Source organism: Schistocerca nitens, chromosome 2, assembly GCF_023898315.1.
Source record: "Schistocerca nitens isolate TAMUIC-IGC-003100 chromosome 2, iqSchNite1.1, whole genome shotgun sequence".
NCBI lineage: Eukaryota > Metazoa > Arthropoda > Insecta > Orthoptera > Acrididae > Schistocerca > Schistocerca nitens.
The window spans coordinates 941,068,821-941,212,999 of record NC_064615.1 but is presented as its reverse complement, the minus strand read 5'-3'; the positions used below and the strand labels follow the sequence as shown (position 1 = coordinate 941,212,999).

The following is a 144,179-nucleotide window of genomic DNA, read 5'->3' as shown; positions in this document are numbered from 1 at the left end:
CGCGCACAGGCATCGTATTGTGTCGCGGCGCGGACGGATGGTTCCACCAACCACCGTCCCTACGGTTCCTTTGGGGTAGGTGCTGATTTTGGTTAGTAATATGATTAAAATTTGAATGGCATGTATCGCCTCTGTAAACTACGTCCATTTGATCTAAGAAGTTTAAAAAACTCTTAATGTCATTCTCCGGTACTCCTATTAATCTGTCTCGGTATGGAAAGGGTAAGTGGCTCTTTAAAGTGTCAATTATCGCTGGGAAGTCGGCTGGTTTGGACCAGTACAGTGTCTTGTCTAGGTACCTCTCAAAGTATTGTCTTAATGTCTCCTTTTTAGGGTCATAGGTCTCGGGGTTGCCCACTTCTCTCCTTAGACTCTGTTGCTCATTCTCGGACCAGAATTCGTCCAAGAAGGCTTGTTCGAACTGTTCAAACGTAAGGCACCGCCGTTTCATAGCGGCACCCCACTGAGATGCTCGTCCTCTCATGAGATTGGTGACGTATCTGATTTTATCGACTTCCGACCAACTACGTGGAAAAACACAGTCAAATGATCTAATAAACACAATAGGGTGGACTTTGTGCTTGTCCTCACTGGAAAATGTCTGGAAATACCCATGCCTTACAAACGTGTCATCGGCCATGCCGGTTGGTATAGCACTATTGACGTGGTTTGTGTCACTTGCTACTCTAGGTGTCGTACCGTAATATTGTTCGTTTGGTGGAAAAGAAAGCGGCACATTGTAATTTTGATTGGAAATAGGTGATTCCACAATAGGTGTTCCTTCTGTGTCATTAGCCATGGTTTTAGCTGTTCTGTCGTTCCCTGACGATGCGTTTGCACCAATCGCCAAACACGGTACAACATTGTCTCGTAATTTTGTCACTTCGTCTTCTATGTGTTTTGTCTCGTCTTTAACATGTATCTTTGTTTTTGAAAGTATGTCCTGTGTAATTGTTTCAAGTTTTTTGTCCAGATAGTCGTCACACAATTTACATTCATGTACGATTCTTTCGGCCATGTTGGCGTCGTTGTTTAGTGACGCTCGGTCCGCTCGGTCTTCTAATTTTTCTATCTTTTCTTTGAGATGGGTTTATTCAAGAACTACCATTGTGAGTTGTTGGGTAATATTTCCCACTTCTTCAGCCAGCTTTTCTTGGGTGGAGCTAGCCGAAGTGTGGGCCTGAGCTAACTCTTCCACACGGGTGTTCACTTCCTGCTGCACATTAACTATTTGAGTTAACTGATTCTCACATCGGGTGATATTGTTTTTTGTTTCATGTGTGAATGTAACCAAAGTTTCTTCCTGTTTAGTGACTCGGTCGGACAATGTCTCAAATCGCTGGCTGAGCTGTTGAGTGGTGTTATTTAATTCTGTCATCCGTTTTGTCGTTCGTTCAAAATTTTCGGTCATAGTATGGTTTAATATGTCAATTTTCTGACTAACGTCTCGTTTCATGTCTGCAAATAACTCTAATAGTCGGTCCAGTTTGTCAGTTTCCTGTGTCCGATTTGTGTCACATTGCTGAATTTGTCTCATATTCGGTTCTGACATTGATGTTAACAATGGTGCTGACGGTCTAGTCTCGCGTCCATTCCACATTTCGTCATTTAAAGTCGCCATCTGTGTATTATCACAAATGTTGCGAGTTTGAGGCAAAATCATTGCATTGATCTGTGAACTCGTCCATGGAGGGAAACGCGGACTTCCTTGTTGGTTGAAAAATGAATCTACATCACTTAACTCATCTGCCGAAACTATCTCTACCTTACCGCGTTCCATTGTAATAGGATGTATAATCGTAAGTCAAAAAGGGAATAAAATAAGTCTGATTAATAAATATTTGACTCAAAATTAGGATGAAATATTTTCTCGTCAATGTAAATGATTGCTGTATTGCAAACAATGGTTGAGAAAGATGCAGCAGGGCGGACAAAATTTTTCGAAACAAATGACTGTTTGGCGGTCAAATTCACGATCTTCATATGCTACAACAATACTATAATTACCACAAACTACAATAGAGATAGATAATTTTGGAAAAATCTAGAAGAAAACTACAGGATGCTTGGAAAGAGAAAAATGGATTCTGCAGTTGGCTATTGAATGTTTGAATGAAACATAATTGTGTGACTCACCATTAAATTTTCTGTCCTGCAGCGGCTGGTCAATCACTTCTGCGTAAATCGTATTCGTCAGAATATGGATTTTCTTAATACATCTCCATCGGACAATCACCAGAAGGTCTCAAAATAAGTTTTGCATCAATACATGCCCATGTAAAGAAAAACAGATTGAATTAGTTACAAACATTCTTTACAATGTTGTTGCATGATCATTTGCTTAGGTACAATAAAGTTGGTGTTTTAGTTACCCTTTAAAGTTCAGGATTTTTGGATATTCTCTGTTTTTTTTTAAATCGTTAATGACCGTGAAAAAAAGGGAAAGAATGAAAAGCAAATCGGACTTCGTATTACAGAAAAGCTATTGTTGGGGTGGTCCTTGTGGCGTTTTTGAGCAAAAGTTGAACCAATTTCCACTACAGAAAGTATTGAAAAAGAACAGAGAATAACAAATTGTAACTGACAGGGGGAAATGGCGTAGATAAGAGTTCATCCTTTACCAGGTTAAATGTCTTCTTTCATGCGGCGTCCAGGTCTTCAAAATTTTCCTACTTCATTTCTGCTCGAAAAGTCTGTTCCGAAATCTTGCAATAAGTTTCTTTGTCCAGGAATTTCTAATGTACACAAAACCGTCTTGATATTAAATGCAATTTATTTTAGTTGCTTCTCTCCATCCTCCGAATTTCATAACAACTTCCACAATGTCTACACATTAAGTTTTTTTCGTCTTAATCAGATCACGTCTGCCTTAAGCTTCGGCTATCAAGAGACAATCAAGAAACGGATAGAAAACAAAAAAAGAGTTAAAATTTTAGTATTTTCTCTGCCGTCGAGCGCTCATACCGCTGCGACGGGATATTTTTTATCTGAGGGAACGAGTGTAGCGCGGCGAAATTCAAAGTCCCGCTACAACCCCTCACAACACGTGTGGTAGGAAGTGGCTTTGGGGGAGAAATAGTCCCCTCGGGGACAAAAATCAACCCATCCCCCCATCCGGTAATCAGAAGATTGTTTTACCGTCTCCCCCCCCCCCCCCCCCCCTCGAAAAACAAATCTACCCCCACGAATTTTAATTTCCCAAAAAAACTTTCTTAGCTATTACTTGTATGTTCTTCAACCATATGATATTATATATTATTTCGAATGGCTGGCGAATTGGGCACAGGATCAGCGACTTTCGCCTATAAATTGCAAGATGCAGGTGTGCTAACACCTTGCAGCTAAGAGAGTTCACTGCACTGTGGCCGGCCGGTGTGGCCGAGCGGTTCTAGGCGCTTCAGTCTGGTACCGCGCAACCGCTGCGGTCACAGGTTCGAATCCTGCCTCGGGCATGGATGTGTGTGATGTCCTTAGGTTAGTTACGTTTAAGTAGTTCTACGTTCTAGGGGACTGATGACCTCAGAAGTTAAGTCCCATAGTGCTCAGAGCCATTTGAACCATTTGAACTGCGCTGGGGTAGTAGGGCTAACTCATAGAAAGCGCGAACATGTCAAGGTTTTAATTTAAATTTCTTCAAATCTGTTAGATAAGTCGAAAAGCTAGTTCCCTTCTCTTAGATCCTGCCTAGAACATATTCGCCTCTTTTGCGCTATGGTAGGAGCACTTTTCGTTCTGGTTCCAAACTGTTACTCTATAGTAATTTTGACATTAGTCCGCCATATCTTGCAATCAATGTAAATTTTTGTTACCTCGGGCGACGAGTGATCAGGAATACGTTTTTTATCGTCTTTCTAACCGGTTGCTTGAGTTCGTCATCGTTAGTCTGGTTCATCTACAGTTACCTGCCTGGTATGTTTGAACCTATCCAGAATAGACTAATATGTCGTCATCAATTTAACGTGAACTTTGAAGCAAGGTGTAAGTCGGCATTTTCACATCAACAAACACTGCTAGAGGTTAAAGAACTAATACATCTACATCTGCATGACTACTCTGCAATTCACACGTAAGTGCTTTGCAGAGGATTCATTGTACCACTTTCAGACTATTTATAAGTTTGCCGTATGGCATGCCCAGGCTTTGACTTACTAGGAGAACGTATCCTCGTGCTTACGGAGTGACAACACACGTACGATTGTCAGTCAAGAAACTTTCAGACTGAAAGTCAGGTAAAAAAACACAGAACTGACTACGGATCCAAAGGCAGTCTGTCAATGAACCACCGTGACAACAAGAAGTGCTATGTCGAGAGTGGGATACAACACTTACTCGTAGAACTAACAACAAGACTTATAATGGGAAAATAAAGCACAGCTTACATTTGTCCTTGAACAGTAGAACAAAAAAAAGAGAGATTATGGGCGTTAAATTAAATTCTGAATTTAATGACGAGTGGCAGCAATAATATTAACTATAAACATTAAAATTGGAATCCACGTATTAGACAAGATGAAGAAATTCTCCTACTTAGGAAGAAAAAAATCGAATGACGGACGAAGCAAAGAGGATATAAGAAGCAGATGCGCAGAGACAGATGGCATTTCTCTCTGAAAAAAAAGCAACAAGTACACCAGTACTAAAAATAATTCGTTAAATTTCGGTTTCACGATAAATAATAAGAATTTAAAAGTTGTCGATTCAGCTAAATAGCTAGAGCTTCAATTTCCAACATCTTCAATTTGAAACATCATATAGAAAATGTTGTGGGGAAGGCGAATCAAAGACAGCGTTTTATTGGCAGAACACTTAGAGGAGACTATCCACACTAACAGAGAAAGAGAAATACCGACGGCGGCCGCATGAGGCCACAGAAATAATTCGTCGGCGACAAATGAAAATTTGTACCGGACCTGAACTCGAATCCGGATTTCTCGGTTTACGAAAGCGGTCGCGTGAACTGCTTGGGTTATCCGAGCACGTATCTCGTCCAACCCAAATTCCCATCTTGGTGCAGATTATTTCCGTAGCATCCCATTATCCACTATACTCACTGCTGGCAGCGTTTAGCAAGATTCCCACAAGAGGTCGGACCTAGGGGGCATCCACACTGAAGATACCATGAAATGCCGTCAAGGCAATATACACTCCTGGAAATGGAAAAAAGAACACATTGACACCGGTGTGTCAGACCCACCATACTTGCTCCGGACACTGCGAGAGGGCTGTACAAGCAATGATCACACGCACGGCACAGCGGACACACCAGGAACCGCGGTGTTGGCCGTCGAATGGCGCTAGCTGCGCAGCATTTGTGCACCGCCGCCGTCAGTGTCAGCCAGTTTGCCGTGGCATACGGAGCTCCATCGCAGTCTTTAACACTGGTAGCATGCCGCGACAGCGTGGACGTGAACCGTATGTGCAGTTGACGGACTTTGAGCGAGGGCGTATAGTGGGCATGCGGGAGGCCGGGTGGACGTACCGCCGAATTGCTCAACACGTGGGGCGTGAGGTCTCCACAGTACATCGATGTTGTCGCCAGTGGTCGGCGGAAGGTGCACGTGCCCGTCGACCTGGGACCGGACCGCAGCGACGCACGGATGCACGCCAAGACCGAAGGATCCTACGCAGTGCCGTAGCGGACCGCACCGCCACTTCCCAGCAAATTAGGGACACTGTTGCTCCTGGGGTATCGGCGAGGACCATTCGCAACCGTCTCCATGAAGCTGGGCTACGGTCCCGCACACCGTTAGGCCGTCTTCCGCTCACGCCCCAACATCGTGCAGCCCGCCTCCAGTGGTGTCGCGACAGGCGTGAATGGAGGGACGAATGGAGACGTGTCGTCTTCAGCGATGAGAGTCGCTTCTGCCTTGGTGCCAATGATGGTCGTATGCGTGTTTGGCGCCGTGCAGGTGAGCGCCACAATCAGGACTGCATACGACCGAGGCACACAGGGCCAACACCCGGCATCATGGTGTGGGGAGCGATCTCCTACACTGGCCGTACACCACTGGTGATCGTCGAGGGGACACTGAATAGTGCACGGTACATCCAAACCGTCATCGAACCCATCGTTCTACCATTCCTAGACCGGCAAGGGAACTTGCTGTTCCAACAGGACAATGCACGTCCGCATGTATCCCGTGCCACCCAACGTGCTCTAGAAGGTGTAAGTCAACTACCCTGGCCAGCAAGATCTCCGGATCTGTCCCCCATTGAGCATGTTTGGGACTGGATGAAGCGTCGTCTCACGCGGTCTGCACGTCCAGCACGAACGCTGGTCCAACTGAGGCGCCAGGTGGAAATGGCATGGCAAGCCGTTCCACAGGACTACATCCAGCATCTCTACGATCGTCTCCATGGGAGAATAGCAGCCTGCATTGCTGCGAAAGGTGGATATACACTGTACTAGTGCCGACATTGTGCATGCTCTGTTGCCTGTGTCTATGTGCCTGTGGTTCTGTCAGTGTGATCATGTGATGTATCTGACCCCAGGAATGTGTCAATAAAGTTTCCCCTTCCTGGGACAATGAATTCACGGTGTTCTTATTTCAATTTCCAGGAGTGTATATTACTATTATACACTACTGGCCATTAAAATTGCTACACCACGAAGATGACGTGCTACAGACGCGAAATTTAACGGACACGAAGAAGATGCTGTGATATGCAAATGATTAGCTTTACAGAGCATTCACACAAGGTTGGCGCCGGTGACGACACCTACAACGTGCTGACATGAGGAAAGTTGCAAACCGATTTCTCATACACAAACAGCAGTTGAGCGGCGTTGCCTGGTGAAACGTTGTAGTGAAGCCTCGTGTAAGGAGAAGAAATGTGTACCATCGCTTTTTCGACTTTGATAAAGGTCGGATTCTAGCCTATCGCGATTGCGGTTTATCGTATCGCGACTTTGCTGCTCGCGTTGGTCGAGATCCAATGACTGTTAGCAGAATATGGAATCCGTGGGTACAGGAGGGTAATACGGAACTCAGTGCTGGATCTCAACGGCCCCGTATCACTAGCAGTCGAGATGACAGGCATCTTATCCGCATGGCTGTAACGGATCGTGCAGCCACGTCTCTATCCCTGATTCAACAGATGGGGAAGTTTGCAAGACAACAACCATCTGCACGAACAGTTCGACGACGTTTGCAGCAGCATGGAGTATCAGCTCGGAGACCATGGCTGCGGTTACCCTTGACGCTGCATCACAGACAGGAGCGCCTGCGATGGTGTACTCAAAGACGAACCTGGGTGCACGAATGCCAAAACGTCATTTTTTCAGATGAATCCAGGTTCTGTTTACAGCATCATGATGGTCACATCCGTGTTTGGCGACATCGCGGTGAACACACATTGGAAGTGTGGATTCGTCATCGCCATACTGGCTTATCACCCGGCGTGATGGTAAGGGGTGCCACTGGTTACACGTCTCGGTCGTCTCTTGTTCGCATTGACGGCACTTTGAACAGTGGACGTTATATTTCAGATGTGTTACGACCTTTGGCTCTACCCTTCATTCGAACCCCGCGAAACCCTACATTTCAGCAGGATAATGCACGACCGCATGTTGCAGGTCCTGTACGGGCCTTTCTGGACACAGAAAATGTTCGACTGCTGCCCTGGCCATCACATTCTCCAGATCTCTCACCAACTGAAAACGTCTGGTCAATGGTGGCCGAGCAACTGGCTCGTCACAATACGCCAGTCACTACTCTTGATGAACTGTGGTATCGTGTTGAAGGTGCATGGGCAGCCGTACCTGTACACGCCATTCAAACTCTGTTTGATTCAATGCCGAGGCGTGTCAAGGCCGTTATTACGGCCAGAGTTGGTTGTTCTGGGTACTGATTTGTCAGGATCTATGCACCCAAATTGCGTGAAAATGTAATCAAATGTCAGTTCTAGTATAATATAATGTCCAATGAATACCCGTTTACCATCTGCATTTCTTCTTGGTGTAGCCGAGAATGCTAACGCGTTGCATCCTGGACTCGGGTAGGCGCGCCAGCCCCGGATCGAATCCGCCCGGCGGATTAACGACGAGGGCCAGTATGCTGGCCAGCCTGGATGTGGTTTTTAGGCGGTTTTCCACATCCCGCTAGGTGAATACCGGGCTGGTCCCCAAGTTCCGCCTCAATTGCACGTCTCGCAGACGTCTGAACACATTCGCTCTATTCTATGCATTACACTCGACACAGACAGTTGGGGTACACTAATTCCATCCCGGTGGGTATGGGGGGGGGGGGCTGCAGGTAGGGCATCGGACCAACGCTTAAACATTAACATGCCAAATCCGATTAACGTCACTGCGATAGATAGATAGACAGCGAGGGAACTATATATTTGAAAAACTGTTGTGCGTGTGATGATATGACAGTAGTTGACCTCACAAGAGAGATACTGAGTTGCATACTTGTTTGTCCAAATTGTGCGTATGAAGAACTGACACGATAGTGTAGATGATGCTCCAGATGTAACAAACACCAACATTCACCGCGAAAATATTCTGTGAATTGGCTTTATGATGCTTCCCACTTTTTTAATTTAATACTCTGTTTGAATGTCACTTCTAGTACGGATGAAAAAGGAACAATCCAGCAGTGTATTAATTCGCTCTAAATGTCAAACTCTGGAAAATCGACTGAAGATGAAATCACAGTTTCTGGAAATTTTGGAAATTTGTGGTACGTTCTGTGGGACCAAACTGCTGAGGTCATCGGTCCCCAGGCTTACACACCACTTAATCTAAGTTAAACTAACTTACACTAAGGGCAACACACACACCCATGCCCAAGGGAGGACTCGAACTTCCGATGGGGGGAGCCGCGGGAACCGCGGCAAGGTACCCGAGACTGCACGGCTACATCGCGCGGCACAGTTTCTGCTATGGCGCTTTATTTTCGATGTGCAACTACCGTCTGCTGCTTAACTTCCGCACCTAATTAAGGGACGGTGCGCTTAATTAATGTACGCTACATCTCCTGCACATCAGTTATCTTTGAACAGAATCAACAACCGTGGACTTTGCTCAACAACGCCTGGTCACGAACCTGCAAGACCGATATAACGCCAGCTAGCTGCCTCCGCCGGTCAGGTGTTACGCAAAGGGGTCTGGCACGGCGGTTGCGCGTTTGCCAAGTATTCTGTTTTGCGGAGCGCCGGCCGCCTGGCTCGCTCACTCAGCTACGCCCATGAATCAAACCTGACGTGCGATGCGGGTTCTCAGCGACGTCTTGGCAACAACGTGTATACCACAAATCAAGTTTCCGGATCTCGTACTTACTTAGCGACTCGTCACCTTTCTACCCCATGCTAAGTTTGTATTAATGATCTCACACATCATTTGTACAGCGTTTACGTGATGTTTATATACAGGGCGAGTAAAAAGTCCTTGGACACCTTCGTAAGTTGGAAGATTAAAGGGAAAATTGAAATGTGATGATGGGAACATAGGTTTGATGTGGGACCGCAACTTTTGGAGTGAATGGCCTCTATCATGAAATCCGCCATTTTGGATTCAAGTCATTTTTAAATGGGAAGGGGGGTATATGACACATCAAATAACACTCTGGAATTTAGTAGTGTAATTTGTTTTTTTTTTCTATCTTGTACAGTTTAGAGGTTATTAATGTTCAAAGTTGGGAAATTACCTTCATACCGACTGCTACAACACATGTTCTACGTGTTGTCCATCCCGTGCAATGCACAAGTGTAGTCGCCGCAACCACTCTGACTGCACACGGAGGAGAGTGTATCCTGCAAGTTGGTCACAGGCGTGTTGTCTGCGTTCCTCCAGGTGTCTCATATTATGGATGCTCTCAGCATACTTAACTGCTTAAGATGTCCCCATAGCTAAAAATCAAGGGAGGAAATGGGCGGCCACTCCACGGGACCACGGCGACCAGATCGGGTTGACGGAGGAGATAGAGAAGATCCAAAGAAGAGCGGCGCGTTTCGTCACAGGGTTATTTGGTAACCGTGATAGCGTTACGGAGATTTTTAGCAAACTCAAGTGGCAGACTCTGCAAGAGAGTCGCTCTGCATCGCGGTGTAGCTTGCTCGCCAGGTTTCGAGAGGGTGCGTTTCTGGATGAGGTATCGAATATATTGCTTCCCCCTACTTTTACCTCACGAATGTAAAATTAGAGAGATTCGAGCGCGCACGGAGGCTTTCAGACAGTCGTTCTTCCCGCGAACCATACGCGACTGGAACAGAAAAGGGAGGTAATGACAGTGACACGTAAAGTGCCCTCCGCCACACACCGTTGGGTGGCTTGCGGAGTATAAATGTAGATGTAGATGCAGACCAATCCACTTCCCTGGCAGTTGTTCCTCCAACCATTCACGGATACCGATGCCATAGTGTAGAGGGGCTCCATCGTGCTGAAAATAAGATAGGAAAATGCCGTGAGTGTTCAGTGTGCAAGGGAACACAAGGTCCTGCAGCAGCATCAGATAAATGAAAAATGGTCCAATGATGCGGGTGTCCCATATGCCACACCACACCATCACCTTCGCTGGACTATGTTCTCGGATTGGGGCAACCCAGTTCGGATTTGCGTCACTCCAGCATCGACAATTATGTCGATTAACCTCCCAGTTCAAAGTGAAATATGCCTCGTCGCTGAACAGTATGCCCTTGACAAACGAAGGATCCAGTTCGTGTTGTTCAGGCAGAACTCCGACTGGCGATCAGGGTCTTCCGCGTTAAGTCGATGTTACATCTGCAGCTTGTAAGGATGTCACTTATTGGTGTGCAATATCCGGACAACGGAGGTTTGGCTTATTCCACATGCTAGGGCCACACAACGGGTACTTCGTTTAGGACTTTTAACAAACGACGCAACAACCGCAGTTGCAGTTTCCTCATTTGTGGCAGTCCTTGGTCGCCCACTACGTGCCCTATCGTGAACAGAGCCCGTCTCCCGGAATTTGGTGATCACGTGAGCCATCGTGCTGTGCGATACCGGTTCTCTGTCTGGGTGCCGTCTGTTGTAGTCAGCTGCTATTGTTCGGTAGCTGCGTTCCCCTGATAAAAGGACGATTTCGATCTTCTGTTCACGTGTCAGACCCATTTTAGATCGCCTGGAACAAAGAGAGACATGAGTCGGTATCAAGGTAACTTTGAACATTAATAGCTTCTAAACTTTACAAGATAGACAAAAAAAAAAAAATTACACCACTCAATTCCAGAGCTGAAGCGAGTGTTATTTGACGTTTCATACACCCCCCTTCCCATTAAAAAAAATGACTTGAATCCAAAATGGCGGATTTCAAGATGGCGGCCATGAATGACATTCACTCCAAAAGTTGCGGCTCCACGTCAAACCTATGTTCCCATCATCACATTTCAATTTTCCCTTTAATCTTCCAACTTATGAAGGTGTCCAAGGACTTTCGACTCGCCCTGTATTTATTCCAGTTGCGAATCACAATTTTTTATACCACGTTCTTAATTTCGGGCGGTAAAGATCATCTCCAGCCCTAAGTACACACAATTCCCCAAATCACACATTATTAGTCTGGTAATATGCTCCATAAAGTCAACATGCCTACTTGAACTTTGTATTTGGTACTCACATTTTATATAAATACGACGAAGCTTGTTTGGTTTTTTTACTCTGAATGTACCATTTAAACATATGGGGACAGGGGGTGTTTTCAGACGAATCACATTTTATGCTCCATCGGAACACCCTGCAACAAGCGTAGGGAAGTTCAGGCCGGAGAAGGGAGCGTTATAATCTGGGAAACGTTTTCGTTGCAATCCCTGGGTGACCTCTTCATTGTCGTAGGCACAGTGGATCAACACAAGTATGCACCTGTAGTTGGAGGCCATGTTCACCGCTACACGCAGCGTCTTTCTCCACGGCACGATGGCATCTACCAGCAGGGCAATGCAACGTGTCACACAGATCGCAGTGTACGTGCGAGGTTCGAAGAGCACCAGGGTGAGTTTACGGTACTCTCCTGTCCACCAAACTCATAGGATTTAAACCCAATCGGGAATCTATGGAGCCAAGTCGATCGGGCTTTTCGCGCCATGCATCCACAACTGAGGAACCTGGCGCATCTGGCCACGATACTGGAGTCGTCATGGCTCCACATCCCTTTTACTATCTCCCAGAGCCTTAGTGACTCTCTCCCTACATGTCAAGCTGCAAGGATTATTAAGGTTTTTGACAGGTGGTTACATTAACGCGACTGGACAGTGTAAAAATATCTTCCTGAATCACTGTGGATTTTTGCTGAGACTATAGAGCAAATCGTGTCTGTGGTATTTATCAGTTATTTTTATAGTATCATCTCGAGAGGTATGAAACTGCCTATGAATACTTAAGTAACAATATTAAGAACTTCTACACGTTATACGTACAGCATACTGCCCAAGACGTAAATCACTTGATATACACCAATGAATCAAATACGTAAGGGAACTGATATGTTGTCTATACTACAACCCACATGGTGATTCCAGTCTTACGACTTCCACCTCGTCAAATACAACCATCTCATTCAAATCATTTATACGCTACATTGTCTGGGATTAGCTTTCGAGCGCAAAACCAACTTAGAAAGCAAGTTCACTATCAACAAATATAACAGGCTGAACATGAAGGTCACATTGTATTGTATTGCATGTTAACCAGGGACCTAGAAACGACGGAGAGGGTCCGTCCCCGCCGCAGCCGCAGTGCTACACAACCCCACGACGACTACCGCAGTCCACTTCACCCCTCCGCCGCCCCACACCGAACCCAGGGTTATTGTACGGTTCGGCCCCCGTCGGACCCCCGCAGGGAATGTCTCACACCAGACGAGTGTAACCCCTATGTTTGCGTGGTAGGGTAATGGTGGTGTACGCGTAGGTGGAGAATTTGTTTGCGCAGCAATCGCCGACATAGTGTAACTGAGGCGGAATAAGGGGAACCAGCCCGCATTCGCCGAGGCAGATGGAAAACCTCCCAAAAACCATCCACAGACTGGCCGGTTCACCGCACCTCGACACAAATCCGCCGGGCGGATTCGTGCCGGGGACCGGGCGCTCCTTCCCGCCCGAAAAGCCGTGCGTTAGACCGCACGGCCAACCGTGCGGGCTGAAGGTCACATACTTCCACCACCATTGTAGTGTAGAAAAAATTTATCGAACTATAATTACCTTTGCCAATGTTTCTTTTATTTCCTCTTCTCCCAAGCTCCCTAAAAGTTATAAACTTGCTCTCCCACACACTACCTGGATAAATCTGCCATTTATGATATGAATCTCTCACCATAATTAAATTTTCAGATTGCCTCATTGCCTCGTAGTACTAGAGTACAGTGGAAATATTGTACATCAGACATTCTTGACTGGGTAATTACGTCGTGACTTCGTTCTACACTGAATCTGAACCGATGTCTTCATTTACTCACACTGTGACAATTAATTTCAACAGCTGATCCAGAAATCCATCCTGAAAGTATTGCTTCCCATCAGCTACGAGTATAGCCCCTTAACTTTCTATTCCCACCGTAAATCAAGTCTCCCTTTAAAAACCATTCCCTGTTTTGCAGAAAATTATCAGTACTGTGAACAATACTTTAGCTTGAAGATTATTTATATTTTTAAAATTTGGTAAGATTTCTCCTTAACTTTCGCAGAGTCGTTGTAATATTTATGTAAATATTACCTATTTATGATATCTTGGACATACCTCTTTTTAGCCTGCGCAAACGATGTAATATCGAAACGCGTAAGGCAATTTTCATCCAAAAGAAAAATGTAGATGAGGCAACTGAAGTTTCAAGAGGCAGAACGCTCAACAGTAACGGTAATCATGTATGCGACCTCTGAGACTCTCCACGCTACAGCTGAGGAAAATCGTCAACACATTTATAAAGTGGAGTTTTGGTCGAGAACAGTTAAGAAGTCAATGATTGCTTTAAGGCTTCGTATCTATTTCCTCCACACTTTACTGGATCACTGTACACCATGTATATAAGAGACATACTTCAAACATTCTCGGAAGATATTCCGCTTGAACTTCAAGTACATATGGGGTTCAAAGACGATGGAACACCAGCTCCCTTTGTACATCTTGCTCGTGAACGTCTAAGTCAAACGTTTCCTTGAAAGATATTATGAAGAGGATTCCCTCTGCCGTGACCGGGACGTCCATCAGATGTAAGTCTACTTCATTTCTTCTTGTGGTGTCACGCGTGTGAAAAATCTTCCGTACGTGACGCCTAAAGATCAGTTATTGCCAATAGTTTTCGCTGCATACGACACGTCTGAATAAAACCAGGGTTATTTATATGAGAACGAGAGAGCTTCGTGCGACGAAGTTATGCATGAATAGCAGCTGTGTGACACTACTTTCAAAACTTCTCGGGCAAGTGGTACAGAAATATAAAATTATTAAAGCAGAAAGTATCTGCTATTTTTACTATCGTCACCAGACCAACAGTAAATTTGAGATGTTACATTCCTGTTGGCTGCGCCCGATGTTTATTTAACGATTTTCTCTACGTTTCGCCGACACGAGAGGCTAGCATTGACGAAGGTTCTCCCTCTGGTGCTGTTATAGGACTGGAGGCGCAAAGGAGGTAACCACAACAGCACCAATAATTTTGTTCTCAAGACAATTGTTGCCGCACGAGGATTCTCTGTCACAAACTGATGTACACGGTCCAGTCACATTAATGTTGCCACCGCAGTATGTTCGAAGTCAACGTCCAGTAACCACTAACAGATAACAAGTGGCAGCACAGGCAATGGAGGATGTATAAAGCCTGTCTGGGGGATACGGACACAGCGCAGTCGTAGTTGTAATGCAGAAACTGAGAGATTTATCTGATGTCCAAACGGACGTGATCTCTGGCTTTTGGGCCAAGGGTGGAGGCATTTTCGAAACGGCTAAATTCGTAAACTATTCGAATGCCGCCGAGTCAATAGCGCTATCCAAAACCGGCGCCGAGGTAACTGTGGTGCACCACGGTCCACCCATGACTGGTGCTACGGAGATGTGCACAGGCGAATACACGTGCAACTGTTGAGCAGTTGAGCGCACAGGTGGAACTAGAGGCTACCAACGGTGCCTCCCCAACGGCCGTTCAGTCAAGGTTGCTGCGTCTGGTCTTCCCAGCAGGCGCCTGGTGCACGCACCCATGCTGACTGCTGTTCATCAGTGACAAAGGCTGGAATTTGCGTGCCAGTGCCGCAACTGGGTGTCCACTGAGTGACGGTTCAAATGGCTCTGAGCACTATATCGAAAGCTTCGACAACTAGGTAAAAATAATGAGCACGCTATAAACAATATGGTTCAAATGCCTCTGAGCACTATGGGACTTAACATCTGACGTCATCAGTCCCCTAGAACTTAGAGCTACTTAAACCTAACTAACCTAAGGCCATCACACACATCCATGCCCGAGGCAGGATTCGAACCCGCAACCGTAGCAGCAGCGCGGTTCCTCACTGAAGCGCCTAAAACCGCTCGGCCACAGCGGCCGGCCACTGAGTGACGAAAGGTGTCCTTTACAGATGAGCTATGTTTCATGCTCCATCGGTCAGATGGACGTTGCCATGTACGGTGTGAAACGTCCGAAAGTAACCACCCTGCAACAAGTGTCCGAAGCGTCCAGGCCGCAGGTGGGAGCGTTATCTCCTGAGGAATATTAGTTCGTTTATCCTGCGCGCGAAGGCTTCTACCATCGGGACAATACAACGTGTTACACAGCTAACAGCGTACGTGTATGGGTATGCAGAGTATCAGGACGAGTTTCCATTACTCTCCAGCCCACCAAATCTCCGGATTGTGATCTGTGTGATCACATCGATCGGCTTTTCGCGCGGTGTATCCTCAAACGAGAAACATAGCGCAGCTGGCAGCAGCATTGGAGTCGGCATGGTTCTTCCTGCACGTCTCGCAGCGGTCTGCCCTACAAAAGGTAGTTATTCAGGCTTTTGACAGGTGCTCACACTAATCTGCACAATGCACTTGACTTCCTCTGTCTTGCCTCAAAATTTTCATCACAGGAACACTTAGCATGTGACAATCTATGTTTTAGACGAAAATTATATTTCTTTCAGTAAGTCATATTCATTTTCACAAGGAATGTAACCTCCACAAAATGTCTCTTAATTAGATGATATAAAATTCTATTTTGTGTTTTAGAGAGAAACAATTTTGAAAAAAAGGCGGTTAGCCGTTTGATGCAACACGTTCAGAGCCGCTTCATAGTGAATGAATCTTTTTCCAAAGAAAATTCCGCACTGGCTGTATCAATGATTTTTATTAAATCTGCGACCGGTTTCGCACCACTTATCGGTGCATCCTCAGGCAACGCTATTTATAACAGGGTTACGTTGAACATTGCCCTGTAGCCACTCCCCACCCCTCACTCATCAGGCCGTGTCCGCTTCCGAGCTGCTCCTCTCAGCTTGCACGGTCATTGCCGCTCCCATCATTCAAAAATTTTTTTAAAAATATTTTTAAATTTTAACTACCGCTTACACCAGATGACGATATATTGGACGTGAATGGTGGGGAGTGGCTACACGTCAATGTTCAACGTTACCATGTTATAAATAGCGTTGCCTGAGGATGCACCGATAAGTGGTGCGAAACCGGTCGCAGACTTGATAAAAATCATTGATACAGCCAGTGCGGAATTTTCTTTGGAAAAATGTCGAAGTCTGGCTGTGGTTGCCCGACCTACCAAACAACATGAATGAATCCTATTTTCGTTCGCCATCACAGTTTGATTTCTAAGAAAACACTGCTATACTCCTTACCATTCACATGGCAAATGGTGTTGCCATCAGATTTTTGTGGTTTGTTCAGCCGGTTGACGTAAAATGCCGTAAGTTGTACTACACACGCACTTCATTTGCCATTGTATCCGTCACACAAGTATCCATATTGACGACTACGATGTTATTGTAACGCAATTTCAGACCCCACGCCATGAGAAAAAAAACTTTTCAAGTATATAAATAAAAAAACTACTGAAGGACGTTTTCAACACTTTAGGACTTATAACTCTGCTATACTAATCTTGCTTGTCCACACGACAGGGGAATATTTTTAAGTCTATGATAAATTCATTTTAAAATACTGGGCTGATACATACGTTCGTAGCGTTTTTTTCGTAGGTTGTGTTACAGGAATGAGACAGAAGTGATGACTCTGCAGGACCTGACCATCATTTTGCAGGACAATGCTCAAGCACGTACAGTGCAAGCTGTTACTGATTTGTTTGACTAACGGGGCTACTAAGTGCTATACCACCTACTGCATCCCCTGACGTAAGCCCTCATCAGTTCAACTCGATTTCTAAACTGAAGGAAACACTTCACGGCATTCGCTTCAGAACTGCTACAAATTCGTCGGGCATTAGACGGCGCCGCTCGAACTGTCAACATAACTGGCACTGTTAAGAGTATCCTACGACTTCCACATCGCTGGCAACGGGTTATACACAATGCTGGTGACTACTTTGAAGGTCAGTAGAACTTTGAAACACGTGTCTATTTTGTACGAACCGTAAATAAATAGTTTCCAATATTAAAGTTCCAACCCTCGTACATAACAATATTATACTCTTCTCTTCACGATTTGCAACAGTCCACCCACGCTGGGATATCTTTTCGATTACGCGATTGTAGAAATTACGTGGTTTTGAGGAGAAGAACTCGTCGAGCCATGTTCGGAGCGCATTTTCATCCGGAATGGAACTCCAGTGCAGGTTGTTCGATAGGGAGCGGAAAAGGTGAAAAGCTGGGAGCGCAACACCAGGTGAATAAGGTGTGTACCGAATGACTTCCCAACCCAGACAAACCCTCTGTTGTGTTTCTTGCGTCTATCAGAAGGCGGTGCGCGTTATCGTGGAGTAGCATCACTTCCCGCAGTCTTCCTGCTCGTTGTTCTTGGACTGTGTCTGCAAGACGTCTCACTTGTAGACAATAAATGTCAACAGCGTTGGTTACACCTCGGGGAAGCAATTCCTAGTACACCACATTGTCGCTGTTCCACCAGATACATAACGTTATCTCTTGTTGATGCAGGGACGTCTTTTACGGGAAGTTTCTGCTTTGTTTGGCCTCAACAATTACTTTGTTTTCCTTATGTTGACATACAGACACCATTTCTCGTAACGAGTAAAGAAACAGGATAGGAATGGTCAGTGTTGATCACGAACCAACAGATGACGAGCAAGCACAGATGCACATGTCGCCACCCCACTGATTTTTGTGATTTTTGCTTAGAGGATGTGGTACTCATATATTCGATTTTTCAGTCATCTCCACCTGATTGTGGAATAATGACAGTTCATCGCATCTCCCAGTTCTCGAGTAAACTGACGTGTATCATCGTGGATTAATGCGTTTAAACTATCTTTATCAAACACCGAGTCAATAATGTCAACAAGACCCCCCTTAAAAAGAGAAAACCATGTTCTTGCCGTATTCTGTCCAATGACGTTATCCCTATTCAGGGAGCAAATGTTTGTGTATACCTCGGCTGCTGCCAACCCTCAACTGAACACAAATGGAAGAATATGTTCGAAATGTTCCGATTTCTCCACTTGGCACTCCATTTTCTAACATCTACAGCAGAGCACACTATCTCCAAATGACAAAACGATAATATGTAAACTGAAATAGCAACAGTGAACAGCCGGCCGGAGTGGCCGAGCGGTTCTAGGCGCTACAGTCTGGAACCGCGCGACCGCTACGGTCACAGGTTCGAATCCCGCCTCGGGCATGGATGTGTGTGCTGTCCGTAGGTTGGTTAGGTTTAAGTAGTTCTAAGTTCTAGGGGACTGATGACCTTAGAAGTTAAGTCCCATAGTGCTCAGAGCCATTTGAACCATTTTTTGAACAGTGAACTACAAATGAAAAATGAAAATCGATGAATACACACATAGCAGCCGGAATACCAACATGTAAAACAAGAACCTTACGAGCGTATGCACTAGCCTAACACTAAAATAATCAAAATACGATCAGTTCTAAATGTTTAGTTTGCCAGACTGTGTAGCGTTTACACGTAGAAGACAAGGTGCCTTTGAGGAAATTACATATAGAATAATTATTTATTATTCAAGATATTAATATGTTGCATATTGCACCTCACACACGTCTTCTTTGCTTAGTTAGAATCTTTGCTCAATAGGAAGCGAATGATTTCTTTATATCTTTGCGTAATGGATACTCTACGCATTGAAAACAAAATCATCAAGCGTAAAAACATGTGTGACGTACTAACTGATATTAAGAATATTATGAAGTGTGCCACAGTGATGTGTGGCGTTCGTTATACAACAACGTTTACATAGCCCTGGATAACCATAAGGACCACAACAAAACAAATCGTCATCCTCTGGGACACATGTAAGTGTATTGAGTTGTTTCATCTTATATCTAAATAAATACAACAACATTAACATATTTTTATTAATGAAACAACATATAAAGTGCAGTAAATATTCAAATATTCTTGTGCAGTGCAGGATCAGACGACATGATGTTAACTAAAACATCAGTGTAACAGGGTACGTTAGTTAATTATCTGAAGATGAGTATGGTAGTCAGAAATTGGTTATGGCACTGAAATAAAGATTTCTTAAAGTATTGACTAACTGCTTTATTCACCAACGAACAGTAATAACGTTTGTAAAGTGCAAATAGGTAGGAAGGATTTTTTTTTCTTTTTCGTTTTTAACAAGTGTGACAATACCAAAAACAACAGAGCACTCAGACTGAAAACGTAGATCAGGAAAAAAGTCATTTAATTGTGTCTCCAAATCAAGAGCTAACTGGTCATTTTTATAGCGATTTTTGAATTCAGCAGCACAAATACACAATAATGTGCTACTTTCGAGAACGAAGCAAATACAGCGTGCATTATTAGCAGTGTGTATAGTGCAGTACGAGATCACTGCGATACGTGTTTATACAATGCATATTACACTGAGGTGATAAAAGTAATGGGACAGCGATATGCACATAAACAGCTGGCGGTAATATCGTGTACACAAGGTACAAAAAGGCAGTACATTGGCGGAGCTGTCATTTGTACTCAGGACAATCATGTGATCTTTGCCGTACAACAGGAATTAACAAACTTGAATGCGGAATGGTAGTTGGAGCTAGACGCAAGGTACATTCCATTTCGGATATCCTTAGGGAATTCAATGTTACGAGATCCACAGGGTCAAGAGTGTGCCGAGAATACCACATTTCAGGCAATACCTCACACCACGGACAACGGCCGATGGCCTTCACTTAACAACAGAGAGCAGCGGCGTTTACATAGAGATGTAAGAGCTTACACTCGAGCAACACTCCATGAAATACCCGCAGAAATCAGTGTGGGCCGTACGACGGACGTATTCGTTAGAACAGCGCAAAGAAATTTGCCGTTAATGGACTATGGCCGCAGAGGGCCGACGCAAGTGCCTTTGCTAACAGCACGACATCGCTTGCACCGCCTCTCCTGGTCTCGCGACCTATAGGTTGGGCCCTAGACGACTGTAAAACCGTGGCCCAGTCAGGTGAGCCCCGATTTCAGGTGGTAAGAATTGATGGTAGGATTCGAGTGTGGTGCAGACCCCACGAACCCAAGTTGTCAATAAGGCACTGTGCAAGCTGGTGATGGCTCCATAATAGTGTCAGCTGTGTTTACAAGGAATGGATTGGGTCCTCTGGTCCAAGTGAACCGATTATTGACTGGAAGTCGTTATGTTCGCCTTCGTTGAGACCAGCTGCAGCCATTCATGGATTTGATGTTCCAAAACAACGATGGAAGTTTTATGGATGACAATTCGCCGTGTCACCGGGCCACATTTGTTTGCAATTCTGAGCCAAGTTTGAAGAACATTCTGAGCTGTTCGGGCGATTAGTTTGACCAACCAGATCACGTGACATGAATCCCATCGAACATTTATGGGACATAATCGAGAGGTCAGTTCGTGCGCAAAATCGTGCGCCCTTCCAAAATTATGGGCCGCTATAGAGGAAACATGGCTTTATATTTCTGCAGGGGCCATCCAACGATTTGTTGGGTGCGTCCCACGTCTAGTTGCTACTCTACGAAGGGATGAAGATGGTCCGAGACGATATTAGGAGACATCCCGTGACTTCTGCGACCTCAGCGTATAATAATAAGCAATACTGGTAAACGATCATTTGTCTACCGGAACATTTATGCATTTTAATTATTCTGTACTTTGGCACGACTGCACCTTAGTATTTGATATTAATTTCAACTACCCGTTATTGAGATGAAAGGGTCTTAACAGACGGACAGAATGAGAGACTACGAACAAAGTGATCTTATAAGGATTCCACTTTTATCAATTGAGGTACGGAATTCTAAAATGAACTGCACTGCAAATTGTATGCTTGCGTATATTGCAACATATACAGCGTGAGTCACCTAACGTTACCGCTGGATGTATTTCGTAAACCACATCAAATACTGACGAACCGATTCCACAGACCGAACGTGAGGAGAGGGGCTAGTGTAATTGTTTAATACAAACCATACAAAAATGCACGGAAGTATGTTTTTCAACACAAACCTACGTTCTTTTTAAATGGAACCACGTTAGTTTTGTTAGCACATCTGAACATATAAACAAATACGTAATCAGTGCCGTTTGTTGCATTGTAAAATGTTAATTACATCCGGAGATATTGTAACCTAAAGTTGACGCTTGAATCCTCCGACGTTCAGTTGCGTGTTGTAACAAACACGGGCCACGGTCGGCGAGCAGCATCTGCAGGGACACGTTTACGATGACGACCGTGTTTACGAGTGTGGCTCTAATGCACTGTTGTGGTTTGGTCTAGCTGTCGCAGTGTCAGCATGTAGCGCTTGCCGCTATTGTTATTCTGTATTCGTCTCCGCACGCAGACCAACTGTAGTACACCGTGTTAACAGACGTCTGTGATAGTGTAGTGTTGTAGGAACTGTGACCATGGTGTATTCGAACTCTGAAAAGGCGGAGATGATATCTATGGCGAGTGTCGACGAAATGCAGCTGAAGCCTGCAGGGTGTATGCAGATCGGTACCCGGACAGAGAGCATCCAACGTGCCGCACATTGCAAAACATCTACCGCCAACTGTATGCAACAGGTATGGTCGTAGCACGCAAACGGGTCCGTAACAGGCCCGTCACAGGAGAAGCGGGTGCAGTTGGTGTGTTAGCTGCTGTTGCCATGAACCCACAAATGAGTACACGGGAAATTGCGAGAGCCGGTGGACTGAGTCAAAGTAGTGTCATGCGCATACTGCATCGTCACCGCTTTCACCCGTTTCATGTGTCGCTACATCAGCAATTACATGGTGATGACTTTAATCATCGAGTGCAATTCTGTCAATGGGCATTAACACAGAATGCGTTGCAGTTCTACCTGTTTACCGATGAAGCGGGTTTCACAAACCACGGGGCAGTGAATCTACAGAACATGCATTACTGGTCCGTGGACAATCCTCGCTGGCTCAGACAGGTAGAGCGACAGCGACTGTGGACTAAATGTATGGTGTGGAATAATTGGCGACCACCTCATTGGTCCTCACTTCATTGCAGGGGCCCAAACAGCTGCAACATACATCGTGTTTCTACAGAATGATCTGCCAACGTTGCTCGAAAATGTCCCACTGGAAACGCGTCGACGTACGTGGTATCAGAATGATGGTGCACCTGCACATTCCGCAATTAACACTAGGCTGACCCTTGACAGGATGTTCGACGGGCGTTTCATAGGACGTGTAAGACGCTTAAATTGGCCAGCCAGTTCTCCTGATCTTACACCTCTGGACTTCTTTCTGTGGGGTACGTTAAAGGAGAATGTGTACCGTGATGTGCCTACAACCCCAGAGGATATGAAACAACGTATTGTGGCAGCCTGCGGCGACATTACACCAGATGTACTGCGGCGTGTACGACATTCATTACGCCAGAGATTGCAATTGAGTGCAGCAAATGATGGCCACCACATTGAACATCTATTGGCCTGACATGTCGGGACACACTCTATTCCACTCCGTAATTGAAACGGAAACCACGTGTGTACGTGTACCTCACCCCTCATGGTAATGTACATGTGCGTCAGTGAAAAAGACCAATAAAAAGGTGTTAGCATGTGGACGTAATGTGCTGTTCCAGTCTCTTCTGTGCCTAAGGTCCATCACCGTTCCCTTTGGATCCCTACGTAATTCGGTGCTCTCCGATACACATGATCGAACAGCGGAGGAGTGGTACTCAAGCGTCAACTATAGGTTACAATATATCCGGATGTAATTAACATTTTACAATGCAACAATCGGCACTGCAAACGGCACTGATTACGTATTTGTTTATATGTTCAGATGTGCTAACAAAACTAACGGGGTTCCATTTAAAAAACGTAGGTTTGTGTTAAAAAACATACTTCCGTGCATTTTTGTATGGTTTGTATTAACCAATTACACTAGCCCCTCTCCTCACGTTCGGTCAGTGGAATCGATTCGTCAGTATTTTATGTGGTTTACGAAATGTATCCAGTGGTAATGTTAGGTGACTCACCCTGTATAAGGCATAATTGAACAGCAGCGCACTACGACTGTTTACGGTATACTGAGCGCTCGAAAATCCCGAATTATGTCATATATATCGAGAGGTTCGAGAACTATGTAAAAATAATGAGCACGCTATAAACAAAATGGTTCAAATGGTTCTGAGGGCTATGGGACGTAACATCTGAGGTCATCAGTCCCCTAGAACTTACAACTACTTAAACCTAACTGAACTAAGGACATCACACACACCCATGCCCGAGGCAGGATTCGAGCCTGTCACCGTAGCAGTCGCGCGCTTCCGGACTGAAGCGCATAGAACCGCTCGCTCACTGCGGCCGGCAAGCTATAAACGCAAGAAGAAGTTTGAAACTTTTGAATATCCCGAGTAACAAAGATAATTGTTGTGTGTTGCTTGATGTGAATAACATTCAGTAATTGATTCCTTGGTACAGTAACATCTATGGAGCATGCTTGCGATTTAATTACTCGGAAGAAAAAATATATGATATAAAAAGATCTACTGACCACTAATCTAAAGACATTTTGCTAACACATTGTTGTTCCATAACATTACCAGTTTCGAACTTTTGTTCATCATGAAATGCCTGCATATCAGGATGAACTGCTGATTGGTTGTTTTGCTTGGCCGGCCGAAGTGGCCGTGCGGTTAAAGGCGCTGCAGTATGGAACCGCAAAACCGCTACGGTCGCAGGTTCGAATCCTGCCTCGGGCATGGATGTTTGTGATGTCATTAGGTTAGTTAGGTTTAACTAGTTCTAAGTTCTAGGGGACTAATGACCTCAGCAGTTGAGTCCCATAGTGCTCAGAGCCATTTGAACCATTTTGTTTTGCTTGCCATGGTACCAGTGAGCGTGTTTTGATAGCTTTAAAGACTTGAGTTTCTGTTATTTTTTCTGTTCCACACAGTAATCCCATCGTAAACGTGTCCTAGGGTTATAGAAACAATCAGAAAAACACAAAGCAAAAGATGGGTCAGCACTAGCATTTTTACAGAATCTGATGTCACACACAATTCACGTGTTTTGCATGAATATTGCTGAAAGTTGTCATTGCGACAGGGAACTTTCAAACCACGTAAAAGATGAGCAATGTCGGTGACCCGTTGTATGATTGCTTCCATGGATAGAGGAAAAAATGGTTCAAATGGCTCTGAGCACTATGGGACTTAACTTCTGAGGTCATCAGTCCCCTAGACTTAGAACTACGTAAACCTAATAACCTAAGGACATAACACACATCCATGCCAGAGGCAGGATTCGAACCTGCGACCGTAGCGGTCGCGCGATTCCAGGCTGTGGCGCCTTTAACCGCTTGGCGACCCCGGCCGGCTATACAGGAGGAGAGGACTAATGTAGCTACGTAAATGAAAGAAATATTACTTTTAGGTGATTCAAGAATGTACAGATTTATTTAAAACGTTGGCAAAGAAGAAATTGTGTACAAAGAATAGCTCTAAAGTAATATTTATTGCGAATACATAGCGTAAATGAGCATGATCGTGATATTCTTATCATCTAAGAGAGAAGCACTTGTTTCTTTGGTGAATCGAAGGTGAACCTGGAGACCTAAGAATTGATTCACAGCCTTAGACAGACGTGCCGCGCAGTTTCGCGGAGCGCTTCAGGCGATGCGCGTGAGCCCGGCCTGCTGGTAGGCGAAGACGGGCGCCCCCTGGGGCAGCAGGTCTTGGTAGTGGAAGCGTGCCAGGTAACCCGGGTCGACTGGCACGGGGGCGGCGCCGGGCAGCGTGAGGCGCTCGGGCAGCAGTGAGAAGGAGGCGGGCGCGGGGCCGTGCGCGTAGGCGATGCGCTGCAGGCGGCCGTCCGGCAGCAGCACGAAGTAGACGCCCGCCTCCGAGTCCTCCAGCGGCTCGCGCTGCGCCTGCGACCGCGCGCCGGCCGCGCCCAAGTCCGCGTCGGCCGCCTCCGTGGTCGTGGCCGCCTCCGCGGTCGTCGTCTCGGCGGCCTCGGTGGTCGTGGCCGGCGGGCCGTACTGCTGCGGCGGCGGCGCGTACAGCCCGGCGGAGCGCGACGACGCGGGCAGGAAGAACTGCCGGCCCTCGGGACGCCAGCCGGAAGCCGGGTATGGGGCTTCCGGCTCGGGCCGAGCGGAAGCGCCACCTGCCAGCAGGGCGAGAGCCGTCACCACCAAGAGATGCTGCATGTCGCTGTCAGGGGGGTTCGGCTGGCGACTGATAACAGCTCCGGACACCGCGGGCCGTTTTATAGTCGGCGGCTAGCATTGACCCCGTAGCGATGCGCGCAGGACCGTTGCCGCGCTGACCGAATGAGGCGGCGTACTTGGAAGGACAGACGTGATGAGCCTCCCAAAGTCCGATGTGTGGCCATATCAAACGCCCGCCACGGTCGTATGAAACGCTTCTTGTACATCTTAATTCTTCATTGGAAATTTTATAAACAGTGTCACTCCCGCGAGTTGTCGTCTTTTCTCTGGTGTACTGCCAGATATTTTCAATTTCGTATTTGTAATGTGTAGATGGAATCGGTCCATGCAAGTATTGCTGATCTCATGTTTCATGCGATGCCCAGTCTCTGTTAATCTATTAAGTATGATAGGTCGTGGGCGATTATTGCACCACGTAAAACTTTTAACGAAGTACATTTACACAGAAAAAACGTAACACAAGTAATCTAGCTAATTAGCACAAATACGCTGCAGCGCCAAAGAAACTGGTATTCAGATACAGATATATGTAAACAGGCAGAATACGGCGCTGCGGTCGGCAATGGCTGCATGAGACAACAAGTGTCTCGCCAATTGTTAGATCTGCTATTGCTGCTACAGGTTATCAAGATTTAAGTGGTTTCAAGATGGTTCAAATGGCTCTGAGCACTATGGGACTTAACATCTGTGGTCATCAGTCCCCTAGAACTTAGAACTACTTAAACCTAACTAATCTAAGGACATCACGCACATCCAAGCCCGAGGCAGGATTCGAACCTGCGACCGTAGCGGTCGCGCGGTTCCAGACTGAAGCGCCTAGAACCGCTCGGCCACACCGGCCGGTGGCAATCACATATTAAGAAGACTGTGAAACGTGTTGTATAGCACTATTATTTAGCTCTTATGTCGAGTAGTAATGGAGCTACAGAAAAATTTAACCCCAGAGTAAAAGTGTGTGAGGAATACATTTCTAGTCGGCCGGGGTGGCCGAGGGGTTCTAGGCGCTACAGTCTGGAACTGCGCGACGGCTACGGTCGCAGGTTTTAATCCTGCCTCGGGCATGGATGTGTGTGATGTCCTTAGGTTAGTTAGATTTAAGTAGTTCTAAGTTCTAGGGGACTTACGACCTCAGAAGTTAAGTCCCATAGTGCTCAAAGCCAATACATTTCTATACCTTTTCCATGGATGATACCAGTCTTCTCGCTGAAAACAAGAAAGGAAGGTGGATTTAATGTTGATGAGGCGATGAGGTGGACAAGTTGTCCTATCCAGTATTTGAGTTATCCAAAATCTAAAAGAAGGGAAAAGAAACAGAACAGGAATTACAAGGAGAATGACAATGACCAGCCGCACAGTCCATGACTGCAGCGCCTTAGACTGCTGACACAGTATCTCGGAGGTAGCGATGAAGTGGGGATTTTCCCATACGGCCACTTCACGTGTGTGCCGTGAATATCAGGGATCCAAAATCGCTGCAGCCGGAAAAAGTTCCTGCAAGAACGGGACCAACGACAACTGAAGAGAATCGTTCCACGTGACAGATGTGTAACCCTTCCGCAAACTGCAGCATATTTCAATGCTGGGCTATCAACAACTGTCAGCTTGTAAACCATTCAACGAAACATCATTAATGTGGGCTTTTGGAAGTAAAGGCCCATTCGTATAACCTTGATGACTGGACGACACAAAGCTTTACGCCTGGCCTGCGTCCGTCAACACCAACAAATCTACTGTTGATGACTGCAAATATGTTGCCTCCCCGCAAGAGTCTCGTTTCAAATTGTATCGAGAGGATGGACGTGTAGGGGTATGGAGACAACCTCACGAATCCATGCACCCTGCATGTCAGCAGTGGACTGTTTAAGTTGGTGGAGACTCTGTATTGGTGTGGGGCATGTGCAGCTGGTGTTATATGGGACCCCTGATACGTCTAGATACGACTCTGACAGGTGACACGTACATAAGCATCCTGTCTGATCACCTGCATTCATTCATGTCCATTGCGCATTCCGACGGACTTGGGCAATTCCAGCAGGACAATGCGACACCACACACGTCCAGAATTGCTACAGAGTTGCTCCAAGAATACTGTTATGAGTTAAAACACTTCTGCTGGTCACCAAACTCCCCAGAAATGGATATTATTGAACATACCTGGGATGCCTTGCAACGTGCTGTTCAGAAGATATCTCCACCTTCTCGTACTCTTAGGGATTTATGAACAACCCTGCAGGATTCATGGTGTGAATTTCCTCCATCACTACTTCAGACATCAGTCCATGCCACGTCGTTTTGTAGCATTTCTGCGTGCTCGCGGGAGCCCTACACGATATTAGGCAGGTGTACCAGTTCCTTTGACTATTCAGTGGATAATTACGAGGTCGTGCGGTAGCGTTCTCGCTTCCCGCGCCCGGGTTCCCGCGTTCGATTCCCGGCGGGGTCAGGGATTTTCTCTGCCTCGTGATGACTGGGTGTTGTGTGCTGTCCTTAGGTTAGTTAGGATTAAGTAGTTCTAAGTTCTAGGGGACTGATGACCATAGATGTTAAGTCCCATAGTGCTCAGAGCCATTTTTCGATAATGGCGAGACAAAAATAATATCGCATACAACGAACGACACTAAATGCAGAAATAGTAATACATAGATAAAGGAAAATAGAAACCTGTCTATAGATTAAGTAGGATAGATCGCTGCCGGTTATTGTACCAGGTGCCACGTTAAACCTCTTGTAAGGTTTTCGTATGTACTGGGACAAAGACGCATGAGCGCGCTGCACAAGTAGTGAATAGGAGCCTTGACTCTGTGTTTAAGATAATCTGTGGTGCGATTATTTGGCATTCAATTTTGCAGCACTGGAGCATTCTTATTTGACGCTTAGTAGGGAACAACTGAGCTCTTAGAGAACGAGATTTGATGTTCGAGAATCTGAGAGAAATTATCTGGAACACTTTGTTAAGGAGATGAAAACTCGTTTGTAAACCTATTTTATTGATTTTATTGATGGAGAAGATTTTTGGAGGAATTTTTCAAGGTAACCAATGCTCGCATAAGAATGAAATGTTTGTTTTTCAGAACTATTAATTGGAGAAAACGTATGTCACTTAGGTAACTAATAATTTTTGTAATTTGTGTTAATTTTATCTCTTTGTTTTCATTATTTCACAAATTACGTAATTGCTTTAAATGGTTGTAATTTGTGTAATGGGCGAATTTTGTTAGAGTCTTCTTATGTTGTACACTCTTTAACAATAATCAGAGTTAATTTTTCGAGCATGGTTTTCTCTAAAGTAAAATCCTCCTCCATCGTTCTTAGTAAAGTTTTAAATGTTTTGTCGCGTGTACGTGGCATCTTTCACCATACGCAGCCACACATTTTTTCTGACAAGCAAAGAAAAATTTAGAGAATAGATTATTTTTTTAGCTGCTGCATTTGCTGGTTTCTATTTGCTCTCGAGAACATCAGCACACCAGACAAAGAATTGCGTGTTTGGCAAGAGGTAAGTTACTTTTTTTTTCAGGGCAGATCACTCTGCATTCTCGTGAGCAAACAGTACATAAACAGAATTTTCAGTTGTTGTGCTAAATAAGCAGACTGATCGATAGTGAACAGCAGAGGTACTCTTAAACAGTTATTTTCCTCAGAGTTGAGCAGTGTTTTATTTTGTGCAAATTTCAAGTCAGACAGTGCACGTCATGTTACGTAACTTTCATAACGTACTTCAGTATTGAGTTTCAGTTAAATATTTTTCACTGAGTACACAGTTAGTTTCTTCTGGAATTTAATTGGATTCACCTTCTTTATTTCAAATTCAGCATTTCACTAATATTATGGTTTTGATTCACAACACTGTTCACAAGCGCAATACATGGCGAACCAACACTCAGTACTGCTCAGCAGCTGAATACAATATCTTAAGGAAACGTTACACTAGGAGAAAGTTTTTGAAAAAGAATATTCAGTATTTCATATGTTGGGAAATTTCGTAGAAAGCTTTTACTGAATTAGACTACATTACTGCAACACAAGTAATATAGCTAATCAACACATACGCAGTATAAAACAATAACAAAACGTAGAAATTAGAACAGTTATGCGAAAGATGAATCGACTCGTGAGAACTGAGACGTGAATTACTTCGCGCACTTAACTAACAATGGGACGTGTTCTCTGGGGACGTTCGGCTCGAGGACACATTCCCGAGAACAGCTTCTTGAGCAACGATGTCTCAGACAACTATCTCCAGCACTAATCTTTCCTATCTCCCTTAATTCTTCTTAAAAATTAATGTCCCATTTTTTTATTTAAAAAAATGTTCAAATGGCTCTGAGCACTATGAGACTTAACTTTTGAGGTCATCAGTCCCCTAGAACTTAGAACTACTTAAACCTAACTAGCCTAAGGACATCACACACATCCATGTCCTTTTATTTCATGCGTTATAATTTCAAAAAGTGATCACGGCTGTATCTTAAACAAAAAAGCACAAAAGACCTGCACGCCGCCCCACCTGCTGCATGGGCAACGGTTCCCGCGGCCTCAGCTGCACAGTCAAATTTCGTTGCGCAGTGAGGGACGTGGGTACCAGCTAAATGGACTGAGTGGAGCACTACTACCCGCATAAAATTTATCATATTGAGGGCCATAGTTGTCTAAATGCAGCCTTGAAATGCAGCCTTGTCTACGGAAAGAATTCCCAGCTATAAACTAAAAATGATTTTTAAAGCGGAATTTTGTGTCACCATTCGATAAAGAGGCTCTAAGTTAGTCTAGAGTGATATCTGGTATAGCAAAATTTATTATCAGGGACTGCAAACCACGGAGAATGACCACTACTCCAGTAGCGACTTGATTAGCGCTGATGCATGGCTGTAGCAGACAGCGCAGACCAAGGCCACTCACAAGAGGGTTTAAGTCGGGCAGTGAACAATGGCGAACGAAGATTTTACTGTGGTTTACTGTTCCTGGTAATATAAATCTCTAAATCGAAACTCGAACTACACTAATTTTGGCCCGCTCTACTGAATGGACACGTAAATTCCATTTTTAAAATAGCTTTGTTTGTAAATGGAAACAAACCGTTGTTTTCCGTTGACACCGGACGTAAAATGAGAGTCGAGATGAGTACTGTTTGCTTGGGCTAGCTCCAGCTATACACTGGAAGAACGAAATTGCAAATATCTGCGCAGAACGCCAGCGGGAATACGCCTGACACTCTTAGAAGAGACACCCAGTATACAGTGTGAAACGAAATTCGCGCACTCGGGCTTTGCAGCGCGACTCCTCACATGCCAGCGATAAAAAAAATGTCTGCCATTAAATTTCGTCCGCGAGTACATCTGGCAGAAAAAGGACATCAAAGAGCGGAAATCATATGTATGGTAACTACCTCTGTCAGCACACATTAGTCGTGCTGTGGATTGGATAGAGTTTTGGGTTAGAATGCAGGAGGTCGAGGGTTCAATCCTGGGGTGGGACGCATTTTTGTTATTTACTAATTTCAGTCTGACATTTCATAATGTAATATACACCGTTTCTTAGGTCACATGTATCCTAAATTTACAACATTTTGTATCTCTGAATATAACAAATACGTGGTTAGACAAATAAGAAATAGACAGTTGAAACAAATGACCTGTCATAGGACAGAATAACTCCCAAAAAAATATGAATTTCGAGATGCAAAAGATAATAGCACAGTACAATAACACAACATCTACCTGTCATTTATACTACATGTAATATGATCGCTCTAATATCGCACATTAGCAACCAGTGACTATAATAATGTCCGTATTAATGGTCGAATGACCTTCACAACAGAATGGTTGTCCTCAGAACAGCAGATGCTCAAAGCGACCTCTCTGCACGTGTAAACATTGCACAACGCGCCGGATCATATGGCTCTGGGCCCTTTGCAGCAAAGCTGCGTCCACAGTAACAAGAGCAGCAAGAACAAGCGCTACCAATTGCTCCATATGCGTCGGCGCAGTAGAGTACACGTGCTCCTTCAGGTGTCCCCAAAGCAAGAAATCCAGGGGCTTTGCTCCTTCACGTGTCCCCACAGGAAGAAACCCAGGGGATTTAGTTCAGGTGAACGCGTTGGCCATGCAACTGGACCGCCACAACCGACCCATTTCCCTGGAAATGTTCTGTCCAAATACTGTCGCACATTAATTCCAGAGTGTGGAGGTACACCATCATGGTGGAACCATATCGTCTGCTTAACATGTAGTGGAACATCTTCCAGCGCATCAGGCATCTAGTTGGAGAAGAATGCATACCTCCGTACAGTCAGTCGGTCAGGCAACATGTAGGGGCCCCAACACCTGTCGCCTAGTATTGCGGCCCAGACATTGTAACCAAAGTAAACTTGATATCCATGGTCGCGGGCAGCGTGCAGGTTAACCTCACACCAACGGTGTTCATTGTGCATATTGAAGAGTGAATGCTGCTTCATCTGACCATATTACAGTGTTCAGGAAGTCAGCGTTGGATTCCTGTTGTTGTTGGAACCATTCACAGAATTGCGTCCGCTGATGGCGATCTGCAGGATGCAGGTGTTTCGTGAAAGCATAATGATAGGGATGCAGCCCATGCTCGTGCAGCGCGTTAACGACCGTGCTTTGCGAGACACGCAGCTGCCTTGCTACGCTATGTGTACTTCGCTGAGGTTCTTGGTGTATGGCCTCCAGAAAAGCTTCCTCAGTAGCTGGAGTACGGCGAGTCCGTGGACGACCTCTGTCACGCGATGGTGGAAGGAGAGAACCTGACTCCCGAAGGCGCAGCTCCAGATGACGAAATACATTTTTTTTCTGGATGGCGTCGACGAGGATATGTAGTAGCATATTCACAAGCGGCAACACCAGCCCGGTTATCAGATGCACCAAGGACCAGAAGGATATGCACATATTCATCGTTTGTGTATACCATACGTCTCCCGCATTGGTTTAGAGGTTTACAATGAGAAACTCGATGAATGTACGCATGTACATTGGAGCCTATCATGGGCGCATTACTCCAATCGCAACTAGTACCTGTCTGGTGGACAGCGCATACAGTATAAACACGCCGTCAGTCCTGCACACTGTTCCACCTGTTACCCCTCTGACAGATATTGTTCTGCATCATTCATACCAACACCGCTAATAGTGAAATGTTCGGTTTCGAATTACTCTGTTTCCCTGACAGTAACAGACGTGAAGCTCCCACAATCCCATCAATGGACTAATACTAATAACAATAATGCATTGAGATACGTACTAAACAGCATGCAGATACCCGACTCAATGTTGAAAGGCATAATTAGTGGTGATAACACATACAACTAGTAACAGAGTTTGGACATTATTCGCAAATCATGTTGCTAGTCCTACTGGTAACGTAAGGCCCTAACGAAATGTAATGGACCTGAATGAGGCAAGAATAATAGTTGGTACTAATCTGTGGGACCATTGGAGGGGGGTACAATGGAAACAGGTTTCGCATCTAGTAGATGAAGTGGTGCGAATAAATTCAAGCCCATGACGTGGAAAGGGCTTCTTTCAAAGCTGACCAATCTGCATTTCTACGATTGTAGTATGCAAGTGCAAATGTTTCCTAGAGGACCCGCTGCAATCGCTGTTGATGATTAAGATGCCATATACCGTACCACCTGGAGTACATTTATCAAATAAAAAGCATATGCCTCAAGCCAGGTTCGAATCATCGACCTCCTGCCTGCTAATCGAAAACTCTATCCACAGCACCAAGTGTACAGCACGACTCGCATATGCTGACAGAGATAGTTACCACACATGTGGTAACAGTGTTGTCAGATTGTCACTCTTTAAACTCCTTTTCTGCTGGATGCACTCACCGTACGAAATTTAGTGAGAGACATTTTTTTTTTTTATCGCTGGCATGTGAGGAATCGCACTGCGAAGCCCGAGTGCACGAATTTCGCTTCACCCTGTATATACACTCCTGGCCATTTAAATTGCTACACCAATAAGAAATGCAGATGATAAACGGGTATTTATTGGACAATTATACTAGAACTGACATGTGATTACATTTTCACGCAATTTGGGTGCATAGATCCTGAGAAATCAGTACCCAGAACAACCACCTCCGGCCGTAATAACGGCCTTGATGCGCCCGGGCATTGAGTCAAACAGAGCTTGGATGGCATGTACAGGTACAGCTGCCCATGCAGCTTCAACACGATACCACAGTTCATCAAGAGTAGTGACTGGCGTATTGTGACGAGCCAGTTGCTCGGCCACCATTGACCAGGCGTTTTCAATTGGTGAGAGACCTGGAGAATGTGCTGGCCAGGGCATCAGTTGAACATTTTCTGTATCCAGAAAGGCCCGTACAGGGCCTACAACATGCGGTCGTACATTATCCTGCTGAAATGTAGGGTTTCGCAGGGATCGAATGAAGGGTAGATCCACGGGTCATAACAAATCTGAAATGTAACGTCCACTGTTCAAAGTGCCGTCAATTCGAACAAAAGGTGACCGAGACGTGTAACCAATGGCACCCCATACCATCACGCCGGGTGATACGCCAGTATGGCGATGACGAATACACGCTTCCAATGTGCGTTCACCGCGATGTCGCCAAACACGGATGCGACCATCATGATGCTGTAAACAGAACCTATATTCATCCGAAAAAATGACGTTTTGCCATTCTTGCACCCAGGTCCGTCGTTGAGTACACCATCCCAGGCGCTCCTGTCTGTGATGCAGCGTCAAGGGTAACCGCAGTCATGGTCTCCAAGCTGATGGTTCAAATGGCTCTGAGCACTATGGGACTTAACAGCTATGGTCATCAGTCCCCTAGAACTTAGAACTACTTAAACCTAAGTAACCTAAGGACATCACACAACACCCAGCCATCACGAGGCAGAAAAATCCCTGATCCCGCCGGGAATCGAACCCGGGAACCCGGGCGTGGGAAGCGAGAACGCTACCGCACGACCACGAGATGCGGGCTCCAAGCTGATACTCCATGCTGCTGCAAACGTCGTCGAACTGTTCGTGCAGATGGTTGTTGTCTTGCAAACGTCCCCATCTGTTGACTCAGGGATCGAGACGTGGCTGCACGATCCGTTACAGCCATGCGGATAAGATGCCTGTCATCTCGACTGCTAGTGATACGAGGCCGTTGGGATCCAGCACGGCGTTCCGTATTACCCTCCTGAACCCACCGATTCCATATTCTGCTAACAGTAATCGGATCTCGACCAACGCGAGTAGCAATGTCGCGACACGATAAACCGCAATTGCGATAGGCTACAATCCGACATTTATCAAAGTCGGAAATGCGATGGTATGCATTTCACCTCCTTACACGAGGCATCACAACAACGTTTCACCAGGCAACGCCGGTCAACTGCTGTTTGTGTATGAGAAATCGGTTGGAAACTTTCCTCGTGTCAGCACGTTGTATATGTCGCCACCGGCGCCAACCTTGTGTGAATGCTCTGAAAAGCTAATCATTTGCATATCACAGCATCTTCTTCCTATCGGTTAAATTTCGCCTCTGTATCACGTCATCTTCGTGGTGTAGCAATTTCAATGGCCAGTAGTGTGTAAAGGACGTGCGCGCGTGCGCGCTGCGGCTTGTGTGTGTGTGTGTGTGTGTGTGTGTGTGTGTGTTCATAATGTGCAATTTATTTCATAATCTCTTATACATTATTTACAACATATGCTCAAAATATTTGTTCCATTCAGTAACTCGTGCATGAGTTCGTTTTCATCATAACTCTGCAATTTACAGTTAAGTGCCTGGCAGAGGTTTTGTCGAACCACCTTCAAGCTATTTCTCTACTGTTCCACTCTCTAACGGCGCACGGGAACAACGAACACTTAAATCTTTGAGTACGAGCTCTGACTTCTCTTATGTTAGTATGATGATCATTTCTCCGTATGTAGGTGAGTGCCAAAAAAATATTTTTGCACTCGGAGGAGGGAGTTGATGAATGAAATTTCATGAGAAGATTCTACCGCAACGATAAACGCCTTTGATTAATGTTTGCCACCCCAGTTCGACTTAGCATATTCGTGACACTCTCTCCCCTATTTCGCGATAATACGAAACGAGTTACCGTTCGTTGAACTTTTTCGATGTCCTCCACCAGTCCAATAACTCGCAGTCTTGGGCTTGCTTTCCCCACGACGTTATCTATGTGATTGTTCCAATTTAAGTTATTCGTAATTGTAATCCCTAAGTATTTAGTTGAATTCACGACCTTTAAATTTGTGTGGTTTACCGTGCAACCGAAATTTAACGGATTTCTTTCATTATCCCTTTTCGCACCATACAGATATCTTGTTTAAATGCCGGCCGAAGTGGCCGTGCGGTTAAAGGCGCTGCAGTGTGGAACCGCAAGACCGCTACGGTCGCAGGTTCGAATCCTGCCTCGGGCATGGATGTTTGTGATGTCCTTAGGTTAGTTAGGTTTAACTAGTTCTAAGTTCTAGGGGACTAATGACCTCAGCAGTTGAGTCCCATAGTGCTCAGAGCCATTTGAACCATCTTGTTTAAATCATTCTGCAATGGTTTTGATCATGTGATAACTTTTCAAGACGGTAGTGATAGCATCGTCTGCAAACAATCTAAGAGAACTGCTCTTACTGTCACCTAAATTGTTTATGTGTAGCAGGAAGGGCAGAGGGCCTGTAACAGTTTATTATGGAGCCGCAGATGTTACTTCTGCTTTACTCGATGACTTTCCCTCAGTTACTACGAACTGTGACCTTTCTGAGAGAGAATCACGAATGTAGTCGCGCAGCTGAGTAGTCCATATCTAGACAATTTGGTTAGATGTCGCTGGTGAGGAACGGTATCCAAAGCGTTCTGCAAATCTAAAAGTGTGGAATCAACTTGACATCCTCTGTCGAAAGCAGACATTATTTCGCGAGAGTAAAGAGCTAGTTCTGTTTCCACGGAACGATATTTTCTGAATCTGTGTTGACAGTTTGTCAATGAATCGTTTTCTTCGGGGTAGTTCATAATGTCTGAACACAGTATGTGTTCCAGAATCCTACTGCAAATCGACGTTAGTGACACGGGTCTGCAATTCAGCGGATTACTCACATTTCCTTTTTTCGGTATTGGTATGACTTGAGCAACTTTCAAGTCCTTAGATCTTTCGACGAGCGAGCTGTTGTATATGATTACTAAGTATGTAATTATTGTGTCAGCATACTCTGAGAGGAACTTATATACAGCCGGGGTCGGAGGCCTTGCCTTTATTGCGTGTTTTAAGCTTTCTCCATGTTTCAGGCCACTTTGCGGAACGCAGTGGTAGTGATGCTCATCTCCTTTGTTATGTTATACTTTAGTTCTACTAGTGTGTGCGGTCTGTTTCCATACACCCGTTTTGTAAAGCAGCCCCAAAAGTAAAAGCCTGTAGGCGTATCGCTACTACGCGCGGGCCATAATCCTTTGGATATGATTCGATCACCAAAAAATTAGTTTAAGAAATGTATTGTTTCATTAGATGTGTGACATTTGGCATTGCCCTGCTTCAACCAGCAATAAAGTTTATATGCCTTAAGAAGCGAAATAAACTGTGGAATGACGTCTTAGACTCAACACTGTTCACTGTAATGCAAAACAAAATGGAGCTCGCTGCACGGATTCACAATACGGCACACCACACACCAATTTGCTAATAGTGCAAGGCGTTTTAATAAAAAGCATGTGGATTTTCGGTTGCCCAAATTCGTGTGTTCTGACTCCTCACTTATCAATTAACGTGTGACAACGCTTCATCAGTGAAGAAAATACAGTCCAGTTCTGCTATTCCACAGATGTCAATAAATGACCGAAGCCACACGATAGAGCGAGGTGGCGCAGTGGTTAACATACTGGACTCGCATTCGGGAGGACAAAGGTTCAAACCCGCGTCCGGCCATCCTGATTTAGGTTTTCCGTGAATTCCCTTAATCGCTTCAGGCAAATGCCGGGATGTTTCCTTTGAAAGGGCACGGCCGACTTCCTTCCCTTCCTTAATCAGATGGGACGATGACCTCGCTGTTTGGTTCTGTTTGGTCCCCTCCCTCAAATCAGCCGACCCACCAAACCATACGCTAGACATTTGTCTTGCCCCGGCGCCTTCAATTCCTGCTATCTACGAACATGATATGCATGAAATCTTAACTTCCGCATCGCTTCCTGAGATCTATCGAACGAGATTCGAGATTTGACCCACAGATTCCTCAAAGATTTTGAAGACGAACACAGCGTCACATCTCTCACCTCAGCCAGTTTAACGACCATAAAAATGGCCGGTCTCCAGAGTCTTTCTCTGCAACAGATCCGCATTCCCTGAAACGGGAGGTTATCGTCGTTATTGTTGAATTGATCTGAACTGCGGCATCTGGACATATCCCATGAAATTCTTTTACAAAACACGCGTACAAACAACTGACAAAGACCTGTTTTACATAGAAAACTTGTTGTTCTTGGGCAAACGACGTATTTACCAAGAACTGAACTGCACAATACTGTATACGTCATGTGACTTGTACTCGTTACATCGGCATCTTTGTTTTTTATCGGCAATAACCTGTGGTGCTAGTCTGCGCCGTCTGCTCGAATGAATGCAGTGTAACTGCTATTAACAGACATATTTATTTTCGTTTTCACGACTTTCTGACCGCACTGTAAAGAACTAAAGTTACACAGTAATACCGGCAGTTCCATTCTGGATATGTGGGCAAAATATTACCAAGTCGTTTTATTAGCTGTGGAAATAGAAGTTTCACATATACGCTCTGTTGTAATAACTTACATTATGTCTTCCTCTTTGTGGTAAACATTGCCATCTAACATCCGCACCAGCCTCCGCAGCCGCAGTTACCAACGATAGATAGTGCGACTGATCTAAAGGTTGCCAGTTCGAATTCTCGTGGTAGAAGAAATTTTTGATTACGTGTAACTGGATGTCACTGTTTGGCTTGCAAGTCAATAGAATACAGAGTAGTCTTTAATGAGCTGTGGGAAGAGCCTGGACAACACGTGTAGAAGTACCAGAGCATGTATAACAACTCCAAAATACTGCATTGATATGCCTAGTTACCAGCGAAATCTGGATCTGTTATAGTAAAGCTGGAACGGAAACGACGACTTACTGCTGCTCTTTGCCATTTTGAAAGTTATGTCACAGTCGTGGAATGCATTCCATTTTCCTAATGGAATATAAATTGATTTCATCTTCCCTCATAAATTGTCTTCATCGAACAATTATATGTAGACACAGCCTCACAATTCACGATGGAAATTGTCAATGTAGGCGAAAGAACATAAATTTCCTTTAATTTACCTTAATGTTGTGAGGTGATGTGATCATAGACAATGTGTCTGTCCACATCATTCACGCTTCGATTACTTTCGAATTTCTCTCCTTTAGTCTTCTCGAATTATACCATTAGATCTTTTTGTAACTTCTGTAAGTAGTACTATTTCGTTGAGTGAATTCCGTGTCATTCTTGGCGTGACATTCTGTTGTTGTCTGTATTAATTCTTGTGTTTTCTCTGGATCTGTTGTAGATCTGTCGCTATAATACTTGGAACGTCTCCGGTGATATCCAATAGGATGGTAGTTCTGCCGAGTTTATCTATCAAGTTCTAAAGAATCTATTAAGGAACACGAACACCACACGCAGCTAATGCTTCAAATGGCTCTGAGCACTATGGGACTTAACATCTCTGGTCATCAGTCCCCTAGAACTTAGAACTACTTAAACCTAACTAACCTAAGGACATCACACACATCCATGCCCGAGGCAGGATTCGAACCTGCGACCGTAGCGGTCACGCGATTCCAGACTGAAGCGCCTAGAACCGCACAGCCACACCGGCCGGCCACGCAGCTATAACAAAGTCTAATCCGCGGTAGGGGAACATAGCGAGAACAGTGGCCACGACACTGATTTCAATATCGTACGTGTACTGGTTACGGAAACCAACATATAGAAGAAAATTCCGAAAAGAAATTGAAATTTCTGAGAACGATTTTAATTTCAATAGAAAGGACGGCTATAGGCTTTCGGCTTCGTAGCTGCCTGTCATCAAGGAAGTGAATACGCGGCCGCGGTGTGTGCGAACAATCCAAATAACGTCTAGGAAAGCACCTCTGGGAACAATGATAGTATTGGTAAACATTCCCCCCCCCCTCCCTCTTACTCTGCCCGTCTCGTTTTTATCCAAAGACGGTCGCCCACCGATAGTAGCGGGAAGATTTTTAACCAATAATTCTTCTCCAGCATAAGTGCGATCGTATAGAAGAAATATGAATCGGCCTGACAACCCAGAAGATTTTCACATTCACTTTATTTCTATAGTTCCTCATTCCCGAGAATATTAAACCTCTTTGATAATATTAACTCTCATCTTCTCGTATATTTAGCTTCTGTCATTCATCATTCATTTACTTTAGCTCTTAACATTGTGGTGTGTTGTTCCATCGAAAATCTTGCCGACATGTACAATTACAGATTTTGAATCGTTTTGCGGCTGACACGTCATTCACGGTTTCGTTATAGTTTCAAAGAATATCATTAACGTCACTTTTAATTTTGTAGTAATACGCTATTCTATTCTTACAGAAACACAGGAAAGGCATTGCTCTGCAGTTGAGACACTGACTAATATTTGTTCGCTGATATAAATTTTTTTAGCAAATCGTTACCAACCAAGAATAAAAAAGGCCTGCTTCAACAAATGCTGAGATCTAGCTGATATTAGATGCAAACATATTTCAATGAACGACGTGTCTATGTGTATAAGTTACAGAAACAAGTTTCAGTTAGCATTTTTTATTCCTGAGTTTGTATTGGGTTGCTGCATAAGTACGTAGCGTTTTTGTTTTTCATCTTGGTATTCCGGTTGCTGTGGACTTATTTATCGATTTTGCCGGTCGCGGTGATCGAGCGGTTCTACGCGCTTCAGTCCGGAACCGCACGACTGCTAAGGTCGCAGGTTCGAATCCTGCCTCGGGCATGGTTGTGTGTGATGTCCTTAGGTTAGTTAGGTTTATGTAGTTCTAAGTTCTAGGGGACTGACGACCTCAGATGTTAGGTCCCATAGTGCTCAGAGCCATTTGAACCATTTATTTATCGATTGTAATTTTTTATGTGTAGTTCACTGTTGTTATTCGAGTTAGCATATTGTCATTTCATCATTTGAAGATAGTAAGTGGAGCTCTCGATGCTAGACAACAGAGTGCCAAGTAAAGAAATTGGAACGTTTCCGGCATAATTACGCTTATGTTTGAGTTCAGTAGAGGGCTGTCGGGGCAGATAGTGTCGGAAGTTCCATGCGGCTTTTCGCGGATGATGCAGTAGTATACAGAGAAGTTGCAGCATTAGAAAATTGCAGCGAAATGCAGGAAGATCTGCAGTGGATAGGCACTTGGTGCAGGGAGTGGCAACTGACCCTTAACATAGGCAAATGTAATGTATTGCGAATACATAGAAAGAAGGATCCTTTATCGCATGATTATATGATAGCGGAACAAACAGTGGTAGCAGTTACTTCTGTAAAATATCTGGGAGAATGCGTACGGAACGATTCGAAGTGGAATGATCATATAAAATTAATTGTTGGTAAGGCATGTGCCAGGTTGACATTAATTGGGAGAGTCCTTAGAAAAAGTGGTCCATCAACAAAGGAGGTGGCTTACAAAACACAAGTTCGACCTATATTTCAGTATTGCTCATCAGGGTGGGATCTGCACGAGACCGGGTTGACAGAGTTGATAGAGAATATCCAAAAAAGAGCGGCGCGTTTCGTCCGTTTCGTCACAGGCTTATTCGGTAAGCGTGATAGCGTTACGGAGATGTTTAGCAAACTCAAGTGGCAGACTCTGCAAGAGAGGCGCTCTGCATCGCGGTGTAGCTTGCTGTCCAGGTTTCGAGAGGGTGCGTTTCTGGATGAGGTATCGAATATATTGCTTCCCCCTACTTATACCTCCCAAGGAGATCACGAATGTAAAATTAGACAGATTCGAGCGCGCACGGAGGCTTTCCGGCAGTCGTTCTTCCCGCGAACCATACGCGACTGGAACAGGAAAGGGAGGTAATGACAGTGGCACGTAAAGTGCCCTCCGCCACACACCGTTTGGTGGCTTGCGGAGTATAAATGTAGATGTTGAACGGAAGCAACCAGAAACATTTGCGTGTATGGGGAAAATGCCATTGGACAGAGAACTGCAAGAAAATGGTTTTCTGCCGGCCGCGGTGGTCTAGCGGTTCTAGGCGCGCAGTCCGGAACCGCGCGACTGCTACGGTCGCAGGTTCGAATCCTGCCTCGGGCATGGATGTGTGTGATGTCCTTAGGTTAGTTAGGTTTAAGTAGTTCTAAGTTCTAGGGGACTGATGACCACAGTAGTTAAGTCCCATAGTGCTCAGAGCCATTTGAGCCATTTTTTGAAAATGGTTTTCTCGTTTTGAAATTTGGAAATCTCTGGTAAGGTCTCATGGAACCAAACTTCTGTCCCTAAGCTTACGGTTACTAAGCTTACACACTATTTTAATCTAACTTAAACTAACTTACGCTAAGGACAAGAAACACACACCCATGCCCGAGGGAGGACTCGAACCTCCGACAGGGGGAGCCGCGCGGACCGTGAGAAGACGCCTAAGACGGCGCGGATACCCCGCGCGGCTTTTCTCGTTTTGAGGAGGATCGTTTTGACATTAGTGACTCTCCACGTTCAGGAAGACATTCGTGGTTTGATGAAGATCGTTTAAACTTATTAATCCTCAATGATCCCCGTCATTGTTATCGAGAACTGGCTGATATGATGAATTGTGTTCATTCCATGATCGTGCGACATTTTTATGCAATGTGGAACGTTCAAAAACGAGTGTATGGGTACCGCGTGCTCTAAGCCAAAATCACGAAAATCAGCTGGTGGCTATATGTGCATCTGTGCTTGCTCGTCATCAGTTGGCTCGTGAACAATACCGACCATTCCTATCCTGTAACGTCACGAGAAATGTTGTTTTTATATGCTAATAGAGGGAAAAGAAAGGAATGGTTGAGCCCAAACAAGGCAGCAACACCCCGTACAAAGACCTGCGCGCATCGACGAAAGATAATGTTATGCGTTTGGTGGAACAGCGACGGTGCGGTGTACAACGAATTGCTTCCCTGAGGTGTAACCATCACTGCTGACACTTACCGTCAACAATTCAGACATCTTGAAGACCAGTCCAGGAACAACGTCCAGGAAGACTGAGCGAAGCGATGCTGCTCCACGATAACGCGCGCATTCTCCTAGACTGACAAAAAACACCACACAGGAGATTAGTTTGGAAGTCATACCTCACCCAACTTATTCACCTGATCTTATGCCCTCAGTTTTTTATCTTTTCTGCTCTCTGTCGAACAACTTTCAGGGAACTTCCTTTCCGGCTGAAAATGCGCTTCGAACATGACGGAAAGTCATCTAATATAACAGAAGTGATTTCTGACGTTCCCCAAGGCAGTGTTATAGGCCCTTTGCTGTTCCGTATCTATATTAACGATTCTGGAGACAATCTGAGCAGCCGTCTGCAGATGACGCTGTCGTTTATCGACTAACAAGATCATCAGAAGACCAAAACAAACTGCAAAACGAATTAGAAAAGATATCTGAATGGTGCGAAAAGTGGCAGTTGACGCTAAATAACGAAAAGTGTGAGGTCATCCACATCAGTGCTAAAAGAAACTCGTTAAACTTCAGTTACACGATAAATCAGTCTAATCCAAAAGCCGTAAATTCAACTAAATACCTAGATATTACAATTATAACAGCTTAAATTGGAAGGAACACATAGAAAATGTTGTGGGGAAGGCTAACCAAGGACTGCGTTTTATTGGCGGGACACTTAGAAAATGTAACAGATCTACTAAGGAGACTGCCTACACTACGCCTGTCCGCCCTCTTTTAGAATACTGCTGCGCGGTGTGGGATCCTTACCAGATAGGACTGACGGAGTACATTGAAAAAGTTCAAAGAGAGGCAGCACGTTTTGTATTATCGCGAAATATGGGAGAGTGTGTCATATAAATGATACAGGATTTGGGCTGGACATCATTAAAAAAAAAAGGCGTTTTTCGTTGCGACGGAATCTTCTCACGAAATTCCAATCACCAACTTTCTCCTCCGAATGCGAAAATATTTTGTTGACACCGACCTACATAGGGAGGAACGATCACCTAGATAATATAAGGGAAATCAGAGCTCGTACGGAAAGATATAGGTGTTCATTCTTTCCGCGCGCTGTACGAGATTGGAATAACAGAGAATTGTGAAGGTGGTTCGATGAACCTTCTGCCAGGCACTTAAATGTGATTTGCAGAGTATCCATGTAGATGTAGTTAGCTCTATGAGATCTTAATGCCGGCCGGTGTGGCCGTGCGGTTAAAGGCGCTTCAGTCTGGAACCGCGTGACCGCTACGGTCGCAGGTTCGAATCCTGCCTCGGGCATGCGGGCATGGATGTGTGTGATGTCCTTAGGTTAGTTAGGTTTAATTAGTTCTAAGTTCTAGGCGACTGATGACCTCAGAAGTTAAGTCGCATAGTGCTCAGAGCCATCTTAACCTCAAAACCATGTGATTTCTACAGCCGCGGAATCTAAAAGATACCCCAGCCTTGGCAGACTGTTGTAAACAGTGAAGGAGGCTATATTATTGATGACTAAAGTCTATTTATCTTTGTGTTTATTAAACTTGTGAAGAAACGCTATGAATTTAACGTACCAACTTAATAGACAGAAAGAAAGTATTTTGATGTAAAAAGTAATAATAGTCGAAAAATTTAGGGATTACAGCGGAGAGGACCTGCTTTCTATTGGGGTACCACAATACGTTTATAGTCTCCATGAAGGCTTAAAGCGAGGTGACTCAGCATCGTGAGGTCAGCTGGGAAGCATCTCGAATAAAGAAACAGAGCCGCAGCTATTCATATGCAGACCACGACAACTGAAGGGCGAAGAGGTATTCGTGGCGTCACCCACTATAACGGCTTGTGGCTGCAGCCGAGATAGCTGAGTGCAGTCGCACATGGGGGTGTTCAGCAGACAGGGACGAGCGCAAGGGCCGAAACCCAGGGACCTAACTGGTCTGCAGGAGATGGTTCAAATGGCTCTGAGAACTATGGGACTTAACTTCTGAGGTCATCAGTCCCCTAGAACTTAGAACTACTTAAACCTAACTAACCTAAGGACATCACACACATCCATGCCCGAGGCAGGATTCGAACCTGCGACCGTAGCGGTCGCGCGGTTCCAGGCTGTAGCGCCTAGAACCGCTCGGCCACCCTGGCCGGCCGGTCTGCAGGAGAGTTTCTGTGAAGTCTGGAAGGCGGGAGACGAGATACCGGCAGAATTAAAACCGTGGGGAGGCGCCGTGACTCATGCTTGGGTAGCTCAGTTGGTAGAGCACATGCCCGCGAACGGCAAAGGTCCCGAGTTCACGTCTCGGTGCTGCACACAGTTTTAATCTGGTAGAAATTTTCATATCAGCACACACTCCGCTGCAGAAAGGAAATGTCATTCAGGATCTCCGCAAATAGACTGTTACTAACTCTAGAGAAAGGACAGTACACGATACGGTACATCACCCACCCTCCTCCTCAGCGAAAATGAAACAGGGAAGTTCATAAATAACATGGAGTTTACTAAAATTTACAATACGGATCCTAATAAGAACGTAAAATGGAAAACACATCTAGGTCAGTGACTTCCGTGCCGGCCGTGGTGACCGAGCTTTTCTAGGCGCTCAGTCCGGAACCGCGCGACTGCTACGGTCGCAGGTTCGAATCCTGCCTCGGGCATGGATGTGTGTGTTGTCCTTAGGTTACTCAGGTTTAAGTAGTTCTAAGTTCTAGGGGACTGATGACCACAGATGTCAAGTCCCATAGTGCTCAGAGCCATTTGAACCAGTGACTTCTGCTATGCGAGTAGAAACAAACTTTGGGGATGGAAATGTCGAAAAACCGATTAATTTAATTTATACTTATTAGTATCTTGCTGTGTAATATTATAGGGCGACTTCGTTAAAGTAAGAAGTGCTCATAGTCAAAAAAGTGTGACAGGGATAATGTGCGGTGCTCATCTGCAGTCGTCTTGTAGGCAGCTCTTTACACAACTGGAAAATCTCGCGGAAGCGCTAATTTCATTCTCAAAACACGTAGAAGCTATAGACCCCCACATAAACAAAATTTTAATAATTAAGATAAGTCTCATTTATTGGTTCAAATGGCTCTGAGCACTATGGGACTCAACTGCTGAGGTCATTAGTCCCCTAGAACTTAGAACTAGTTAAACCTAACTAACCTAAGGACATCACAAACATCCATGCCCGAGGCAGGATTCGAACCTGCGACCGTAGCGGTCTTGCGGTTCCAGACTGCAGCGCCTTTAACGGCACGGCCACTTCGGCCGGCTCTCATTTATTGTTCCATTCCAGCTGTACCTTTTTAATTAGATTACATGATTCGATCTCTCTGGATAATCTTCAGATCTGAGTACTTGCGTCAGCAGCCCGTCGTGCCCACTCAGACCCATATATCGGAGTACATATCGGAGTTAATTTTTCACATTTGAGGTCCTGTGTCTTCAACCGACCTCCTGCTGTTCATTTCCCTCTTACCCTTCCTTTCAGCGAACTCACTAAATGCTACAGCAAAATCAGTCCCACATATTTCAATTTTCAGCAATTTTTCTTATCTGTCACGTCGTGTGCAACTTCGTACTCAGTAGTAAGGAGAGGTGGGCTATAGAGCGGTGTTACAGCTGTCACCGTAGCAAAACTGGACAGAAGCAGAAACAATTAGCGAAGAAGTTAAAACAGTAAACAGAACATTCATATGTATTTCTCCAAGTGTACGAAGGCTAAAAAAAATGGTTCAAATGGCTCTGAGCCCTATGGGACTTAACTTCTGAGGTCATTAGTCCCCTAGAACTTAGAACTACTTAAACCTCACTAACCTAAGGACATCACACACATCCATGCCCGAGGCAGAATTCGAACCTGCGACCGTAGCGGCAGGGGCGGTTCCAGACTGTAGCGCCTAGAACCGCTCGGCCACTCCGGCCGGCTAGGAAGGCTCATTACAAACAATGCAGTAAGAAGTAGAGTCCAGCTCTCATTGTAAACAAGGATGAGACTCTCTGAACTAAAGCACGAAAGATGGTGTCGGAGAGCGTCTAGGCGGCGTCTGAGTAGCATCAAGCAGCGAAGAGGCTCCAAGTCCGAGTGGACTGTGTGGCTGCCGCCGGTCATCCTATGTCGCAGCGACAGAGGCCGCTCGTAGTCCAGGGCCGCTGGAGGCTTGGCTCAGCAGGCGTGCTCCACTGGTTCTGTCGGATTCAGCATTTTTGCCATCAGCATCTGATGGAAACTTGTGATTCCGTCGCCACCTTTGAGACGCCAGTAGGGTAGTATCGGTACCACAGATTGGTTTCATTTCTGTTTGTTCATTTATTCGTAGACGCTTTTAGATTTATAGCAAATGTCCCACCAGCTTCTCACTCCTTGTAAGAGTTAAGTATAGACTTTAATTCATCTATTTAAGACCTTCCATCGACTTCTATATCACCATTTATGGCCGTCCTATCACCCTCACTCCCACCCTCAAGTGCCGGCCGAAGTGGACGTGCGGTTAAAGGCGCTGCAGTCTGGAACCGCAAGACCGCTACGGTCGCAGGTTCGAATCCTGCCTCGGGCATGGATGTTTGTGCTGTCCTTAGGTTGGTTAGGTTTAACTAGTTCTAAGTTCTAGGGGACTAATGACCTCAGCAGTTGAGTCCCATAGTGCTCAGAGCCATTTGAACCATTTTAACCCACCCTCAAGTCACCCTTGACCGTCGCCTCTCCTGGACCCCCAATCTCTGGACTGTCCAAGCACGGTCCCGACTCCGTCTCTTCAAGCTCCTTTCTGGCCGCACATAGTGTCTGGACTCCTCCACCATCCTCCACACCTATAAATTCCCCATCCGCCCTATCCTCTGCTACGCTCATCCTGCCTGGATCTCCGCCTCTCCTACCTTTTACAAATCCCTTCAAATCCTAGAACGCCATGCGCTCCGCCTCGCCTATCGCATTGCCTCCCAACCCCCACGCGGACCCTATATGACCTCATCCCGTTCCCGCACCTTGTCCTTTTCCTTGAACAGATACGGATCCTCTACACCTCTCGGAAACTTGATCCCCCTCACCTGCTTGTCTCTCCCATCCTCTCCCACCCCCGTCCACTGCCGCGCCTGCATTCCCACATCCCACCTGCTCTCCATCTCTCCACTCTCCATACCCTCGCCCAAGGTGGCTTTCACCAACTCCCTCTCCCTGATGATGCCCTCCTCCCCTCCCTCTCAACTTTGATCCTCCCCATCCACTCTTTATGTTTTTTTTTCCCCAAGGGCACCCTCTCTCCTCTCTCTGCCTTCTCTCCCTCCTCCGTTCCTCGTTCCCTCCTCTCCCCTGGGCTTCCCCTACCCCCTACCTTCTTTCCTCACATCTCCTCTGCCACTGGCATCTACATCCTCCCCTCTCCCTCCTCCCCCACCTTTCACCTTTTGGCAGGTCCCCAGACTCATACATGTAACGTGAACATTCGTGTGCCGGAGACCGTCGCCAGTGTTTTGTGTGTGCCATCGTGTTAGTGATTCCGTGTTTCGTCATGTACGTGTTCTCTGCTTGCTCATATACACTCCTGGAAATGGAAAAAAGAACACATTGACACCGGTGTGTCAGACCCACCATACTTGCTCCGGACACTGCGAGAGGGCTGTACAAGCAATGATCGCACGCACGGCACAGCGGACACACCAGGAACCGCGGTGTTGGCCGTCGAATGGCGCTAGCTGCGCAGCATTTGTGCACCGCCGCCGTCAGTGTCAGCCAGTTTGCCGTGGCATACGGAGCTCCATCGCAGTCTTTAACACTGGTAGCATGCCGCGACAGCGTGGACGTGAACCGTATGTGCAGTTGACGGACTTTGAGCGAGGGCGTATAGTGGGCATGCGGGAGGCCGGGTGGACGTACCGCCGAATTGCTCAACACGTGGGGCGTGAGGTCTCCATAGTACATCGATGTTGTCGCCAGTGGTCGGCGGAAGGTGCACGTGCCCGTCGACCTGGGACCGGACCGCAGCGACGCACGGATGCACGCCACGACCGTAGGATCCTACGCAGTGCCGTAGGGGGCCGCACCGCCACTTCCCAGCAAATTAGGGACACTGTTGCTCCTGGGGTATCGGCGAGGACCATTCGCAACCGTCTCCATGAAGCTGGGCTACGGTCCCGCACACCGTTAGGCCGTCTTCTGCTCACGCCCCAACATCGTGCAGCCCGCCTCCAGTGGTGTCGCGACAGGCGTGAATGCAGGGACGAATGGAGACGTGTCGTCTTCAGCGATGAGAGTCGCTTCTGCCTTGGTGCCAATGATGGTCGTATGCGTGTTTGGCGCCGTGCAGGTGAGCGCCACAATCAGGACTGCATACGACCGAGGCACACAGGGCCAACACCCGGCATCATGGTGTGGGGAGCGATCTCCTACACTGGCCGTACACCACTGGTGATCGTCGAGGGGACACTGAATAGTGCACGGTACATCCAAACCGTCATCGAACCCATCGTTCTACCATTGCTAGACCGGCAAGGGAACTTGCTGTTCTAACAGGACAATGCACGTCCGCATGTATCCCGTGCCACCCAACGTGCTCTACAAGGTGTAAGTCAACTACCCTGGCCAGCAAGATCTCCGGATCTGTCCCCCATTGAGCATGTTTGGGACTGGATGAAGCGTCGTCTCACGCGGTCTGCACGTCCAGCACGAACGCTGGTCCAACTGAGGCGCCAGGTGGAAATGGCATGGCAAGCCGTTCCACAGGACTACATCCAGCATCTCTACGATCGTCTCCATGGGAGAATAGCAGTCTGCATTGCTGCGAAAGGTGGATATACACTGTACTAGTGCCGACATTGTGCATGCTCTGTTGCCTGTGTCTATGTGCCTGTGGTTCTGTCAGTGTGATCATGTGATGTATCTGACCCCAGGAATGTGTCAATAAAGTTTCCCCTTCCTGGGACAATGAATTCACGGTGTTCTTATTTCAATTTCCAGGAGTGTAGTATAATCTAATTTCAGTCATAAGATATTTGTTCATCTCTTCTCATGTAGCTTTATGATAAATTGCCATTTTCATTCTCCTTGTAGTTTCTGTTCTGCTTCCTTTCCTTTCTTTTAGATTCTGGATAACTCAAATACTGGATGGGACAACTTGTCCACCTCATCGCCTCATCAACATTTATTCCACCTTCCTTTCTTGTTTTCAGCGAGAAGGCTGTATCATCCATGGAAAAGGTATAGAAATGTATTCCCCACACACTTTGGGGATAAATTTTTCTGTAGTGCCATCGCTACTCGACACAAGAACTAAATAACAGTGCTGTACAACACTATCTCACAGTCTTCTTAATATGAGACTGCTGTTCTTGGTTTCTCGACTTTCATGATTCCAAACTGATTTTTGCTAGTACTAATTATAACTATAATATCTGAACTTCACTCTTATTTTCTTCTCAATTTCAATTCCATGTTGTGCTTTGTCTCGTCGGCTTCTTTTTCCTGCCCACGATATACACACAACCTCAAACTAATCCTACAGAAAAATGAGAAGGACCTCTTTGTAAGAAACCTAATGTCGTTAATTTCCGTAGTAGGATACGTTTTCGCTAAACGCTGTTGTTTTCGAATTATTCGAGGAAAACATACAAAAGTGACCTTCCAACGCAGTTTTCTTGAGCAACTAGAAAGCCGTTGCTTTCAGCAAAACGTATCCAAGTAAAAAATTTAACAACATTAACTTACGAAAAGGTCCCATTCATTTTTTGTCTGGGAGTAATTGTTTGCGTGATATCAAATTTCGCACATGGCTTGTGAAGGTGTTATGGGCTCCATAAAACCCGTAGGTAGGGGGAGCTGAATATACACTGAAGAGCCAAAGGAACTGGTACAACAGCCTAATATGGTGTAGGGCCTACGCGAGCACCCTGAAGGGCCACAACACGACGTGGCATGGTCTCGGCTAATGTCTGAAGTAGTGCTGGAGGGAACTGACACCGTGAATCTTGCAGGGCTGTCCATAAATCCGTAAGAGGGCTGTCCATAAATCCATAAGAGTACGAGGGGGTGCAGATTTCTTCTGAACAGCACGTTGCAAAGCATCCCAGATATGCTCAGTAATGTTCATGCCTGGAGACTTTGGTGGCAAGCGAAAGTGTTTAAATTCAGAAGTGTGTTGCTGGAGCCACTCTGCATGTATTCTGAACGTTTGGGATGTCGCATTGTCTGCTGGAATTGCCCAAGTCTTTCGGAATGCACAATGGACATGAATGGATGCAGGTGAGCAGACAGGATACTTACGTACGTGTCACCTGTCAGAGTCATATCTAGACGTGTCAAGGGTCCTACATCACTTCAATTGCACACACCTCCATAATCACAGACCACCCACCAGCTTGAACAGTTCCCTGCTGACAAGCTGGGTCCATGGATTCATGAGGTTATCTCAAAACCCGTGCAGGTCCATCCGCTCGATACAATTTGAAACGAGACTCATCCGACCAGGCAACATGTTTCCAGTCATCCACAGTCCAATGTCGGTGTTAACGGGGCCCAGGCGAGATGTAAAGCTTCGTGTCATACAATCATCAAGGGTACACGAGTGGGCCGTCGGTTCCGAAAGCCCATATCGATGATGTTCCGTTGAATGTTTCGCACGTTGACACTTGCTGATGTCCCAGCACTGAAATCTGCAGCAGTTTGCGGAAGGTTGCACTTCTGTCACGTTGAATGATTCTCTTCAGTCGTCGTTGGTCCCGTTCTTGCAGGATCTTTTCCCTGCCGCAGCGATGTCAGAGATTTGATATTTTATCGGATTCCTAATACTCACGACACACTCGTGAAATGGTAGTACGGGAAAATCCCCATTTCATCGCTATCTCGGAGATGCTGTGTCCCATCGCTTGTGCGCCGACTATAACACTAAATCTTGGTAACCTGCCATTGTAGCAGCAGTAAGCGATCTAACAACTGCGACAGACACTTGTTGCCTTATATAGGCGTTGCCGACCGCAGCGCAGTATTCTGCCTGTTTACATATCTCTGTATTTGAATGCTCATGGCTGCACCAGTGTGTGTGTGTGTGTGTGTGTGTGTGTGCATTCACAAATCGCCAGCGAGATAATGTATATATATTTATATATTTCCCCACGCCTCAGAGATCCTTGATCGCTCTACATTGTAGAGTCAAACGAATCTTTTTAAGTTGGCACTCAGTGTGTTGTTGGTTCACGTCTGTGAGTATCTGTAATCATCTCTGTCCACACCCCTGTAAGCTAGCCGTATTAAATGGTCGAACCCTTTAGAGCAGGGCTTAACAACTGGCCGGTTTTGAGCGCGAGTACTCGCGTCTGCTCAGGGACGTGCTCGCGAGCAGCTGCAAGGTCACGGAGTACGGGGGAGGGGAGGGAGGGGAAATGCGCGCGCACGTTTGATTAGGGCCGCAGCGTGCCTATTGATTTCGCGCCGACTGTGTAACGTTAAAAGTACTGCGATCAGCTCTTAACAGTCACTTCGCTGGTTAAGAATCATGTGAAGTCGCCGTTGTGTAACCCCAACCATGCTTTCGCAGTTCAACCCCCATTGGGAGGAATTGTATCTGTTTACTGAAAAAGATGGTGTTGCAAAATGTTTAGTATGTCACAAAACGCTGAATTCTTTTACGAAATTCAATTTGCAGCGACATTATATGTCGTACCACGCGAAAGACTACGGACGTGGAAAATGTGATTGACCAGATCGTGCACAGGAAGTTATTAAACTTAAAAGGAAACTATCCGAAGAAGATCTGGACGACGAAGAAAAATCAACTGAGGCAGCTCTCAGAGTGGGTTACAAAATTGCTTTGCTTTTAGCAAAATCCCTGCGCCCCTTAACTGATGGCGATTTAATAAAAGAATGTTTGGTAGTTGCAGCGGAACATTTGTGTCCATCTCAAGTTGAACAGTATCGGATTGCGCCATTATCTAACATGACCATTATGCGTCGCATACAGGACATGGCAGACGACGTCCAGAGCCAGCTTGCAAATATCTGTTAAGATTTTATGGCGTATTCTCTAGCTCTGGACGAAAGTGTTGATGTCACTGGAACAGCGCAGCTTGCCATATTTATTAGAGGTGTTAACAGAGATCTTCAGGTGAGGGAGGAGCTCCTCGATTTAGTAGCCATGAAGAACACTACAACCGGAGGTGATATTTTAAGTAGTGTTGAAGAAAGTGTTGAAAATATAGGATTGTCGTGGAATTCTTTAGTTTCAGTGTCTACAGATGGTAGAGGCATACACTAAGCTAATAAAATTATGTGGCACGTGTACATTCTCCTTTATTTGTTTCATTTGTCGCAGTAATAATTCGTGAGTGATATCCCTGCAGGTGGCCGCGGATTTACATTGACTGGCGGCAGCTTTTGTGTACCCCACGTGACTCTCCCCACTCTCCGCTCTAGTCTGGTAGTGGGGGTAGCGTGCTCGCGCTGCTCCGTGCTCGCGCCTTGCTGCTCACAGCTTGCTCCGCGAGCACGTATGTTGTGAAGCCCTGCTTTAGAGAGATATACCAGTAATGAGTTTTTTCTCTTCTGAGGTACGTAATTCTACCTGAGACGTTGAACTGAGCATACAGTATTTCTCTTATCGATCATGAGAGAAGTCTTTTCGGTTTACAAGTCGTGTCATTTCGAATAAAAAATCTCGGGCTTTCGACAGCTATCTCTGCGAATTTCGTCATGAGTCTTGTATGGGCACGATTTCAGCGTGTGGAACAAATCAAAGATGGTGGACGTAATGCGTGCACGGAAGGCGAGTTGCGCTGTTGGCAGATGCTCCAGTCCGCCGAAGGACCGTTGACTTCAGTTGGTGCGAGGGATCGGCGGTTCGTCTGAAACTGCCCTGGCCGCCTCTCTACAATCGTCAAGCATGTCTTTGCTTTCGCCCTCGTACATGCCCTATTAAGTATGTATCACTGAGTTCTGCTAAAACAGTTACTGTTAATTCCAACCTCGGCCGTCCCTTTTACAACGTAATCCCAATATGATGACACGTGAGCCGAGGCTCTCGTCTTTTAAAACTGTATTTCATGTCGGGGCTTGTAAACCGGGAAGAGTTTATTCAGGCATGCCTCCGCAAAAGACTCCGATGACTCTCAGAAATATTGGAAAAGTTGTTTCTCAAAATGACGAATAAGTCTATTGTTGAATGGTACTGTCACTTACTAGAAGTGAGAGTCAGTGACAAATGGTTCAAATGGCTCTGAGCACTATGGGACTTAACATCTGAGGTCATCATTCCCCTAGACTTAGAACTACTTAAACCTAACTAAACTAAAGACATCACACACTTCCATGCCCGAGGCAGGATTCGAACCTGCGACCGTAGCAGCAGCGCGGCTCCGGACTGAAGTGCCTAGAACCGCTCGGCCACTAAGGCCGGCAGTCAGTGACAAGGAAGCTTGCAATTTAACGTATAATCCAGATAGGTGCCATAACAGATATGGCATGAGTCGAGTTAGATATTCTTGGAATTGTAACGCCAGTAGCTCGGTTAAGGGGCGGTTCAGCGTTCTCTCAATCTGGTAAAGGGAAACTTCAGAAAAACCAAAATCAGGACAGGCGGAAAACTTCTTTTCTCACATATAAGTCCATTGTCTTACCTACAGTACCACGTTGCCGTAGATTAGGATGGAGGTCTGTTTTAAAGCACAGTCGTAGTCAGACACGTAACTTTCATTTATGTGCCGATCCCGTAGCTGTAAGAGTGGTTACTCTAAGAAAAATTGAATTTTCACCAAACCATGCTTATTGACAGAGGCTGACCACACCCATATTGAATCTACGTATCCGTAAGATATCACACCATGTGAAACTAAGTGCACTTTTATGAAGGCTTGCATAACGGCCACTTTTCCCTACCTAAAGGGGTCATGTGGCCATTGGCATGGCAACAGTATCTGATGTTCGTTGTTAAGTGCACGTTTATGAAGGCTTGCATAATGGCCACTTTTCCTTACCTGAAGGGGTCATGTGGCCATTGGCATGGCAACAGTATCTGATGTTCGTTGTTCTGATTTTTGGACTTTTTTTAGGTATCTTGATGCCCTAGCATCGCAAGAGCAAACGAAGGAGCAAACCGTTTGCAGTCGGGTTTTTGTATTAGACTGAATATGACAGAACAGGGACACTTTTAAATGAAATTAATTAATAATTAATCCAACATTGTCACAAAGGATAGAATGACAGATGACAAGATTTGTGTACAAAAGGATTTAGAAGACAATGTGATCTCCAGTGTTATGCATGATAGGAAGTAGCTAACTGTTATTGGCGCCAACATCTTGGCCACTTTTCCCGACGAGTAGTGTGGCCAGTTTTTACCCGATCGGACTCGAAGTCGGCGTAAGTAGTTGACAGAGGAAAATAGCAATGCGAAAGAAACAACAGGGAACTAATTTGTAAGCCAAAAGACTTTGCTTAAACATTGCAACTGCATATAAGGAATTACTCTACATATAAGTGAGGTAGCAAGAATAATATACGTAGATGACTCACTTTACACAGGACAACTGAAAGTCAGAAAAGGTTTTGCTAAAAAATAATTCCTCTGTCAAACTCACAGACAACAGTGATGGTGTGTATTAGAACTAGTTGAAGCACTTCTCGTGCTCTGTTCATGGCAATGGTCGCTTTTTCCACCCTGGTCACTGTAACCAACGTTCCCCGAGAATATGAATACAAGCAGGGTTAAATTTATGCCTGAACGCGGCGGAACACGTTCCAGCACCTCCAAGGTAATTTATTTTCAACTCACTGGAAAAAACCGGCTCCGGGGATTTAAAATAGTACACGTTTATTAAATTGCAGCGTAACTAAAATTGTATATATGTGGTGTCTGGTGTTTCGTACATATCCGAAACAATGGACGCCACATGTTTGATGATGGCGAGGACGGCCGAAGATCACTTCAGTGCAGATGCACAGCACACTCGAACTCTTACGTGAATCGACGAAATGCCGCGAGTAATGGGGATAATGGGCAAGAGGCACAGCATCAGTATTGTGTGGCTAAGCTGGGTCTGACGGGAGGCGCGCTGGGGAAGTCCGTTACGATGACCACTGTCCGGATGGCGCGCTGGTCAGTGCGTTTGCCTAGTAAACAGGAGACCAAGGGTTCGAATCCCATTTCCAGAACAAATTTCCAATCTTCCCATCAATTTAAAACCGTGCCCACTGGCAGCTAATAATCGTTAATTCTTTTGTGCCTTAACAGTAATTTGCCGCTGACACGTATTATAGGGATGTTCGTGTTCAATTGTGTTGCTTATTTGTACTTATGAATATGAACATAAAGTCAATCCAGTTGTACAACAGCTCAATGAGCAGAATACAACTGAAATTTAAAGCATTTACTAAGCATCTAACTGTGTAGTCATGTCTCATCGTGTCTTGTTTTCCCTAACCCTACGTGAAGTCGGAATTATGCGTGACCCCAACCGGCTAGGAATATCATCAACATTCGTCACCAGATGTTAACTCACCTATTAATTAACACTGAAGACGCGCTCACCGAGCACCTACAGTGCAAGTGTTTGAACGTTGCGGCTGATACAACTTGATAACACGGCGTCACAATGACGACTTGTGCCGACATGTATCGAGCAGAACTAGTGAGCAAAGTGACACTGCTACGGACCGAGCGAGGTGGCGCAGTGGTTAGCACACTGGACTCGCATTCGGGAGGACGACGGTTCAATCCCGTCTCCGGCCATTCTGATTTAGGTTTTCCGTGATTTCCCTAAATCGTTTCAGGCAAATGCCGGGATGGTTCCTTTGAAAGGGCACGGCCGATTTCCTTCCCAGTCCTTCCCTAACCCGAGCTTGCGCTCCGTCTCTAATGACCTCGTTGTCAACGGGACGTTAAACACTAACTACCACCACCACCACACTGCTACGGGAACAGACAGGTGGCACCTGTTGTTTACACTAAGTCTTGTGGTTTTATTGTTTTGATTTCCGGCCCCGGCAGCTGCGTGGCCAGCGTGACGGAATGTCAGTCCTAAGGTCCCGGGTTCGATTCCCGGCTGGGTCGGAGATTTTCTCCGCTCAGGGACTGGGTGTTGTGTTGTCATCATAATCATCATTTCATCCCCATCGACGCGCAGGTCGCCGAAGTGGCGTCAACTCGAAAGACCTGCACCAGGCGAACGGTCTACCCGCCGGAAATTATGTTTCAAAAACCTGAATTTCAGAACAGTATTTTGTAAAAAAAGATTTCTCACAGTGAGTTTTGCTACAAGTTTCCAGCCGGCCGGTGTGGCCGATCGGTTCTAGATGCTTCAGTCCGGAACCGCGCGACCGCTACGGTCGCAGGTTCGAATCCTGCCTCGGGCATGGATGTGTGATGTCCTTAGGTTAGTTAGGTTTAAGTAGTTCTAAGTTCTAGGGTACTGATGACCTCAGATGTTCAGTCCCATAGTGCTCAGAGCCATTTGAACATTTGGACAAGTTTCCAAAATTGGAAACTTGTGATTTTTATGATGTATACAGTGAACTTGATCTAAGAGCCGTTAGGCGCATTTTCTTTGGTGTTTCGGCAGATATTTCCCATTTTGCTTTTGTAATGTGTAGCTGGAGTCATCCCAAACAAATACTGCTCATCACGTCTTTCCTGCGAGGCTCACCGTCAGCGGAAATCATCCGATTGTTTACCGTTGCACACAATTATTTTTAAAGTGGAATTTTACGTGCCCATTCAACAGCGCAGTCGCAAATTAGCCTAGTGCTACATTTATTTTACCGATATCTATTGACAGGGATAGTAAAACAAGAGGAATAACGAGTACTCCAGCAGTGGCGGCAGCGCCCTGGCCCGCGCTGACTGCTACCGCCATGGAGAAGTCGTGCACCTCAGTCGCTTATGGAGTATCGGTTATTCCTCGTGTTTTACTGTCCTTGTGAGTACATATGGTAAAACTAATATCGCGCTAGACTAACCTGGTAGCGACCTATCGAATGGGCACCTGATATTCCAATTTAAAAATCATTTTGTGATAACGTAGATTTTCCCAGCGTATCAAATATTCATGATTTTCACGGGTTTGCAGCTGGGTTCCATCGTCCTGACGACAACACGATATTTCGGCGGACCATCTGGCCGCTATCTTCAGGTGTGATTGAGTACACAATCACGCCGGAACTGAAGAGAGCTCATTTTTTTTTCTTTATTGATTTTCAATTCCCCCCGAAGGAGACGGGCTGGCAGCAGCTTAGTACGCTGCTCTACAGCCTACAGACCTTTTTTTTAAAAGCGGAAGAAGAAAAGAAACAAGAAAAACAGGCGATAAAACGGTGACTTAAAGTGTAAAATGGCGGAAAAATGCGGAAAGTTAAAACAGAAAGCAAAAGGGGTTGGCAATAAAAGACACAGGAATCAGACGAGTAACATAGTGCACACACAATTAAAAAACATGGTGACAGTCTGGTTTCTGTTCGCAAGAGATGAAAAGCACACCCAGCGACAGTATGATGGCCGTTTGCAACACTTCCCAAAAAACACAACACGGAACACTCACTGTAAAACACTGCACGAAAATGGCGGCGCAAAGATGACACTCCCGAGCCAAAGGCAGATTGGGGGGGGGGGGTGACCTAGAGGAGGGGGAAGAACAAGGAGGGAGGAAGGAAAAAACGAAAAGGGGGAGGGGACCAATGAGGGAGAGGACTCATAAATGGGGAGAGGGGCAGGGCAGACGTGAGAGGGAATGAGAAGAGGCAGAGGAGGGAAATGCAAAAGGACTCGGGGGAGAGAAGGGGGCAGAGAGAGGGGAGATGGGGAGAAAAGAGGATGGAAGGGGGGGAGAGGGAGCCCGGGAAAAGGACAGAGGAAAGGAGGGAGAGTGAGGACCAGAGTTGATAGGAGGGCTAAATGGAGGGAGAGAGGGCATCATCCAGGAGGGGGAGTTGATGGAAGCCACCTTGGGAAAGGAGGTGAAGGGTGTAGAGATGGAGGGTAGGGGGGACACAACAGTGAAGACGTGGCAGGGGGTGGGGATGGGAGAGGAGAGGAGCAACCAGGGGGTGAGGGGGATCAAGGCGGCGGGAGGTGTAGAGGATGCGGATATGTTCGAGGAATAGGAGCAGATTGGGTAAAGGAACGAGATCATAGAGGATCCGCGTGGGGGACGGGAGGCGTATACGGAAGGCGAGGCGGAGTGCATGACGCTCAAGGATCTGGAGGGACTTATAGAATTTGGAGGGGGGGGGGGCAGATATCCAGGCAGGACTGGCATAACAGAGGATGGGATGGATTAAGGATTTGTAGGTGTGGAGGATGGTAGAGGGGTGCAACCCCCACGTCCGGCCAGAGAGGAGTTGTGGACTTTGCATTGGATGGAGCGGAGATGAGGGATCCAGGTGAGGTGACGGTCATTGGTGAGACCAAGGTAGGTGAGGGTGGGGGTGAAAGAGACCTCAGATTCGACGGCTCCTTTATACCGCGGGTACCGGCCGTTGCGCGTGCGCGAGCATCGGAAGAGCTGCCCTCTGTGAGGCGAAGAATTGCAGCAGCACCAGCGGTGAAAACTGTCAAAAGCGAGGAATCGCAAAATTAAAATGTAGCCGGTCGGAAACCAGACCGTTGTTGTTTTATCTGTGATAAACTAGGATTCCACTTCTTACTTAAAGGAAAACCTTTATCTCTATTAAATGCGCCTGACTACTCTTAGGAGAGACAGCCGGTATAGACAGACTGAAGCGACGAATGAAAAATTTTACCTAGATTTTGGAAGGTCTCTACAACCATATAGATTTATGGCTTGGGCGGGGGGTGGGGGGGGGAGGGGGAATGGGTGGCGGTGGTTGTATCATTGAAATTTCAGAAATTAAGCACTGATTACAAGTAACGCTTTTTATTTTTGCCACACCTTTTGTACACAGTTACAAGAAAAAGAAACCCAGACACATAAAGTGAAACAAATGATGAATAGGGAGCAGCAATAGTCAATGGTTACTAGTAAGAAAGAAGAAACAAGCAGTATGAAACAAATTCAGAAGTGCCTAAGTAGTGAGGATAGCTTGTGGAGTTTCGGCAATGTTAGCAGATTCTGAAGAAACATGACGACGCAATGGCTCAGAAGATGCGTACCAGCCCTGCGGCGGAGGCGGCGGAGGCGGCGGAGGCGGCATCGCGTACGTGCAGGGCGCCGTCCGGCTGCAGCAGAAGCTCGTGACGCACACCGGAGTCCAGGGCGCGGGAGGCGTCAGCAGGGGTAGCGGTGCCGCGTCGTACTGCTGTGTAGGAGCTTCTGACAGGACAGGCGCGTGGCCTGCCAGCAGCAAGAGAGCCGACGCAACCAGGAGCTGCATGTCGCCGCTACGGAGGCTGGTGCCGCTCTGTCCGTCTCTGCTATACTTGCAGCCGGCCGCTGGCACTGACCTCCGGAGCGATACGCCAGTGACCTTTGACACCGCTGACCGAATGAAGCGGACGACTCGCAGCAAACAGTGTGAGAATGCCAGCGCCGAAAACTTCACAATTTCCGTCCGTTGGCGTATTATCGACATTTTCCTGACTCCTGTACACTGTAGCCACTCTTTTTGTCACTCGCCACAAGCAAGTACTTCTAATATGTCTCTGTCCGAAGAAAGCATTAGCAGAACTTCTCTTAACACAATGCTGCATTTTGTTATGTAAAATACACTTTGGAGCCATTCTAGGCTTCACTCAAGATAGTGATTGTTGCATGGAAATTGCGTAACAAACCGCGAAAGATGGAATCCTGTGGAAGCGAGATGAAGATAATGCGAGAGTTAACAGTAAATACGTTGGGAGTTCAACAAGTAACGCCCCTTGTAAATAATAGATTTCAGCTATGAGTCGTCCTTTGGAATTTTTATTGGCAGATCTAGATTTCAGCTAGAAACTAGCCATTCTCAATGCATTATCATTTTTTGATCAATGCATGTAATACCTGTTGGTCGGGTTTCATCCATAGTTCATTGAGTATTTGAAACGTCCCCTTAGAAATATTAATGAATATTGTGCTGTTAAACCTCTACGTTATTTGATTTTCAAATAGCTGAGCCGCCAGCAGTGGTGGATATGGGGAGTGAGATGGCGGAGTTTTGAGAGCGGATGATGTGGACGTGTGTCCATCAGAGACAGTAAATTTGTAAGACTGGATGTCATGAACTGATATATATATATAATGACTTTTGAACATTATTAAGATAAATACATTGTTTGTTCTCTATCAAAATCTTTCATTTGCTAAGTATGCCTATCAGTAGTTAGTGCCTTCATTAGTTAAAATCTTTTATTTAGCTGGCAGTAGTGGCGCTCGCTGTATTGCAGTAGTTCGAGTAACGAAGATTTTTGTGAGGTAAGTGATTTGTGAAAGGTATAGGTTAATGTTAGTCAGGGCCATTCTTTTGTAGGGATTATTGAAAGTCAGATTGCGTTGCGCTAAAAATATTGTGTGTCAGTTTAGTGAATGTCTGAGTACGTTCAGTTTTGCTCAGCTGTTTGAAAATCAAATGACGTAAAAGGTTTATCAGCACTGTAATTCATATATTTTTTAAAGGGGACGTTTCATATTCAATGAACTGTGGATGAAGCCCGACCAACAGGCATTACATGCATTGATCAAAAAATGATAGTGCATTGAGAATGGCTAGTTTCTAGCTGAAATCTAGACCTGCCAATAAAAATTCCAAAGGAAGACTGATAGCTGCACTCTATTATTTACAAGTCAATACAACGGTCGCTGCGTGCAACAGCCTGTGAATGAAGGGTAACCTGATGAAGTAACGCCCCTTTTTTCCTTGGCCAGTTTCGATTGAAAAAAAGCTAAATTTGTTGTGGGACATCATGGAATACTCCTGCTTCAGCCCCTATAATTTCATGAAGTTCCGGCAGGTAGCGGAGCCATACGTAATCTTCAAAGTGACCTCTTTAACGAATGTGCGTTCCAAGCAGAGAGCTATCACTGAGTTTCTTTTGGCGGCAAACCAGAGCATCGCAGACATTAACACTCGCTTGCAGAATGTCTACGGAGACCTGACGGCGAACGAAAACACGGTGAGGTCGCGCAAACCAGTCCGATCTCCCGCGTGCCGTTCGGCCGCACATAACTGTGACTCGTGCAATAATGGAACGTGCAAACACTCTCGTTCGACGGAGCTGACATGGCTTAAAGCCAAAAAAATTCTTCACTTGATAACGGCCTAAGGCCGAAATTCCAGTCGCGAAATAAAGAAAGTGTTACAGTTACTGGCGTAAATATGATGTCTTTTATAAAATTCTACATGACTGTGAATCCCAGGTATAAAAAGTTAAAAACATCTCGCTGTTCAACTGTACGACTCTAATTGTTAGTGCTGAAAGCCTCGTCTAAGGAGTGCTCAAAGGTAGGTGCTTGCCGGTTCCTCGTCGCCGAACAGATGATCATAAAGAGCAACGAGGGATCATCTGTGCAGAATTGCTTCGCGGGAAGTAATGATGGATGATGGGGAGGTTATTGATGCAGCGAAAAGTTGGGTCGGACGTCGACAAGTAGAGTGGTACCATGCCGGCATATAGGTCCTCAGAGTAAGGTGGCGTAAGGCCTTCGTATTCAATGGAGATTGTGTTGAGGAATCGCATTTTGTAGCCAAAAGAATGGGGAATAATGTGGTGTATTGGAACTTTGAATAAAATCATTCAGAAAAAAATGTGTTGCACTATTTATTCAACGCCCCTCGTATATACAGGTTATGCACAACGGATATATCCGCTGATTCATACGTAATATCCATGTTATTGTTGTTGTGGTCTTCAGTCCTGAGACTGGTTTGATGCAGCTCTCCATGCTACTCTATCCTGTGCAAGCTTCTTCATCTCCCAGTACCTACTGCAGCCTACATCCTTCTGAATCTGCTTAGTGTATTCATCTCTTGGTCTCCCTCTACGATTTTTTCCCTCCACGCTGCCCTCCAATGCTAAATTTGTGATCCCTTGATGCCTCAAAACATGTCCCACCAACCGATCCCTTCTTCTAGTCAAGTTGTGCCACAAACTTATCCCCAATCCTATTCAATACCTCCTCATTAGTTACGTGATCTACCCACCTTATCTTCAGCATTCTTCTGTAGCACCACATTTCGAAAGCTTCTATTCTCTTCTTGTCCAAACTAGTTATCGTCCATGTTTCACTTCCATACATGGCTACACTCCATACAAATACTTTCAGAAACGACTTCCTGACACTTAAATCTATACTCGATGTTAACAAATTTCTCTTCTTCAGAAACGATTTCCTTGCCATTGCCAGTCTACATTTTATATCCTCTCTACTTCGACCATCGTCAGTTATTTTACTCCCTAAATAGCAAAACTCCTTTACTACTTTAAGTGTCTCATTTCCTAATCTAATTCCCTCAGCATCATCCGATTTAATTTGACTACATTCCATTATCCTCGTTTTGCTTTTGTTGATGTTCATCTTATATCCTCCTTTCAAGACACTGTCCATTCCGTTCAACTGCTCTTCCAAGTCCTTTGCTGTATCTGACAGAATTACAATGTCATCGGCGAACCTCAAAGTTTCTACTTCTTCTCCATGAATTTTAATACCTACTCCGAATTTTTCTTTTGTTTCCTTTACTGCTTGCTCAATGTACAGATTGAATAACATCGGGGAGAGGCTACAACCCTGTCTCACTCCTTTCCCAACGACTGCTTCCCTTTCATGCCCCTCCACTCTTATAACTGCCATCTGGTTTCTGTACAAATTGTAAATAGCCTTTCGCTCCCTGTATTTTACCCCTGCCACCTTTGAAAGAGAGTATTCCAGTCAACATTGTCAAAAGCTTTCTCTAAGTCTACAAATGCTAGAAACGTAGGTTTGCCTTTTCTTAATCTTTCTTCTAAGATAAGTCGTAAGGTTAGTATTGCCTCACGTGTTCCAACATTTCTACGGAATCCAAACTGATCTTCCCCGAGGTCCGCTTCTACCAGTTTTTCCATTCGTCTGTAAAGAATTCGCGTTAGTATTTTGCAGCTGTGACTTATTAAACTGATAGTTCGGTAATTTTGATATCTGTCAGCACCTGCTTTCTTTGGGATTGGAATTATTATATTCTTCTTGAAGTCTGAGGGTATTTCGCCTGTCTCGTACATCTTGCTCACCAGATGGTAGAGTTTTGTCAGGACTGACTCTCCCAAGGCCATCAGTAGTTCTAATGGAATGTTGTCTACTCCCGGGGCCTTGTTTCGACTCAGGTCTTTCAGTACTCTGTCAAACTCTTCACGCAGTATCTTATCTCCCATTTCGTCTTCATCTACATCCTCTTCCATTTCCATAATATTGTCCTCAAGTACATCGCCCTTGTATAAACCCTCTATATACTCCTTCCACCTTTCTGCCTTCCCTTCTTTGCTTAGAACTGGGTTGCCATCTGAGCTCTTGATATTCATACAAGTGGTTCTCTTCTCTCCAAAGGTCTCTCTAATTTTCCTGTAGGCAGTATCTATCTTACCCCTAGTGAGACAAGCCTCTACATCCTTACATTTGTCCTCTAGCCATCCCTGCTTAGCCCTTTTGCACTTCCTGTCGATCTCATTTTTGAGACGTTTGTATTCCCTTTTGCCTGCTTCATCTACTGCATTTTTATATTTTCTCCTTTCATCAATTAAATTCAATATTTCTTCTGTTACCCAAGGATTTCTATTAGCCCTCGTCTTTTTACCTACTTGATCGTCTGCTGCCTTCACTACTTCATCCCTCAGAGCTACCCATTCTTCTTCTACTGTATTTCTTTCCCCCATTCCTGTCAATTGTTCCCTTATGCTGTCCCTGAAACTCTCTACAACCTCTGGTTCTTTCAGTTTATCCAGGTCCCATCTCCTTAAATTCCCACCTTTTTGCAGTTTCTTCAGTTTCAATCTGCAGTTCATAACCAATAGATTGTGGTCAGAATCCACATCTGCCCCTGAAAATGTCTTACAATTTAAAACCTGGTTCCTAAATCTCTGTCTTACCATTATATAATCTATCTGATACCTTTTAGTATCTCCAGGATTCTTCCAGGTATACAACCTTCTTTTATGATTCTTGAACCAAGTGTTAGCTATGATTAAGTTATGCTCTGTGCAAAATTCTACAAGGCGGCTTCCTCTTTCATTTCTTCCCCCCAATCCATATTCACCTACTATGTTTCCATCTCTCCCTTTTCCTACTGACGAATTCCAGTCACCCATGACTATTAAATTTTCGTCTCCCTTCACTACCTGAATAATTTCTTTTATCTCGTCATACATTTCATCAATTTCTTCATCATCTGCAGAGCTAGTTGGCATATAAACTTGTACTACTGTAGTAGGCGTGGGCTTTGTGTCTATCTTGGCCACAATAATGCGTTCACTATGCTGTTTGTAGTAGCTAACCCGCACTCCAATTTTTTTCTTCATCCTTAAACCTACTCCTGCATTACCCCTATTTGATTTTGTATTTATAACCCTGTAATCATCTGACCAAAAGTCTTGTTCTTCCTGCCTCCGAACTTCACTAATTCCCACTATATCTAACTTTAACCTATCCATTTCCCTTTTTAAATTTTCGAATCTACGTGCCCGATTAAGGGATCTGACATTCCACGCTCCGATCCGTAGAACGCCAGTTTTCTTTCTCCTGATAACGACGTCCTCATGAGTAGTCCCCGCCCGGAGATCCGAATGGGGGACTATTTTACCTCCGGAACATTTTACCCAAGAGAACGCCATCGTCATTTAATCATTCAGTAAAGCTGCATGTCCTCGGGAAAAATTACGGCTGTAGTTTCCCCTTGCTTTCAGCCGTTCGCAGTACCAGCACAGCAAGGCCGTTTTGGTTAATGTTACAAGGCCAGATCAGTCAATCATCCAGACTGTTGCCCCTGCAACTACTGAAAAGGCTGCTGCCCCTCTTCAGGAACCACATGTTTGTCTGGCCTCTCAACAGATACCCCTCCGTTGTGGCTGCACCTACGGTACGGCCATCTGTATCGCTGAGGCACGCAAGCCTCCCCACCAACGGCAAGGTCCATGGTTCATGGGGGGGTAATATCCATAAAAACACTAAATTCGATGTCATCTTATTCCACATTTTCCTATACTGTTCGAGTGGTCTACTGTTCGTGCGCTCTTTGGATGAATATGCTCGTAGCATGCCGCGCGGGATTAGCCGAGCGCTCTATGGCGCTGCAGTCATGGACGCTGCGGCTGGTCCCGGCGGAGGTTCGAGTCCTCCCTCGGGTGTGGGTGTGTGTGTTTGTCCTTAGGATAATTTAGGTTAAGTAGTATGTAAGCTTAGCGACTGATGACCTTAGTAGTTAAATCCCATAAGATTTCAGACACATTTGAACATTTTGCTCGTGGCGTGTTAGGTAATTTGCATTACTTCTTTCTCATTTACTACGAATGATAACATATTTGCCACTACAATAAAACATCACTCGCCTTTTTTACTACAATAGAAGAACAGTGTTTATACTGTAAGTCCTGCAATTTTTCACATCACATAGTCCTTTTTTTGTGATTAATTTGAGAACTACTATTGCATCCTATGTGCATTTCTCTTTACTGAAATTCGATCTTCATAATGTGTGCCTTCCATTGGACGTTCAAGTGTGTCTTTAAAATAAGCAGGGCATATAATCCAATAGTGACACTCCCGGGCCTTCTTATTTCTGGTAAGGGTACTGCTATGCAATTTCTAACAACTTCCGACAGTACACATGTATCCTAAATTGCTTGTGTGGATACATTCAGTACACCAGCCCATGATGTCCCCATCAATTCATTGGGATGTTGTTAACACCAGGCGTTTTCTTCATGTTCACAGTGTTAAATAGCCACGCAAACTCTGGTGTGGAAAATTTATCTCCATAAAGTGTCAGAATGTGCTGTATCTGATGATGCCATCATGTAATTTCTCCAATACACCTTCGACCTCAAGTCCACAGCCCTCTGCTTGGATACCAATGGTTTTCACTTAGCTATAATTCCATTCTGAAGTGTTTTTCTGTGGCCAAACAGAAAGTTTATTCATTTCTAAAGAATCTCTAAGCTACGGTACCTGATCAATTATACAATCATTATTATATATTTTCATTTGTCGCGGGTACCTTAGTTCAATCTACCCTCAATCACGTGAGTCAGTTAGCGTTATTGACTCTTTCGAAATAAGTGAAACCACATGCCAAGAACTTTTTCATGAGACTCAGTCATAGTTATTTAAGTTCAATTTATTTTCCGTATCAACTAAAAACGGCAACAGTAGATAAGGATTTGCGGAAATTAACAGCCCACTGCGAAAATACGCTGCACTTGCTGTAAGTACGTGGCAACTATTGTTGGTCTCCGGAAATTCTTTTCGTAGACATTCCTACTCTCTTGTCCATATCCCAGAAAATTCTGATTTCCCCTCATTTACTCTTGGATCAAGTTCTTCAATTACTATTAGATTCTTATACGCCTTCGCATAGGTTATTTTACAAATTTCCACTAATGTTTTCACTTCTCTGTCATTATAAGTCAGTTAACACACATTATCTGATCAAAAGTACTCGGACAACTATTAGTGGACATTAATGTGGGGCGTGTCCACTCTACACCTTTATGGCGTCTTGAACTCTGCTGAGCATATTTTCAATGAGGTGTCTGAATATCTGTGGTGGAAGGATAGCCCATTCTTACTCAAGAGCCGAAAGGTAGTGATGTTGGACGCTGGAACGAAGGACGTTCTGACTCATCCCAGAGCTGTTCCATTGGGTTGAGGTGGGTGTCCTGGCAGGCTAGCCTTTTTGTGAAATGTTATTATCCACGCACGAACAATGTCCTAAAAAAGATGCTGCCTCATGAGAGGAAGTATTGCAGTGCTGATAAAAAAAATCATCGCCTGTGAATTGTCCCTCTACGTAGGCAGTACAGTACACCCTACGCAATATGCTGTAAAATAGGCTCATATCATTCCACATTTAGTATTTTCTTAAGCGCAATAAGGGTACCACACTCTAACCACGAAAAACACCCCCATATAGTAACACCACCTCCTCCGTATTTATCTGTTAGGAGATAACTTTCTCCAGGCATTTGTGAAACCCAAAGCCTTCCAGCGAATTGCCACAAGGTAAAGCGCGATTCATCACTCAAAATCACTCGTTTCCAACCATCCAGTGCCGTCGCTCTTTACCCCACCTCAAGCGTCTCTTAACATTCACTTCAGAACTGTGTGTCTTCTGAGGATTTCCTCAAACCATTATACCTCATTCTTCTAAAAGCCCTAGGCATAGTCATTGAGCTAGTTAGACTGCTGGTAGAACTTCGAAACTGTCAAGTGATTCCTTCAATTCAATGCGACTCTGTACAGCCACCCTCCGTAGGCTCGATGGTCATTGTCCGTCAGTACATGAGATGTGTCTGGCCTTGGTTTAGCTATGGTTGTTTCGTCACGTTTCCACTTCACGGACAGTCCGGCAACTTTAGAAAGTTTAAAATGGATGAATTTCATACTCAGGTTGCAGCTAATTTCTACTTCCCGTTCGAAGACACCTTCTGAAATGGTTCAAAAGGCTCTGAGCACTATGGGACTTAACATCTGAGGTCATCAGTCCCCTAGAAATTAGAACTACTTAAACCTAACTAACCTAAGGACATCACACACCTCCATGCCCGAGGTAGGATTCGAACCTGCGACCGTAGCAGTCGCGCGGTTGCGGACTGAAGCGCCTAGAACCGCTCGACCACCGCGGCTGGCACACCTTCTGACCTACCTATTCTGCTCTTACTGCTTCTCTTCTGAAAACACAGTATTCTCCGTCTTCTTTTATACTGGTGAGTCCACCTTTAGTGACATCTAGCGGTCAATTCCACATTGCATAGGGATGTCCGGATACTTTTGATCAGATAATGAAAATCCTCACTGTGGTAATAATACAGAATGTTTATAAATGAATATCGGGGTTTTACAGCAAACTTACAGTTATAAATGATATGTCAAATGAGAGAGCAACTCAAACAGTTTTACCAAGAACCTTATAAATGTTGAGTGTGGCATAGCGAAGTACGCGATTGGTTGAAGCGCTGGATAGGCCGCTGGATAGGCCGCAAGGGCCCAATGACAGGGCTTGCTTTGCATGGCCTCCACGTTCACCCGACATAACGCCATGCGATTTTTTCCTTTGGGGCTTCATCAAGGATCGTGTGTACGTGCCTCCGCTACCAGCAGGCCTCCCTGAATTAACAAATCAGATTGGAGCAGCTCTTGCTACAATCACTGAAGACACACTTATCAACGTTTGGGAAGAACTCGGCTACAGACTAAATTTGTGCCGAGTGACAAATGGTGCTCACACTGAACATTTATAAGGTACTTGGTAAAACTGTTCGAGTTGCTATTTCACTTGGCATATCATTTGTAACTGTAAGTTTAATATAATAAATATTATAAAGAGTTAAAGCCACGATATTCATTTATAAACACCCTGTACTGATAATTCCGCTTCAATTTTAAAAATCAAAATATCGCTTCATTGCTTTATGCAAGTCATTATATGTTCCATATATCGTGGAAGAAATGAATTCGAAACAACAGCATACTGTGGCCTCAACATGCAGGAAGGCATTCGTAATACACTGAAGACCCAAAGAAACTGGTACAACTGCCTGATATCGTGTAGGACCCCCGTGAGCACGCAGAAGTGCCGCAAAACGATGTGGCATGGTCTCGACTAATGTCTGAAGCTGTGCTGGAGGGAACTGACACCATGAGTTCTGCAGGGCTGTCCATAAATCCGTAAGAGTGCGAAGGGGTGGAGATCTCTTTTGAACAGCACGTTGCAGGGCATTCCAGATCAATAATGTTAGTTTCTGGCGACTTTGGTGGGCAGAGGAAGTGTTTAAACTCAGAATAATGTTCCTGAAGCCCCTCTGTAGCAATTATGGACGAGTTGGGTGTCGAATTGTCCTGTTGGAATTTCACACGTCCGTCGGAATGCACCATGGACGTGAATGGATGCAGGTGATCAGACAGGATGCTTATGTACGTGTCAGAGTCGTATCTAGACGTTTCAGGGGTGCTATATCACTGCAAACGCCCCACACCATTACAGAGCCTCCGCCAGCTTGAACAGTCCCCCGCTGACATACAGGGTCCTTGGATTCATGACGTTGTCTCCATATACGTACACGTCCATCTGCTCGATATAGTTTGAAACGAGACTCATCCGACCAGGCAACAAGTTTCCAGCCATCCACAGTCCAATGTCGGGGTTGACGAGCCCAGGCGAGGGGTAAAGCTTCGTGTCATGCAGTCATCAAGGGTACACGAGTAGGACTTCGGCTCCGAAAGCCCATATCGATGATGTTTCGTAGAATGGTTCGCACGCTGACACTTGCTGGTGGTCCAATATTGCAATCTGCAGCAATTTACGAAGGGGTTGGACTTCTGTCACGTTGAACGATTCTCTTCAGCCATCATTGGTCCCGTTCTTGCAGGATCTTCTTCCAGCCGCAGCGATGTCGGATATTGGATGTTTTACCGGGTTCACGGTAGACTCGTGAAATGGTCGTACGGGAAAATCGCCACTTCGTCGCTACCTCGGAGATGCTGTGTCCTGTCGCACGTTCGCCGACTATAACACAACGTTGAAACTCACTTAAATCTTGATAACCTCCCATTGTAGCAGCAGTAACGGCTCTACCAACTGCGGCAGACACTTGTCTTATACAGGCTTTGGCGACCGCAGTGCCATATTGTGCCTGTTTACATATCTCTGTATTTGAATACGCATGCCTGTGCCAGTTTCATTGGCGTGTCAGTGTAGTTCCCCAGTGAAGAAAATACTAGCTTACCGTGCATCAGATAACATTTTTTATTGCTCTCTGGAATTTCTTGCAGACAGAATTCAACGCATCGGTCTTAACTGAACAAAACTAGCAAACATAAGATAATTTCAGAAATTCCCCAAGGGAGAGTGATAGGGTCATTACTGTTTACAATGTACACCGCGCAACAAAATTAAAGGATCATTTTTTTCGAAGCACCCTATTTTCTGCTCATTATGACGCATAAGTTCGAAATTAAACTCAAAGGTGCCTACAACGTTCCTCTGTAATGGAGATCAGTGATGCTTTAAACTGCAAGGAGTCGACCCATGCGTAAAGAAGGCCGCAGCTGAGACGTTCATGTGAACTATAAGGTACGATAATGATGTCACATTGGCACCAAAATTCACCACAGTTCTGCCCGACGTCACCGTGGATGTGTCACACGACGAGAAGGTAATCATAGTTCCTCTTACCCACATTTCACCCTTTCTTTTGGCGTCTCTGCGATGGAGGTCAGAACCGTGACACCCAGGGTTGCAATCACAAGTTTTCCAATGGTGGCCGAGGAGACATTTCAGACACGCCACCGCTCAGAACAGACACGAAGAGGGCTCAGAGGATCGCATAAAGGGCGTCAATGAAACCACCCCTTTCCCTGGGACATTGATTTCCACACATTCCGCCGTCTGAAACTACAATTCGCAGTGCGATGAGCAACAGACCCCCCATGAACCATGGACCTTGCCGTTGGTGGGGAGGCTTGCGTGCCTCAGCGATACAGATGGCCGTACCGTAGGTGCAACCACAACGGAGGGGTATCTGTTGAGAGGCCAGACAAACATGTGGTTGCTGAAGAGGGGCAGCAGCCTTTTCAGTAGTTGCAGGGGCAACAGTCTGGATGATTGACTGATCTGGCCTTGTAACATTAACCAAAACGGCCTTGCTGTGCTGGTACTGCGAACGGCTGAAAGCAAGGGGAAACTACAGCCGTAATTTTTCCCGAGGACATGCAGCTTTACTGTATGATTAAATGATGATGGCGTCCTCTTGGGTAAAATATTCCGGAGGTAAAATAGTCCCCCATTCGGATCTCCGGGCGGGGACTACTCATGAGGACGTCGTTATCAGGAGAAAGAAAACTGGCGTTCTACGGATCGGAGCGTGGAGTGTCAGATCCCTTAATCGGGCAGGTAGGTTGGAAAATTTAAAAAGGGAAATGGATAGGTTAAAGTTAGATATAGTGGGAATTAGTGAAGTTCGGTGGCAGGAGGAACAAGACTTTTGGTCAGGTGATTATAGGGTTATAAATACAAAATCAAGTAGGGGTAATGCAGGAGTAGGTTTAATAATGAATAAAAAAATAGGAGTGCGGGTTAGCTACTACAAACAGCATAGTGAACGCATTATTGTGGCCAAGATAGACACAAAGCCCATGCCTACTACAGTAGTACAAGTTTATATGCCAACTAGCTCTGCAGATGATGAAGAAATTGATGAAGTGTATGACGAGATAAAAGAAATTATTCAGGTAGTGAAGGGAGACGAAAATTTAATAGTCATGGGTGACTGGAATTCGTCAGTAGGAAAAGGGAGAGAAGGAAACATAGTAGGTGAATATGGATTGGGGGGAAGAAATGAAAGAGGAAGCCGCCTTGTAGAATTTTGCACAGAGCATAACTTAATCATAGCTAACACTTGGTTCAAGAATCATAAAAGAAGGTTGTATACCTGGAAGAATCCGGAGATACTAAAAGGTATCAGATAGATTATATAATGGTAAGACAGAGATTTAGGAACCAGGTTTTAAATTGTAAGACATTTCCAGGGGCAGATGTGGATTCTGACCACAATCTATTGGTTATGAACTGCAGATTGAAACTGAAGAAACTGCAAAAAGGTGGGAATTTAAGGAGATGGGACCTGGATAAACTGAAAGAACCAGAGGTTGTAGAGAGTTTCAGGGACAGCATAAGGGAACAATTGACAGGAATGGGGGAAAGAAATACAGTAGAAGAAGAATGGGTAGCTCTGAGGGATGAAGTAGTGAAGGCAGCAGACGATCAAGTAGGTAAAAAGACGAGGGCTAATAGAAATCCTTGGGTAACAGAAGAAATATTGAATTTAATTGATGAAAGGAGAAAATATAAAAATGCAGTAAATGAAGCAGGCAAAAGGGAATACAAACGTCTCAAAAATGAAATCGACAGGAAGTGCAAAATGGCTAAGCAGGGATGGCTAGAGGACAAATGTAAGGATGTAGAGGCTTGTCTCACTAGGGGTAAGATAGATACTGCCTACAGGAAAATTAAAGAGACCTTTGGAGAGAAGAGAACCACTTGTATGAATATCAAGAGCTCAGATGGCAACCCAGTTCTAAGCAAAGAAGGGAAGGCAGAAAGGTGGAAGGAGTATATAGAGAGTTTATACAAGGGCGATGTACTTGAGGACAGTATTATGGAAATGAAAGAGGATGTAGATGAAGATGAAATGGGAGATAAAATACTGCGTGAAGAGTTTGACAGAGTACTGAAAGACCTGAGTCGAAACAAGGCCCCGGGAGTGGACAACATTCCATTAGAACTACTGATGGCCTTGGGAGAGCCAGTGATGACAAAACTCTACCATCTGGTGAGCAAGATGTATGAGACAGGCGAAATACCCACAGACTTCAAGAAGAATATAATAATTCCAATCCCAAAGAAAGCAGGTGTTGACAGATGTGAAAATTACCGAACTATCAGTTTAATAAGTCACAGCTGCAAAATACTAACGCGAATTCTTTTCAGACGAATGGAAAAACTGGTAGAAGCGGACCTCGGGGAAGATCAGTTTGGATTCCGTAGAAATGTTGGAACACGTGAGGCAATACTAACCTTACGACTTATCTTAGAAGAAAGATTAAGAAAAGGCACACCTACGTTTCTAGCATTTGTAGACTTAGAGAAAGCTTTTGACAATGTTAACTGGAATACTCTCTTTCAAATTCTGAAGGTGGCAGGGGTAAAATACAGGGAGCGAAAGGCTATTTACAATTTGTACAGAAACCAGATGGCAGTTATAAGAGTCGAGGGGCATGAAAGGGAAGCAGTAGTTGGGAAAGGAGTGAGACAGGGTTGTAGCCTCTCTCCGATGTTATTCAATCTGTATATTGAGCAAGCAGTAAAGGAAACAAAAGAAAAATTCGGAGCAGGTATTAAAATTCATGGAGAAGAAGTAGAAACTTTGAGGTTCGCCGATGACATTGTAATTCTGTCAGAGACAGCAAAGGACTTGGAAGAGCAGTTGAACGGAATGGACAGTGTCTTGAAAGGAAAATATAAGATGAACATCAACAAAAGCAAAACGAGGATAATGGAATGTAGTCAAATTAAATCGGGTGATGCTGAGGGGATTAGATTAGGAAATGAGACACTTAAAGTAGTAAAGGAGTTTTGCTATTTAGGGAGTAAAATAACTGATGATGGTCGAAGTAGAGAGGATATAAAATGTAGACTGGCAATGGCAAGGAAATCGTTTCTGAAGAAGAGAAATTTGTTAACATCGAGTATATATTTAAGTGTCAGGAAGTCGTTTCTGAAAGTATTTGTATGGAGTGTAGCCATGTATGGAAGTGAAACATGGACGATAACTAGTTTGGACAAGAAGAGAATAGAAGCTTTCGAAATGTGGTGCTACAGAAGAATGCTGAAGATAAGGTGGGTAGATCACGTAACTAATGACGAGGTATTGAATAGGATTGGGGAGAAGAGAAGTTTGTGGCACAACTTGACTAGAAGAAGGGATCGGTTGGTAGGACATGTTTTGAGGCATCAAGGGATCACAAATTTAGCATTGGAGGGCAGCGTGGAGGGTAAAAATCGTAGAGGGAGACCAAGAGATGAATACACTAAGCAGATTCAGAAGGATGTAGGTTGCAGTAGGTACTGGGAGATGAAGAAGCTTGCACAGGATAGAGTAGCATGGAGAGCTGCATCAAACCAGTCTCAGGACTGAAGACCACAACAACAACAACATGAGCAACAGAAAGATGTCCTCATAAACTTTTGACAGTGCTGATACCCTCGGGCGTTTCAACCCTTATCTAAGGACTCTGTGTGGCTGAATCCCAACTGAACGTGATCGCAGCGCTCTGGAGTTCTCGGGTACAGGCTGCAACCACTAAGGACTCTTCAGAACCATTCGACGAAGTTTGTGTGCGATCTGAAGCAGCAATGAGCACTTAAGCTTCTTCAGACCTCCTGTGGCGTTGTCACGAGGGATGCAACATTAACGTGTAAGTGAATAAAACGCCAAAGGGCCCCTATAAGATATCCCCCCCCCCCACCACGCCCCTTTGTTGAGCACGTCAGAAATACGCCTTCAGAAATATCGACACCAAATCAGCCTGGCGGCTGCCCTAACAGCTGTGGTTCAGGCAACGCCGACGACACCCGTTCGGTGGGGTTTGTAATGGGAGAAAATTACGGGGTTTCGACAAAACGATCCTTTATTTCTGCTGTTTTATTTTTGTAGGGCAGCCGCCAGACTGATTTGGTGTCGATATTTCTGAAGGTGTATTTCTGACGTGCTCAACAAAGGGGCGTGGGTGCCACTGAGGTTGTTGTCGAATTGGGGGGGGGGGGGGAGGGGGATACCTTATAGGGACTCTTTGGCGCATTATCTGTTGGGTAACATAGAAAACTGCATGAGGCTCTTTGCAGAAGGTAAGAGTTTCCGAAGGAAAGAGCAACACCAGAATTCGGTAGTAAATTGCAGGAAAACCTGAGGAGGATTGATGATTGGGGCAGGGAAGGTCGTTGTCTCTCAACATAAATAAAATGTAACCTGTTGCACATAAACAAGGGAAAAAATAAACTACTTTTCTATTACACTATTGCCAGCAAATTACTCGATAAAGCAAGTACCATAAAAAGTCTGGGGCAGTTATCTAGAACCATCTAACGAGAAATGACCAAATAAAATAAATTATAGAAAGAACAGATGGCAAGCTGAAATTCACTGGAAGAATCTTAGAGAAATGTAACTTACCCAAGAAAATAGCGGCTTAATAAATACTTTTTTAACCGTTCTTGTTTATTGCTCATCGGTCCTGGACTCTTACCAGTTTGGACTGATAAATACAGAAGACCAAATGAAAAGTGGGACGGACCGTTTTGTCGGCGCAAGAGCGTTACGGAAACTCACAACAAATTTGAATGCTAGACGCTACAAGAGAGGCGTTTTGTATGATGGAGAAGAGGCATACTATTCTAATTCTGAGTGAGGATGTTACAAGAAGAGCGGAGCAACTTGTTTCTTCCTCCTATGAACATCACGAAAAATGATCACAGAGTCAGAAACATGAGATCATAGGGAATTATGTGTAGAATGTATGAGAATGGCGGTATACCATCAGACCTTCGTAAAAACATCATCTACACAACTCTGAAATCAGCAAGAGGCAACAAGTGCGAGAATTGTCGCACAATCAACTTAACAGCTCAAGCATCCAAGTTGCCGAGAAGAATAATACACAGAAAAATGGAAAAGAAAATTGAGGATCTGTTAGGCATTAGGCTTTAGGAAAGGTAAAGGCACCAGAAAGCAGTTTCGACGTTGCGGTTGATAATGAAAGCAAGACTGAAGAAAAATCGAGATACGTTCATTGGATTTGTCGACCTGGGAAAAGCTTTCGACAGTGTAAAATGACGCAAGATGACCCGAAATTCTGAGAAAAATTGGATGTAAGCTTTAGGGAATGACGGATAATGTAGTTTATGTACGAGAACCAAATAAGAAAAATAAGACTGGAAGACCAAGAACGAAATACCCGGATTAAAATGGGTCTAAGACAGGGATGTATCCTTTCGCCCCTACTGTTCAATCTGTACATCGAAGAACCAGTGACGAAATAAAAGAAGTTTCCAAGAGGGCGATTAAAATTCAAGTGGAAGGATATCTATGATGCAATTCGCTGATGACATTGCTATCCTCAGTGGAAAATTGGAAATTTGTGGTAGTGACTATGGGACCAAACTGCTGAGGTCATCGGTCCCTAGGCTTATGCACTACTTAATCCAACTTAATCTAACTTACGCTAAGGACAACACACACACACACACACACACACACACACACACACACACACACACACATACACATGCCCGAGGGAGGACTCGGACCTATGACGGGGGGAGCCGCGCGAACCGTGACAAGACGCGTCAGACCGCATGGCTACCCCGCGCGGCTATCCTCAGTGAAAGAAAAGAACAGTGCAGGACGTGTTGCATGGAATAAGCAGTCTGCTGAGTACAGAATATGGTCTGAGTGTAAATCGAAGAACGACGAAAGTAATGAGAAGTAGCAGAAATGAGAACAGCGAGAAACTTAACATCAGAATTGGGGATCACGAAGCAGACGGAGTTAAGGAATTCTCCTACCCAGACAGCAAAATAACCGATGACGGACGGAACAAGGTGGACATAAAAACACACTAGCACTGGCAAAAAGGGCATTCCTGACCAAGAGAAATCTACTAGTAGCAAACATTGGTCTTAATTTGAGGAAGAAATTTTTGAGAATGTATGTTTGGAGCACAGCAATGCATGGTGGTGAAATATCGACTGTGGAGAAAACCGGGTCAGAAGAGAATCGAAGCCTTTGAGATGTGGTGCTACAGATGCATGTTGAAACCTAGAAGGACTGATAAGGTAAAGAACTATGAAGTTCTCCACAGTATCGTCGAGGGAAGGTACATATGGAAAACACTAACAAGCAGAAGGGACAGAATGGTATGACATCTACTGAGACACCAGGAAATAACTTTCGTGGTACTAGAGGGAGCTCCAGAGGGTAAAAACTGTAGAGGAGGACAGAGACTGGGATAAATCTAGCAAATAACTGACGACTTAGGTTGCAATTGGCACTCTGAGATGAAAAGGTTGGCACAGGAGAGGAATTCTTGGTCGCCCGCGTCAAACCAATCGGAGACTGACGGCTAAAAGGAAATGGATTATTGTCAATCAACCTTCTCATGCATCATCCGTAAATGAAACTGGTAAAGGAGAAAAATGTAGTGGTACCGCAAGTACACACTGCCGAACACCGAAGCTGGTTTACGTAGCTGGATACGGAGACGCACAGTGGTTCAGTTCCAATAAACCAGCCTTGGGTTTGAGTCCCCTCTGGCACACACTTTCATATTACCACAAGTGATCATTCTATGTTTTGTGACACCATTACCGTAATGACCCATCTTAACTTTACCCTACAATCGGGTAATCAGAAGTCGGAAACTTTTTAATTTTCCTTTATTAGTTTCTATGTAATTATTGGAGGTGGTGATCAAGTGCAAACATAAGGTCAGCCATAATCTTTGCTAGTGTAAGTAAAGAGTCGGACGAGAGGTATCCTCGAAAATCAGTAGTACAGTAGAGTCCGTCTGAGTAACGTCACCGGCAGAGTCATCGTATATGTTAGTTGTTGACAGTATTATTGCACGTGGGCGTCAGGGCGCTTCGGTCGGCTTATCGTGAATCAGCACGTAAGCGGGGTTGCAGAGGGAAGGAAGGACACTATAGTTCTGAATTTAGGGTAATTAAATTAATGTAAGAAATTTTTCTACAGTTTTTTTTGTATCATTGTATTGCAGGTTAGCTCTATAAGGCTCAAATCACAGCCTCATAACACTATATCGGTTATGCTTGAAAATGGCATTTGCTTTTAAAAACGCTTTGCGTTATTATAGCGCACAATTTGTAAAACCTCATTTCTTATTAAGCTCGGCTGACTTGAATGTAAATGAGGCACTCAGTTATGTCCTGTTTGCGAGTTGCAGTATAGGAACTTCATTTTTCTTAACAAGACTACTAACTGGAATGTTAGGATCGCTTTCTCTTCTAACCATATGCGAAAATTATCCCCTTACATACCACAGCGATGATCTTGAAATTTATATTTCGAATTATAAATTAACTCAGCTCCTTCTGTGAAAATCATTGCTTCTCCAGTGTTTACAACTCTGCACTCTTGTTGGTCACTACATCTGGAGCATCTTCGTGCTGCAGCACTTTTTTATGATATGATGCGTAGGCATCCACTTTTCATCCCAGAATACCCCTGGTTTATTTAGCCCTTTTCATTATATGTGATTGCTTTCAAGTATACCGCACGTTTTCGACAATGTCGGAAGATACTGTTAGGCTACTTCTCTTATTTTTATAGTTTTTGAAACAAAACTCCATCTCTTTCAAAATGTTCCGAATTGCATCACTTACCCCTGGAAATTTATCTCAGTTTTTGAAAATATAAGCAGCTTTCTCAACGTAGGAGTTTCCATCTTCTACTCATAATACTCCAAAAATTTTCTTCGAATAAATTCTTTATCGAAGTCGTCAAGAGAAATTACTTCTCTAGAACGGCTTTGTTTTCTAGTAAATTTAACATTTTTCCACGACTTCTTCCGTATTCTTAAACTCTTTCAAACTGTATTTTACTGTTCTCTCTGATTTCCTTAGAATTTCTGACACCCATGAGATTGCTTTCTATAGTGATTCTGCTTTTTTTTTTCTTACTGCAAAAATTGTACAACTTTTGAATGTAAGTTCGTTTTCACCTGAGTGCGTCCACTTTCACGACATCTTTCTCTGTTTTCTACTCTCAAGCGTATACATCATTATAATACTGCATTGCACTACTGAAAGTACTTCACTACGACACGGCGAACTGCTTCATAGCATATGTGCAACTGACCTTAGAGCATTAACAGTGTGATGCGTTTTCTTTATTCACCACTGTACCTGTTTACTGTAATGCAAAAAAAAAAAAAAAAAAAAAAAAAAAAAATGGTTCAAATGGCTCTGAGCACTATGGGACTCAACTGCTGTGGTCATCAGTCCACTAGAACTTAGAACTACGTAAACCTAACTAACCTAAGGACATCACACACATCCATGCCCGAGGCAGGATTCGAACCTGCGACCGTAGCAGTCGCACGGTTCCTGACTGCGCGCCTAGAACCGCGAGACCACCGCGGCCGGCTACTGTAATGCCAACGCATGTTTCTCATAATGGCCACAGGAGGCCAAGTGCATTAATAATCATGGCTGAGTAGTACATTAAGACGCGTGTGTTTATGTGGCTGCAAACGAGCGGTCCGGCCGATTTTATGCGTAACCGTGAGCGCAGCCTAGTGACCTTGTGAATTCTGCAGTATCAGTCTTCTTGTGATCATCTGGTCCAGGTACTAATGCAAGGTTGGCAGCGTCCACGTTGTGATAGGTTAATCTTGGAACTACCACAATGTTAACTTCGTTTGTCCCTAAACGTCACTCAGCGGTATTAGTCAGCCACGATATCGCTGCACTTGGCCATTGTCGGGAACACTCGATGACGTTACAGTGAACGAATACAGTGGTGAATAAGGAAAACGCTCACTGCTAATGCATTTAGGCAGGTTCTGCATATACTGTTAATCCCAATTACGCGCTGACTCAAGATAAGCCGACCGAAGCGCATTCACTCTCAGGTACAGTAATACTGTGGTCGTAGTAGTCTTGCTAGCGAGTTACAATAGTAGCCATTAAAACTGCATCACCATGGAGAGGACAGGCAACGAACTCAAACTGGCATGGAGTTTGCTTATGCATGGACATGTAGATGATTCTAGGGACTTCAGGAAGTAAGTTACGCATGTCGTCCCACACTAGGACCATTGCGCAACGTTGCGTTGTCAGATGAGGGTAAACTTTCCGAGCTTCCTGCAGACACGGTTCTGGTGCGGTAAGGTTATCAGGTGCATCCCAGTGTGTGACTGAAAAGGTGTGGCAAATAGAAACGTACTATTCTTGTGAACAAAATGCCTAAATTTCACATATATTCACCTCGAAATTCTGGCGGTATTTTTATTTATTTTTTGTAAGTATTCGTCAACATTCCTTCAGAGCTGCTGATATTATTGGGAGACCAGCCATGCCTGAACTATTCCACCCAGTATGCTAGGTATATGATACAGAGGAAATACAGGGTGTTTCAAAAATGATCGGTATATTTGAAACGGCAATAAAAACTAAACGAGCAGCGATAGAAATACACCGTTTGTTGCAATATGCTTGGGACAACAGTACATTTTCAGGAGGACAAACTTTCGAAATTACAGTAGTTACAATTTTCAACAACAGATGGCGCTGCAAGTGATGTGAAAGATATAGACGACAACGCAGTCTGTGGGTGCGCCATTCTGTGCGTCGTCTTTCTGCTGTAAGCGTGTGCTGTTCACAACGTCCAAGTGTGCTGTAGACAACATGGTTTATTCCTTAGAACAGAGGATTTTTCTGGTGTTGGAATTCCACCGCCTAGAACACAGTGTTGTTGCAACAAGACGAAGTTTTCAACGGAGGTTTAATGTAACCAAAGGACCGAAAAGCGATACAATAAAGGATCTGTTTGAAAATTTTCAACGGACTGGGAACGTGACGGATGAACGTGCTGGAAAGGTAGGGCGACCGCGTACGGCAACCACAGAGGGCAACGCGCAGCTAGTGCAGCAGGTGATCCAACAGCGGCCTCGGGTTTCCGTTCGCCGTGTTGCAGCTGCGGTCCAAATGACGCCAACGTCCACGTATCGTCTCATGCGCCAGAGTTTACACCTCTATCCATACAAAATTCAAACGCGGCAACCCCTCAGCGCCACTACCATTGCTGCACGAGAGACATTCGCTAACGATATAGTGCACAGGATTGATGACGGCGATATGCATGTGGGCAGCATTTGGTTTACTGACGAAGCTTATTTTTACCTGGACGGCTTCATCAATAAACAGAACTGGCGCATATGGGGAACCGAAAAGCCCCATGTTGCAGTCCCATCGTCCCTGCATCCTCAAAAAGTACTGGTCTGGGCCGCCATTTCTTCCAAAGGAATCATTGGCCCATTTTTCAGATCCGAAACGATTACTGCATCACGCTATCTGGACATTCTTCGTGAATTTGTGGCGGTACAAACTGCCTTAGACGACACTGCGAACACCTCGTGGTTTATGCAAGATGGTGCCCGGCCACATCGCACGGCCGACGTCTTTAATTTCCTGAATGAATATTTCGATGATCGTGTGATTGCTTTGGGCTATCCGAAACATACAGGAGGCGGCGTGGATTGGCCTCCCTATTCGCCAGACATGAACCCCTGTGACTTCTTTCTGTGGGGACACTTGAAAGACCAGGTGCACCGCCAGAATCCAGAAACAATTGAACAGCTGAAGCAGTACATCTCATCTGCATGTGAAGCTATTCCGCCAGACACGTTGTCAAAGGTTTCGGGTAATTGCATTCAGAGACCACGCCATATTATTACTACGCATGGTGGATACAGGTATGTGGAAAATATCGTACTATAGAGTTTCCCAGACCGCAGCGCCATTTGTTGTTGAAAATTGTAACTACTGTAATTTCGAAAGTTTGTCTGCCTGAAAATGTACTGTTGTCCCAAGCATATTGCAACAAACGGTGTATTTCTATCGCTGCTCGTTTAGTTTTTATTGCCGTTTCAAATATACCGGTCATTTTTGAAACACCCTGTATCTTCACACTTCAAGCAGAATGTAATAATTCTAATTCCAAAGAGGGTGAGTTCTGAGAGGTGTGAATATTACCGAACGATCAGTTTGACAGGTCAGTTCTGACACGAATTATTCACGGAAGAATGGAAAAAATTTGTAGAAGCCGATAACAAGCTCAGTTTGAATGCCGAAGAAATGTTGGAACATAGTAAACGATTTTTACCCAACGACTTATCTTAGAAGACAGGTTAAGGCAAGGAAAATCTACGTATATGGTATTTGCATATTTGGAGAACGTTTTCGACAGTGTTGGCTGGAATGCACTCTTTAAATTTCTGAAGGTTGGAGGTGTAAAATATAGAGGGCAAAAGGTTATTTAGAAGTTGTACAGAAATCAGACGGTAGTTATAAGTCTCGAAGAGCACATAAGGGAAATAGCCGTTGAAAAGGGAATTAGTGTTGTAGCCTATCCCCTGTGTTATTACTGCTTTACAGTGAGGAAGCTGTGAAGAAATGAAAGGGGAAATTTAGAAAGGGAAAATAAAAAGAAACTTTGAGGTTCACCGATGACATCGTAATTCTGTCGGAGACGCCAAGGATTTGGAAGTTCAATTGGATGGAATGGACAGTGTCTTGAAAAGCCATAAGTGATCATTAATAAAAGCAAAACAACGATAATGGAATATAGTCGAATTAAATTAGAAGATGCTGTGAGAGTTAGATTAGGAAATGAAACACTAAAAGTAGTCGATGAGTTTTGCTACTTAGGCAGTGAAATAACTTATGATGGGCGAAGTAGAGAGGATAGAAAATATAGAACGACAACGGAAGAGAAATGTTTCTGAGAAAGAGAAATTTATTAACGGCGAATATAAATTTAAGTGTTGGGAAGATTTTTGTGAATACGTTCGTATGGAGTGTAGCCATGTACGGAAGTAATACGTGGACGACGGGTACTTCAGGTAAGAACAGAATAGAAGCTTTTGAAATGTGCTGCTAGAGAAGAATGCTGAAGATTAGCTGGGTAGACAAAGTAACTAATGAGAAGATACTGAACAGAATTGGAGAGGAAGGAAATTTAAGGCATAACTGGTTGCACAAAATAGAGTAGCGTGAGAGCTGCATCAAACCAGACCATGGACTAAAGACTGCCACAAATACAGTCGACATACGAACATAGACTGCCAATGCTGCCAAACACAGCAGTTCTTCTTCCACAGTAGAATTTCACAACAAATTAGCGTTCGATGTCTTGGTTGAAACTGGTAATTCGCTCGAGTGCGGCGGCGTCGAAGTGAGCGACTGATCGCAGGCGATAATGCTGGCGATATAACAAATGATTTATCGGACATGTGTCTGCGCTTTCCTCACCAAAGATTTATTCATTAACATATGTCTGCAAGATTTTAGCGAAATCATAATCGATAATGAAATATCCCATTGCAGCTCAGAGAGAGAGAGAAATCAGCCCTATGAAAATTTATATGTAAGTCATGAAAGGAGATCGACCAGTGACGAAGTGAAGCAAGCACATTTCAGTCCTTAATTTTTCCATTTGTGTCTTTAAATGGTCAGTGTTGCATCTCATACATCGCTCCCTACCTTGTGCTAAATTTTACATCTGTACTTATTGCTCCAAGAATCCCTAACGACCTCTTTTACATGGAATAATATGATCGGTCTCTCCATTTTTTTCCGATCTGCTGATCTTATCATTGCCAAGTAATCTGTTCCTAGACATCTTAGTAAATACTCCACCAACAGGTGTCTTATTCTCTATGGATTTTCCATAACACTCTTCCCTCGCCTTACGTTTCTAGTAATTCTCCATGTCATAGTTTATATGTCAGCATCGTGTTTAAAATCTGTCTATAGTATCACATTTAAAACCGGTACAGTATGCTCTGCTTTTAGATTATTTAACAGTCCACATTTCACTCCCGCTACTGAATTCAGATGTTTATTTCCAGGAAATTATTTGTTTAAGTTTTATTCATCCTTTATTCTGCGATAAGAAGGCGACCCTTTCCATTCAAGAAGTATGGAAGACCTTAGACGTGGTGACTTATGTGGTTTGCGAAAGTCAGCATTGTTATCTGTACCCACTACACTTTTAAAGATATCTTAAATATTATTTCATTTTGCAACATTTCGTTCTTCAGCAGTCATTTAACTTTACAGCTTTAGTTATCTGTCAAGCTTATGATTTTAATTAGTTACTTATTGTCCAGCGGAATTAACGACTTCCTAGAAACTGTTTTTATAAGGTTTTATCTGAAGTTAACTGAATGTTATGTTAACCAGCAACGTCACACATCGTATCTTAAATTATAAACTAACGTTCAGCGATATATTTTACCATGCTGATACTCTGGCAATGAACAAATACTATAAATCACCAGTAGCAGCAGCAGCAACATCAATTGCTGCCATTAAGCATACTGTGCTACTCTTAGACAAAGGCTTTCTCTCAACTTATCCAGGCGTAACGGTCTTCGGCTGTCGATGTGACTCCTGCATGTTTTCCACCTCCATCTACCCATCTTCAACTAGATTGTTGTCTCGGTCTTTTCTTATTTCATAAAATCCAAAGAACTTCCTCGGTGCATCTGCTCCACTTTCTTGACTATGTAATAGGCCTACTTCCATTTCCTTTTGCTTATAGCCGTAATTAGTTCTTCCAAGCAGTCTGCTTTCAGACCCATATGTTTTTTCGTCCCTTCTAAAAAATCTCTGACGTGCTCTCTGAACAAACCTAAACTTTGCCAATAGATTCAGTGTGCTATCTGATGCTGGGGGAGAGGCTAGCCGGATCAGAAAACAACTTCTGCCAGGATAGTGACCGCTCCTTCCCCCCCATGAACCATGGACCTTGCCGTTGGTGGGAGGCCTACTACAGATAGCCGTACCGTAGGTGTAACCACAACGGAGGGGTATCTGTTGAGAGGCCAGACAAACGCGTGGTTCCTGAAGAGGGCAGCAGACTTTTCAGTAGTTGCAGGGGCAACAGTATGGATGATTGACTGATCTGGCCTTGTAACACTAACCAAAACAGCCTTGCTGTGCTGGCACTGCGAACGGTTGAAAGCAAGGGGAAACTACAGCCGTAATTTTTCCCGAGGGCATGCAGCTTTACTGTATGGTTAATGATGATGGCGTCCTCTTGGGTAAAATATTTCGGAGGTAAAATAGTCCCCCATTCGGATCTCTGGGCGGGGACTACTCAAGAGGATGTCGTTATCAGGAGAAAGAAAACTGGCGTTCTATGGATCAGAGCGTGGTATGTCAGATACCTTAATCGGGCAGGGAGGTTAGAAAATTTAAAAAGGGAAATGGATAGGTTAAAGTTAGATATAGTGGGAATTAGTGAAGTTCGGTGGCAGGAGGAACAAGACTTTTGCTCAGGCGAGTACAGGATTATAAATACAAAGTCAAATAGGGGTAATGCAGCAGTAGGTTTAATAATGAATAAAAAAAATAGGAATGCGGGTAAGCTACTACAAACAGCATAGTGAACGCATTATTGTGGCCAAGATAGACACGAAGCCCACGCCTACTACAGTAGTACAAGTTTATATGCCAACTAGCTCTGCAGATGACGAAAAAATTGAAGAAATGTATGATGAAATAAAATAAATTATTCAGACAGTGAAGGGAGATGAAAATTTAATAATCATGGGTGACTGGAATTCGGTAGTAGGAAAAGGGAGAGAAGGAAACGTAGTAGGTGAATATGGATTGGGGGTAAGAAATGAAAGAGGAAGCCGCCTGGTAGAATTTTGTGCAGAGCATAACTTAATCGTAGCTACCACTTGGTTCAAGAATCATGAAAGAAGGTTGTATACATGGAAGAACCCTGGAGATACTAAAAGGTATCAGATAGATTATATAATGGTAAGACAGAGATTTAGGAACCAGGTTTTAAATTGTAAGACATTTCCAGGGGCAGATGTGGACCCTGACCACAATCTATTGGTTATGAACTGTAGATTAAAACTGAAGAAACTGCAAAAAGGTGGGAATTTAAGGAGATGGGACCTGGATAAACTGACTAAACGAGAGGTTGTACAGAGTTTCAGGGAGAGCGTAAGGGAACAAATGGCAGGAATGGGGGAAAGAAATACAGTAGAAGAAGAATGGATAGCTTTGAGGGATGAAGCAGTGAAGGCAGCAGAGGATCAAGTAGGTAAAAAGACGAGGGCTAGTAGAAATCCTTGGGTAACAGAAGAAATATTGAATTTAATTGATGAAAGGAGAAAATATAAAAATGCAGTAAATGAAGCAGGCAAAAAGGAATACAAACGTCTCAAAAATGAGATCGACAGGAAGTGCAAAATATCTAAGCAGGGATGGCTAGAGGATAAGTGGAAGGATGCAGAGGCTTATCTCACTAGGGGTAAGGTAGATACTGCCTACAGGAAAATTAAAGAGACCTTTGGAGAGAAGAGAACCACTTGTATGAATATCAAGAGCTCAGATGGCAACCCAGTTCTAAGCAAAGAAGGGAAGGCAGAAAGGTGGAAGGAGTATATAGAGGGTTTATACAAGGGCGATGTACTTGAGGACAACATTATGGAAATGGAAGAGGATGTAGATGAAGATGAAATGGGAGATATGATACTGCGTGAAGAGTTCGACAGAGCACTGAAAGACCTGAGTCGAAACAAGGCCCCGGGAGTAGACAACATTCCATTAGAACTACTGACGGCCTTGGGAGAGCCAGTCCTGACAAAACTCTACCATCTGGTGAGCAAGATATATGAGACAGGCGAAATACCCTCAGACTTCAAGAAGAATATAATAATTCCAATCCCAAAGAAAGCAGGTGTCGACAGATGTGAAAATTACCGAACTATCAATTTAATGAGTCACGGCTGCAAAATACTAACGCGAATTCTTTACAGACGAATGGAAAAACTAGTAGAAGCTGACCTTGGGGAAGATGAGTTTGGATTCCGTAGAAATATTGGAACACGTGAGGCAATACTGACCCTACGGCTTACCTTAGAAACTAGATTAAGGAAAGGCAAACCTACGTTTCTAACATTTGAAGACTTAGAGAAAGCTTTTGACAATGTTGACTGGAATACTCTCTTTCAAATTCTGAAGGTGGCAGGGGTAAAATATAGGGAGCGAAAGGCTATTTACAATTTGTATAGAAACCAAATGGCAGTTATAAGAGTTGAGGGGCATGAAAGGGAAGCAGTGGTTGGGAAGGGAGTGAGACAGGGTTGTAGCCTATCCCCAATGTTATTTAAACTGTATATTGAGCAAGCAGTGAAGGAAACAAAAGAAAAATTCGGAGTAGGTATTAAAATCCATGTTGAAGAAATAAAAACTTTGAGGTACGCCGATGACATAGTGATTCTGTCAGAGACAGCAAAGGAGTTGGAAGAGCAGTTGAACGGAATGGATGGTGTCTTGAAGGGAGGATATAAGATGAACATCAACAAAAGCAAAACGACGATAATGGAATGTAGTCGCATTAAGTCGGGTGATGCTGAGGGAATTAGATTAGGAAATGAGACACTTAAAGTAGTAAAGGAGTTTTGCTATTTGGGGAGCAAAATAACTGATGATGGTCGAAGTAGAGAGGATATAAAATGTAGACTGGCAATGGCAAGGAAATCGTTTCTGAAGAAGAGAAATTTGTTAACATCGAGTATTGATTTAAGTGTTTTCTGAAAGTATTTGTATGGAGTGTAGCCATGTATGGAAGTGAAACATGGACGATAAATAGTTTAGACAAGAAGAGAATAGAAGCTTTCGAAATGTGGTGCTACAGAAGAATGCTGAAGATTAGATGGGTAGATCACATAACTAATGAGGAGGTGCTGAATAGGATTGGGGAGAAGAGAAGTTTGTGGCACAACTTGACTAGAAGAATCGGTTGGTAGGACAAGGACATGTTCTGAGGCATCAAGGGATCACCAATTTAGTATTGGAGGGCAGCGTGGAGGGTAAAAATCGTAGAGGGAGACCAAGAGATGAATACACCAAGCAGATTCAGAAGGATGTAGGTTGCAGTAGGTACTGGGAGATGAAGAAGCTTGCACAGAATAGAGTAGCATGGAGAGCTGCATCAAACGAGTCTCAGGACTGAAGACCACTACAACAACAACAGTGACCGCTCTGTCAACAAAGTCCGGACAGGCTAGTGGGGGTAAGGGTTTGTTAGTTATTGGGAGCTAAAATGTTAGGCGGGTCATGAGCCCCTCAGGGACATAGTGGCTAGGGCGGGGAAGAAGTCCAACGTTCACTCGGTGTGGTTGCCGGGGGGCCTTGTCCAGGATATGGAGGAGGCTCTTCGGGTGGCTGTCGAGCGTGCAGGATGCATCCAGCTGCAGATTGTCGGTGATCCGAGGAAATCCTTGGGCCCTCTCGACGGTTGGCTAAATTGGCGAAGGCGGCCTCCATTTCTCGAGGAGTGGAAGCCAAGCTGATGCAGTGTTTTACCCAGGGTGGACCGGGATCCTCTGGTTTGGAGTCGAGTGGAGAATCTAAACCAGAGGCTACGTCGACTCTGTGACGAAAATGGTTGTAGATTCCTCGACCTACGCTATGGGGTGGAAGGTTGTAGGACGGCCCTCGATAGACCAGGGGTGGCGAGCACATGGCGGTGTTTTAAATTAGGTTCCTCCCAACGGGAAACAAACCGTTGGCCTGAAAAATTACCAGTTCATGTCACTGATGTGAGTGTGCCAACTGTAAAAATTGTTAGTTCGCCTAAACAGGTCATTCCAAAGGATTTAAATATGCTTAAAGTCATGTTAGTAAATTGTCGAAAAGTCTGTAGCAAGGTCCGCGAGTTACTCTCCGAAATAAACAGTAGCAATGCCAATATTGTATTAGGTACCGAAAGCTGGTTGAAACCAGACATCAAAGTAGTGAAATTTTGTACTCTGATCGGACAATGTTTAGGAAGGATAGGGCATGCTATGGGAGGTGGTGTGTTCATTGCAGTTAAAAGCTGTTTAAACGCAGTTGAGATCGATACTGGGTCGGACTGTGAAATAGTCTGGATAAAGCTGTCAATCAGACAAGGATTTTCCATTGTATTAGGATGTTTTTATAGACCACCAGCATTCGCAACAAACGTCGCAGAATGTTTCAGGGAAAGTCTCGAGTACACAGGAAATAAATATCCAAATTATCCATTAGTAATAGGTGGAGACTTTAATCTGGCATCCATTGACTGGGAAAATTACACGTTTATCTCAGGGGGCAGCATCAAAGATTCGTGTGCAATTATTCTATGAGCGCTCTCAACATACAACCTTGAGCAATTGGTTTGAAAACCAACTCGAGATGGGAACATATTAGATATCTTGGCGACAAACAGACCTGACCTTTTTGAGGAAGTTAATCTAGAAGAAGGTATTAGTGACGATAATGTCGTTGTGGCTTCTATGTCAGAAAAAAAAGCGTAGAGTTTTCTTGTTTGGGAAAGCAAATAAAAGTGTCATTAATGAATATCTTCATAGTCAGCTCCAAGCATTCACCGCGGGTCACAAAGATATTGAGCATCTTTGGTCGGAATTTAAAGGTATTGTCCACCATGTTCTAGAGAAGTATGTTCCCAGCAATAATATAGGGCAGGGAGAGGATCCACCTTGGTACAACAAACATATTAGGAAGTTGCTTAGAAAGCAGAGAGTTTTTCAGAGTCGTTTTAAACGTAGTCACTGAACTACTGACAAACAGAAATTATGTGAAGTGAAAGCATCTGTCAGAAGGACAATGAGAGATTCTTTTAACGAATTTGACAGCAATTTTTTTATCTCATATTCTAAAAATAACTCCAAAAAATTTTGAGTACGTAAAATCTATGAACGCTACAAATAATTCAATACTTTCTCTTGCTGACAGTACGGGTAATGTAACTAATGATGATAAACAGAAGGCCGAAATTCTAAGCCTAGCTTTTAAAAACTCGTTTAAGGTAGAGGACTGCAGCACCATTCCCCGTTTCAACTATCTAACAAATTCAAGGATGGCTGACATAGTGTTTAGTGTATCTGGGATTGTAAAACATTCAAGATCCTTAGACGCCAGGAAGGCATCTGGCCCAGACGGTATCCCATAAGATTATATGTTGACTATGTTACAAATATAGCACCATTCTTATACATTATCTATCAGAGATCAATGGAACAGCGAAAAATTCCACGGGACTGGAAGAAGGCCCAGGTCATAGCAATCTATAAAAAGGGTAGAAAATCGGATGCACTTAATTACCGGCCAATTTCACTGACATCGATCTGTTGTAGAATCATGGAACACATTTTGTGTTCAGACGTACTGAGGCGTTCAGACAGTCGTTTTTCCCTCGCGCGACCCGCTAGTGGAACAGAGGGGGAAAAATATGACTTTGACGCGAATTGTGCGCTCTGCCACATACCGCTTTGTGGCTAGCGGAGTATATATGTAGATGTAGATATGTAGAAATTTTTGAGTAATTTTCGCTTTGAAAGTCCATTCTCACAACCATAAGTAAAAACTGGTATTACTAATGACAATAAAATCTCCCAGGAAATTTTGTTTTGAAAAACCCTATTTGGTTTACTGAAAGCCCCTCAAGACATTTTCACACTTCTGTTTGTTTCTTTTCCTGTCCAACCTGTTCTTGACTTGTACTCTCCCAAATATAAAATCTCATCTACTCTTTTTATGACTTCATTGTTAGTTCATACAACTTTATTTTTGATATTTTGGTTATAAATTATTTTACTTTTATTCTGATTGATTATTAAATTTGTAGCATTAATTTCTCCTTTACATTGTTGGTGTTTGAGTTTACTGAATACAAGCACTACGTTAACATGAACCTCAGCTTGTGCCGCAACAAGATGGAACCCTCGTCACACAGCATCTCGACATGTACAAGCAGCACGACAGTAGGATGCCGGCTAGCGATTATTTATGGTGCTTTCTTTGTGAGTGGGGAGTTGACAGATACACTAAAGGTGCTTTGGCAGGAGGTACCCCACGTCATCCAAGGAGATGGGCTGTCATGGACTTGGAAAGGAAAATATTGGCCGTTGTGAAGTGTGCGGTGTGTCCTTGCATGGAGAAATGACGGAGCATAAACAGATTGTAAAAATGGCGTAGTGGCATTTTACGTATGTTGTTCATATTCATTCTGATATTTCACGAATGTACTCGTATACATAGTCAATAGACAAAAATTGGAGATTAAAGATAAAATTGAAGCACAGTTACATAAAATCAATAAACAATTTTCATTTCCATACTTTGAAATTAATTCACTCTGTTAATAAGTTTGATATGCAACTCAAAGTAGCGAGCCACTTTGTCGCTGGGGGCTGCAGAAATGCATGCCCCGTGCTCCTGCATATGTCAGTGTTGCCGAAGTACAAAATAGTGCGCAATGACAGTAGACAACTCGTGTGCCGGTTTTGTTTCCACTACATAAAAATTGCTGTCCACCCGCAACGACAGCGTAATGACCAGCTAGTAGCACTCAAGTTCCTGGCCTTTTTTTAAAATTTTACTAAATATTCCATTATTTTATCATTTCCTACCCGTGTTGTAAATTCTGTCCCTTCCGTTTTAGATTTGTGCTACGTAAATATGTCTCAAGTCTTGTGCTTGATTTATAAAGAATGATTTATTGTTTATGCTTCTTGAATATTCTTTCTTTGTGGAATTTTATTTGGTTTCTGTGATCAAGGAAACTGATGATCTATTTTTGAAAAATACTGAAACATTTAATAAATGAATCTCTCCAACTCATTCTGTAAAGATATTTAAGAAAAGCCAGCCTTCTTTTTGATTTGGACACCAACATTCTCTGAACTCTTCAGAAAGTAGCCTGATCTCTTTTCATTTGTCTCTATCTTTTACCTATAACAAACCCATAGCATTTCTTGTCGTTTGTCATAGAATCTCTAGCCTATAACGTTTATAATTCACTAGCTCTAATGACAGCGTTGCCTGACATGTTTAATATCTGCCACATAAAATGTGAACCTGTTGCTGCTCTTAGCGATTGCAAGCCACATGGGAAACTGCAGTCGCTGTAAGTCGAAGGCCATATTTGAACTACTGGGTGTCAACGGAATGCGACGTATGAATACGTAACGTTTGGTAATAAAGTTTATCCTTTATTTATATCATATATATATATATATATATATATATATATATATATATATATATATATGTTTATATATTATTTGTATTAAAAATATATATACAGCCTATGTCCGTCCAAATTTTCATCAAGGGATCGCTTAGAAATTCGGAACAAATCGACCAGAAACTTTAAGAAACTTCTGGTAACAACCTTTCCCCTTTATATATTACATACATACACGTTCAAAGTTAGATTACGAAACCTTATGTAGACAGTGATCTTCCTCTCGTCTTGAAAGTAAAGTGTGCAAAATTTGATCAAGATCGGAATAAAGCTGTAGATTTGTATAAATTACAAACAAATAAATGGACAATTCTTTACATATGGAGATGGTGAATCGTTCGCATTTATATAAATATTGTAAGCTGATCACTATAATATAGTGACTTAGCTTTATAATACTAGTGATACATTTCTATTCGTAAATCTTTCTAGTTTAATAATATACTCTTCAGATTCTACAATTCCCTTGTCTATTATTGCTGTTTATAGTACATTTTCTTTTATTATTTCCTTATTACATTTAAATTAGGCTACATTTTCAGTTTTAACTTTTCAACATCTAGTTTAGAGGAATTTTTAGTATAATATCACCTCGATTATCTGTTCACCCTTCAATCGATCTCTTCATTAAATAGAAATGTAATTTATTTAAAAATATTTCTTAAGGGGCTCCGGAAAGGCTCAAAATCATGAAAAGTTCAATTTTTACTTTTTTGCGTTTTCTGAATCTGCAGACTATTACCTTTTAATAGATATATAATTTATTCAATTCCGAAGACTACAACTATTTTTAAATTTTTTTTTGAAATGTGTTCTACATGGGCGTGACCCACTGTGGCGCTGTTAAACTGCTGTCAAATGGTGTTATTATTAACGTCCGTGTTCATCAGGTACATTTTAGTGATGTGAGATAAAGTATGTGTTGGGGCTAACCTGTGATGGTTCAATATATATCGCTGGTGTGATTGTCGATTGTTTCATGTTTATTTACTCTGTCGTTATCTCGAAAATATTCGTAATTAATTCTGTTTCTTGAGTCTCTGTTTTGTTGAAGTATAATAATGAGTAAAAGTAAAGTTATTAGAAATCCTCTGAAGGCTTTTAAGAAAAGGAGAAATGTTGGAAAGCCAAAGGTATGTGTTATTACTGTAAACAATAAAGACGATGAAAATCCCCAACATAGCTTGTGTCCCAAAGAAGAAGACAGTTGGTGTAAATATAACAAAGGATTGCTAACTGGTGAAGTGTACACTCATAAGCACAGTCTGCCTCATGCAATAATGGAGGTGATAAAACCTATTTTCAGAGACTTAGCAGCACCTGAACTGTTGAAATAGTGTTTTCACGGAAAAACTCAAAACCCAAATGAAAGTGTAAATAGTGTTATATGGTCGAGAATCCCCAAGACTGTATTTGTTGGAATAGAAACACTTCACTTTGGTGTGTATGATGCTGTTGCGACTTTCAATGATGGCAACATTGTAAGGTGCAAGGTATTTAGAAATATGGGAATGAAGATAGGTTCTAACATGGTAAGAGCGATGCTTGCTTTAGACAAGGAACGCCTTCGGTCTGCAGACAGGGCTGTAAAGAGTCTAGAAATACAAGCAAGAGTAAACAGGAGGAGGAACAAGAGGAAGCTGGAGGAGGAGTTTGCAGAGGATGAAGATAATCCATCCTATGGACCTGGAATGCACTAAAAAGTTAATCCAATCTTTTTCGCTCGATTCCCAAAACTTTTATTTTCTCATATTAATTACATGTTTTCTAAGGATCTTCCAAACATATTTGTTTCAAACTTTCAGTAAATGTTACACAGTACCTTCTGCATAATTTAACACAGCCTTTTTCCAAAAAACTGTATATTTTTGAATATATAAATAAAAAATTGCAAAAAAATGTTGTGAATTTTCATTACAATTGGAAAAAAATCATCTTTAATAACTGAACTAAAGTTTTGTAAAATCCCTGTGTTAAGTTGTAGCCCATATTCTAATAAATAATCTATAAAAAGTTCAACTTCCTACCTCAAATACTTTGTGAGGAAAGATGTAATTTATAAGCGTTATTTTAACATTGCAAGTATAGGGCGTTCCGGAGCCCCTTAATATATTTAAGTAAGAAAACTTTCAAAACTACTTGTATTTCATAAAATCTTCAGTCACTGGCTCCATTCAATGAACAGGAAACTCATTACAGTAATTAACTAGATACTTCGTGTTTGATGAAATGTAGTTGTGATGACCTAGAGGGTAAGAAGCTGACACAGCTGTGATGAGTGACTTTTTGATGATATCACACAGGTCTATCGATAGCTGAAAGACTGCGGTTGCACGATAACGCATAATTGTAGGGCAAATATCCGTTAAATATTAATACAACAAGTGGTATGATTAATTTTTATGTATGTTAAATGATTTTATTAATTTTTAGTCACAGTAAACTACATGTTTTCTCACTGTGTTATAATGTTCCTCTTATTAGGCTCAGTCGATTACATGACTTTTTAAATGTTTGGAACATTGTTCCAGGAAAAACAGCTATTTATAAATATTATAACTTAATCAAACGCCTATGAAGATGGTGCTGCTCCACGCCGACGGTTCCTACAGTCATCAAGGAATGCAAGATCTGAAGACCATATTGTAGAAGATCGAAACAAGCCCTCTAAAAGTAAACTTAAATGCGAGCAAGACTGTGTAAATTGAAATGAGATATCATCTCCTGATTCACTGAGGTCGTGAAATCTCTCTCTGAAATATTTAACTGTTTACTACATCTAAGGCAAGAGGTAGTTTATTTATGGTAACAAAAGGCATTCTGGAGGAGCTAGAAGGTTTATTTATTGTTTCATCTATTTTGTGCATATATATACTGAGAAAAGCACAGTAACATGACACATAAGAAAAAATTGCAAGACAATAGTGATTTCAGGAAACAGAAAATGAACCGTGTCACGAGAACGTGTTTAGCATAATACAGAAACGCCACACAGTGGCAACAAACTTTGCAGTGATGACGCATTGGTCAACTTCTGAAGTGACATATACATTTCACTGTAGTCACGGCACAGTCCTCTGCACAAAGCCGCAGTTTTTCAGAAGATGCGCATCAGGCCGGCCTGCCTGTAGGCGAAGACAGGTGCTCCCTGAGGCAGCAAGTTCTGGTAGTGGAAGCGCGCCAGGTAGCCGGGGTCTGCGGGCAGCGACAGCCGCTCTGGCAGCAGCGGGGAGGCGGCGGAGGCGGAGGCCGAGGAGGGGGCGGCGGGCCCGTGGGCGTAGGTGATGCGCTGGAGGCGGCCGTCCGGCTGCAGCAGGTAGTACACGCCGGACTCCAGGGCGCGGGAGCCGTCGGCAGCCGCGTCTGAGGGAGCCGTCGTCGTGGGCAGCTCGGTGGTCGTGGTCTCGGCAGCCTCTGTGGTCGTGGGGGCGGGCGGGGGCGGAGGGCCGTACTGCTGTGGCGGCGGCGCGTACAGGCCGGAAGTCCTGGAAGGCAGGAAGAACTGCCGACCTTCCGGACGCCAGCCCGAGGGAGGGTACGGAGCCGCGTCTGGCGCGCCGTACTGCTGCGCAGGGGCTTCTGGCCGCGCAGAGGCGCACCCTGCGAGCAACAAGAGAGCAGACGCCACCAGGAGCTGCATGTCGCTGTCAGGGGAAGAGCCGCTACACTGACTGATGTTGCACTGTGAGGCACCGCTGTACTTATAGCAGCCCGCTGTCATTGACCTCCATAGCCTTACGACGCTTGCCATTGTCCCGCTGGCCGAATGAGGTGGCGAACGTCACGCACTCCTCAATGCTGAATGCACAGAGGGCTACCGTTTCTTCTAGCATCCTGACAATACCCTGAGTTCAAAATTCTACCTGTGGTTCACCCATTTCGTCTAGTCTCCTAGCAAGTTCCTAAGATTGACATTCTCCCTGTCGTTCGCCTTATATGAGGTGAATCATGTAAAACTTGCACATCAGATGTTGCGGAAATGGAAAGTGCTATTGATATGTGGATTGCACCGAATGGAATGGTTGTCAGGGGTTCATATTGTTAGCCAATACACAGATTGTAATAATACGAGGGTCACTCCAAAAGAAACTATTTTTGTAAAAATACAGTTTTCATTCTGCATGTGTGAAAGTTTTACAGTGTTTAGATACATCCTTCCCACTTGTTTTCAAACTTAGTTCAACCTGTTCCCGTGAGTTGCGCCGTCACAGTTTGTCTTCAAGATGGCTGCTACACTTTACATTCGTCATAGAATTCCTTTACTGTGGAAACAAGAGGTTGGAAAAGGTGTATGGAAATGCTGCTGTCGATCGCAGTACAGTTAGTCGGTGGGCAAGCAGGTTACATGATGAAAGCGGGCACGGCAATATTGAGGATTGTCCTCGCAGCGGCAGGTCTCGTACTGTACACACTCCAGACAATGTGCAGAGAGTTAACGAATTGGTGACTGCTGACAGACGCATCACAGTGAACGAATTGTCACGCTACGTTGGGATAGGGGAAGGAAGTGTATGCAGAATACTGAAAGTGTTGGCGTTAAAAAAGGTTTGTGCCAGGTGGGTTCCCAGGATGTTGACAGTGGCTCACAAAGAAACAAGAAAAACGGCATGCAGCGAACTTTTGGAACAGTACGAGAATGGTGGAGATGAATTTCTTGGAAGAATTGTGACAGGTGATGAAAATGGCTTCATCATTTTTCACCAGAGATGAAGAGGCGATCAATGGAGTGGCATCATGCAAATTCACCCAAGAAAAAAAAATTCAAAACCACCACACAAAGTTGTGGCTACGGTGTTTTTCGATTCTGAAGGACTCTTGCTTGTGGACATCATGCCAGATGAAACCACGATAAATTCTGATGCATATGTGACGAACTTCAAGCTCGACTGAGTCGTGTTCGACCACATCGGCAAATGCAGGATGTTTTGCTGTTGCACGACAATGCACGGCCACATGTCAGTCAGAAAACCATGGAAGCGATCACGAAACTCGGATGGACAACACTGAAACACCCGCCTTACAGTCCTGACATGGCTCCATGTGACTATCATCTCTTTGGGAAACTGAAAGACTCTCTTCGTGGAACAAGGTTTGAAGATGATGACTCCCTTGTGCACGGTGCCAAACAGTGGTTCCAACAGGTTGGTCCAGAATTTTACCGTGCGGGTATATAGACGCTGGTTCCAAGATGGCGTAAGGCAGTTCAGAAGGATGTAAATTATGTAGAGAAATGAAAATATTATTCCTAAAAGATGGATCTATATGCTGTAAAACTTTCAAACATGTAGAATAAAAAAATGGATTAAAAAAAATAGTGTTCATTTCTTTTGGAGTGACCGTCGTATATGAAGTACTCCACTATGTCTTCACGAATTGTTTCCAAATCGTTGGATTGGGAGCAGGGGCCTGTACCGTGCCCGGCCCGTTGCCCAAAGGTGACATCTGTAGACTTTTTTTGTGAGGAAAACTGAAAGGACATACCAACTACACCCGATGATATTCAACGGCATATTACTGCAGCCAGTTCGGACGTCTCCGCTGAAGTGCTAGCACTTAAAGAAGTCGTTCCATACCAGACTGGAAGCGGGTACTGCCACTGTCAGTGGTCATTTTGAACACAACCTGTGATGGTCAACTGTCTTCTTACGGTTCAGAATCCACATAACTGGTGTGTGCCTTATGTTGTTCAACAATGTCTGGTACCACAGATTTTGTACAAGTGTCGCTGTTGGAACCTTCCAAAATAAGATGTCTGACATTATCTTTATCCAATTGTCAGTTTGTTAATGTCAATATGCACTGTTCCATTTAAAAACATATTTTCTAAGTATTATTACTATCTGTCGATTGGCCAACAGTATGAGCCCTTGATTACCAATCCATTCTGTGAAAACCATACGTCAATAGCAATTTCCACTTCCGCAATAGTTGCGATATACTTTTTAGGTGATTAGGTGATTCACCCTGTGTAACTACGAGAAGAAGCTAGTAATTCGCTGAAAAAAAAATCGTGTTAAAAATGTGGAAGATTGTGTCGTCTAGGTGACCGCAGAAGTTTTGGGTATAAACTTTTATCTGGGGTAAAATGAAATAAAAAGTTTTTCACAACATATTATTTTTATTTCTTATGATATAAATCGGTTTTTCTCATTTAGCGGGAAGTGTTGTGCTTTGGAACACTTTTGAAACTTATTGTCTCCAGCCAGCCAGGTCTGTAACAGAAGTTTAATACTAGGCCTAAAACTTTGCTTCCGCCGTTTTACAACAGATGGCAGTAGCGGCAAGTGGTGGTGCAGATAGTGGGCCGTAAATGTCATATAATAAGCATAGACAGTTGTAAACATAATGCGCTCAAAATATTAGTCGATTTGCGATTGCATCATAATTTTCGATTGAATATTGCAACTTACAATCCCTATTTTCGTCATTTGCGGGAAGCTTTAATTTTCTGCTTTAACACGAATAAATCTGCAGCTGAGACTCATGAAACGCTGGGTAGGACCTATGGTGAGAGAATGGTGCAGAGAATGGTTACAACGCTTCAAGAACAGCGGTTTTAACATCGAAGTCCGGCATAGCGGTGGAAGAGATAAGGTTTTCGAAGTTACTGAAACCGACGGGAACAACCACAGAAGGTAGTTAGGGAAAGCAATTGATGAGTTTGAGCCGAGTATTGAAAGAAAACGGCTACAATACAGCGATAGACATGAAAAGACGATTTTGCAGCAAATCAGTGCTCGACCCATGTCGCAAAACGCGTCAAAACATACTCCCAAACGTTGAAATGGGAAGCCCTTCCACCACCCGCCTTATCTCCAGTCACTGATACCTCTGACTACCACCTTTTTCAGTCAATGGCACACGGCCTGGCTGATCAGCACTTGCGGTCATATGAAGAGGAGAAAAATTGGAGCGATTCAACGATATCCTCAAAAGACGCCCAGTTCTTCCGCCGCGCGATTCGTATGCTGCCCGAAAAATGGTAGAAAACAATCAGATATGTTCAGAGTGTCGGTGTCCTCGATGAAGTACCTTGGCACAGATGTAAAATACACTTCCTGTTAGAACACGACTAAATACAATAGAGAGAAAATGTACACAGTTGAATAAACAACATCGTAGCAAACTCTTTGGCCCCCAAAATTCCGTCTCAAGAGAATAATAAAAGAGGACTAACAGTAATATACACTCCTGGAAATTGAAATAAGAACACCGTGAATTCATTGTCCCAGGAAGGGGAAACTTTATTGACACATTCCTGGGGTCAGATACATCACATGATCACACTGACAGAACCACAGGCACATAGACACAGGCAACAGAGCATGCACAATGTCGGCACTAGTACAGTGTATATCCACCTTTCGCAGCAATGCAGGCTGCTATTCTCCCATGGAGACGATCGTAGAGATGCTGGATGTAGTCCTGTGGAACGGCTTGCCATGCCATTTCCACCTGGCGCCTCAGTTGGACCAGCGTTCGTGCTGGACGTGCAGACCGCGTGAGACGACGCTTCATCCAGTCCCAAACATGCTCAATGGGGAACAGATCCGGAGATCTTGCTGGCCAGGGTAGTTGACTTACACCTTCGAGAGCACGTTGGGTGGCACGGGATACATGCGGACGTGCATTGTCCTGTTGGAACAGCAAGTTCCCTTGCCGGTCTAGGAATGGTAGAACGATGGGTTCGATGACGGTTTGGATGTACCGTGCACTATTCAGTGTCCCCTCGACGATCACCAGTGGTGTACGGCCAGTGTAGGAGATCGCTCCCCACACCATGATGCCGGGTGTTGGCCCTGTGTGCCTCGGTCGTATGCAGTCCTGATTGTGGCGCTCACCTGCACGGCGCCAAACACGCATACGACCATCATTGGCACCAAGGCAGAAGCGACTCTCATCGCTGAAGACGACACGTCTCCATTCGTCCCTCCATTCACGCCTGTCGCGACACCACTGGAGGCGGGCTGCACGATGTTGGGGCGTGAGCGGAAGACGGCCTAACGGTGTGCGGGACCGTAGCCCAGCTTCATGGAGACGGTTGCGAATGGTCCTCGCCGATACCCCAGGAGCAACAGTGTCCCTAATTTGCTGGGAAGTGGCGGTGCGGTCCCCTACGGCACTGCGTAGGATCCTACGGTCTTGGCGTGCATCCGTGCGTCGCTGCGGTCCGGTCCCAGGTCGACGGGCACGTGCACCTTCCGCCGACCACTGGCGACAACATCGATGTACTGTGGAGACCTCACGCCCCACGTGTTGAGCAATTCGGCGGTACGTCCACCCGGCCTCCCGCATGCCCACTATACGCCCTCGCTCAAAGTCCGTCAACTGCACATACGGTTCACGTCCACGCTGTCGCGGCATGCTACCAGTGTTAAAGACTGCGATGGAGCTCCGTATGCCACGGCAAACTGGCTGACACTGACGGCGGCGGTGCACAAATGCTGCGCAGCTAGCGCCATTTGACGGCCAACACCGCGGTTCCTGGTGTGTCCGCTGTGCCGTGCGTGTGATCATTGCTTGTACAGCCCTCTCGCAGTGTCCGGAGCAAGTATGGTGGGTCTGACACACCGGTGTCAATGTGTTCTTTTTTCCATTTCCAGGAGTGTAGTTATTTACTTGTTGTTGTTGTTGTTGTGATCTTCAGTCGTGAGACTGGTTTGATGCAGCTCTCCATGCTACTCTATCCTGTGCAAGCTTCTTCATCTCCCAGTACTTACTGCAACCTACATCCTTCTGAAGTTATTTACTTATTTAACCTAATTACTTATGTAGCCTATTCTTTAGACGCCCTGTTATATCGGAATAACTTTTCACACATACAGATCTGTTTGCATCACAGTCTAATTAAATAATGGTAATAATTATAATGATTTTGATGTAAAATAATAGTAGAGGGAGGATAATCTGCACACAAGGCTGTTTAAAACACCTATATTGGATAAGAATTAATAACAGCAGAACGATCACTACTAATAATAATAACAATAATAATGTTAATAGTAACAAACTATAACAAACTTTATCCTCTGTCAAGGAATACGTCATCGATAAACATCAGACACTTTTCTAGCCTTATACGTAACGAAATGGCAATAAGAGCGCTAAACGCTACCGTTGGGCCCTGATAGGCAAAACTACTCCTGTTCTGATCAAGATGAATTCTTGGTTGATCTGAAGGATGGATTTCAGTCTGGATTATACACTCATACGCCAAATCGTGATGATCGCCTGCTTGATAGCGTGTTTGCCCGCCGGTGAATCGCGTGACAGCAGTGATTTTGGGTGGCAAGGATCCGACAAGTCCTTCCTAGGCTTTCAGACGTATGTTGAGATTAGGCGAACTTGGTGGTCTAGACACCAACGTGATTTCTCTATCATATTCTTCCAACCACTCTACCACGTTTCTGTCCTTATGAAACGAACAGTTATCCCGATGAGGAAAGACATCAAACATGAAAGGATACAGATGGTCCGCAGTAATGTTAACGTAGTCCGCAGCCGTCGTGGTGGCTTTTATTACTGTCCCATGTCCCATGGGACCCACGAGAACCACCCCCATAGCATAATACTGCCCCCATAGGCCTGCGGCGTCCGTGGTGCAGAGCATGTTTGGAACAGCCATTCTCTTGGAAGACGGTGTACCCGGACACAACCCTCGACCTGCTGTAAGAAGAAACGTGCTTCACCCTATTAGACGACACGTTTCCTATGATCCATGGTCCATTCTCTATGATCCTGTGTCCACTACAATCGTAAATGTTCACGTCATTGAGTCAACATGAGAAAGCATATGGACCGTCAGCTGCGTAGTCCCACGTTCGACAGTACGCGATGGCTAGGGGTGCTCCGAAACACTCTTTCCTGCACCAGCAACACACTCTGTCGTCAGATGTTTTTTGCCTCGACTGTCTTGCAGAGACGGGACGACACGCGCGATTATGCTAGTGCAACAGTGTTCGTGACTCCAGTGTGTGGGAGTGCCAAGGCTACATAGTGGTAGAGGACGTGAGGGCACTGCGCGAGGAAGCGCGTGACTGGATTACAAGAACCTTGTTCGTAGATCCGGCGTAATGCTATAGCGTCTACCGACTAATGTGAAATAGCTAGTTGCATTTCTCGCGAACAGTTTCTCACTCCTCAGTAGACACGTGATTGTAGTAGGGTTTGGTTGTGATGTGTTATCAGACTTGCAGAATGTCTTGTCATGACCCTGTATTTTCAGAAGTATTATCTGCAAAACCAACACAAAACACGTAAAACGCCTGATTGAAGATTCTGATCTGCACTGAGAACTTGAATGTGGATATGAAAAATTTTTGCAGTATTTACAAGCTGTGAAAACTTGTAGAAGATATAAAAAATATCAATTATAGTTCAAGAAGAAGGTATTACTGTCGTTCGTGCCCTTTTTCACGCTTGGTGTAGACATCCAGTGAGTGAACGATAATCAGCAGGCATACTTTGAACAGTCTAGTCCCCAGTGAGTGTGGGTGTAAGTCATGTGATGACTAGGGCGCGGATAAATATGCACTTAAAAATGCCACGTATTTATAAGCTAAAATTCCAGAAGCATGCACTAAAATTTCTGAAATACGGACTACTAATACATAAACCACCCACTCAAAAGGAACGAAAGAGTACATACTAGAAACTCCACACAATCTGAATTTGTTGTCAGTTTCTAACATTAATAGTGATAATTTCATCTCACCCACGACTATTAGTCGAATCTGCACCAACACATTACTTAATATTTTTCTAAGTTCTATGAAATAAAGGACTTTTTCTTGTTTGTCAAGAGGTTTGAAGTGACGCACCCCTTTCTTTTGATTTATAGGGCGGAACTGAAACGCAGCAATGCCACTCGAAGAATTTTCCTTCGAACGTTTCCCTAATTTTCCTATTGGCACCAAGCAGATACAGCGAATAAGCCTAACACACAACTCAGCATTACTTTCCGCTACCGTATTTATTCGAAAAGCAACCGAGTCTTTAACATTACCATATCGATACTCCTTGGTAAAGGATCCGTATTCTTCCAGTGGAGCCGCCAAAGGAAATCCTCTTTCCTCCATTCGTTTGACTCCTGATGCTAAATAACTGAAGTATGACTTGATGTATGCAAGTTGGTTCCCAACTCCTATTTCCCAGCACGCTTTAATGGAACTTGGAGTTTGTAAGAATCTTCTAGGTCTGGGCAAGCGAAATCTATGTCGAAACATCAAAATTAGTTACGTATCTCTATAGGTGTCCCACCGACCTTGCCGCAGTGCTCACACCAGTTACCGTGAGATCACCGAAGTTAAGCATTGTCGGGCTTGGCTAGCACTTGTATCCGTGACGTTCGGGTCTACGGAGAGCTGTCGGCCAGGGTGTACTCATCACTTGTGAGGCCATTTGAGAAGCTACTTCATTGAGAAGTAAGGGCTCCGGTCACGAAAGCTGACAGCGGCCGATAGAGCGGTGTGCTGATTACGTGTGCCTCCATGTCCACATCCAGCGACGCTTGTCGGCTGTGGATTACACGGCAGTCGGTCAGTACCGTTGAGCCTCCACACACCTGTTTCGACAGAGTTCAGTTTTACTTCTATAATTTCATTACTTGAAATGAGAGCTCTTTTTCTTTGAGCTGCCGATTCGTTGCTCGGTTCAGTAGTATAGAATGAGTGTTTTAAAGAATAGTACACTAAGTACTGTAACACTACGAAACCTCTGAAGCATTTTCAGGCCTAAATTTGTGACTGTACTGTCTGAGGACTCGGTTAACGCAGCTTTCGAGGCTAGTCTGTCCTGTATAAGCCTCTTCATCTTCGAATAACTAATGCAACGTACAGCCCTTTGAACTTACTTACATTCATCCCTTTGCCTTCCTCTACGAATTTCCTCCCTCCTCCCCCCCCCCTCCTCCCATACACACACACTCTCATCCATTTTAAAACCTACAATCACTTGATGATTCAGGATATATCCTTCCAATCGATCCCTTCCTTTAGTCACGTTGTCTCATAAACTCCTTCCGTCCTGACTTCTATTGACTACCTCCTCATCAATTGCTCGATGAACCTATCTAATTTTCAGCATTCTTATGTAGTATTGCATTTCAAAAAAAAATTCTCATCTTCTCTGAACTCTTTATCGTGCACGTTTCATTTACATACAAGTGTACATTCCACGCAAATACCTTTAGCAAAGACTTCCTAGCACCAAAATTTGATAAAAGCTAACAGAAGTTTTTTATCAATTTTTTTTTCGGTATAGGCAATCAACATTTAATATCCTCCCTACTTCAGGCATAATTAGTTATTTTGCTGTTCAAGTAGCAAAATACTCGTACATGTACTACCTCCTTTATCTCATTACCTAATCTAATTCTCTCCGCAATACCTGATTTAATTTAATTCGGCTACATTTTTTATCCTTGTTTTACTTTTGTTGATATTCTTCTGATATCCTTTTTTTATGCTGCTCTACCTTTGCCGTCTCTGACAGTGTTACAATGTCATCGGACAACCCCGAAGTTTTTATTTATTCTGCTTTCCAATTTTCTCCTCGGATTGCTTCTGCTTCTTACTCAGTGTACGGGTTGAATAACATTGAGGATAGGCTAGTGTCCTAACTCACAACCTCGTCACCCACTCCTCCCTTTTATGCCCGTCGGCTCTTATAAATGCAATCTGGTTTCTGTAGAAGATACAGACGACCTTCCGTTCATTGTATTTTATTCCTGCTACCTTAAAAATTTCGAAAACTGTATTCCCGTCAACAGTGTCAAAATTTTTTCTAAATCTACACATGCTGTAAGTATAGGTTAGCGTCTCTTTAACTTATTCTCTAAGATAAGTGACAGGTCAGTATTCCCTTGCATATTCCTACATTTCTTCGTAATGCAAACTTTTCTTATCTGAGATCGGGTTCTACCAGGTTTCCGTTCCCCTGTAAATAATTCGTGTCAGTATTTCGCAATCATGACTTAATAAACTACAACACGCGTGTTGAGTAGCTAATTTATTCTTTGTAAAACATGTACTTTTTTAAAAAAAAAGTGCGAGATAATAATGGCAGAATGAGCATTTTATGTATTTGTGAAAATTATATACACTTCTCAAATCACACATATGGATGGCATCAGGTGACGATACAGCTCTAAATCTCCTGGGTATGCAAAACTGTGTTTCCGTTTGAATTACCTTACCGATGGAGCAATATCCCCACACATCTCAGCAGCTTTGTTGTATATAGTAAATGCAAGACGTATGCATCATTTGTAAATATGTGTAGCACGTGACTTATATGAAAACTTGTGGCATCTTTCAGTGAGCAATTTGAGTTTTTGTTGATCTTTTGTTGTTCCTTTTTAATATCTTGTTTTAAATATGCTTTTATAGCTAAATGGCACTCAGTTTCCTGCTCCCAATCGCTCCCAGTAGGGATTATGAAAAAAAATGGAAAGTCAGCTACTCTATACCAACTATAAGTTTCACGCAGTTCCTGAGTCAGTTGACTCTGTGTTATTCAAACTGAGTGAAGAACAGAACGAGCAAACGAGATCTTTTAGGAAGACAGGAGTGCGCAGTTTTCAAGTAATGAATGAAATGGAAAACAGTTTACAAACGTAATATGGTCTTTTTATAGTGATTAAAGGATCATTCATTTTGGTAAAATTTGGTTTGTGTGGTTGTGTAGATGACTGTCATAGCACCAGTGTTGCAACACCCCCATTTCACATCAGTTGTGTTCTCCTTTCCTCCCCACTTTCTATCATGCAATAATTCATTACACCGTCGCCCAAGAATTTTTGTGTGTTTTGCAAAATGAAGTAAGGAGACAGGGAGGATCTCAGCGTAATGCAAGATCTGTAAATCGATTGCTACATGCAGTGTATACGAAAGGTTGCGGCAGTATCATATTAGGATTGTTCAAGGAAAAATTTCCGTGCCTAGGTGTAAGCGTAATTGTATTTCTGATGTATCCAGAAAAAAGCCGAAAATTCGTATAAAGTTCGCTTAAGATTAATACTTTCAGATTGTTCAGGTTCAATAACTATACTATAAGAAATAATGTCCCCATAAAGCTGCACATAAAGGCAATATTTCGGCGGATTACTCTTGCTGTCCCAAGAACGACTCCTGACTCCTTTTACTCCTAACCAAAGGTCCTCTTTACAAAGTAAAAAAAAAAAAAAAAAAAAAAAAAAAGAAGAAGATTGGGACAAAAACACGGGAAAACCCACGAGAAATGCATACTTGAACATAAATGCCGATGTTGTTGTATTTGTTCACGAACGGCAACTGCGCCATGTTCTCAATACGTTGCAAGCGTCATTCATGTCAGAGCAGTGCTCCGTGGAGTTGTGAGTGAATTATGCACTAGCTAAGTGAATTCGAACTTGCCCAAGTTGCTGGTGCTCGTATAGAAGGTGCTTCCATAACCGACGTAGCCAAAGTGTTTGTTATTCCAGTAGGCACGATATCGAAGATTTATATTGCATACTGGGAAAGCAATATCATCTGCCAAGTGTGCCAAGTCGCAATACGGACGAAAATGTGTTTTGAGTGATCGTGGCATGTAGTCATTGAGGTTTACGACGAAAAATAAGAGGACGAGAACTGCAAAAGCTGCAGAACTGAATGTCGCACTCGTGAACACTGACAGCACCATAACAACAGGAAAGGAGCTCCATAAGCTGATAAACTGGAAATTGCAGGGTGAGATGAAATTCCAGAACACTATATCAACGATGTAAATTCCTGTAACAGGAAAATGCTGTGCCGAAACTATAAAACCTGGATTATTGATCAATAGATGAAACTCATTTGACTGAATGAACCGTGTTTCACACTGTTTTCAACTTCTGGCCAAGTTTGCGTCTGGCTTTTTCCGCCCCACCTTACGATGCAGACTGCTTGCTGCTCATGAAACACGGTAGAGGTTCGCTGATTATTTTGACAGGCGTTTCGTGGTATTTCAAGGACCCGATGTTTACTCTGTGGGATGTGACCATAGTAGAATATTTGTTCGCCAATGTTCCACGACGACAGAGCCCCCGTTAACGCTGCTTCCTTCGTCCAGGTCCGGTTTTGTCACATGAGCATGATTTTTAAAAAAAAAATAAAAATGTTCAAATGTGTGTGAAATATTATGGGACTTAACTGCTAAGGTGATCAGTCCCTAAGCTTACACACTACTTAACCTAAATTATCCTAAGGACAAACACACACACCCATGCCCACCCTCCGCCAGGATCAGCCGCAGAGTCCATGACTGCAGCGCCCTAGACCACTCGGCTAATGCCGCGCGGCGATGATTTTTTGCATCCCTCGTGGTCACCACAGTCACTAGATCACAATATTATTGAGCCTTTGTAGTTTACATTGGGAAGAAGAGTTCGTGATCGCTATTCATCTCCATCATCGTTTCCTGAACAGGAAGAATGGTTTTAGATCCCTTGTAAAACCATACAGGGTTTGTATTTATCCACTCTCAGACGACTGAAAACTATTTTGAATGACAACAGTTTCCCTACACCATATTCTGCATCGTACGTACTGTGTTACGTTTTCGGTGTTTGCATAATTTTGTTCAGTATCTGTGGTAAAGTCAGTGCTATCGATACAATCTTCGAAATTGGTGACAACCGTCTATACGTCCTTTATTTTCTGTTCACCTTGTTAGAAAGAGCCAACAGATATATCTGATCTTATATGACAACACTTCAGGAGTATTTCAAATGTACTTACATTATGGGGGTTACGCCATGATATATCATACATTTCTTCATCTGGCAAACTCATAGTTAGCTGGATTTATGCATATATCAGATTTTTTTTGGAGGAGACTGGGGGAGGGGGGGATGATGAGGGAGGGGGATGACGGGGGGGGGGGGGGGATAACGAGCGGGGGACGCAATCAGCCACACAAATTATTTCTTTGTTTTTCAAAGTGGAGCCACTATCGAGAACAAATTAAACAAATTAATTTTGATAGGAGACTATAGCGCTCAGCTCAAATCTGCCTTTCAGCAGGTCGCATTTTACTAAAGCAAAATCTCCTAAGAGAAAATGACAGTGTGTCCATACCTCATAGGAGTAAATTGCCATGGACTGCTGTTTTGTAATGTAGTTTGTGTTTCTCCAAAAACTCTATTTGGAATAGGTATATGACTAACTTTATTCAGAAATAAACCATAATATACTTCTCTATTATACCTTTCCTAGTTGAATCACTGTTTATTTTACATACATTATTTTTAATCTATATGTGTCTGTTGGAGCAGAACAATATACTTTAACATCTAACAATCCAGTGCCTATATTTCCAAGTGGATGAACTACACATAGATGCAATGGTTTTTGTTTCCGTATTATTTTTGTCCCTGATCTCATTCTGTGTTTTATGCTGGTTTTTCTCAAGATTTTGTAGACTTTACTCCATTTCACAGTGTTGAAGGCTTATAACAAATTTCTATTTTGACATTTATCCATAGTTAAACGTCAGACCATAAATTCCTCAGATGTATGTTTACTTCTTCTAAAACCAAACTGATCTTCACTAATCACATCATCATATTACATTATATTCTTCTCCAAATTATTGTTGTTTGCAATTTAAAAATGTGAGTAGTCAGTCTGATCTTAAATTTGCATTAAATTTGTAAGTTCCACGCTTTCTCAACAGAGATTTCTCCAGTCCCATAATTTTCATTCCAGTTCGTACGGCTTCGCCTTGTACGACACTATCATCACAAAATAATATGATTTTGAAATTACAGTTCTTTTCCTTCTTCTGAGCATAAGGGTGAAAGATAATAAAAGAATAAGACATAAAAACAAGGATATGCGAATATGTCTACATATCTTTAATTATACAGACAGGAAATGCACAAACTGACTCAATTAAGGTTTCTTTATTTGGTTATTTACGACTGACGACTGATTTCGAAAGAAAAATCTCACTAGATTTTGTGTCTATGTATTAAATAGACATGTAGTGAGAAAAGTAATGTGTAGTAGTCACGTATGTGTATCACAGCCATATAGTATTGACTTAAAACCAGTCGATAGCGACAACATTAAAACCAATTTCGCAATCGGTGCTGTTATTTTACCAACACAAAATTTGGGAGCTTAAGAGGTGTCTCAGTATCACATTCTAACGAAGGGAAAACAGTTACATAGTGGCAGTCGTAAGTTCTGAAGTCACACGTGCATTTTGCTATAGTCTTGATAGTCCTCTGCACAAAGAGATCGTTTTTCAGAAGATGCGCATCAGGCCGGCCTGCCGGAATGCGAAGACGGGTGCGCCCTGCGGCAGCAGGTCCTGGTAGTGGAAGCGCGCCAGGTAGCCGGGGTCTGCAGGCAGCGACAGCCGCTCCGGCAGCAGAGGCGAGGCGGCGGGGGTGGAGGCCGAGGCGGGGGCGGCGGGCCCGTGGGCGTAGGTGATGCGCTGGAGGCGGCCGTCCGGCTGCAGCAGGTAGTACACGCCGGACTCCTGGGCGCGGGAGCCGTCGGCAGCCGCATCTGAGGGAGCCGTCGTGGTGGGCAGCTCGGTGGTGGTGGTCTCGGCAGCCTCTGTGGTCGTGGGGGCGGGCGGGGGCGGAGGGCCGTACTGCTGTGGCGGCGGCGCGTACAGGCCGGAGCTCCTGGAAGGCAGGAAGAACTGCCGACCTTCCGGACGCCAGCCCGAGGGAGGGTACGGAGCCGCGTCTGGCGCGCCGTACTGCTGCGCAGGCGCTTCTGGCCGCGCAGAGGCGCACCCTGCGAGCAGCAAGAGAGCAGACGCCACCAGGAGCTGCATGTCGCTCTCAGGGGAAGAGCCGATACACTGACTGATGCCACTCTGGGCGCCACCGCCGTACTTAAAGGCGCCAGCTGACATTGGCCTCCATAGCGTTACACCACTGGCCGTTGTCTCACAGCCGATCGAGGCGGGGGACCTGCAGGGACGTGACGCACTTCTCAATGCTGAACGCTAGGTCCTTCAACCTCTCATGGAAGACTTCCAACAATACCTAAAAAAATGTTCAAATGTGTGTGAAATCGTATGGGACTTAACTACTAAGGTCATCAGTCCCTAAGCTTACACACAACTTAACCTAAATTATCCTAAGGACAAACACACACGCCCATGCCCGAGGGAGGACTCGAACCTCCGCCGAGACCAGTCGCACAGTCCATGACTGCAGCGCCTAAGACCTCTCGGCTAATCCCGCGCGGCCAATTCCTTCATTCCGCATGATTTCAGTGCTCTGCTTTGTCACATAATTTCATGGGCAAGGAAGCAATCATCGTTTGGCTGTATAATTTCACTGAATATGTAGATATTTTTAGGGTGACAGTTCTTTTCATCAAACGAAATGGCAGAGGAATTCTCAACAGAAAGTGAATGAAAGGGGATTACCATACAATAAATGCGGAATCCCCAAAAAATGTAGGTCAGGACCAGATGATTGGAACAATTTCAATTTATTTCTGGGACAGTATTGTTCATTGTCCCATAGTATAAAGTGTGGGTGGCGCTTTTTCTTAATACACAGATTAAACACTGTTCTTTTACATCTATATGCCTGCAGCTTCGTAGCACGTTTCCTCTTATTCTTCTTGATTCTCCAACTCCTTTTAGTACCATGAACTGGGAACATAAAATTTCCTGCAGGGAACACCAATGACTGGTATTTCGGCTACTGTGACAGGTTTGCCACTTTTTTTCAAATGTGGGCCGACTATATACATAAAATGACATTGCAGATTCTTCATGGGAAACGAGAAATCTTACAACTATGTACGAATTTTTTCAATCACATAATTTTAATTAATTCATTTCTGGATTAATCTTTACTGACTGGAAAAATAGTGCTTGATGTCTCCCTAGACCAAAAACGCATTATTTTGTTCTTCTATGTCCGCCACAACTTTTGATACAGTAACCTTATCCTCTGTTAGTGTTCCCTGCTGGAAAAACCGAAATTTTCTTCAGGTTTGGAAATAGTTTATTTTTCCTCAAAACCTTTCCTTTCGCTTTGGATCAATTATGAATCAGAAGTACTTTACTATGACTGTCGTCGAAATTTTCGATCTTACAGAATGTCTTATACACCTCTAACGACTTGTAGAGTCTATTCTAAAGAGCTTTCATAAGAAAATGAGAAAACTCTTAGACTCTCAGGTTACATGAACTTTATCAGAAAAATTCTGTGGTTCTTCTTTCTTTCCATATAACTGCTTTTAGAGATATGGAACTGAAAGTGTTTTCGTAAGTTAAGAACAGGTATTTCTCGGTTGTTTTTTTGAAGGTAAAAAGATTTGATTTTGATCCATTTGGGACGATTTTATGAAATAGGTGGATTTTTTAAATTGTCATATCTTTTTGTCTCCCTATTGTAGTGATTCAGTTGTGATTTGTGTGTTCCAGCAATTTTTTGTCTACTGATACATGGCAGGATTATTAAAAATTTGAGTGAGTTTCTGTGAGTTGTCCGTCTACATGTGTACCTCTTTCTCTTTCTCCCTCTCACCCCCCCCCCCCCCATCCTCTCTCTCTCTCTCTCTCTCTCTCTCTCACACACACACACTAGCTCATTTAGATCACTAAGTGCAGGTTCCCAACCGGGGTTCTAAATGACACATCTCAGTTCTGAAGAAGTTTGAAAATTATTTCACATATTAATCATGTTCCTGGGTGTATACAAGCCGTTAATAGCAATTCATTTTCCCCGTGAACACTTAGCATTTTATCAAATTGTATTTATTGTAAGTTTATAGGCATTGATACATTTTTATTGTTCGACTTTTCTTCTAACACTTCATAGTCTTCAATTCTCCTCCTTGTTGTATTGTGCATAAGATAAAATGAAAACAGAATTTGTGTGAACTAAACGTACTGTCAGTAGTATAAAGAAAAGCGCATCCTTGACGCCAAGACGGATTTTTCTCTGATCTTTAATTATTTAGCGGTATGGATCCTATCCTTGCAAATTTGCAATTTATGTTGCATGCAATATGTGATGTAACGAATCCCCTAACATCATAATGAAGTTCTCCATTCAGCGTACTTTACGCATTTTTATGTAGGCAATGGGTAAAGATCTAAATCTACTTCCATACTCCTCAAACCACTGGGAAGTGCATGGCAGAGGGTTTATGCAATCGTACCAATTATTAGGGCATTTTTCTTTTCCATTTATATACAGGGTGTTCCGAAACTATTCGTTCAAGTTAATAATGGGGTAGAGAACGTCAACACAAATATATTTATTTATGGTACATGTGGTCCCTGACGATTTACACATAAAGTAGTCTAGCGTGCTCATTACAACAGTGGCGTTCACAGGAGGTGCTCGAATGTGAGACCGTTAGCCTTTACACACACAGTACATCATCAGACAATTGGTTGTCATGTCCGTTCGAAGATTCCTGGCATTTCGACAATGGTATCAGTAGCGACAACTCTAGCGACGAGGTCCTCTTCTGTTTCCACAACGATTACACACATTAGCCGTTTCACATGTCCCCAGACGAAAAATCCAGACACGTGAAGTGAGGTAACCCGAGCGGGCAGTCCACAGGACCACTCCAGTCAATCCACCGATTCCCGAAGGCGCTCTCAGATGATTCCTCATAGCAGTGCTGAAATGGGCTGGCGCCCCATCGCGCTGGAAGTACATTGTTCGTCTAACATTCTGAGGTAGATCCTCCAGCAGTTCTGGCAACCCATATTCCACGAAGATGCGGTATCTCCGTTCGCTGAGGCTGAGTGTACTAGTTGTAGAAGTATGAAACTAGATTTTCCCTTTTGATGATGCTATCCGTCAGAATAGGGCCCATAAGATCGCGTCTGCAGCGCCGTCTGCTTCTTGTAACGGCTGACGACAAATGTCAACACACAGTAATCCAAGTTCCATGCCGGCCAGTGTGGCCGAGCGGTTCTAGGCGCTTCACTCTGGAACCGCGCGACCGCTACGGCCGCAGGTTCGAATCCTGCCTCGGGCATGGATGTATGTGATGTCCTTAGGTTAGTTAGGTTTAAGTAGTTCTAAGTTCTAGGGGACTGATGACCTTAGATGTTAAGTCCCATAGTACTCAGAGCCATCTGAACCATTTTAAACCAAGTTCCATACATCAGTATCTGTTTCAAAGACGTAAACATGTCGTATTTTGTGCCTATGAACTACGATTTGCGGACAGCATTGGTTCTCTGTTATCATTTGAAGAAAACAGCTACTGAATCGCATCGGATGCTTGTCGGAGATTTCGGTGAACATGTTCTTGGGAAAACACAGTGTTTCGAGTGGTTAAAAAAATTCAAAAGTCGTTCTTTTGAAGTGAGAAATGACAACGTGGAAAACCACCGAAAAAGTTCGAAGACAACGAATTCCAGGCCTTATTGGATGAAAACGATATTCAAACTCAACAGAAAGCCGCGGGACAATTGAATGTGACGCGGAGAGCCGAACCTCTTCGGTTGAAAGCAATGGGAAAGGCGCAGAAAGCGGGGAAATGGGTTTCGCATGAACTGAATGAAACACAACAAGCAAATCGAAAGACCACTGTGAAATGCTAATCGCAAATGCAAAAGAAAGTCGTTTCTCCATCGAATAGTGACAGGTGATGAAAAATGGATATTTTTGAGAAACCTAAGCGTTGTAAATCATTGGTGAATCCAAGCAAATAATCGATATCCACCGCAAGACCCAATCGCTTTCGAAAGAAGACAATGCGCTGAGTTTGGTGGGATCAGAAGGGTGTCATCTATCATGAGCTGCTAAAACCAGGTGAACTGTCAACACTGATCGTTACCAACAGCAAATGATCGATTTAAATCGAGCATTACGTGAAAACCGACCGGAATATGGAACAAGGCAACACAAAGTCATATTGCTCCATGATAACGCCCCATCAAACACAAGGAGATCGAGGTTTTCAGTTAGGAAATACTATGGCGTGAGGCTTATTCTCCAGACTTGGCTCCGTCCGATTATCATGTATTTGAATCATTGGGACACGCTGTTGCTGAACAACGCCTCAATTCGTATAAAAATGTACAAAAATGACTGGTTCACTTCAAAAGAAGAACTGGAGTTCCATTCATAGCCTGCCGGAGAGGTGGGAGAAATGTATAAACAGCAGTGGAAATTGTTATGAATAAAATATTGTTTATCACTTTCAAACAACACACATGAACTTCCGGTTTCTTACTTCTACACCTGGTAAGAACGTAGGGCTCGATCAACCTATTGCCATTTCTGTCACAAGGTGACGATGCTTGCAAATGCGTCGGTGTTTTTGCAAGCAGACGTCAGAGCCATCGACCCGCGTGTAGAGCAGTTCTGAATGTCAGTGCACATGTCCAGTCAGCGACACCGTCGAAACAGCTTACATCATCACCACTAACAAAATGCTCCTTAACATTACAAGCTGAATTCAGAGACCAGATGTTCCTCAGCGAAATGTATTTGTTGTGATGACCTCCACCTCCTGTATTAATTTGAACAAATAGTTTCGGAACAACCTGTACAGAGCAGGGAAAGGTTGACTGTTTAAATGCGTCTATGCACGCTGCAATTAATCTGCTCTTGGCCCAGAGATCCGTATGTGAGCGATACATCGGGTGTTGCAGCATATTCCTAGATTCATCGCTTACAGCTGCTTTTTCAAACTTACTAAGTACACTTTCCTCAGTATAGTTTGTGTTTATTTTCAAGTTTCAGCGAGTACGATTTTTTTAACATCTTCGTGGCACTCTCCCATGGGTGAAAGACATCTGTGAGTATTAATGCACCCTTGTCTGTACACATTCAATATCCCCTGTAAGCGCAAGTTACGAGTATTTTGTAAGTATTCTTTTAGACTGGATTCATTTCCCTAGTAATCCAACAATGAACCGAAATCTGTGTCCTGCTTTACTTATAACTAATCTACGTGATCATTGCATTTCATATCCCCGGAAATTGTTGCTTCCAGCTATTTATATGAGTTGACCGACCCTAACTGTTGTTCGTTGATATCGTAGTCAAAGGATACACCGTTTCTGTCTTTTGGATAATGCACAGTTTTACATTTTTGAATATTTAAAGCAAGTTTCCGATATTTGCAACACATTGAAATCTTATCCACATCCGGCCGAATATTTCTGCAACTTTTTTCAGCCCATACCTCATTATGGATGGCGGCATCATCTGTGAAAAGTCTGAGATTACTGTTAACTTTGTCTGCAAGGTCATTAATATACAGTATGAACAGCAAGGCGACCCAACACATTTCCTTGAGGCACGTCTGAAGTTAATTCGACATCTGTTGACGACTCGCCATCCAATGTAGCATGGAGCGTTCTCCCTACCAAGTGTAGCGCTGTGGCGTGACACGACCACTACGAATGGGTTCTTGTCAGTATGAGGTTCGGCTCTCACAACTTGGCATTGTGAGTTTGGCGGTTTGGCAAGGTCTACGGGAGTTCATCGGAGGAGTAAGATGGCTGCAGTAAGATAGAAGGCATGCATGTAAACACGTGATTGTTCCAACAAGCCTAGGGCAGCTACAAATGTGCACCCTCGTTCATTGGTGCAGCCTGGCGTCCGTGACTGGCGCCATGGGGAAGGCGTCGATCTCGCGGCCCTCAGTGTTGTTGTAAAGACTGCGGCAGCTGCCTGTACGCTCATCACAGCCAAAATGTGGAGCGACCTTGCATAGTAAACAATACCCAGAATGGTTATTTCATATGCCGATGCGGCCGATTGATGTTACATTGTTAGTGTGGTGGCCAAGAACAGCTCATGGTTCAAAATTGTTCAAATGGCTCTAAGCACAATGGGACTTAATATCTGAGGTCATCAGTCCCCTAGATTTAGAGCTACTTAAACCTCACTAACCTAAGGACACCACACGCATCCATGTCCGAGGCAGGACTCGAACCTGCGACCTTAGGAGCAGTGCGGTTCCGTGTCTGAAGCGCCTAGAACTGCTCGGCCACAGCGGCCAGCAACAGGTCATGCTGGCCGTCGGTGGCTGGTGTTGGTCGGTGCCCAGTCATTAGTAGCTGCTCAGTTCGACTCTAGGCCCATCCGTTGGTGGCTGGATTCCCTTCAAAGGCGGTCATGTCACGATAATGGCAGAATGGAGGAACCTACAGAGTGGAAGCCGACACAGTGAAAGTTGACGATCTGATGACTCACCAATTTCATCAGTGACCAGCCTTGTTGAAGGGCCAGTATTTATATGCACGAGAGCAACTCTGTTGTGATGTTGCAGCTGCTAAACTCACGTACGCCACGCGCCGAAGGGTCTCCTGGGCAGTGACTGGCAGGCAGACAGTGCCGTTCGGTGAGCACCGTGACACAGCGCTGGACCACCGTACTGTGGCAAGTAGACCACTTTATGACATCGACATCAGCTGCCGAGGCTCGTGTCTGGAGACACGATATCCTCAATCCAGCCATAAATTCTGTTTGATATCGCAAACGATAACATAATAATAATATACAGAAGAAGGGGAAAGAAAATAGAGGATCTGTTAGATAACGGTCATTTTGGCCTTAGGAAAGGTAAAGGTAACAGAGAGGCAGTGCTGACGTTGCTGTTGATAATGGAAGCAAGACTGAAGAAAAATCAAGACACGTTCATACGATTTGTCGACCTGGAAAAAGCCTTCGACATTGTAAAGTGATGCAAGATGTTCGAAATTCTTATAAAAGTAGGGGTAAGCAATAGGGAGAGACGGGTAAGACACAATACGTACAATAGCCAAGAGGGAATAATAAAAGTGGACGACCAAGAAGGAAGTGTTCGGATTAAAAAGGGTGTAACACAGGGATGTAGTTTCCCGCCCCTACCGTTAAGTTTGTACATCGAAGAACCAATGATGGAAATAAAAGAAAGGTTCGAGAGTGGAATTAAGATTCAAGGTGAAAGGATGTCAATGATACAATTCGCTGATGACACTGCTATCCTGAGAGAAGGTGAAGAGTAATTACAGGATCTCCTGAATGGAATGAAGAGTTTAATACATGTAGAGAATGGATTTAGAATGAAACAAAGAAAGGCGAAAGCAATGAAAAGTAGCAGTAATGAGAACAGCGAGAAACTTAATGCTAGGTTTGATAATTACGTAGTAGAAGAAGCTAATGAATTCTTCTGCCTTGGCAAAGTAATCCAGGGCAGACGGAGCAAGGAGGACATCAAAAGTAGACTAGCCCTCGGAAACAGGGCATTCCAGGCCAAGAGAAGTGTACTCGTATCAAACACAGGCCTTAATTTCAGGAAGAAATTTCTGAGAATGTACGTTTGGAGCACAGCATTGTATGAGAGTGAAACGTAAACTGTGGGGAAACCGAAACAGAAAATAATCGAAGCATTTGAGATGTGGTGCTACAGACGAATGTTGAACATTAGGTCGAACGATAAGATAGGGAATGAGGAGCTTCTCCAGAGAAATAGAGGGAGCTGTAGCGGGCAAAAACTGTAGAGGAAGGCAGCTAATAATTGAGGATGTAGGCTGCAAGCGCTACTCTGAGATGGAGAGGTTGGCACAGGAGAGGAATTCGTGGCGTGGCACATCAAACCAGTCAGAAGACTGATTACTTAAAAAAGAAGCAAGCTGTCAATCTGCATCCCATTTCGACCTCCTAATCTCGAGTTAGTCATTGATCCTTAGAAGGCCGCCTCGTTTCGGAATACAGTAACACTAAAAACTATCAGCATCAGGATCACATCTGCACTTTGAATGTCGTCATTCAAGCCAACGCCGACATAACTCTTTACACAATTTGACTTTATGTTGTTCTTTTGTTGTTCCTTTTCAATACCTTGTTTTAAATATATTTGTATGGCTAAATGGCACGCAGTTTCCTGCCCCAATCGCTCCCAATACGGATAATGAAAGCCCAATGAAAATATGGAAAGTCAGCTACTCTATACCAACAATAAGTTCCCCGGACCAGCACGCAGTTCCTGAGTCAGTTGCGTCTGTGTTATTCAAGTTGAGTGAGGAACAGAACGAGCGAACGGGATCTTTTACGAAGACAGGACTGCGATTTGTGCAGCCGTCGGAGCTACAGTTTTCAAGTAATGAATGAAATGGAAAACAGTTTACAAACGTCATATGGTCCTTTTATGGTGATTAACGAATCATTCATTCTGGTAATGTAAGGTATATATGGTTGAGTAGATGACTTTCATAGCACCAGTGCTGCAACAACCACGTTTCACATCAGTTGTGTTCTCCTTTCCTCCCCATCTTCTGTCATGCAATAATTAATGACACTGTCGCCCGAAGAATTTTTCTATATCTTGCAAAATGAAGGAAGGAGACTGGGAGGATCTCAGCGTGATGCAAGATCTGTGAATCGATTGCTACATGCAGTGTACACGAAAGGTTGCGACAATGTCATATTAGCATTGTTCAAGGAAAAATTTCCGTGCGTAAGTGTAAGTGTAATTCTACCTCTGATGTGTGTAGAAAAACGCCGAAAATTCCTATAAAGTTCGCTTTAGATTAATACTTTCAGATCGTTCAGGTTCAATAACTATACTATAAGAAATAATGTCCCCATAAAGCTGCATATAAAGGCAATATTTCGGCGGATTACTATTTTGCTGTCCCAAGAAAGATTACTTTTACTCCTAACCAAAGGTCCTCTTCACAAAATAAATTTAAAAAAAACAAGACTGGGACAAAAATACGGGAAAAACCGCGAGAAATGCGTACTTGAACATAAAGGCGGATGTAGTTGTATTTGTTCTCGAACGGCAGCTGCGCCATGTTCTCAATACGTTGCAAGTGTTATTCGTGTCAGAGCAGTGTTCCGTGTAGTTGTGAGTGAATTACACACGAGCTAAGTGAATTCGAACTTGCCCAAGTTGCTGGTGCTCATGTGGTGGGTGCTTCCATAACCGACGTAGCCAAAGTGTTTCCTATTCCAAGAGGCACGATATCGAAGATTTATATTGCATACTGGGAAAGCAACATCATCTGCTAAGTCACAATACGGATGAAAACGTATGTCGAGTGATCGTGACAGATAGTCATTGAGGATTATGACGAAAAATAAGAGGATGACAACTGTAAAATTTACAGCACTGAATGTCGCACTCGCGAACACTGACAGCACCGAAACAACATTAAAGGGGCTCCATAAGCTGATAAACTGGAACTTGTCGGACGAGATGAAATTCCAGAACTCCTCAGCGATGTAAATGCAGTGCCGAAACCATAAGACGTGGATCATGGATCAATGGATGGAAGTCATCTGATCGAATGAATCGTGTTTGGCACTGATTCCAACTTCTGGCCAAATCTGCGTCTGGCTTTCGTCGTCCCAGCTTACGATGCTGACTGCTTGCTGCAACTGAAACACGGTGAAGGTTCGCTGATGATTTTGACAGGCGTTTCGTGGTATTTCATGGACCCTATGGCTATTCTGTGAGATGTAACCATGGTAGCGTATTTGTTTCCCAATGGTCATCCTTTGTTCCACGACGAGAGGGCCCTTGTTAACGCTGCTCTCATCGTCAAGGACTGCTTTTGTGGGACGGGGATAAGTTTTCGCATCTTTCCTGCCCACCACAGTCACCAAATCTCAATATTGTAGAGCGTTCGTGGTCTACTTTGGAGAGAAGGGTTCGTGATCACTATCCACCGCCATCATCGTTACCTGAACTTGCTAGTATTTTGCAGGAAGAGTGGTATTAGACTCACTGTAAAACCATGCAGAGTCTATATTTATCCACTTCGAGACGACTGGAAGCTGTTTTAAATGACAACGGTTTTCCTACACCATATTATGCACGCCACTGTGTTCTGTTTTTGATGTTTCTATATTTTTGTCCTCTGTCTACAGTAAACTTACTGCTATCAATACAAACCTTAGAAACTGGTGAAAACCGTTTGTACGCCCTTTCTTTTCTGCCCACCTCATTAGAGAGAGCCAACAAATATAATAGATCTTATATGCAGACACTTCAGGGGTGTTCCAAATGTTATTACATAATAGGGGCTACACCACCATATTTCATATATTTTTCATCTGGTAAACTCAGACGGTAGCTGGATTTATCGATGTATCAGAATTTAGAGAGGGTGAGGGGGGCAAGGACGCTCTGTGCTATTAAGCAATCTGCCACGCAATATGTTTTTCAATGTGTGGCTACTGACGAGAAGAAATTAAACAAATTAGTTTTGAATGGAGACTGTATCTCTCAGCTCAGCATTTAACTAAGGCAAGGCCTCCTAAGAGAAAATGACGATGTGCCCATATCTCATAAGAGTAGATTGGCACAGACTACTGTTTTGTTACGCAGTTTGTACTTCTCCCAAAATTTTATTTGGAACAGGTACATGACTAGCCTTATTCAGAAGTAAACTGTAATATACTTCTCTATTATACCTTTCTTAGTTGAGTCTGTATTTACTTTACATACAATTACTTTCATGACCTAGCGCAGTGTGCAGAGAACAAACATAGACATGATTGATGGTGTGAATCGTAGTGTACCAAAAGGAACAATAGAAATACCCAAGAAAGGTGACTATACGTCTCCGTTGGAACAGAGCAATATAATATTGACCTAACGATCTAGAGCCTATATTTCCTAGTGGTTGAAGTACATATAGATGCAATAGTTTTTGTTTCCGTATTATTTTTGTCCCTGATCTCGTTCTGTGTTTTATGCTCTTTTTTCTCAAGACTTTGTAGACCTTACTCCATCCCACATTGTTGAACGCTTATAACAAACATCCTTTTTTTCATTCACAAATAGTTAAACGTCACCTCATAAATTCTTCGGATGTACGTTTACTTCTTCTGAAGCCAAACTGATCTTCACTAATCACATCACCATATTACTCTACATTCTTCTGTAAATTATTGTTGTTTGCGATTTAAAAGTGTGTGTCGTCGATCTGTATTAAATTTGTATTAAATTTGTAAGTTCGACACTTTCACAGCGGAGATTTCTCCAGTCCCATAATTTTCATTCCAGTTCATACGGCCACGCTGTGCAAAGCACTATCATCACAAAATAATATGATTCTCGATTACAGTTCTTTTCCTTCTACTGAAGATAAGGGTGAAAGAATAAGACATAAAAACAAGGATATGCGAATATGTCAACATATTTTTTATTAGACAGACAGGAAATGCACAAACAGACACAATGTAGGTTTCAAAAAAAATGGGTCAAATAGCTCTGAGCCCTATGCGACTTAACTTCTGAGGTCATCAGTCGCCTGGAACTTAGAACTAATTAAACCTAACTAACCTAAGGACATCACACACACCCATGCCCGAGGTAGGATTCGAACCTGCGACCGTAGCGGTCGCTCGGCTCCAGACTGCAGCGCCTAGAACCGCACGGCTACTCCGGCCGGCAAGGTTTCTTTATGCAGTTATTTATGACTGACGACTGATTTCGGAAGAAAAATCATCCTAGATTTTACTTCTATGTATTAAATTGACAAGTAGTGAGAAAAGTAATGTGTAATAGTCGCATATGTATATCACAGCCATGTAATATTAACTTGAAACCAGTCGATACCAACAACATTAAATCCAATTTAACAATGAGTGCTAGTATTTTACCAACAAAAAATTTGGGAGCTTAGGAGTCGTCTTAGTATCACATATGAAAGAAGTAAAAAGAATTACGTTTAAATACGGATTTTGTAATGCCACATAGGGGCAATTGCAGCTACGTGACGACGCGTCTGTCAACTTCTGAAGAGATGCGTGCATTTTGGTTTAGTTTCAATTGTCCTCTGCACAAAGAGATCGTTTTTCAGAAGATGCGCATCAGGCCGGCCTGCCGGAATGCGAAGACGGGTGCTCCCTGAGGCAGCAGGTCCTGGTAGTGGAAGCGCGCCAGGTAGCCGGGGTCTGCAGGCAGCGACAGCCGCTCCGGCAGCAGAGGCGAGGCGGCGGGGGTGGAGGCCGAGGCGGGGGCGGCGGGCCCGTGGGCGTAGGTGATGCGCTGGAGGCGGCCGTCCGGCTGCAGCAGGTAGTACACGCCGGACTCCTGGGCGCGGGAGCTGTCGGCAGCCGCATCTGAGGGAGCCGTCGTGGTGGGCAGCTCGGTGGTGGTGGTCTCGGCAGCCTCTGTGGTCGTGGGGGCGGGCGGGGGCGGAGGGCCGTACTGCTGTGGCGGCGGCGCGTACAGGCCGGAGCTCCTGGAAGGCAGGAAGAATTGGCGACCTTCCGGACGCCAGCCTGAGGGAGGGTACGGACCCGCGTCTGGCGCGCCGTACTGCTGCGCAGGCGCTTCTGGCCGGGCAGAGGCGCACCCTGCGAGCAGCAAGAGAGCAGACGCCACCAGGAGCTGCATGTCGCTGTCAGGGGGGAAGAGCCGATACACTGACTGATGCCACTCTGGGCGCCACCGGCATACTTAAAGGCGCCAGCTGACATTGGCCTCCATAGCGTTACACCACTGGCCATTGTCTCACAGCCGATCGAGGCGGGGACCTGCAGGGACGTGACGCACTTCTCAATGCTGAACGCCAGGTCCTTCAACCTCTCATGGAAGACTTCCAACAATTCCTTAATTCCTCATGATTTCAGTGCTCTGCTTTGTCACATTATTTTATGTGCAAGGAAGCAACCGCTGTTTGGCTGCATAATTAGGGTGGCAGTTCTTTTTAAGCAACAACTATACGAAATGGCAGAGGAATTCCCAACAGAAAGTAATTGGAAGGGGATTACCAGTTCCAACATTATCATACAATAAACGCAAAACCCCAGGGAAATCTAGGTCAGGACCAGATGATTGGAACAATTTCAATTCATTTCAGGGATAGTGTTGGTCATTGTCCCATAGGAAAAAGTGTGTGTGGCGCTTTTTCTTAATACGCGGATCAAACACTACTTTTTTATATCTGTATGCCTGCAGCTTCTTAGCATTTTTCTACTTATCCATCATGATTCTCCAACTCCTTGTAGTACCATGAATTGGGGACATAAAATTTCCTGCAGGGAACACTAGTGACTAGTATTTCAGCTACTGTCTCCAAAACTCTGAGATGTTTGCCACTTTTCCAAATGTGAACCGACTATACACATAAAATGCATGGGAGACGAGAAATCTTACAATTATGTAGGAATTTTTCCAGTCACATAATTTTAATTATCTCATTTCTGGATTAATTTTTTCTGACTGGAAAAACAGTGCTTGATGTCTTCCATTGACCAAAAAAATCATTGTTTTGTTCTTTTATAGCAGCCACAACTTTTGATACAGTAACCTCATCCCCTGGAAAGACCGAAATTTTCTTCAGGTTCGGAAGCAGTTTTTATTTTCTCTAAACCTTTCCTTTAGCTTTGGATCAATTATCTATCAGGCGTACTGTACTCTCACTAACGTCGAATTTTTCGATGTTCCAGAATATCATATGTACTTCTAACGACTTGTAGAGTCCATTCTAAAGATTTAGTAGGCGTTTTGCATCTCAAATACTTATTAAATACATTCAGATCACAAGAGAATGAGAAAACCCTTAGAGACTCAGGTCCCTTGAATGTTATCAGAATAATTCTGTTTCTTCTGTCTTTCCATATAACTGATCTTAGAGATACGAAGCAGAAAGTATTTTCGGAAGTTAAGGACAGGGATTTCTCGTTTTTTTTTTTTTGTTAATTTTTTTTTAAAGGTAAGAAGCTTTGCTGTTGATCCAGTTGGGGTGATTCTATAACGTAGGTGGATATTTTTAAAATTTTCGTAGCTTTCTCTCTCCCTATTGTAGTGATTCAGTTGTTATTTCAGTGTTCCACCAATTTTTTGTCGACTGATACATGCCAGGATTTTTAAAAAAATTCAGTGAGTTTCTATGAGTTGTCTGTCTGTTGTGTACCTCTCTCTCTTTCTCCCTCTCGCCAACTTTCTCTCCCTCTATCTCATTTACATCACTATGTACAGTTTCCCAACCGGAGTTCTAAGTGGCACATCTCAGTTCTGAAGGAGTTTAAAAATTATTTCATATAATAATCATGTTCCTGGGTGTATGCAAGCCATTAATAGCAATTCTTTTTTCCCCGTGAACACTTTGCATTTTTTTTAATTGTATTTATTGATAGTTTACGGGAACTGATGAATTTTTGTTGATCGACTACGTGGGTTGCTGTTAGGACTCCTAATTTATACAGCAAATAAGCGCTACGTCATCAGCCATGGTGTTCACTTTTCCTTTTTAGTAACTGAAGTACAGTTCGGTTATCCATTTTTGCAGACCTATTAATTCGTTGTTGCAGAAGGAGCGATTACGTACAGTATGTCAAATTGGTCTTTTCACACACGCGGGTTTTACAGTATGTATACTGTCGTGAAGCGCTGAGCTGATCATTGCAGACACACTATTTTAAGCAGTTTCTGCGATTTAATTACACGGAACAGTTTGGTATATTAATAAAATGTGTTAAACGAATTTTTTGGCCTACTTACCATCTAAGAAACAGAGATTTCCTTCACGTGCATTAGCAATAGATTACTTTTTGAGTCGTCTCTTATATAAAAGAATTACACATGCTTTTGCTGCTGGAAATGACATTTACACTATTGACTTAATTCGTCGCCATGTTGTAGGAAGCAATTGTAGTGTTTTCTTCTAACAGTGTTTCTTCACTGGCCTAGATTCTCATCCTTGTTGTATTGTACATAAGGTAAAATGAAAACTGAAACTGTGTGAACTAAACTTGCTGTCATTAATACAAAGGAAAGAGAATACCTGACGCCAAGACAGATTTTTTTGTGATCTTTAAGTATTTAGCAGTATACTTTATAAATTGATCCTATCCATGCAAATTTGCAATTTCTGTTGCACGCAATATGTGATGCAACGAATCTCCTGACATGATAAATTCAGGGTACTTTACGTTTTTTATCTAGGCAATGGGTTAAGATCTAAATCTACATCCATACATCAAACCACTGTGAAGTGCATGGCAGTGGATTCATCCAATTGTACCAATTACTAGAGCATTTTCCTGTTCCATTCACATACACGGTGTTCCGAAACTGTTCTTTCAAGTTAATGTAGGAGGTAGAGAACTTCAAAACAAAATATATTTAGTTATGGTACATATGGTCACTGAAGGCAATTTCTGACGAAAGGAACGATTTACGCATAAGGTACTTGGTTCAAATAGCTCTGAGCATTATGGAACTTGCCTTCTGAGGTCATCAGTCCCCTAGAACTTAGATCTACTTAAACCTAACAAACCTAAGGACATCACACACAGCTATGCCCGAGATAGGATTCGAACCTGCGACCGTAGCGGTCACGTGGTTCCAGACTGAAGTACCTTGAACCGCTCGGCCACACCGGCCGGCCATAAAGTACTCTAGCATCCTAATTACAGCAGTGGCGTTCACGGAACCTGCTCGACCGTTGGCGTTTATGCACGCAGTATATCGTCAGACAATTGGTTGTCGTGTCCGTTCGAAGATTCCTGGCTTGTCTGCAGTGGTATCAGCAGCGACAATTCTAGCGACGGGGTCCTCTTCTGTTTCCACAACGATTTCATACACTAGATGTTTCACATGTCCCCGAACGAACAAATAAAGACTTGTGAGGTCAGGTGACTTAGGTGGGCAGGTCACAGGGCCACCCCAGCCTCTCCATCGATTCCCCAAGGTAGCTTTCAGATGATTCCTCACAGAAATGCTGAAATGGGCTGGCGCGCCATCGTGCTGGAAGTACATTCTTCGTCTAACATTCGAGGCAGTTCCTCCAACAGTTCTAGCAACCCAATTCCACGAAGATGCGATATCTCCGTTCGTTGAGGCTGAATAAAAGAATGTATGGTCCAATCAACCTATTGCCGTTTTTGTCACAAGGTGACAGACCACAGAACCATCGACCCGCGTGTAGAGCAGTTCTGAATTTCAGTGCACATTCCCACTCAGCGACACCGACAAAACAGCTTACATCAGCACCACTAATAAAATGCTCCTTAACATTACAAATTGAATTCAGAGACCAGATGTTCCTCATCGAAATGTATTTGTTGTGATGATCTCTACCTCCTGTATTAATTTGAACAAATAGTTTCGGAACACCCTGTACAGAGTGGGGAAAGGATGACTGTTTAAATGCCTCTGTGCACGCTGTAATTAATCTATCTTGGCCTCGAGATCCGTATATGAGCGATACTTAGGGGGTTGCAGTATATTCCTAGAGTCAGCATTTAAAGCCGCTTCTTCAAACTTACTAAACACTTTCCCCAGTATGGTTTGCGTATTTTCAAGTTTCTGCCAGTTCAATTTCTTTACCATCTTCGTGGAACTCTCCCATGGGCAAAACACATCTGTGAGTATTAATACGTCTTTGTCTGTACACTTTTAATATCCCATGTAAGCGCAAGGCACGATTGTTTTCTAAGCGTATTCCTTGTAGACTGGTTTCATTTCCCTAGTAATCCAACAATGAACCGAAATCTGTCTCCTACCTACTTTACTTACAACTAATCTATGTGATCATTACATTTCATATCACTGCAGACTGTTGCATCCAACTATTTATATGAATTCGCTCGTTGATAGTGTAGTCATAGGATACACCGTTTCTGCCTTTTGGGAAATGTGCCTTTTTACATTTTTGAACATTTAAAGCAAGTTTCCGATATTTGCACCACTTTGATATCTTAACCAGATCCGACTGAATATATTTGCAACTTTTTCAGCGTATACTTCATCATGGATAAATACATCATCTGTGAAAAGTCTGAGATTACTATTTACATTGTGTACAAGGTCATTAATATACAGCATGAACAGCAAAAGTCCCAACATACTTCCTTGAGGCACGCCCGAGGTTAATTCTACATCTGCTGACCCTAGACTTAGAACTACCTAACCCTAACTAACCTTAGGACATCACACACACCCATGCCCCAGGCAGGATTCGAACCTGCGACCGTAGCAGCTGCGTGGTTCCGGATTGAAGCGCCTAGAACCGCTGGGCTACAGCGGCCGGCTGCTGATGACTCTCCATCCAATATAGTATAGTGTGTTCCCCCTACCAAGTGTAACGCTATAGAGTGCCATGACCACTACGAATGGGTTCTTCTACTTGTCAGTATGAGGTTCGGCTCTCACACCTGGCCACTGTGACTTTGGCGGTTTGGCATGGTCTACGGGAGTTCGTCGGAGGAGTAGGATGGCTGCAGCAAGATAGGCGTGCATGTAAATACGTCATTGTTTCAACAAGCCTAGACCACCTGCAAATGTGCGCCCCTTTTCATTGGTGCAGCCTGGCTTTGGTTAAAGACATCCGTTAACTGCGGCATGGGTGAGGCGTCGATCTCGCGCCCCTCAGCGGGAAAGTGTTGTTGTAAAGATTGCAGCAGGTGCCTGTACGCTCATCGCAGCCTGAACGAGAAGCGACCTTGCGTAGTAAACATTCCCCAGAGGGGTTATTTCATATGACGATGCGGCCGATTGGTGTTGTTGCATTGCTAGCGGAGTGGCCGAGTACAGGCCATGCTGGTCGTCGGTGGCTCAGTAGCTGGGAACGGCTCAGTTCGACTTTCAGCCCATCCGTTGGTGGCTGGATCCCCTTCGAAGGCGGTCCTGTCACCATGACGGCAGAATGGTGGACACCACACATTGGAGGCCGCCACAATGACAGTAGATGAGCCTGATGACTCACCAATTTAATCAGTGACCAGCCTTATTGAAGGGCCCGTGTTTATGTGCACGAGAGCAAGTCTGTTATGGTGTTGCAGCTGCTAAACTCACGTACGCCGCGCGCCGAAGGGTCTCCTGGGCAGTCACTGGCAGGCGGGCAGTACCGTCCGTTGATCACTGTGACACAGCGCTGGACCACCGTACTGTCGCAAATAGACCACTTTATGACATCGATATCATCTGCCTAGGGTCGTGTCAATCCAGCCACAAATTCCGTACATAATAGTAATGCACAGAAGAACGGAAAACAAAACAGAGGATCTTTTAGGGGTTCATCAGTGTGGCTTTAGTAAAGGTTAAGGCTCCAGAGAGGCAATTCTGACGTTTCAGTTGATAATAGAAGCAAGATTAATGAAAAATCAAGTCGCGTTCCTAGGATTCGTCAACCTGGAAAAAGCGTTCGACAATGTCAAATAGTGCTAGATATTCGAAATTCTGAGAAAAATAGGGGTAAGCTATACGGAAAGACGGGTAACACGTTATATGTACAAGAGCTAAGAAGGAACAATAAGAGTGGAAGACCAAGAACGAAGCCCTGGGATTAAAAAGGGCGTAAGACAGGGATTCGGCCTTTCGCCCCTACTGGTCAACACACACATCGAAGTAGCAATGACGGAAATAATAGAAATAATATTCAAGGTGAAATGATATCAGTGATACGATTCGCTGATGACATTGCTATCCTGAGTGAAGGAGAATGTGATCTGCTGAACGGGATGTATGGTGTAATGAGAACGGAATATGGATTGAGAGTCAATGAGAGAAAGACGAAAATGAGAAGTAGCAGAAATGAGCACAGCGAGAAATTTAACATCAGGATTGGTGATCAGGAGGCAGATGAAGTTAAGTAATTCTGTTACCCAGTCAGCACTATAACCCACGATGGACAGGGCAAGGACGACATAAAAACAGACTAGCACTTGGAGAAAGGGCATTTCTGGCCAAGAGAAGTCTACTAGTATCAAACACAGGCGTCAACGTGAGAAAAAAATTTCTGAGAATGTACGTTTGGAACACAGCTTTGTAGCTTTGTATGGTAGTGAAATATGGACTGGGGGAAAACTGGAACAGAAGAAAATCGAAGCATTAAAGATGTGGTGCTACAATGAATGTAGAAAATTAGGTGGACTGGTAAGGTGAAGAACCGTGACGTTCTCCACAGAATCGGCGAGGAAAGGAATGCATGAAAAACACTGACAAGAAGAAGGGACAAGATGGACGACATGTGTTAAGGCATCACGGAATAACTTCCGTTGTACTAGAAGTAGACAGAGATTAGAATACATGCAGCAAATAATTGAGAGCGTAGGCTGCAAGCGCTACTCGGAGATGAAAAGTTTGGCACAGGAGAGAAATTCGTGGCGCGCTGCATCAAAACAGTCACAAGGCTCCGATATATATATATATATATATATATATATATATATATATATATAAAATAAAAATAAAAAAAATAAAAAGAAACACGATCGTACTTTCAAACATTTTAAGGGGAAGTGTGGCACTGAGTCAACTGTTTTTCGGAAATCGTATAGTGATTTCAGCCATGTTTAAACGTCTAGGCGTTGCAGTTTGGTGCTCAGTGCCAGTTTAATGCAGTGCTTCCTCGTACGCAAAGGGCACTCGTAATACGGTTTCGCCAACAAACGTAAGTGGTAATAGTATTTCTCTACTTAGAAGTAAAAACAAAATACTTGTACAGGTTTCTGGGAACTAATTCTCCGACCAACTAATTGCGTATTTCCTAGTGTCGTTATGCTTCACTGTTAATTCCTGTGGTATTCCCTTGTTAACATTCGTTAACGTGAACTGAACACCTTTCCAGCGTGCCGCCATTGTGTTTGCACCCAAGGAAAAGGGAGAGGAGGTAGTAACAGTGCACGCTCCAGTATTCTTACAAGTGGGGAGTTCACGCGATGCTCATCTGAACATCAATACCCTGCATAGCGCAGCAATTAAATGCTGACTGGCACTTTTATCTAACAGTGTATGAACAAATGTGTTTTCTGGAAAAAAAGCTATTGGCCTCTTTAATTCCGATGCTTCAATTTTTTCGCAACACTCTAACACAGTATGCTTTTTTGAAGCTATTTAGTTCGTTCACGTACGGTTAGTTTAGTCTGGCACGTTTTTAAATCAAATCCCAAAGTCAGAATAATTTTCTTGAGAGTTTCTTTGGTAGCCTTGAAGTTTTGTGAGATGTAAGCTAAGAAAATTTTGTAAAGTTGCCATTTCGTAATATCGCGGAAAGTGCTTCCTAATAACACATTTATCATCATTGTCGACAGGATATTATTTGTATGCACTTTGCTTATTCTTCTTTCTCTTCTTCTTTGGGTTGTACACCTTAATCCCAGTGCGCTCGGTTTCCTATCCCTCCTGTTGTAGTTAGTACACCATCGATTTACTAAACTTAAATATTTTGCCTTTTTTCCATCGGCACTGTCACTGCTTTCTCCTTTTCATCAACAATAAATTTAATTACAACCTGTAGCCATCGTCGGCCCGTAGTCTACTAGAAAAACCTGTGCCATGAAACCGCAAGCTCCCGGAATAATTCCAGTTCGACAAGTATTTATGTAGTCTGCCTTTAACATAGTCTTCACCCCTCAACAATGTGAGTGTTCGTCAGGAACAACACGTGATTCGGATCCCACGTTAAACAGTAGTTCCCCTTTCCCCAGCTAGATTGTTGTGGTAGGTACACCAAGTCGCCGCAGTAGCGCACAGTTGAAAGACAGCCGTCACACTCGCGTGCAATCACTTCCTGTGTTTGCACTGCGAGGTAAGAACGCCTCTACTTTGAACTGGAACGTTGCTGCACCTAATCACTTGGCCAAGTTAGTATAGCGTTCGCTTTATCGGGTACTACCACGAATTAGCTGCTTACACTTCCAGTTACGTAACCCTTGAGCAATTGGTCTACAAGGAAGACTACCCAGAACAGAATGAACTTTAACGAGTTAATCCTTGGTCGCTGTAACACGTTGCGAAAGTAATGTTTTCTTCCTTCCCCTAAGAAGAATCGCTCCAGATAAGTCCAACTACATTTAAGTGTAAGCTATTTCGTCTTTATACATTAAAGTAGCACCAGATATAGGCCGGCCGGTGTGGCCGAGCGGTTCTAGGCGCTTCAGTCTGGAACCGCACTACCGCTACGGTCGCATGTTCGAATCCTGCCTCGGGCATGGATGTGTGTGATGTCCTTAGGTTAGTTAGGTTTAAGTAGTTCTAAGTTCTAGGGAATTGATGACCTCAGATGTTAAGTCCCATAGTGCTCAGAGCCATTTGAACCATTTTTGAACCAAATATAGACAACAACATCTGCAACAATACTGAGCCGTTTCTTGGTACAGTGTAGTTCTAGATAGCGAGGTATACACTGAGTTGACAAAAGTCGTGGGATAGCAATATGCACATGGTGGTAGTACCACGTACACTTGGTTTGAAAAGGCAGTGCATTGGCGGAGCTGTCGTTTGTACTCAGGTGATTCATGTTAAAGGGTTCCGACGTGCTTATGGCCCCACCATAGGAATTAACAGACGTCGAAAGCGTATTGGTAATTGGAGCTAGACCCATGGGACCTTCCGTTTCGGAAATCGTTAGGGAATACAGTAATCTGAGATCCACAGTATCAGGGGTGTGCTGAGACTACCAAATTTCAGACGTTGCTTCTCAGCTCAGACAACGCAGTGGCAGACGGCCTTCACTTAAGGACCGACCGCAGTGGCGTTTGAATAGAGTTGTCAGTGCTAACAGACAAGTAATTCTACACTTAACAGCACGACATCTCCTGCAGCGCCTCTCCTGGACATGACAATATCGGTTGGACCATAGCCTATTAGAAAACCATATTCTGGTCACACGAGTCCTGATTTCAGTTGGTAAGAGCTGATGGTGGGTTTCGAGTGTGGCACAGACTACACAATGTCATGGAGGCCAAGCTGCAAACAAGGGGCTGTGCAAGCTGATGTTTACATGGAATGTAAATGGGTGTTCTGGTCCAACTTGGAGACCATTTTCAGCCATTCACTTACTTCATGTTCCAAAACAACAACGGATTCCTTGTGGCTGACATTGTACTGGGCCACAACTGTTCGCTGTTGGTTTGAAGAACACTCTGGACAATTTCTCTCGAGCGAATGACCTGTCGACCCAGAATCCATGTGAATCCCATCGAACATATGTGGAACATAATCGAGAGGTCAGTTCGTGCACAAACTCCTCCGCTAGCAACATTTTCGCAGTTATGTGCGGCTGTAGAGGCAGCATGGCTGAATATGTCTGCCAGTTGCCTTCCAACGATTTGTTGAGTCAGTGCCACGTCGAGTAACTGCAATACACCGGACAGAAGGAGCTTCTAAACTACATTAACAGGTATCCCGTGACCATTGTCACCTCCCAGTATGTCGGAACTAAGTGGATTCGAACGTGGGCAAACTGAGGATGCCCGTGTGGTCGGTGTTGTGTCGATTCCCTAAGGTCTCGACACAATGAGTGGCTAGGTGCACGCGAAACTAACGCAGACGGGCGTAAATTCTGAAACAGGAGACTGGATGAAAACTATAAAGAAAAGAAGAGAGATTTTAATATACTTAACTTTAATGTAGTCTTGTTCTTGTTGAAATACATCTCTTGCATAGTAGTAAGCAATTAGCAATGATACACATGGCGCCTTGCTAGGTAGTAGCGATGGACTAGCTGAAGGCTATTTAATCTGTCTCTCGGCAATTGAGAGGAATACTTGGTAGGTCTAGTCGCAAGCTATGTCGTCCGTACAACTGGGGCGAGGTCAAGTCCGTGTCTTGTGACCTGCCATGTGGTGGCGCTAGGTTTGCGATTACACAGTGGCGACACGCGGGTCCGACATGTACTACAGGACCGCGGCCGATTTAAGTTACCACCTAGCAAGTGTGGTGTCTAGCGGTGACACCACATTCCTCCCCCGCAAATCGGCGAACGGCCGTGAGATAAGGCTTCCGCCCGCCGTGGGGAGGACCCCATGTTGACGTATGCGATGAGGTGGGGAGCCTAACAACAGGCGAGGCTGTGCCACCCGCACCCGGCCATTCGGTCCGAGGGGAGCTAGGAAACGCCTGCAAACCTAGTCCAGGGTGCACGTCAACATGAGGTGTATGCGCACGGAATGATATAAGAGGAGCCGCGGGGTCGACCTCCATGTGGTCGGAGCACCCGACGGGCGAAGACGACATCTGGTCCGGAGCGGGCAAGAGGTCCATGGCGGAGGACGGCTGGTCACGGGAAGCAAGCGGCAGCGCGTGACCCAGGGAGGCGCGAGGCGGCTGCAGCGAAGCGTCCGCTGCTGGCGGCGCCGGCGGCGGCTGCGGCGGCGCGACGCCATGAGGCAAAATGGAAGGCATCGTCGGTAACACCTGGGGATGAGGCGAGCCAGTAGATGGGTCCCCAGGGCGCTGACCCGACGGCTCCGTCGCTGAAAGCAGACGGGGAGCGGCAGAACCCAGGCGACGACAGAGGCGCAGCTGATTGAGATGCCGACGCACCTCACCAGAGGCCCCCAAAACCAAATACATCGCGCGGCCGAGGCAGCGAAGAATGCGCCCTGCGAGCCAACGCCGTGAACCGCGATAGTTGCGATAATAGACAACGTCGCCAGGAGCAAAAGCAGGAGTCTGCCGCTGCACAGGAACCTGATGTGGCGGATGCAGCAAAGACATCAGAGTTCGATGAGGACGACCATGGAGCAACTCAGCCGGCGAGCGACCATCGCGAGGCTGAGAGCGATATGAGGACAAAAAGAGCAACAAAGCGTCCTCCCGAGAATGCGACTCTTTCAACTTCAACATCTGTGACTTGAAAGTCCGGACCAATCGTTCCGCGGCACCGTTTGACTGAGGCGAAAACGGCGCGGATGTCAGATGTTGAATACCATTGGCCTTGCAGAATGACAAATTCTGCGGACATGAATTGTGGGCCATTGTCGGAAACAAGAGTCTGCGGAAGACCTTCAATGCAAAAGATAGCAGACAAGGCTTGGATGGTGGCAGAAGACGTCGTGGAAGACATCCGGACAACAAAAGGAAAATTACTGAAAGCATCGACCACAACCAACCATCGAGCATTCCAGAATGGACCAGCAAAATCGATGTGCAAGCGTTGCCAAGGGGAAGTGGCTTTCGGCCATGCAAAGAATTTCCGCGGCGGTGCGGATTGTTGTTCGGCACACGCCACGCAAGAGGAGCACATATTCGTAATCGCAGCATCGAATCCGAACCAAGTACAGTGCTGTCGAGCAAGTTGTTTCGTTCGCACTATACCCCAATGTCCTTGGTGAAGAAGCTTTAAGACAGAGGACTGTAACGAACGTGGGACCACGACTCGGGATTGATCATTATCGGAACGCAACAACAAAACACCACGTCGTACAAAAAGTCTCTCCTTGTGAGCAAAAAATCCGCGAACCAAAGGATCCTCGATCCGTGACTTTGACAAGGGCCATTGCGTAGCAACAAAACGCAACACAGTAGCAAGGACAGGGTCAGCAGCTGTGGCTGTAGCTACACGACGAAAATCAATCGGAAACGATGCGACCACGTCATCGGCTTCCGAATCAATGAACATGCAAGCAAGTTCGGAAGAATCGAATGCTTTATCCTCAGCAACAGGCAAACGGGACAACGCATCAGCGTTTCCGTGCTTAGCAGTGGACCGATACAAGATATCGTAGCGGTACTGCGAGAGAAAAAGAGACCAGCGAATGAATTTCTGCGCTGTACGTGGAGGTACAGGCTTGTTCGGATGAAAAAGTGATGTCAACGGTTTGTGGTCCGTGATGATGGTAAAGTGACGACCATACAAGAAATCGTGAAACGTTGTTACACCAAACACAAGAGCCAAAGCTTCCTTCTCTATTTGTGAATAATTTCTTTGCGCAGATGAGAGCAATTTGGACGCAAAGGCAATAGGGCGATCATGCGAGCCATCCTTGTGCGCAAGCACAGCACCGATCCCGAAATCCGATGCATCGACCATCAACAAAAGGGGTTTTCGGGGATCGAATGGCGTAAGGCAAGTATTTGATAGTAACGCCGATTTCAACTGGCGAAAGGCGCGTTCGCATTCCGTCGTCCAGACGAACGGAACACCTTTACGGCGTAAGCGATGAAGCGGAGCTGAAATGGAAGAAGCATTGCGCACAAATCGGTGATAATAATTTACCTTACCCAGCACACTCTGTAGCTGTTTTAAGTTCTGCGGTGACGGCAAGTCCTGAATGGCACGAAGGTGCTCTGGACTCGGATGTATACCTTGGGCATTTATGACATGCCCCAGGTACGGTAAGTCACGAGCAAAAAACACACATTTGTCCTTCCTCAAGCGAAGACCATTCTGACGCAATACCTGAAATAATGTTCGGAGATTCTGCAAATGTTCGGCTTCTGTCTTTCCTGAGAGCACAATATCGTCCAGATAGTTCGCAGCCGTAGGGACCGACGCACAAATAGTTTGTAAATATTGCTGAAATAAAGCAGGGGCGGATGCACACCCGAATGGCAGTCTTTTGAAGCGATACAAGCCAAGATGCGTGTTAACCACTAAGACGCGCTGGGATTCTTCGTCCACAGGTATCTGCAAGTACGCATCTGCTAGGTCCAATTTTGAAAAATATTTTCCCGGGCACAGTTTGTCAAAAAGATCTTCCGGGCGGGGCAAAGGAAAAGTAGCAGTCACAAGTTGTGGATTCACAGTTGCCTTGAAGTCCACACAAAGCCTCAATTTTCCGGAAGGTTTTGGCAAAATTACTAAGGGTGAGGCCCAGAGAGAAGCCTGCACACGTTCAATTACACCGTGAGATTCTAACTCGGCCAATGTTCTTGCGACCTCATCACGCAATGCGTGGGGAACATTGCGCGCTCTGAAAAATTTCGGTTGCGCGTTGTCTTTCAATTCCAAATGTGCAGCATAGTTCGTAGCGCAACCAAGGCCCGGTGCAAAAATGTCTGCAAATTCTTCACAAAGACTAGAAACACTGGCGGAAGGCACAGTCTGATTCACTGATAGGACCTGATTTACTATAGACAAATTAAACAATTGAAACAAATCTAAACCAAACAAGTTCACTGCACTAGAAGAACGAAGAACATAAAATGACACAAGTTTTGTCTGTCCCTTGTATGTGGCAAGAAGGCTGCACTGTCCTAACACAGGTATATGCTGTCCTGAGTAACTAGTTAACGTAACATTTGCGGCACGCAATGGCGGGGCGCCCAGTTGTTTGTACGTGTCGTGATTGAGCAATGAAACTGCAGCTCCGGTATCGAGCTGGAATGGGATCACTTTGCCTTCAAAGTCTAAGTCCACAAAAAGTTTATTGTCTTGTTGACGACAAGAGCGACTGTCTCGTGCAATTTGAACTGAGACAGGTACAGAAGCACTTGCGACTTTACGGGATTTCCGGCGACGTCGACGCACACGTTGGGTGGGACGAACACAGTCACTGTTAGCTAAAGTGTCACTGGACGGGTGGGAATGAACTACATGAATGTCCATGGGCGAAGGTCCACGAGCCTGATTGTCCTGGGTTCGATTCCGGCGCGAAGCAAAGGGCCTGGAATTTGTGTGATTGTCTGATCTTAACTTTTTCTGGCAAACACGTTGTACATGTCCTTTCTTTTGACAGTAAAAGCAAATAGCTTGGCGTGACGGGCAATTTTCACGCGAATGTCTAGTTGCACACCGCGGGCAAGATTTCACTGCATTTGCTTGCGTACGCGGCGCACGTGGTTGCAAGCTAGGCTGCCGCTGCGAAGTCGGGCGCGAGGGCCGCTTAGCGTCCCGTGCAGCGGGCCCGGCGGGCCGATTAATGTGACACACTGCTGGCGAAGTTTCAAATGATTCCTGAGCAAAGTCAAGTGTGTCTTGCCTGTCCAATATGTCTATCACTTGTTGCAGGGAGGGATTAACTAGTTTCAAAATCTGTTCCCTTATGCGAACATCAGAAACGTTCTGTGCAATTGCATCACGCACCATAGTATCTGAATATGGGAGGCCACATTCACAGGCAAACGCGCAGTCTCTAGTAAGGCCTTGCAAAGTTGCTACCCACTCCCTATTAGTCTGACCGGCCGTACGTTTTGTACGAAAAAACGTATACCGTTTTGCAACAACATTTACTGTTTCTTTGAAATAGGCATCTAAAGCCGACAAAATTTCTTCGTAGGACAGAGTTGCTACGTCGCGTCGGGGAAACAATTTCACTATCACACGGTAGGTAGACACACCGACACAAGAAAGCAAAAACGGCTGCCGCTCTTTACCTTGAATTCCATAAGCTGTGAGGTGGAACCGGAACTGATCGGCCCACTCAGTCCAGCTTTCGTTCTGGGCCTCGAAGGGCCTAAATGGCGGTGCGACAGCGTTGTGTGGCTGCGGTAGCGAAGAAGCGGCTGCCGCCGCATCGGTTTGCAGCGCACGTTGACCCTGGACGAGCTGTCCAAGGGCTTCCAATAACGCCTGCGTCTGCTGATTCTGCAAGCGAAAAAATTCGGACAGTACATCTGGAGAATGCGGCGAAGCCATGACACAAGCAAATTAGAGCAAATATAACACAAAGACTGCAACGTGGGCGCGGCACCACTCCTCGGCGCCAAAATATTGTTGTGTCGATTCCCTAAGGTCTCGACACAATGAGTGGCTAGGTGCACGCGAAACTAACGCAGACGGGCGTAAATTCTGAAACAGGAGACTGGATGAAAACTATAAAGAAAAGAAGAGAGATTTTAATATACTTAACTTTAATGTAGTCTTGTTCTTGTTGAAATACATCTCTTGCATAGTAGTAAGCAATTAGCAATGATACACATGGCGCCTTGCTAGGTAGTAGCGATGGACTAGCTGAAGGCTATTTAATCTGTCTCTCGGCAATTGAGAGGAATACTTGGTAGGTCTAGTCGCAAGCTATGTCGTCCGTACAACTGGGGCGAGGTCAAGTCCGTGTCTTGTGACCTGCCATGTGGTGGCGCTAGGTTTGCGATTACACAGTGGCGACACGCGGGTCCGACATGTACTACAGGACCGCGGCCGATTTAAGTTACCACCTAGCAAGTGTGGTGTCTAGCGGTGACACCACAGTCGGTGCTTTCATAACCACGGTAGCCAAAGTGTTCGGTGTTTCATGAGGCACTATATCAAAAATATACACCGCATATAGGGAAAGCGGAAAAACTTCATCTGCTAAGTCACTATGCGGTCAAAAGTGTGTGTTGAGTGATCGTGACAGACGGTCATTGAAGAGGAATGTGACAAAAAATAAAAGGATAACAGCTGAAAAACTCGCTGCAGAGCTGAATGTCACTCTCTCGAAGACTGTGAGCACCAAAACAACATGAAGGGAGCTCTAGAATGAAATTTTCACTCTACAGCGGAGTGTGCGCTGATATGAAATTTCCTGGCAGATTAAAACTGTGTGCCGGGCCGCGACTCTAACTCGGGACCTTTGCCTTTCGCGGGCAAGTGCTCTACCAACTGAGCTACCCAAGCACGACTCACGGCCTGTCCTCACAGCTTTACTTCTGCCAGTACCTCGTCTCCTACCTTCCAAACTTTACAGAAGCTCCCCTGCGAACCTTGCAGAACTAGCACTCCTGAAAGAAAGGATATAATCTGCCAGGAAGTTTCGTATCAGCGCACACTCCGCTGTAGAGTGAAAATTTCATTCTAGAAACATCCCCCAGGCTGTGGCTAAGCCATGTCTCCGCAATATCCTTTCTTTCAGGAGTGCTAGTTCTGCAAGGTTCGCAGGAGAGCTTCGGTAAAGTTTGGAAGGTAGGAGACGAGGTACTGGCAGAAGTAAAGCTGTGAGGACGGGCCGTGAGTCGTGCTTGGGTAGCTCAGTTGGTAGAGCACGTGCCCGCGAAAGGCAAAGGTCCCGAGTTCGAGTCTCGGTCCAGCACACAGTTTTAATCTGCCAGGAAGTTTCATGAAGGGAGCTCCATAAACAGGAAATTGTAGGGTGAGCTGGAATTCCAAAATCTCTAATCAGTGAGGCAAATGTCCGCAACTGGAGAACTATGGAGCAATGGAAGAAAATCATTTGGTCTGAAGAGTGCTGTTTCACCCTGTTCCGGCCGAGTTTACGTTCGAAGAGTGAAATATGGCGGGGTTTTGGTGATGGTTTTGGGCAGCCATATTGTGATCCCCATGCTTACTCTGCAAGGTTGATCAGTTCCATCTAATGTACAATATTTCATCCCCAAAGGTAGTGCTTTGTTCCAAGACGATACAGGGCCCCTGTTCACTCATTCGCATCGTCCACAATTGGTTTTGTGAGCACGAGGACGAATTCTCGCATCTCCCCTGGCCACCACAGTCACCAGATCTCAATGTTATTCGGCCTCTACTTTGGAAAGAATGGAGCGTGATCGCTATCCATCTTCATCATCTTTACGTGAACTTGGCACTATGTTGCAGCAACAATGGTGTAATGGGGGTGTAAGAGTCCCTTGAAAACCATACAGTGCCAGTATTTATCCATACCGAGACGAATGGAAGCTGTTTTGAATGCCAGCAGGTTTTCTACTCTTTATTAGGCGCTGTAATGCATTCTGTATTTGGTGTATCCATATTTTTGTCCAACCCCTCTTGGTACATAGACCTCCACGACCAGTGTCAATTTGAGTAAAATCCCTAGGCCACATCTTCATAAAATATTAACCAACTATAAAGGTGATGTTTCGGCAGCCTTTGCAGTCGTCTCTTTGGTACAGACGTTCTGTAGACGATCGCTGCAAAGTCGGTCGATTTTGTACGAGGGTCATTCAGTAATTAAAGAGACAAATTCGTCTGAAAAAAAGCGTTTATTTTTACAAAACAATACTTTTTCTACTTTTCAACATAATCCCCTTGAACATTCATGCACTTGTTCCAATAGCCTACAACGTTTTTTATTCCGGCTGCAAAGAACTCTTTACCTTGATGTTTGAACCAATTTCTCACAAACATTTTCACGTCCTCGTTGTCCTGGAAGATCTTCCCACGCAATGCCTCCTTCAGAGCACCAATCAAATCGAAATCACTAGGTGCTAAATCAGGACTGTAAGGGGGATGAGGCAGTACTTTCCAGCCCATTTCGTCGATGGTTACACGGGTTAGTTGAGCAATATGAGGGCGTGCGTTGTCTTGCTGAAGAACCACACCTCTCTTCTGAGATTCACGACGTCTCTCTCTCATGGTTCGTTTCACCTTGTTTAAAATCAAATCTGAGTAGTATTGGCTGTCCTTCGAAATAATCACAAAAAACTGGACCTTCAGCATCCCAAAACACCGTCAACATGGCTTTTCCGGCTGTTGCTTGGGTTCTGAATTTTTTCTTGACAGATGAGTTGGTGTGCTTCCACTCCATGCTTTCTCTTTTTGATTCTGGCTCATAATAGTGAACCCTAGTTTCATCTAAAGTTAAAATTTTGTTGAGTAAGTGTCCACCTTATCTTTCATAACGTTCCTTTATCTCTGTGGACACTCTCAACCTTGTTCCCTTGTGTAGCCGCGTTAACTCCTTTGGGACCCATTTTGCACATGTTTTGCGGTACTTCAGCTTGCTACAGATAATGTTATGAACTGTACCAGTACTAACTTGAACCTTATCAACTATCATTTTCACAGTCACGCGGCGCTCGGCACGAATAATGTCATTAATTCGACTTTCAAGTGAGGAAGTTGAAACTGCAATTGGTTGGCCAGACCGGTGTTCGTCAGTCACTGAGTGGCGACCATTTTTCAACTGCTCTATCCACTTGTAAAAATTATCACGATTCATACAACCTTCACCATAAACTTAAGACATTTTAAGGTATGTATCCACTTCTCGCCTGCAGCAAGTAAAAAACGAATAACAGAACGTTGCTGAACTAATGTGAATGTTTCAAGCGGACTTGCCATCTTGAAATGTATTTTTGAGGTTATAAAAGAAACAATGTTGATACATCAGGTGATCAGGGCGCATCCCAGTGGTGCCAACTTAAGGCCATAGAAGTACCTAACTTCCCCTACTAACAGTTTTTCCCCAGACCAATTTGTTTCTTTAATTATTGAATTACCCTCGTAATTGTTTCAGTGATTTATAAAGACTCAGTCTAACATACAACGGCTTATACTCAAAGCTGCTGCAATTTAAGTATCTAACTAAAGATTTCCATTCAAGAATTGCTTTCGTGGTCTCCAAAATGGAATAGTATCTTAATCTCTCCCATATTTACTATGAAGTTCACAATCAGTAGTACATTACTAAATCGAGCTCAATGTGGCAAAAAATAAAGATATTTTTACGAAAATTGCAGTGTTTATAATCATAACAAAATTTGGCTTTATAAATCGTGGTCACCTATCTTCACCGTCGCACAAATCTGTGTTCCAGAAGAGGACAGGGCTAGGTTCCGGATATGTTAAGGCACTGCACAGTATTTGCAAGCAGTGGGGCTCAAAACGACGTTCACCATCCACAGTTTGCATTTCCGTGGTTTTCCTTGAGGCGAATGCCACTATAGTTTATTCGAAAAGGCAACACATGCCGTCCTGCCCAGTCTTGTCTAATCCGAGATCTTACTGCCACTGTAAACGGCTTGGCAGTAAATAAGCGGCTGCACACATGCACACACACCAAAGAAATAGATTGCCCCAGAGGGGGATACCGCAACGACAGTCAGACAAACTGAACAACTCTCTGTCATGTTTTATTTTGCAAAGACAAACGGGTGAGGTTTAAGATAGTGGCAGATAATGTGTCAAGTAACTACAAAATAACATGTAAACGTTAGTATTCATCAGTTTCAAGCAGAAATGAATTACCCCGAATGGCAACGAAAGAGCACTTTCAACAGTGATTGTTATGTATAGATATAAATACTGTAGTCCCAAACAATCGGTTTTGTGACATTCACAGCGAGAAGAAGCGACCTGGAAAATTTAATTTTGGATTGGTCTTCATGTGGCTTAATGTATCCTTTCACATAGCAATGAGGTCACAAAAGTCGTGGGACAGTGATGTGCACCTATGCAGAGTGTGGTAGTATCACGTACACGAGGTATAAAAGAGTAACGCATTGGTGGAGCTGTCATTTCTACTCTGGTGACTCAGGTGAAAAGTTATTCGACGTGATAATGGTCGCAAGACGGGAATTAACAGACTCAAACGCGGAATGGCAGTTGGAGATAGACGCACGGGTCCATTTCGGAAATAGTTAGGAAATTCAGTATTGCGAGATTCACAATGTCAAGAGCGTGCCGAGAATACCGAATTTCACACATTACCTCCCACCTCGGACAACTCCGTAACCGACGGCCTTCACTTAACGACCGAGAGCACGGGGGTTTGGGTGGAGCTGTCAGTGCTAACAGGCAAGCACCACTCCGTGATATAAAACCAGAAATCAATTGGCACTTACGAGGAATGTATCCGTTAGGACAGTGCGGTGAAATCTGGCGTTAATGGGCTATAGCACCAGGCGACCGACATGAGTGCCTTTGTTGATATAGTCTAACTCAAGAGGGAGTAGCGCTTTTGGTGGGGGAAGTGGCCTTTCCCAGAAGGACCTTGCCACTGGTCTACAGGGCCACCCAAAATCAGTTGCCCGTTACCTGTCTAGCGGTGTAGATCGGCGTGCAGTGATATGCCTCGTTTCTGTTTGTAGGCTCTTAGTTGCCAGTGTCAGTCAGTTGACTTTGTGTACTCACTGATATATGTCAGTATCCGGAAGTGATGGATAATCGCCCTGCATTTGCAAGAAAATGTGCAGAATACGAAGAAGAGGAGGTATTTGCAGAGTAACAAGCGTTCGATCGTCTCTAACGTTATTACAGCATGTGTTAAGGAGGCGACACAAAAAGAACTGTTGGCTAATATTACCAGTCCCAATCAAAGGGCTGCAGTTTATGCAGATGTCAGCCTTGCTACAATAGGACACATAGGAAGGAACGCGAAAACAAGCCGCATGGTTTACTGGAATTGCCACGAAAGACAACTAATAATTTATGGAGGAAACCCATCGTTATAGACAGTTTCATAAAATCCCACTTGTATGCTCTTGGTTTACTCATAAGAGACTCACCAAAAGCAATATTTAACGTTCCTAAAAATTTGATACACTTCATTCCATTCTTATAAGAAAATTTAGTACAGATTTTCTAATCTATTTTTATACAAAATAAAAAATAGTTCATGCTACCAAAACACATATGACGTTTTTGACAGATGACAACAGGGTAAATACCCAATATGCAAAACATTGCACAGATACTTTTCAGACGTGTTTATGAAGACAGTGACAAAAAAAGCAGTGCGAATCGAACTAATACAACACATGAAATTGTAAATTTCTGGTTACTTTTTAAACACTCTTCATGTTGCAAGAATTGTTAAGCTTCAATGCAGCCCTCAAAGAAAACTTCTACCTTTTGGTAGAAACACAAAATAAGAACAAGCCTTAAATTCTACAGATTGATTGCACTATGTATACGAATAGAGGAACATAAATTCACATGAATAGGTACTCGGTTCTATGTTTGTAGTAGAATCCTGACTTCCATTCTTATGTTAATATTATTTACTCTACAATGTTTTGTTTCGAAGAAGCTATTGTCTTTTGTTTTCCTTATACTCTTACGGCATTTGTCTAAAAATAAACGCAGCCGAGACGTATCGGTACACGACGCCGCCACAGATTTAAAGCGCGCGCCGCGGCAGGGCCGGTACTATGTTGTGGCTCTGAGCACTATGGGACTTAACTACTGTGGTCATCAGTCCCCTAGAGCTTAGAACTACTTAAACCTAACTAACCTAAGGACATCACACACATCCATGCCCGAGGCAGGATTCGAACCTGCGACCGTAGCAGTCGCGCGGTTCCGGACTGCGCGCCTAGAACCGCTAGACCACCGCGGCCGGCGGTACTATGTTGTGAAACAGCCTGTAGAAGCGCCCTGTGACGTAGCAGGGTAGGCAGAGTGGGGACTCGCTCGCTCACTCTTCAGTTTACCGACAGACTTTAGTGCGACACCGCCTGCAGCGCCTCTCCTGCGCTCGTGACCATATCAATTGGGTCCCAGACGACTCAAAAATCGTAGTCTGGTCGGATCAGCCC

At 44.3% G+C, this 144,179-nt stretch overlaps 2 protein-coding genes across 2 annotated transcripts; both read right to left on the bottom strand.

Moving 5' to 3' along the window:
* Nucleotides 1-24,951: 24,951 nt before the first annotated feature.
* Nucleotides 24,952-96,236, bottom strand: LOC126235462 (potassium/sodium hyperpolarization-activated cyclic nucleotide-gated channel 4-like). Its single transcript, XM_049944184.1, has 4 exons — nt 96,143-96,236; nt 95,673-96,003; nt 60,007-60,187; nt 24,952-25,811 (listed from the first exon to the last, which is right to left on the bottom strand). The coding sequence occupies exons 1-4, from the start codon at nt 96,234-96,236 to the stop codon at nt 25,197-25,199; spliced, it is 1,221 nt and encodes a 406-aa protein (XP_049800141.1). The 3' UTR covers nt 24,952-25,196.
* Nucleotides 96,237-109,656: 13,420 nt separating this feature from the next.
* On the bottom strand, nt 109,657-110,280 carry LOC126235460 (uncharacterized). Its single transcript, XM_049944183.1, has one exon. The coding sequence runs from the start codon at nt 110,278-110,280 to the stop codon at nt 109,657-109,659; it is 624 nt and encodes a 207-aa protein (XP_049800140.1).
* Nucleotides 110,281-144,179: the final 33,899 nt, after the last annotated feature.

Bases quoted from the DNA above. Each gene is read 5' to 3' on its own strand.
- LOC126235462 (XM_049944184.1), bottom strand. From the start codon at position 96,236: ATGCTAGAAGAAACGGTAGCCCTCTGTGCATTCAGCATTGAGGAGTGC. The intron at 60,188-95,672 runs GCCCGCCGCCCC...TGCTGCTGGCAG, and splicing joins CGCATCACCTACGCCCACGG to GCCACGCGCCTGTCCTGTCA. The intron at 25,812-60,006 runs GTACGCATCTTC...GGTCAATGCTAG, and splicing joins CCGCCTCCGCCGCAGGGCTG to CCGCCGACTATAAAACGGCC.
- LOC126235460 (XM_049944183.1), bottom strand. From the start codon at position 110,280: ATGTCAGCTGGCGCCTTTAAGTACGGCGGTGGCGCCCAGAGTGGCATC.